The sequence below is a fragment of the Myotis daubentonii genome, chromosome 2, assembly GCF_963259705.1.
Source record: "Myotis daubentonii chromosome 2, mMyoDau2.1, whole genome shotgun sequence".
Classification (NCBI taxonomy): Eukaryota; Metazoa; Chordata; class Mammalia; order Chiroptera; family Vespertilionidae; genus Myotis; species Myotis daubentonii.
The window spans coordinates 86,134,736-86,278,914 of NC_081841.1; the positions used below are offsets into that span (position 1 = coordinate 86,134,736).

A 144,179-nucleotide genomic window follows, 5' to 3' on the forward strand; every position below is an offset into this window, starting at 1 on the left:
GTGCCCCACCGCCACTGCTGGTCACCCACCATGTTCTGTGCTGCCCCCTGGTGGTCAGCGCGCACGTCATAACGAGCGATTGAACTCCTGGTGTTCTGGTTGAACTCCCAAGGGGACAATTTGCATATTAGCCTTTTATTATATAGGATAGGCTCAGGACACACTGGCTTGATTTCAGGAAATAAGCTGAGAAATTTTAGAAGCTCCTGCTCTCAAGAATACTGGGCATAATTCTCCTTCTCTATGAAAATTTGTTTCATCCTTGTGTTAGCCTAGACATCAACTTCTCCATGATCTTCCCTCTTCTGTAACCATTTCTCTTTCCTGCATGCCCTAAGCACATTAATTGGACCTCATATTTACACTTAGGTAGTTACTTCAATGTGTCTTTATGTCTACAGTGGTTTTCATATCGTCTCTCCAACTAAGTTAGAAACTTCTTGAGATCAAACAGTGTGTTAATTCAATTTTATCTTCCCTGATTAACATATATTTTAGGGACCAATAAATAATTATTGAATTAAAATGATTTCTTAATTTCTTCTGTCCATATTACACTAAAATCTAGATTACTGACAAAGTTTCCATAGAAAAATTTGATTTTAGCTTAAATGTTGAACCATGCTGTGAATGTATGTGGTAACCTTAAAATGGCAAATGACGGCAAATTTATGAGAGTGCATAAAATTCTTTATTTAGAACAATAAAGTATATGTATATATAATGTAATTTCAAATTCAAACCTGTATAAAAAAGGTCAGGACATATACCTATTTTAAAAAGTACACATACAGTATATACACATACACATCACATTTTACAACCTTTTTTATTTAATTAAACTTCAGTCATAATAAAACTATTTAGAATAGTGTTGACATACATTTACATTACAATATGCAAACTCCAATCTGACTGAACTAGCAATATATCTGTGCATCCATCTAAATGTCTGAATACTTTTCACGTCTACCGATTTAAAAAACTGTGGCAAGTGGGACACTATAATCACACATTAACCCTTAGAACACAGGAGAATAAGATATTTTGATTGGAAAATGTTATTTAGTTAGTCTTACAGCTCAGAAATCAAGTAACTGAAAAATACTATGGTTTTTAGTTTAAACAGTTATCTTAATTTTATTTAAACAAAATCATAAGGATGTAGTTGGAGATGGCAGTTATCAGTTTACCATGCTTCGCAAACATTTTAGGATCATGAAAATCCATTTTAATATGGATTATTTCTAAGACAATAGCTTGTTAGGAAATGAAAGTACTATTACTTTATCTTTACAAACAAGGGCATTTCCAGGTTTGTTCATGGAAAGCAGCAACACCATACAGTGTGTGAGCTGAAACTATAAATTAACTAGTTAGAATTTCAATCTGAATGTTTATATTTTAATGCCAATCTAAAAATAATATTGTTTCAAAGACAAGCTAGCTTATTTTAAAATTCTTATCCCACTTTCCAATTTAAAATGAAATTTATGAATTTCCTCTTTCCAAATGGATTCTAAATTACCTTTTGGCATTCAAGAAACTTTATGAGCATCTTACATTTTCTGCTGTTAGCTTTTAAGAAGATGAGAAGATTTAAATGCCTAATTTGGTACATTTCCAAATGTTACACACATCTTATAGTATCTCTTCCCGACTAAAATGCAGTAATGCTGTTCATTCTTCAGAAGTGATCCAAAAACATTCGTTTAAGCAAAGCAAATGCCATCTCTGTGTAAATGGTTATCCAATTCACTGTACATGAGACTGAATTTCACTTTTACTAATGGACCCTATTTACATTACAAACAAGAACAGCAATGACTTTTTTATGGTCAAATTGCTTATTCACGAAGATCAGAGTTGGATATTTTTCATGAGACAGTTTCAGCTCTATTGTCAGTCATATATCAATAGGCTTCCCATCTAATGTGAGCCCTCAGAGTTCATCATATAGATAATTACAAAACTGAGAACCAATGAGGGAGGTGATTGACCTGTTTTAGTTAATAGCAGAGGTTTCTTACAGTTTTTCCCAACATTTATCCCATTATGCCAAACTGCCTTTTGGAAAAATAATTTTTAGTTAAAGAAGCATAGATATGAAATGGCTAAAAGCCTTATATTGGAATTACATTTTGAAACCAAAACCTAGCTTCAGAAAAATATTAAGAAATATCCATGAATTCCGAATAATTTTTTTTTTGTTAATTTAACTTCAATTGAATTACAGTTCCAAAATATAACACAAAATTTCTCCAAAGTATTTTAATGCTCAATGAAAGGTGTTTGTTACTAAAACAAACACTTCATTATGGACACCTGCTTTTTCATTTTTTCACATGCTTCATCCTTTCTAAAGAGGATAGGGTACTTATTCTATTATTGTATTTTAAAACAACCAATTTGTCTCTGACTCTTTAAAAAGTGGCAGTGTGGTGAGCACCTTAGATAATAATACAAAATTCAGGAACACTTTGATATCACTGGGCAGGAACAGTTTATCACAGAGTCAGTTTCTTTCTTTTTTTAAAAAATATATTTTTATTGATTTCAGAGAGGAAAGGAGAGGGAGAGAGAGATGGAAACATCAATGATGAGAGAGGATCATTGATTGGTTGCCTCCTGCACACCTCACACTGGGGATAGAGCCTGCAACCCGGGCATGTGCCCTGACCCAGAATCGAACCGTGACCTCCTGATTCATAGGTTGACATTCAACCACTGGGCCACGCCGGCTGGGCAAGCCAATTCTTTATAAACTTGGGTTCTACCAAAATGGTGCAAAGCTTTAGGTATAATTTAGAATCAGTAGACTTCTGAGATCATTTTAAAAGGCAATTTCGAAACACTGATTTATAAAGAAGAATATTCAAACATATGCCAGATAAGACAAAGCAAAGATATAGATAATATGTATTTTTTCCTATCTTAAAGCAGATATGACACAGTTAATGCCCAAGCAGCTAGCATCTAAAATAATGTTCAGCATTTTTCTATTGTTCATGAATTTTATGAAACTTCAGTGTTTTAAAAATTGGTAATCCATCTACCTCTCAATGAACCAACACATTTAATTAGGCAGAATATAGCTCCCCTCGCCAACTATGCCAGATTTCATAAGTTGCTGAATTTGTTTCTTTAACTCCATTGATTAGGACCCTGTCCTTGAATGTTAAAATCCAGCTACTAGCTGAGAACAAAAGTACACTTATTGTACTCTCAAGCTCATTAAACAGCAGTGCCACATGCCTAAGAAAATTGAAACCATTGGTGAAACAAGTCGAACTATCACTTATCAATTTTCTCAATCTACTTATGACCTACTCACGCAACTCGCATTCACCTATGTCTATTTTTCTCAAAACAATCCCTGTCACATGCCTGAGACAGGTCCTTTCAGCAATTAAACTGATCTCTGGTTCTATTACTAATTGATTATACCACGGGATATCTGAAGGCCTAAATAAGGTAATGCAGCTTCCCAAAGCACTGGCTTATATTTTAGAAAAAAATGACTAGTGTTTGAGGAACCACAGAACTTTAAAGAAGGAAGGGATCGTAGAAATCATTTGGGCTCTTTGGTACAAAAAGAGATCAAAGGCCACGTATTGAAGTTGTATTTGGATCAGCTTTGAACATAAGCTAAAATCCAACTACACTAGAAATTCTTAGACTTTAGAAATCAAAGGAAAGTAGCAGTTTTTCATGCCCTTTTGTATCACTACATTGAAGATGGTCCTCTGATGGTGGGAGTACATGGCAATAACGTTGTTATAAGGAGTAAGTGATAATGGCAAGCTTTGGATTCCTTTATGTGCATGCTCATGATAGAATAAGAGAACCTTCTCCAAAATAAGTCATCAGAAATCATTCTTTCACTGTAGTCAGATGTTTCTTTGACCATAAAAAAAAATTGGCAAGGGAAGTTCACATGATGTCTCACAAGTTCTAGTTTAAAAGCGCAATGTCCATCTTGGGAATTCCTGCCAAATTCACTCTTAATATGACAAACGCTGTCATACATTTTAAATAGCAAACTGACATGCATAACTACATAAAGCTCTCTTTTTATTTAATTCATAAACCTTAATGGATATAGAGTGCCTGATTTTAAATAAATGGATCCTTTAAAACAGATAATGGTGGTTATACTATAAATAAGTAGAGTTTCCTGATTCCTTGCATTCTTATAAAAAGCCAAGTAACCTAGTTTCAACGCCCATATCCGCATGTGGGTGTTGTGGTTTTCTAACCTTACATACTAAATATCATAATTTATTTTTACTCTCTCCCATGGCGGAAATCAAAAACAGGACCTTCATACATTCAGCAATTTCTCCTAAGTCCCTTTCCATAACTCTGTAATAGTTTTAGAATATAAACATTTTGTAATATATTTTGCAAGCATGATTTATACACCCGACAGTGGTCAAGGGAAAAGGCTGCCCGCACCAGGGGAGACGGATGTCCTCCTTGGCGACTGCCCTGCTGTTCAGTGTTCATAGCTTCTTCGTGCGATGACTCTCTGGGGGACTCTCCCCGCTGCAAAGGCATCACTGTTCCAATTCAGCACCAGCCAACCGCGTCCCTTTGTCTCGTGCGATGTGGATGAGCATGTTTTACATCAGGAAGAGACTTGAGATCAGACCCATATCATTAGCGGCTAAGAAGCTGACGTGATACCCACTCCAATCACGTTTTCCTCCTCTGCTTTGAATATGTGCAGTGGCTGATGCTATCGAGTTTTTGTCTTTAAAATTCTTCTAGATCCCTTTGAGAAAAATTATTACCACAACTATCCAGCTTGAACGCTACTTGAAGGGACCGAGATAACTACAAACTGCAGGTTGTAACTAAAAAAAGCGATGTGGTTTTCAGCAATTAGACATTTCTGGAGGCATGCAAAATGGGCGTGCAGTCTGGGACACGTGCTTTCTCTCCCAACATCAGTTGCAGGTTCTAAATGACACTACAAGTCCCCCAGGTCCTTAAAGTAGAGTCCTGCTCCATGCAAGTTCTTCTTTATAGATGATTAATTCAGTGCCAGTTTCACAGTAAAACACTTTGTTCCAATTTCCGAATCATCCATATAGAGTCATGGGTAGCAAGAACAGGAAAAGACGCGGTCTGTCACTCCAGACAGAATATGAATTTGTTTAAAGCGGCTTCATTTATGAAGCAAACATGAACTGTTACCCACCTAGAGAGAAAAGACAAAAAGAGAGATTATGGTATATATCTGCTTTCTGCCTCCTTTTCATTCCTATTACATGAACTCATGTGACTAGAGAATTAGATTCAGATTACAATGTATGTTTCAATTACACAGCCTAAAGTGACTTGACAAATGTTTTCCTAGATGCAGTGATCAGTCACTCTCTATGCTCTCCCTGGTAACATTGAACATTATCTGAAATGTTTTATTGTTTATTGCTTGTCTGCTCCTATTGAATATATGGAGCTTTGTCTATCTTTTTTACTTACTGCCGTATTTCAATACCTAGTACAGTGCCTGACATAAAATAATACTCAATAACTATTTCTTGCATGTAAGAAAGGATGAATGGATATCCTGTGGCTTTCATACCCAAAGCATCCCATAGATTATTTCTATTATTTGTGGTAAGAGGGTTCTTAACCTATGTAGCCTTGAATTTCTCAAACAAGGCTGTGGAAAGGTAGCAGACAGGTGGTGAGGGGAGAGGGCTTGAAGGACAAAGGCAGTGGTGTTTAGAGAGAGGTGAAGTGGACTGAGATGGAGTAGCATGAAAGAGATAAGCTGGGACAGGTGGAGAAGCTGGTCAGAGGCCCAGCCAGTAGCAGCTTCCTGGTCATTGCACAGTGCCAGTATCTGGACTGCCCGCCAGGTTCTAGCAATGGCTTCTCCCAATGGAGGAACTAGCAGCAGCAAGATCTCACTCAATCCTGTCAAACAGACAACAGAAAGACAGAAATCCTGGCACCACATCCTGACAAAGCGTCTGGGAGGTTCATTTGCCTGGGCACCGCTTACTGTACTTGTTCAATCATGAAAGCCAGGCTTTGTTTTAGTTCTTCTGCGCTGGTGTTAGACCAGTGAACTTTGGACTTAGCTTTCAGATTTTGCAACTTTTGAGTGAAATATTTGTACTTCCTTGTCTATTTATTTTTATTATAGACAGTATCTTCATGTTATCTTCAACCACAACCCTAAATAAATGTGCATTTTTGCATTTCTTTTCTTCCCTACTCACTCATTTCCCCCTTATCTCTGTACTTATTTATCACTCCCAAAATCAGATCACTGGTTTTAAGCTATGTATGAAATTCAATAGTGCGAGTGATAAGAAGTACAGTATTTTTCCCAGTCTTTTTAAATGCAGTATACTAAAAACCATATTATATGACAATTTATCAAACAGAGAAATTTAGGAACTAGAGAACCTGTGTTTAGGAATGGAGAATTAAATCCTGAAGGAAAACTAAGAGGCATTAAGAGAAATCCAAAATAAATAGCAGATATTTTAAAAACAAAGTTTAGTTAGAAAAGCAAGAAGGAAGAGCAAAGATATCTATATCTATATCTATCTATATCTATATCTATATCTATATCATCTATATCTATATCTATATCTATCTATACCTATATCTATATCTATCTACCTATATTTATATCTATATCTGAATAAATTGTATATAGATATATGTAAAAGCTATGAATTATTTAAAATTATAAATTTAAATATAGAAAAGCAAGATTACAAATCCATTTCTTATTTTGTCCCTGGATTATTTAGCAAAGAAAAGAAACTCGAAAGCTGGCAACTGTTTTCCCAGAGAATAAAACTACAATTTTTATAATAATACTCTGGCTTTTTACAACCACCTCATGAAATAAGCAGGGTGAGTATTATTATCCCCTTGTTATATGTGAAAAACTTAGGCTTAAAAGACAATTGACTCATTCAGGAACTTACAGCTAGTTAAATCTTCAGAGTCAAGGCTTGAACCCAAATCTAATCCCTTCTAATCCTCGGCATTACAATGTGTCTACAGAAAGAGAGCTCAAAAACAAAAACTCCAAAGCTCCAGAAATTCTTAGGAAATACCTAGTGAAGAGTCCTATTCTTGCCACTTGGTAACCAATCACTCCCAGGAACTGTTCGCTCAATGACCCAGCTTGCTCAACTCATGCCCATCTGTACTCCAATTCTAGGATCTGTTACATTCTGGCTTAGATCTATAGGAAACTTCCAGATTGGATTTCTTCTAGGAAATCTCTCTATCAGCCTCATTATAATAAGAACTATTTCCTGCTCTTACCATGCTGGGGTAAGTCCATAAGCACTGCTAACCCAGTGTCTACAAACTCGTGCTATTTACTGTCAACCACCCCGGGCCTTCTGGGTGACTATGCAGTCCTTTTACCAAGGTCTCAATTAAAATTCCTTGTAGAAGACTCCCAAATGCAGCCCTGACTGTTCTCTGAATTCCAGTCTCTCGTATTTGGCCACAGGTCAATATTTACTAACAGCTCCTTCTATTTTCTTTTCACGGCACCACTATCTGGTTAGTCCCAAATGCTCCATCTCACCCTTACGACCTCCATGGAATGTAGAGCCTCACATCCCATCAGTAACTAGGAATTGTTGATATTTTTTACTGCAATGTCTCCAAAATGGCCCAGGTTTTCCAGTTTCCATGGCCCCAACTCTAGTTCAGGTCATCATTCTAGCACATCTGTTTAGATACAGCGGTTCTCAACCTGTGGGTCGCGACCCCTTTGGGGGGTCAAACGACCCTTTCACAGAGGTTGCCTAAGACCATCGGAAAACACATATATAATTACATATTGTTTTTGTGATTAATCACTAGGCTTTACTTACGTTCAATTTGTAACAATGAAATTGGGGGTCACCACAACATGAGGAACTGTATTAAAGGGTCCCGGCATTAGGAAGGTTGAGAACCATTGGTAGAAGATGGGCCTCCTAAGTGGACCCCTGATTCTAGTTCACCACTCGCGGTTATCTGGCCTCACTACATCTGATTACTTTCCTAAACTCTGCTTTGATTGTATCACTCACATCTCTTCTGAGCCCTCCAACAGCTCCTTCTGTTACTCAGTAGAGTGTAAGGCCCATGCTTGGAATTTTTCAAACTGATCCTACACTTTCTTCTCGGACCTTTAACGCTTTATGTGTGACCTCCACTGGAGTCTGACTGGACAAACTGAGTCTGGAACAGTCTATACTTGGTCTCTCGGAATTAGCCTGTACCATTTGCAGCATCCAGACTACCCCTCACCTGTGCTAAGAAAATTTTACCAATCATTTAACATCTACCTCAGTACCAATGCTACCTCCATTACCTGCACAATGAAGCCTTTCTCTGATTGCTAGTGATTTTTCTCTCACTGCAAATAAAGCAACTGTCTATGGGTTTGCATAGTATAATTCTAAGGGATTCCACCCAGACCAATATCTAGAGCAGTGGTTCTCAACCTGTGGGTCGCGACCCCTTTGGGGGTCAAACGACCCTTTCACAGGGGTCGCCTAAGACCATCCTGCATATCAGATATTTACGTTACAATTCATAACAGTAGCAACATTACAGTTATGAAGTAGCAACAAAAATAATTTTATGGTTGGGTCACAACATGAGGAACTGTATTTAAAGGGCCAGAAGGTTGAGAACCACTGATCTAGAGTTATGATACAGGCACAGCCTATTCAACCATTTGCAATGGCCTTACCTCAGGTCTCTTATTGCATTTTCCTTGTAAGCTCCTTTAGTTACTTTTTAAACTTTTTCAAATAGGTTATTATGCATATGTCCTATTTCCTTTTGTAGGCTATAAGCAATTTGAGGATACAACTAGGTTATATTAAGCTTTGCATTGAATAATGCAAAGAATGAAGAACGAAGAGCAAAATCTTCCTATAATATATTCCATTTCTCTCTCTTAAACTGTGCTGTACATAACCGAATAAATGAAAAATTATAGAGGAATGTTACATATGGATACTTGGCATCAGCTAATTGACCAAATGGATTTTTAATTTTTTTTATAGACATTTTTCATGTCTGATGTCAAATAAACACAGTTTTTGTATATTTTCTCTTAGAGGCGCTTTCTTTTGTTTCTAGTTCATTATTTTATATTCCTTTTCTTGTATTTAAAATCTCAAACTCTTGCCCTAGATCTGTGGTCGGCAAACTGCGGCTCGCGAGCCACATGCGGCTCTTTGACCCCTTGAATGTGGCTCTTCCTAAGCCTTAGGAGTACCCTAATTAAGTTAATAACAATGTACCTACCTATATAGTTTCAGTTTAAAAAATGTGGCTCTCAAAAGAAATTTCAATCGTTGTACTGTTGATATTTGGCTCTGTTGACTAATGAGTTTGCCGACCCCTGCCCTAGATGGTTTGGCTCACTGGGTAGAGCATTGGCCCACAGACTGAAGGGGCCCAGGTTCTATTCCACTTAAGGGCATGAACCTCGGTTGCAGACTCAATCCCAGTCCCTGTGCAGAAGGCAACCAATCAATGTGTCTCTCATATTGATGGATGGTTCTCTCTCTCTGTCTTTCCCTCTCCCTTCCCCTCTCTCTCTCTCAAAAAAAAAAAAAAAAAAAAAGTCAATGGAAAATATCTTTGGGTGAAGATTAAAAAAAAAATGAAGAATATCAAATCCCCCTCTTCATTTCCAATTATAGGTTATTTCCTTTGGAGAACTAACTATTCCACTGTTTCAGTTCTAGTGTTCTAATATTTGTCCTGATTTAAAACGTGAGTGAAACTTCCATTTCAGGGAGAAATCCTCACCATAAATCTGAGTCATTCTCCCTGTATTTCCCTTTTTCTTGTTAACCAAGAAAATGGATATGATCCAAATTATGTCTAAATTTTAAAATATATAATTACAACTCCCCATTTCATTTCTATCTTGGTACTTTTTACTACTCTTATGCTTAGTTTTCAGCAGATTTCTTCTCCCATGTCACAGTCTGCTCTCCCAATCCTTTCCCTGCACCACATCTTTTTTCCCAAATTATACTCAAAGTTCCTCGGAAGTTTTAAACTTGTTTTGGTATACGGGCAAACAAAAGTCTTTCCTCTATACAGTGGGTACTCAATCAATGATTACAAATGATACACATTTTGACTTTGGAGTATGCAGATTCATGATAATGAGCTGCCCCTTTTTTCTTCCTTTTTCCTATCTTCAGCATTTGACTTATTTACTTTGACATACAAAAGTCTACTTTTGTTCCTATTTCCAGAAATTTTTCTGTGTGTTAATCCTCACTGAGGATATTTTTTCCATTTATTTTTTTCTTTTCAGATTGGGTGGAAGAGAGGGAAGGAGGGGGAGAGAAGAGAGCGAGGGAGGGGGAGAGAGAGAAAGAGAGAGAGAGATGTGAGACAAATAGAGAGACACATCAATTGGTTGCCTCCCCTACCAGGGCCAGGGTTCAACCTGCAACCCAGGGCACATGCCCTTGACCGGAAATCGAACCCGCAACCCTTCGGTGCTTGGACACTCTAACCACTTAGCAACGCCATCTAGGGCTTATTTCCATAAATTTTATTCTCACATTATTGCAATACTCTGAGATACTCATTCATATCTTCATTCATTTACTGAACAAATTCTTACCCATCACTTACATGCACAGAGTTTGGTGGGATTCCAAAATGAAATTTAGAAACAAATCCTGCCTTCTAAAAGCTTGTCATTTGAAAAGGACACAAAATGTCTATGTAATTAACTGCTAATATATGAGTATTAAAGGTCGTATGAAATGAAACAAAACACAGAGGGCCAAACTGAGGGATTGCTTTCATGAAGGTAGTCAGCATTGTGGAGCTTGTGGTATCTGAGCTGAGTCTTAAGATTGAGATTTGTAGAGAGGAGGATGAAGGTACCTTATGAAGGGGTATGCCACTCCTTCATTTTATGCTGACTACTGGATATGCAGTAAGTTTATTTCTAAAAAATCCAGGGCTTAGTTTTTATTCTGTCTACTTTAATTTGTTTTTTTGTTTGTTTGTTTAGGCTTAGTTTTTTTTCTTTCTTAATTAAATCTTTATTGTTCAGATTATTACAGTTGTTCCTCTTTTTCCCCCTCCACCTGGTTCCCACCCCACCCTCTGCCCTTACCCACCCCACTGTCCTCATCCATAGGTGTACAATTTTTGTCCAGTCTCTTCCTGCACCCCCACACCCCTCCCTCCCCCCCCCGAGAATAGTCAGTCAATTCCTGATTATATTATATTCACCAGTTTATTCTGTTCATCAGATTATTTATTCACTTGATTTTTAGATTCACATGTTGATAGATGTATATTTGTTGTTCATAATTTGTATCTTTACCTTTTTATTCTTCTTCCTCTTCTTAAAGGATACATTTCAGCATTTCATATAATACTGGTTTGGTGGTGATGAACTCCTTTAGCTTTTCCTTATCTGTGAAGCTCTTTATCTGACCTTCAATTCTGAATGACAGCTTTGCTGGGTAAAGTAATCTTGGTTGTAGGTTCTTGGCATTCATCACTTTGAATATTTCTTGCCACTCCCTTCTGGCCTGCATAGTTTCTGTTGAGAAATCAGCTGACAGTCGTATGGGTATTCCCTTGTAGGTAACTGACTTTTTTTCTCTTGCTGCTTTTAAGATTCTCTCTTTGTCTTTTGCTCTTGGCATTTTAATTATGATGTGTCTTGGTGTGGTCCTCTTTGGATTCCTTTTGTTTGGGGTTCTCTGCGCTTCCTGGACTTGTAAGTCTATTTCTTTCACCAGGTAGGGGAAGTTTTCTGTCATTATTTCTTCAAATAGGTTTTCAATATCTTGCACTCTCTCTTCTTCTGGCACCCCTATAATTCTGATGTTGGTATGCTTGAAGCTGTCCCAGAGGCTCCTTACACTACCTTCATATTTTTGGATTCTTTTGTCTTTTTGCTCTTCTGGTTGGGTGTTTTTTACTTCTTCATATTTCAAATCTTTGACTTGATTCTTGTGATCCTCTAGTCTGCTGTTGGAACTCTGTATAATATTCTTTATTTCAGTCAGTGTATGCTTAATTTCTAGGTGGTACTTTTTCATATCCTCTTGGGTCTCACTAGATTATGGAGGGTCTCAATAAGTTTATTGGCGGTTTCTAGAAAATTCTTGAAAAACCTTATAAGTGTTGTTTTGAACTCTATATCCAGTAGTTTGCTTTCCTCCATTTCTGTCATTTGTGACCTGTTTCTTTGTCTCCGCATTCTTTATGCTTCCCTGTGTTGGTAGAGTGGCTTTGTGTGCTAGGTGTCCTATAGGGCCCAGTGGCTCAGCCTCCCAATTATCTGAGGTGGACACTCTTGGTGCACCCCTTTGTGGGCTTTGTGCACAGTCTTGTTGTCGTTAAGCCTTGATTGTTGTATCACTGGGAGGAATTGACCTCCAGGCCAATTGGCTGTGAGAATCAGCTGTGTCTGCAGTGGGAGAACTTCTGTGCTAGAGACACCCTTCTGGGGCAAGACTTGATTCAGTGGGGCTTTGCTGCTCACTGATTCTGCCCCCTGAGTGTGTCCCTTATGGATCTGAGGAGTTGTAATCTGGATGGTCCCACTCTGACCACTGGGTACACTGGCTCTTGGATCTCTAAGGAGGTGCTAATTTAGCCTCTGCCTGAGGCTACCCAGCAGGAGCTATGGAGAGATCTGCAGATTCCTCTTCTTTGTTTGGGGTTTGGAGGTGCCCAGATGAGGCCCAGCTGTGAAGCAATGCAAGCTGCTGTGGGGCCTTGGCCTTCTTTTGGAAGTTCTGGGTCTTTCTGACCCAGCTGCAATTTGTTAGGTAATTTTCAGATTGCAAAGGGCCAGGCCTTTCATATGCAAAAGCCTCTGTGCACAGCTTGGGTGGGGCGGGGTCTCAGGGAATCAACAGGGTGGAGCAAACAGCTATGGCTGCTCCTCAGTCCTACCCTAAGAGGCCCCGTGTCTCAGTGTCCTGGTGATCACTGCAAGCACCTCTGAGAGAAAGCCGCCCTCGAGTTCCGACCGATGCCAGACAGTCCAGTTTCTCCCCGTATGAGTCTGGGTCCCCAGAGACGCGCCCAGAACTGGAGTTCAGAGCAGTTGGGAGCTTGAGACTCCCTCCCGGTTGAAAAAGACAACCGTGTCCTCAGTTTCCAGCCCTTTCCATGTGCGCCTCCATACCTCTGCACTTTACTTCTGCACCTCCTCTGAGTCTCAGTGTGCTTTTCTCTTTCCTTCTAGTTGTAGAATTTCCACTCAGCCAGCCTTTCTGCGGTTCTGGATGATGTCCGTTTTGTCTTTTAGTTGTATTTTTTTAAGTGGTTGTGCGAGGCAGCAATTTCCGGTGTTTACCTATAACACCATCTTGGTTTCTCTTAATTTGTTTTATACATGAATAATAGTTTATAGTTTAGGAAAAATAAATTAGTAATTTCCTATATGAGTATTGCACACTTTACTGTTCTAGTGACCAAAATCAACAATTAAAAATTTTTATCTTATTGTGGCAAGAACACCTAATGTGAGATCTCCCCTCAACACACTCTTATTTTATGTACACACTGTAGCATCGTTAACTATAGATATAATGTTGTGCAGCAGATCTCACGATCTTCTTCCTACTTGGTAAACTTTCACTTGGGTTTATTCATTCACTCAGTTGTTCATTCAGCAAACACTTCCTGAGAATCTACAATGTACTGGAAACAAGTGAGGAGCTACAGCAAGAACCGGACAGGCTTGGTTCCTGTCCTTAATGCTTCCCTGGCTAGTAGACTGATGCATAAGTTGCTTGACTACAATTGCTTTAAAATGCCATGTTTTTGTCTCTTAAACAAGTGCCCTGGGTTTTCCCATCACATAATCAACTCTCCAAATGTCACAGGACAAAGGCTACAATTAAAAACGCATGATTAAAGACCCGTATGCCAAAACAGGATCCCAGCAGTGCAATCCAAAACCACACAATAGAGGACATTACTTGCGCTTTACGACTCAATTAACTATTTAATGTGTGATTTGGGATGTCTGGCTTAGGGGACTGAAATGGCAAAAAGGGAAGATACAGTGAGGCTTGTGTTGGGGTTGGGGACAGAGAAATAGATTTCTAGGCAAAAACAATGACTTCATCTTGGGGAATGTGACTCCAGAAAAATAAAAAGAGTTGCACTAGGGTTGTATTCAATTTACATCATATCACAGGGAAAATCGGCCTAGAAAGAAGTGAGGAGTCATGCTTTGGACACAGTGATCAAGAGCATGTTTAAAGGCAAAGATGAAGTCTGTGCAGTAGAAGGTTGAAGTGTTAGAGAAATGTGGGGCATCGTTATTAGTGTATCATGTGATTTTGGATTGTTGAAAACTGTTCTATACCTATAACAGTGAGCGCTCCTGGAGGAGGCAAAAGGCTCTGTGACCCAGTTTTCCTGGTGAAGTTTCAATCTAGAGCTAGATGTCAGAATCGGGGACAGAAGTGAAAGTTGGAAGGACAGTGGCCTGTAAGGAAAAAGCCAGGATCACCAATGACTGTCTGTACCATCTGGGAGAGTTAGTGGTCATGAGAGAGTATGGGAAGAACTAAGGAGCATGAGAGAACACTCAGACCCGCTGTAATGAGTGCGCTCAGGATCCCACGGGCATAACAATATTAAGAGCCGGCTGGCAGAAGTGCAAGTGAGAAGAGCATGAATCCATCCATGCTGGACCAGGTTAGTGCCATTCAGGGGGCTCCCCCAACAGTGTCTGGAGTTTGAACACCAGTGCCTTCCAGACGTGTTTTCTCACTTCCCCAGCCTCCCAGCCCTCTGCAGACCTACACAGCCACAGCGGGTATCTGTCAGTGGTTAATATTCAGCGCAACCTGGACTCTGTACTGTGATGAGGCACAATGATTACCAGACATGTGGCAGGTGGCACTTCACCTTGACAATTCCCCTCTCCTGACTGTAAGATATTTTGACCTCTTCTCTTTTTCCTTAAGATGGCAAGGAAATGTTTTTAGTTTTTGCTCTTTTCAGCATCTAACAAATGAAATACTTTTTCTATCATTACAGTAGTTATACCTAATTGAAACTGATTTTATTTATTCTCCCTCTATTAATAATATTTTATTTTAGTCCTAATTTACTCTATTACCTTGTGTAATTTATTTTCTGGCCTCGAAAATAGTAAACACTTGTCTGTTGACTTGTTACAATCTCCCATACCAGATGAATCCATGGGCCAGGACTAGCACTGCTTTGCCTTTCAAAGCTTCAGAATAACAACGGATTTGAAAGGTACAGTTCAAATATGACAGAGCCTTTCAGTCCACATACTGATATCAGTTCAATGGGAGACAATACATTTTGTTTCGAAATTTTGGCTGTGTAATTTTTACATATTTCAGCTTGCATTCTAAAAACTTACCAATATACGAAAGTAACAGTGTGGATACAAGCCACAATTAGACTTCTTGAAACTCTCTCTCTTTTTCTTGCAACATACTGAAAAACAACAAGAAAAATGCTTATTTGCTTTTGGACGAAATTCTGACATGATCTAAGCATTTTAAAAGGCAGGTCTTTTTTTTTTTTGTAAACACAGTAACAAAAGGTTGCAAAGTTGAGTAGGAAGCTTACCTTCATAAATATAACTATAAGGATGAGGGAAGAATTTATCTGCCTCAATACAGTTTCCCAAGTAGATTTTTACATTCTCTATGCATATACACATACTAAAAATGCTTATGTGTATTTAACATGTGAATCTGTATATACAGGCATGATTTGAGAGATAGTAACATGACAAATGAAAATCAAACCTGAACATAAAATCAAAGTATCAGTATTGGGCAATATGGCATAAGATAAACAAATGATCAGGGTTAGCTACAGTAAATGGAAAGGTATCTTAAAATAATTTTTATATTTGGCTTTGGAGAAAATAATAGGTTGGGAAATGTTAAGGGCTCTAAAACCTAGAATGATGGCAAACATATTAAGTATGCAAGAGAAAAGTAACGAAGTATCTTGACTTGGAAGTGATGTTATGAGCCAAAATTTAAGGAAGAATGAGACAAATGTAGAGTTTAGAGGGGCTAAGAAAAAGAAACATTCTGTGGCAGCAACTCAGGCAAAACATAGTAAAGATTTGGATGAAGATAATCACTAAGGCCAAAGAAAAAGCTAAGCTTGTGAGAGATTTGAGAGAGGAATCAGTATGTCTTGGTAACAGTGTAGAAAAGAAGAATAAGCAAACGTGCCTACCGAGCTCCATGACCAGGAGTCTGAGCAAGAAATAAAGTAGAGAGGACCAGTTCTGACACCCAAGGGTTGGGAAGGTGTTCTACAGCTAAATGGAGATGTGGGCTTGAAGAAGGAGTGAGGGGTTAGAAGTGTGGACAAAGTCTTGGAGGGCCCTGGCTGGGGGATGCTATTATAAGAGCGAACCACTTCTTTTTTAAAACGTTATTTTATTGATTTTTTACAGAGAGGAAGGGAGAGGGATAGAGAGTTAGAAACATCGATGAAAGAGAAGCATCGATCAGCTGCCTCCTGCACATCCCCCACTGGGGATGTGCCCGCAACCCAGGTACATGCCCTTGACCGGAATCGAACTTGAGACCCTTCAGTCCCCAGGCCGGCGCTCTATCCAGAGAGCCAAACCGGCTAGGCTGAACCCCACTTCTTAAAGGTATTATGAGCATGTGTATGGTACATGAAATGCCAATGCCAAGCTTACTGGTGCACGCACTTAGTAAAACAAAATACCTTATCTCATTATCCTCTTCATTAATCTGTATATTTTCAACTGCCCTTGTAAGATTTGGTTGTTTCTTCTGGAAAAAGAACAGTGATACATATCATAAAAATATCAGTGCATAATATACTATTTCAGAGGTTAGTGGTCTCTACCTTTATCTTTTGTCAATAACTCCAGTAACAGTTGTCTTCAGCATGCAGCATGTAAAATATTTTTCCATTAAGAAATGATAAGAAATGCATGGTATTATCGATTCAACATTTTTAGAATATGGGAGGCAAAAATGTAATAAAGAAACTGAAAGATTTAAACAGTAATCAAATTCAAAAGACATTTCAAAAAGCTGAGTCACAATGATTTAGCACATTTTAAACTTTTAGACAGGCTTCAATAAGAAGAGAACAAAGGAGTAGAAATCCAAATTAGCAGATAATACAAATGACATTTCTGTTTGGCTTTGTAAGATTTTCAGCATATTCTCCTTTCATTTTATATTTAGTTAAAGCTATTAAAACCAGTTGCATTTCTTCAGTCTGCATTCTCAGCCAGAGGAGTGATCTCCCAAGCATAATAGGTAATGGGAAGAAACCTTTCTAAGATTTTAATTTTCTTGTAACTAAGTTAAGGTTGAACTTCATTTATTTTATCATTTTTGTGGTGAGATCCTTTCTCAGAAAAGGGCACTTTGTTAATCACTTATGTAACTACAATAAGAAGTCGTAACTATATAAAGTTCAGAAAGTTTCTGATCAAGAAAAACAAAAGCAACACTTACCTTCCAGTATAAGGCTCCAAAACCAAAGCCAACTAAAAGAGAGAGGAATGCTGGCAACGTCATGGCTGCCCATTGCAGCTTGGAGTCTCCAATGGAATTCAAGGCCTTCCCTGTAATTTAAATAGCACAGTGGTGAACACAGCATCTCCATGCTGGGGTTCTGCTCTATCGCTCTGGCAGTTCCCACCTGTTTCTGTAACACGCTCTTGACCTCTCTCTGTTTAAAATATTTAAACCATGGTTTTTCTGCTGAGTATTGTTTGGGAGTGGCAATATAAATCCATGCAGTCTCCAAAAGGTAAATAAATTGAAAAGGAGAAAAACCCACAGACAAAAGGAAATTTGACTTGGTTGATGTAGATGCATAGGGGATGCAGACGGGATGTGTTCCTGGGTTTGGGGGTGGGAGGGTGATTTGTACTACCAAGCAAATCCATCTTCTGTGGCTTTATTTTCTAATATCTTTCACTTTCTCATTCTTGATATCTACCCAAGCAATTTTGTAAAGATGACATTTTGTAATCCAGATCAAGGTCTGCAAGCCCTGTCATTCTGCATGCATTGTGGTTAGATTAGTTTTCAGTACCGTACGCTTAGAATCACGCTGTCTCTCATTGCATCTTCAACACACAGTTACTGGATGCCAGGTGGGAACTGACACTGTGCTATGGGCTAAAGCAGGGACGGGAAACCTTGTTTCTGCCAAGGGCCATTTAGATATTTATAACATCATTTGCGGGCCATATAAATTTATCACCTAAAAATTAGCCTGCTCTATCTGGTCAAACATTTCATTAACTCACCCCTAAGGCCTGGGCAGGGCCGGACCAGATGATTTTGCAGGCCTTCTATGGCCCAAAGGCCAGATGTTCCCCACCTCTACCCGCTAAGGCGTGATTTCTCAGAATTCTTATTTTGAAAAGCCTGACACTATTGAACATTAACAAACGGCCGAAAGCACCAGTGTCTCCCATTGCTTACTCTAAATAATAACTTAGTGAGAGAGAAGACATATGTTAGCATGGAACACCTTCCTTGTTCCTGCTTTGCTCTTCCAATAGAAGCAGGATGATTCATAACTTCAACAAAACACTTCTCCCACAAGGGTCTCTACCTCCCAGCACAAAGCTTAACATTTGGACAGAGTTTTCTCTGTTTCTTGACAGGGAACAGCTTTGTTGTTTGGAAACACTGACATGTGCCATTTTGGAAGTTAAAAATCTCAGTTTTCTTTTAAAGATGCAATAAGTTTGGAAATTATACAGTTTCAATGATTGATCAAAATGTAAACTAATCCAAGATAAAGCAACTGCTTTGGGCTATGATATTTTACCATGTTATCTGAGTTACTGTCAGCCCCTACACTCACCTATTTAACATATAAAGTACCTAAATATAGAACATAATACAAAAGAACTGAATCACTGTAGATTTAGCAATATTTAGGAAAAAATAAACTCATAAATTTAACTTGAGAGGTAAGAAACAAATCTTATCTACTCTAGTGAGAACAGGAATTGCCTATTTTCCCATCATTTATAAAGTGAAAGTAGAAAATTTGCCAAATTTATGATTCCTGCTTCCAAAGAGGCTCTGGTAATAGGATGTGTGTGTGTGTGTGTGTGTGTGTGTGTGTGTGTGTGTGTGTTGGGGGCAGTGAGTGGTGGTGGGAATGTAGTATAAGGGACAGTGGGACTGGGTAGGAAAGTAGGGTCTTCCATTCACATAACAATGAATCGCTTCCTTAAGACTTGATTAGCAGTTTTTCTGGTCCAGCCCACATCCTACAATCCCCATGGGAAATACAGTTTAGGCATCTTAAATTGGAGCTCAACATGAATTCCCTCACCAAAATAAGTCTGAGGTAAAAAAATGGGATTTGGTATAACTGAAGTGTTACTATTATTACAATACTAGTTACTTTAAGGGTTATGTGCACTAATTTGGGATTTAACCACCATTTATAAAAGTGTTTCCTAAAAGAAAATGGGTTCAGAATTTTACATGCAATTCCTATCATTTTAGGAATTTTATTTTACTGTCTATAAATGATTAAACTCTGTGTGTGTGCTCCAGTAACGTGTTTGAATTTTCCTTACCAGTCAACCTGCTGTGACCCACACTCAATACTGGGGTGTAATTTTGATAAATTTGACCGGTCACCTCCTTGAGGAGCCCTGACCAATGTCTAAAGTGAGAATAAAGGAAGCTGTTGACCTTTGCCGCCCCCACCACCCCCCCCGCCCCCCGTTCCCATGGAAAACCAATGAGCTAGGATGGTGCTATGTAGAATGCCATGAGCTACATTTGGGCAGCCACATGCCCTGGAATCAAGGCAGCTGAATACCGTTTGCCCTGTTTTATCCAAAGGCCAAATCGTGAACTGCACCATTCAGACCAGAGCAGAGACCATACCCACTAGCAAAAAAGCATAAGGAACTTACTAGAGAGTGAGGTCTTCTGGGATTCCCCACTTAAAATCTTTCTCAGGTAGAAGGACAAGCCCCTAAGGCAGGTGTTCCTAACAAAGCGCTAACAAGGAAACCTAACAAGGAAATCGTACTTCTCTCTCTGAGTACTGTAGCTGTTTAACCACTTGGAAAGTCCTACCCTGGGACTCTGGCCCTCAGCAAAGCCCTGAAAACTGCCTATCCCTCCAGCAGCAGCCTGGTTAAGACTGGGAGGGAATGGGACCACGGGAACTGAGCTTCACCTCCCATAGAGGTCTAGAGGTCAAGGTTTCCTCAATTTTGTGATTGCTTCTGTTAATTCATGTAGCTTAATATCCAAGCCTTTGGTTCTCTCTAGTGATAGTGCCATATCTCATGCAGGGAGAAAAAAAAATGTTATCAGAAAAGGCTTGCTTGTACTTCTAAGGCCTGACTCCCGACACTTGCTCCTGCTGCTTTCCAAGGATCAGTAACATTTGAATCAGGCTCCTCAAGGCCTACGTAAGGGTGCTTGGGGCCAAGGCCCAAGCCAGTAACACAGCTTTGCTTTTAGGTTGCTCAAAGAAACCGTATGGAGTGAGGGAGCTCATCTGGATAGGATCTGAGTAATCCCAAATTCCTGGGTGGTTAACATATTAACTGTATCTCAGTATTACAAAAACTTTCCACTGTCCAAAATTCGTGGGAACTGACTTGTTTGGTTTGACTAATAATACCCAACACATCTGTACAAATACACAACACAAAAAGTATGCTTCGAATTTGTGGAGCGCCTTTTTGGAGTGAGTCTGTAAGTACCACGCCTATGAACAGGGATCTCTCGGTGCTTAGCAAACATGCTACGCGGTGCTGCTCCTGGGTTCAGACCCAAAGCTCGCGGGCTTTCCAATCACTGACCCACAGCCTCAGTGCGTCCAGTTGTTCTAATAATTAACGATGAACACATACTACACGTCAGACATGGCTCCAAGTATATGTGTGCTGACATTTGAAATTCACAGAAACCCTATGAAGGATGCATTATGCTCCATTTCACTGGGGAGTCCAGAGGGATTAAGTACCTGGCCAAGGTCACACAGCCAGGCAGGGGCTGGCATATAACCCCAAGGCAGTCTGACTTGAGACTGTATTTCTTGAAGAAGATGGATATGGTAATGTCAAAGCAAGGATATCTTTCTACATCACTTAAATACTGTCTGCAAGGATCTCAAACATTTTTAGATATCCTTTTAGCCTGGTACAAAGATGTTACTATGACTTTGAAAATACAACTCCTTTGGATAACTTGGATCACCTTTACAAGCTACTGAGAGGACACACACATCTCTGGACTACTCCTTCATATGGCCCAGTCCTCTGCTTAGCACGGTCACATTTTGGTTGTCATCTCTGAAAACTAACATGCTTTCGCCATATTTCCCTGACCTTATTTCCAAAACAGTCTTTCCTCCTTTATGCTATGACTAAAACAGTTACATATGTCTATTATTATATCTATTATAATATAAAGTTGGCCCTTGAATGCGGGAGTTAGGGGAACCAACCCCTCAGGCAGTCGAAAATCCGAGTATAACTTTTGATTCCCCCAAAACTTAAGTCTCCTTGGTATCCAAGGGGGACAGGTCAACGGGGAGGGGTTCTAGGACTCCCTGTGGATACACAAATCTGGGGATGTGCAAGTCCCCTATGTAAAATGGCATAGATCCGTTCATACAGTTTACCTTCCCATCCATGAACTCCCAACTGCAGATCAAAAAGAGTACAAGTATTTATTGGGGAAAAAAATCCATGGATACTGTATGTGGATCTGCATACTTCAAATCTGTGTTGTTCAAGGGTCAACTGTATATTTGATATGTATGACAAAATTCTAAGTATTTCATTTATGTCTGTTTTTCTTATGAGAATGCAAGCTCCCTAAGTGCTGGTCTTGTGCATGGGTACCTAAGTGTTCCATTTGTGAGTGACATCACGCGGCCAAAAGCTGCTTATTATGTAAGACCCATACTTTTTATAAAAAGGAAGAAAAAAGAAAGCAAAATAAACAAACAAAAGGACTGGCCATTCATTTTGCAATTTAAAAAGCACTTTCAGACTCAGAAGCATAGGACTGAATGGGTGTTCTGCATTCAGTTTGTCATCTAAAGTAAGTAGAAAAGACTTTTGCTTCCAACCATGATGGTAGCAGATTAGCCTTCCCAAGCTAAAGAATTACTATACTAGACAAATTATCTCAGGCAACTGTTTCAGACATTAGCCAACAGGCCGCACAAGAAAGAGCAAAAACACACATGGTGAAACCCAAATGGTCCTGATTTTCTGGCTGGGAGGCACCGAGGCATGGAAGACAGAACCCAAGTGGGACTCAGAATTTTCACTGAGACAGGGATTCAGACTGAAGTTCAGGGTTGCTGATCTGGCTGGAGTTTGTGGAGCAGGGTGAGTTGCAGGAAAGGAGCTGAGCAGAGGAGTGCCAGAAATCTCCAGGAGATTCTGCTTAAGCCATCGGTCAAATAATAGGCTGCACATGCACAGGGAGAGACCTCACAGAGCCTGCCGATACACTGAATGATGCCTGGGAAGCTATGAGTTTATCAGAGACCTGAACAGTTCTGATGAGCAAGAATGGAGAGATTTTCTGGCTACTGACTTAAAAAGCAGGTAGTATATATAGAATGGACACAGGATATCTCAGTGGGATGGACAAGGACAGTGGGAGATTTTATAGTGCTACTCAGAACAGATTAATTAAAATACAATGAATACACACACACACACACACACACACACACACACACACACACACACACACACACTTGAACCTAAAAGAGAGCTGGAAAGGAAGGACAGAGGATCAATAAAAAGGGCAAACAGGAAACATAACAAGAATAGTAAACCCATACCCAACCATACCAATAGTTGTATCAAATATAAATAAATGAATGAAAAAACTTTAAATGTCAGAAAAACTAGATAAAATAGCAAGGCCCAACTATATCCTGTCTACCAGAGATATGCTTTAAAAAAAAAGAAAATGCCAAATCTACAATGAAAGATTTTTTTAATTCCCTTCTCTCAGTAAATGACAAAAGTTAGACAAATAATGATATAAAAAATCTGAATAACACTATCAACCACTCTGATTAAATTTGAGAATGCTACACATCATATCTGAATAATAGACATAGTCAAATTTCAAAATATACAATGCATGTTCTCCAACAATAGAATTAATTTAGAAACCAGTAACAATAAGACATCTAGAGAAAATCCATTTTTAGACTTCAAACAACACGTGAATCAGAGGAAATAGCAAGGAGAATTTAAAATATTGTTAAAGAAATGACAGTGGAAACAGAGCATATCAAAATGTGTGGGGTGCATCTAAAGCTGCTTACAAAGACATATCTTTAAGGTGCTTTTATTAGAAAAGAAGAATGATTTTAAAGTCAGCAATCTAATTTTTCCACCTTGAGACATTAAGAAGCTAGAACAAGTGAAGCAAATTAAACCCATAGCAGAATGAAGGAAATAATAAGGATTAGAAATCAATGAAATATACATAAATATAATTTAAGATGCCAAAAATTGCTTCTTTGAAAAGATTAATAAAATCAATAATTAGTAGGAAAGACCTTAATTGACTAACACACATACAATCCCTTTACAAAACTTTCCAGATCTGAAGTATCCTGTAATTCAGAATTTTAGGTTTTGGATTCTGCCCTGCATATACTGTGTATTATATTATTTCCTCAGAGAGGTCTGGGTAGCAACTTGTAATCAAACACATTAATATTTCTGCAGTGAAATGCATAAATAGTCACTTTAAGAAGAATAAAGGCTATCAATAGCCTCATCTCAACTTGGTGGCAAAAATTCAAAAACAAATTGGATATTAGAGGGTCTTTTTAAAAATTTATGAATGTATACTTGCTATTGTGGATTTGTAATTAATGGATTACTTCTTTTTATAGATGGGTCTTCTATGTCCCTACACATATGACAGTGCCCTATTAATGAATCTTAAGGGATAACTTTCTTAGCTAAGATCACAGGATGATTTTTTTCCTCTTACATGAGACTTGAGGGTCAAAATATTTAGTAAATCTAATGATCTTTGCCAAGATTTAAAAAGAGGATATTAGACTTCCAGGAAACTAAGTTCTTGGTCAAAGAGGACAGGAATTGCAGGGGAGAAAGCATATTCTCTTCTAACATATAATTTTATAGTGAAATAACAAAATCATCAAATTTCCACACACATAATAGTAAATAGTGATATATACAAAACTGAAAATATCCTTGGAATTCCACACAACTAGCATTTGTACTTTCTGTTGTAAAACTCAGGCAAATTCTACACGGAATAAGTTTTAAGTCAACAATGAAAAAAGCTTAAATCATATTTATAAAAGTAATTTCATGCCTTATTTAAAATAATCTTAGCAAAAAAATTATTGGCCCAATTCTCTCATTGTCATCTCCAACTGTAGGGAAACCCAATTCTACAAGTCTAGTCCTTAAATCTCAGGAAGACCATAATAGGAAGAACAGTAATGGAACAGTATTCACAGCAATAATTGCAGAATTTCCTTTAAAGCCCATGCAATACTCCCAGAGGTGCTAATTGGAGCCATGCATGCATTAAATCAGATACATGTACTTACTATTACTGCTACTGCTGTCATTCCTAAGGGAGTTGGCTGCAACAGGGGGTAACATAAATGGTTTTGTGACACTGACTCTGGAATCTAAATAGAAAGCAATAATGTGTCAGTGTTGCACGGTGATTTACATAAATTACAGAGTCCCCAAAAGGCCGAGTGCAATACCAGAGTATTTTTCAGGTCTACTTCCCAAATCTCGATGATTCATATCCTATTTATTTCATCCTGGTTCTTGCTGTTCTATTTTTATTAAGAAGTTCACCAGTCACCTTATAGAACAAAGATTCATTGTCTATACAGGCCGATAAATGTAAAATTACAAATTGTTCATAATTGGCCATTTAAAAGAAAAGCACTGTAATTAAGATTTTGTATTATAGGAACCCTGGGAGGGGTTTGGGGAGAAAGAGTCTCAAGAGAGAGTAACTAGTGAAGACCAGAATTCATGCCTCAGAGTTAGATCCTTTAGAAAAGATTTGAGATGGGGACATAAGAAGATGGGAGGTGAAGAATAACATAATTGCAAATTACTGGCAAATGGCAGATAAGAAAAACATGAGTGACTATCTCGTTCATTGTTTATTCACACACAATTCTTTAATCTGACAATCATTAATTGTTTTGGCTTAAAAAACAAATCTATAACCATTTCTTTTATGCTTGACATTTGCTTTTATATTAGACAAAACACACATACATCTTTCTCTAACTACACATATATTTGATTCAGAGGTAGGTTCTTACCTACACATATGAGAATCAAGCTTGCTTTTATAGTTAAATTAGAAAATCTTATATGCCTTACCATTGTCAGGACTTAATGTTGAAGAAAACACACATTCGCTAGTTTTAGATGACACCATCTCCAAGTCCTTGAAGGCATTGATGGATCTATTAAAAATTCTAAAGAATTCTTCAGGAGTAAACATCTTGAGTTCTAGGCTGTTAGATGACTTTTTTACATTCTAGAAGAAGACAAAAACAGGATTATATTTTTCAAAGAGTCTACAGATTTTAACTGATGGCAAAGTAAAAGACTATGTCCTTCAATTATTCAAGGAAAACGAGCTCTCTTAGACAATTTTGTTAATATACATAATTCACATGGGTACAGCAGGATAGTGATCCCGTCCAGTTTAATCTGAGGCTCAACTCCAGATAAAAGGAATAGGGTGGGCAGGTGAATTCAACATCATAACAATAAAATAATCCTAACAACAAATTAGAGATATTGCTCTTTTAAGATGCTCATTAAAATCATCATTCCTTACTAAAAAAAAAAAAAACACAAAACAGACCTCTATAACACAATTGATGCTAAATATTGGCAAGGACATGGATGGCGCTAAGAGACTCTTACAAATTGATGGAATGATGTAAATTTGGCAGGTTTGATACTAGCTGTAAAGTTGGACATGTGCCCATCCTGTGACCCAGAAATTCCACTCCTAGGTAAGGCCTCTAGCGAAGCTTTTGCATTTCTGTGCCATGAGACATACAGGAAAGTTCTTAACAGCAGTGTCTATAAATGCATACATCAATCAACACGAGAATGGTTTAACCAATAGTGGTATGTTCAATCAATGGAACACTGTATAAGCAGTAAAAAAGTAGCCAAGCTATATACATCAAAGTGCGTAAATCTTATAAACATGATGCTCAGTGAAAGAAGTCACAAAAGAATAAAGAATATGATTAAGTTCTAAAGTCCCCCTAAAAGCAGATCAAAGCTATATTTTAGGAATTCACAAATGCATGATTATCTATAAAGAAAATCAGGAAATAATACGAGTTAACACTTATGTAGCACTTACTATGTACCTCTCTAAGTGCTTTATATATGTTTACTCAATCTCCAAAACAACTGAGAAATACCTCCTGGTATGAATCTCCTGGGTTCCAGCCAAAGCATCATGATGATTAAAGGCACATTCTTTGGTATTTGGAATGTTCTTCCTGACATCACCATTTACTGAACACCTAACTCATCTTTCAAGCTCCACTGCATATATTATTTCCTTTATGACACCTTGTCTGATATACCCTACTTATTATCAATGCCATCAGCACACAATACTAATATGATATAAAAAGAGATGTTAATTTTAAGATGTTATTCATTATAAGACTAGAGGCCCAGTGCATGAATTCCTGCACAGGTAGGGTCTGGCTGGCCTGCCCTGATTGGGGCCGATTGGGCCGGGCCGCCAGGAGAAGGGGATGTGGAAGGTTGGCTGGCCGCCCCGCCCCCCCCGCCCCATTGGGTTGGGGGGCTGATTGGGGGCAGGGTTGGCCAGAGGGAGGGGCTGCAGGCGGTTGGCCAGCCAGCCCTGCCCCCTGGTCAAACGCCCAGTTGAGGGGACAATTTGCATATTAGCCTTTTATTATATAGGACTAGAGGCCCAGTGCATGGATTCATGCACTGGTGGGATCCCTCCGCATGGCCTGAGGGGATTGGGCTGAAACCGGCAGTCCAACATCCCCCCGAGGGACGCAGTAGTGTGTGAAGTGGCAGGTGGCCAGGGAGGAGCCCGAGCCCAGGCCAGGTGTCGCGCCTATCCTGCTCATCCTGGCCCCACTGTGCCTGCCATTGCTGCCGCTTGGTAGGCTCACTGCCACTCCACTGCGGTCTCTGTGTGCCTGTCCTAGGGCGATATCAGCACGCCCATGACCAACAAGCGGCCGCCGTCTTGTGCCCAGTCAGTCCTGATGCCGATCCTGATCCTGGCCCGGTCTGGACTGGGGAGAGGCATGCAGGGGGAGTGTCTGCTGGAGAGGCTCATGCCACGGCAGCTGTGCTCACCAGCCGTGAGCCGGGCATCTGGTGCCCGTTGGTCAGCTGAGCAGCAGTCCCACTGTGGGAGAGCACCGACCACCAGGAGGCAGCTCGTGCATTGAGTGTCTGCCCCCTGGTGGTCAGTGTGTGTCATAGCAACCAGTCGAACGGTCGAGCAGTCACTTAAGCTTTTATATATATAGATAGATACATTCTGACTCAGAAATGAGAAGTGAATAAATACAGTGATTAGGTTTACTAGCATACAAGAATTCTGAGATTGGAGAACACAAATAGGACTGATATTGGGCCTTACAATGTAACTGGAATTTTGATGAGGAGGAAGTATTTGAGCATTGTGGTACAGAATCATATTTAAAATCATAGGTTTAAACTTCTAAAAGGCCTGTAGGCTAAACCTGGGCTTGTGAACTCTATGCCCAAGCATATCTCCTGAATCCTATTCTATTATAGATTCAAAGTATAAAATCATCATCACAAAAATATTTATTAATCTTTATTTTGCCAGATACAGTGATAAAGCACTCATCACAAACTATCTCATGTCAACTCTACTAAAGTTCACAAAGCTAATTAGTGACCAAGTCAGGATCTGAACCCCAACACCTTGTACTATATTTAATCCTAGTGTCTCTTCAATATGCTTAGAACCCAAATTATTGCCATGCCCATATTCTGAAGTTGATAAGAACTAATCAGAAAATGACTTGGAGATACTAAAATGCACTTCTTTGTTATGACGTGATTACTATGGATAAGAGTCAAGTTTAAATGTTCATTACAGACAATTTTCCATTTAAAGGTAAATGAACATTTGTAACCTAATAGAAAAGTTATGATAATTTCATTCACTTATGAAATACAGATAAAATTAGGGTTGGTTTTACATTGTAGTGTAAATCAATTTTTACATTAAATGACAACTTTTAAGTCTTAATGTATATTTCAACACTGCAGTATAACTACAAACATGTATTTCTGTACTCATCTTTCAAAATATTTTTAAATTACAAATTTATACATTAATAATCACACAAACAAAGATGCCCCACCCCCACCACCACCATCAATATAGGTTTTAGAGGAGACTAGTAGAAACCAATCCCAATGAATATAAGGTTACCTCCAATGGGTGTTCTTCCATGCACTCCACAAGGTCATCTACTATTTTCACAAGTTTGTCTATGATAGAATAATTACTCAAGCCTTCAGAAATATTTGAAAACTTGTCCAGGAGTTCAGTCAAGCTGAATGACAATTGCTCCACCATTTTGCTTATCCAACAATGACTAGGCTGCAAGAAATTGAAAGGGAGAAAGATAAAGCATCTGTTTAAATACAGTCAACTAGGAGTATCCTCCAAAGACATCAGTGCTGCAGTCATTGACTGCCAGATAAAAGATTTCCTTGTATTAGAACAGGTCAGTTCTTGTGTTCTGTTTAATTCAGATCTAATATCTATTTCAAAATTTACAAATGCATATAGATTAGAGGAAAGTGTTGATGGTAAACATTTTTCTCCTTCATGGAAGTAAATTAAGATGAGACAGAGCCAACTCTTACCCTTGACAAAATTCAGATAGTAATGGAATTAACATTACACCAAGCATGGAGCCCCACTGAAAAATATGTATTCTGTAGTCAATGTGTTCTTAAAAGAGCTTTAGGTACAATGGGACTTACAAAATACTATTGTGTGAGAGAGTCCTAGTCCGTAAGGAACTTCTAGTCTTTTGGTGAATGGAAGATAAAACAATCTATAATAATAAAAGCATAGTAGGCTAATTAGACCAAACAGCCAAATGACCTTCTGGATGTCATTCTGGACGTCCTTCCGGATGAAGCCACAGTGGCAGGGGCTGAGGCAGAGGAGGTTAGGGGTGATCAGGCAGACAGGCAAGCAGTTAGGGGCAATCAGGCAGGCAGGCAGAGTTGTTAGGGGCGATCAGACAGGCAGGCAAGTGGTTAGGAGTGATGAGGCAGGCATGCAAGCAAGCCAGCAGTTAGGAGCCAGTGGTCCCGGATTGCAAGAAGGGTCTTGGGATGTGAGAGGGTGCAGGCTGTGCTGAAGAGCTCCGCCCCCCCAACCACACCCCCCAATGCATGAATTTCATGTACCGGGCCTCTAGTAGGCTAATAATAGCTGATTTTCCTAGAGTGATAGATTTTAAGCCCCTTCATAGATGAGTTCCTTTTTTAAAAAAGAAAAAGAATTTGGTAGAAATGTGATCTGAGAGAGAAGCACTTTTGCCTTAGTGAAAGGGCCAACTACATAATTTTGAGGGCCAACAGCAAAATGAAAATTTATTTATTGTTCAAAAACTCGTCTAAAAAATGATTAAGAATTTCAAGATGGTGACAGAAGAACATTACACCAAGCATGGAGCCCCACCTGTGAAGCCAGCCCAGCCCACTGGTCAAAGGCTCAAGCCTTGGAGTCAGGCATAACTGGGTTCAATTCAGCCGAGGGACTGCAGGTAAGCTACACAAATTTTCTGAACCTCGATTTGCCTATACTAGTATATGGAATGGGAATAATGGAACAGGGCAGTAGTGAGGTGATAATGTATATAATTTGAATGTAAGTTTCATGAGGGCAGGATTTTTATAAAATCTTGTTCCCAACTCTGTCGCAAAGGCCTATAACAGGGTCCGGCATATGGGAGTTGCTCAGAAACTATTTGCTGATCTGATGCATGAATGACTAAAAAAATAAATGAATGAGAAAAAATGTATCAGGGGTCACACCTTCTGCAAAGACATAGATAGTAAATATTTTAGATTCTGCATGCCAAGAGGCAAAAATTAAGGATATTATTCATGTATATTTATACAATGGAAAACAAATTTCCACAAACATTTTATCACAAAATTAAAAATGTAATAATTGAATATGACTTCTTTTGCATAATAATTGAATTTAATTTTCTGTGTAATACAGGTGTACCAACAGGAAGAATAGAATTCTCTATTTGGGGTCAACATTTTGCTTATTTAGGGATCAAAAGTCAGCATTCTCTATCATCGTATCGACCACAAGTGTTTATCTATAAAAACCAATCCCAGCTGGCTGGCTATGCAGAATCAAGCAGCAGACTGGGTCTGGCCTACTCGGTATAGCTGCTATAAATGGGTGGGGACCAATAGAGGTTTAGATTATTAGGAAAAACTTCTTAGTATATTAGAATGGATTTTCATAGTTCTTAAATTAATGTGGTGTTACTTAAAATTAGTAATTGATCATAAGTTCAGGTATTTCACATATTTTAAGATTACATTTTCTGTAAGTAGAGGCTCTGATTTCTTTTTTTAACTGTGCTAAAATATTACAGTGAGGAGAATAAGGCGATGAGTGGGGATAGCTAAAACTGACTTGGCTTATTAAGGTCCTAACTAATTTACTATATCTTCTAGAATCTATTGTATTGGAATGATATAGAGTAACTGATGCCATGTAAAATGAATCAAACCACTAAACTTTATTTTTCCATTTACCATCAAAGTATCTCTGTGGAGGAAAGTCAAGTAATTTATTTATTCTAAATTAGATATTGGGGCCATTTTAGATTTATTTAACAGGATAATTTCACTTAATATAATGCAGACAAAAAAGAAACTGGTTTATCCATAGATAGGTAAGCTCCAATTCCTGGAAGCATTAAATGTCATTTAAAAGTTTTGGGTTTGAGAGTTGGGGGGCCAGGGGGATGGACGAATTGAACAAAAAAAGAAAAAAATGAGAAAAAGCTCATGGATTTGGACAACAGTGTGGTTATTGCAGGGGTGGGGATTTGGGGGGAGGTGGAGGAGGGTATAAGGGGTATAAATGGTGATGGACGGAGACTTGACTTGGGGTGGTGAACACACAATTCAGTATACAGAAGATGTGTTGTGGAGTTGTGCACCTGAAACCTGTATACTTTTGTTAACCAGCGTCACCCCAATAAAATCAACAAAAAAGAAAAAAAAAGCATCTCACATTTAACATGTCCTGACTCTACTCTTCCTCTTCTACATCACATCTCAGCCTAATCGCAATCAGTTTCCAAACCTGTCAGTTCTACCATTTTAAAGACTCCCAGATCTATGCCTTGTTCTGCCTGCTGTAGGGCTAGATTACAACCTCCTTTCCTTTCTTACCCCTTTCACAAAACAAACAAACAAACAAATAAAAACTTTTAGGATTGTTGGCTCTGGCTTCATTTAAGTAGAATAAACAAACCACCGGTGTGCATTAATTCAATTAGGCCACTTCATTCAACTCATCAACCAAGTTCTTAAAGACTATGTGTTTCCAAGAATGTTCAGAATGGATTCTTTGTTTTGTTAAATCAATGCTTATGCTTATCTCAAGCATCTGCAAGTTCATATTTGCACCATTTACAAGTCACTTTCCAAGCTGTCAGTCTTTCCTGTGGGGCAGAACTGCTCTCCAAGTTTGTCTCCATTTAGACAGTGACAACTACCTTTATATAGTCAGCCCTATCAGCAAGGGTTGGAATTCCTAACATATGCAATACAGCACATACTAGGAGTACAGTTTGAATAGTATTTACATGGCAGAACAGCCTTTACCAATTAGTTCACTCCATTGTAACTGTGCAAATTTTTTTGTGGTAAGCAAATCCGCATATTAATATCTTTAAACTCCTTCCTTGCTCTACTTTCTGAATACACTCTGCCTAGACTCCTTTTGGGTCTTTTGACATGTAGGAACCAAAATTAAATTCCCTTGTTTTGAACTGAACTAAGGGTCTCCTTTTGTTATTGTGGTCCTTTCTTTTTCTTTTTCTGTGGTTAATGTAAAAAAACATTTTGTATCCATGTATCTTATTTTTACACTGGGGAATGCCAGTGCTTACGGACACTTCTGTTTATCTCTCTTTTCATCTGAACTCCATGTTTACATTCTGTATTCAAGTTCTCATTTATCTATAACTACACTTTCCATTTTCACATACCGAATCAACAGTCCAAACAATCAACCTTTTCCAGTAAAATTTTCAACTCTAAAGCTGTAATTTTTTGCAGTTTAATCATGAAACGTCCACTACTTACTCCTACCCCAGTATCCGTCCTTTTAAAGTAATGAACAATTCGTTGCTAGCTGATAAGATATGAACTTCTGGACTCTACTGCTGAAAAATATATTTCTAAAAGTTTTGCAATTGTATTTCATTCATTATTCATTCTTGCCACAATTTCATTGGAAAAGGTATGATAAATTCAAAGTTGTATCTTTCCCTTAATTTGTTTAAATAGTTACATTTTAGCTTTTCAAAATTCTTGGATTTATTAAAGCTAAAACTGGGACAAATAAATAATATTAAATATCAGCCAGTTTTGACTTGTCTGCCTGCAGGAGAGGTAACCAGTTTTTACTAGAATGTCAAGCAGTTTCGTATTTTCTTTTTAATTAAATATAGTCAATGATTTGCAGAGAGAACAAAACATGGCCAACTGAATATTTCACTTGTGAGTTAATAGGTCTTTCTATTTTTCAACTCTTTCAAGATTATGATTAAGAAATGGGTGATTAAAGGTTGTGAAGTTCACAGATGTAATTTTTTCTTTGCCTTAATCACAGGCATGATGGTCACTATTTCTTATATTTCAGAGACCATTTTAAATGTAAATAGTTCTTTATAAATATGAACTCACAGCATTCATTAGAAGAATGTATGATATAAATACCATTCTTTCACTAGTAGAAGAATGTGAAGGCTTAGGAAAGTTGATAAAGCCATGCAGGATGTCATAGCAGCTATGTAAAGACTACCTTTCAAATCCCTGAAGTTCATATAACTGAGTTTTATTCAGCCATATACATACAAAAAGAAATATAGTCTTTGCTTTGAAAAGGAAAATATGTCTGGATTTTCCCTAACTCCATAGTCTCAATTTATTACCTTCTTTATTGGTGGCTTCTGTCTTACATTTTCTGGGTAAATTATAGCAGTTCTAGGTAGGACTACTAAAACAACATATCCTTTATATTCATATATATATATAATATGTATCATTCTAGAATGCTAACTGAATCAATGATACTGAATCAATAGCTTTGAACTGCTAGCATGCCCCTACCATTGAAGATTTGGTTAAAAACTGTGAATTTCCTAAGGAATTAAAAAATATATATTGATTTATTTGGAGGGGAGTGGAGAGAAAGGAGAGAAACATCAATTTATTGTTCTATTTTATATATATACTAGAGGCCCAATGCATGAAATTCATGCAAGGGGCTTGCTCAGCCCTCACGGCCCCAGCTTTGTCTGGAAGGTCGTCCAGACGGTCATTCCGCTGTTTGGCTATTTGGTCAATTTGCATATTACGCTTTTATTATTATAGATATTATATTTTATATATATATATAAAATAAAAAATATATATATATTGATCTCAGAGAGGAAGAGAGAGGGAGAGAGAGATAGAAACATCAGTGATGAGAGAATTATTGATTGGCTGCCTTCTGCACAACCCACACTGGGGATTGAGCCCATAACTCAGGCATGCACCCTGACTGGGAATCTAATGGTGACCTCCTTGTTCATAGGTTGACACTCAACTACTGAGCCAGGCCGACTGTTCCGCTTATTGATACATTCATTGGTTGATTCTTGTATGCACTCTGACTGGGGATGGAACTGCAAACTTGGTTTTTCGGGACCGCACTCCAACTGAGGTACTGGGCCAGGGTGAGCTTCCTAAGGGATTTTTAAAGTACCATGAGCACCAAATTAATGATTTAACAAAATGATATTTTTAAAGATATAAAAACGACTATAAATAAAAGCATTCTAAATATAACTAGGAATGTGACTGCTTCCTAACACCAACAAAGAAAAGATCCATGCAGCCCTGGCTGGTCTGGCTCAGTGGATAGAGTGTCCGCCTGCTGACTAAAGGGGTCCCAGGTTCAATTTCGGCCAAGGGCACATTCCTGGGTTGTGGGCTCGATCCCCAGTAGGGGTGTGCAGGAAGCAGCCAATCAATGATTCTCTCTCATTGATGTTTCTATCTCTCTCTCCCTCTCCCTTCCTCTCTGAAATCGATACAAATATATTTAAAAGAAAAAAGATGCCGAAACCGGTTTGGCTCAGTGGATAGAGCATCGGCCTGCGGACTGAGGGGTCCCAGGTTAGATTCCGGTCAAGGGCATGTACCTGGGTTGCGGGCATATCCCCAGTGGGGGATGTGCAGGAGGCAGCTGATCGATGTTTCTCTCTCATCGATGTTTCTAACTCTCTATCTCTCTCCCTTCCTCTCTGTAAAAAATCAATAAAATATATTTTTTAAAAAAAAGAAAAAAGAAAATATCCATGAACATTCTAAAACTACACATAAATTTAAAAATAGATGTTATATAAATTTCATAAGACATGTGATATAACACTTCTGCAGTCTCAGAACTAGTTGAAATACACTGTGTGCTTTGAAAACATTGCGGCATCTTGCTAATTTGGGCATGCTTTCTCCTTCCCTCCTTCCTGCTTCTTTCAAGAAACTGTTCTGGTTTATTAGTTGAAAGAATCTGACACTTTATGACACGAAGCACCAGGCTCAGATGCAGAGTCACCACAGCTTTATGGAAATAGGAACTGAAAGTGGACAAGACATGCTAACAGTAAGTCCTCAACTTTGTCCATAGGTTCTACAACTTTAAGCAAAATGACATACAATGAAACCAATTTTATTGCAGGCTAATATCTATTTATATTTAACCTATTTATATTTAAAAAGAGTTAAGTTCCTATGGCATCTCATCAATATTTTTGGTAACAAAACAGCATAAAATGAAATGACATTATTCAAGGACCTGCTGGATAAGACTTCTTCGTGGATGCACCTGGCACCACTTCTGATGTGGTAGCTATTCCGAGATATCTGTGTGCTTCCTTAGGGGGTCTAAGGTAGGTATGAGAGTTCTCCACAAAGGAGTGGAGGTAAAACACCCATTAGAAGTTCTGAGGAAGAAAAGCCCTGGCTCACACGCTGTGAGGCTTCTGAGAAACAGTGGTATTCACCCAGTCTTCTAATCCGACTCATCGAATTACCAGCATTATCGTCCAGTTTGAGTGTTTTTGTTTACTTTTCTTTAATATGTGTCAAACCTCAGTCTTGCCAGAATTAGAGGTATGAGTGCCCAGGGCGCAAAGCATTCCCTTTCTTTCCTCTCATGCTTCCAACATTTACTCCCTAATTGAGCAATCCATCGAATCTAGAGCCATGCCATTAGAAGCACCAATAGCTTAAATCCGGAAGGAATACTAAAGACCACGTGGTACAGTTGTTCCAATATCGTGAATGAGAAAACCAGTGATGTGGTTTGCTCAAGGTTACACCAAAAATTTAAACAGAAATATGAGACACCAAGACTCTCGAACACCTGCTAGTTCTTTCATCAATGAGTCCAGTCAAAGCACATAAACTATTTTTCCTGCCCCAGAGTCACCGTGACTCTGCTCGCACATCTGGATCAGGTGCACTGGTCCTTAGGCTCAATTAAGAGATCTCTGGGTAAAGGTATGGCTCATTCTGTCTCATCCCAATGAATCCAGTGTCATTCTGATGAAAGAAACTTTCTCTGAGCAACTGTCACAACCAAATAGCAAATGTCAATTGCCATGAGTAAACCTTTCCTCTCCTTCCGGTTTTTATTCTTAGGGCTAGAAAACAGACAAGACACCCCCCCTGCCACTCTCAAACATCCCATGGATGGGCAAAGTGAGAACAGGCCTGTAAAAGCACTTTGCAAAATACTGTGTGCTCCCATGACTAGGTGTAGAGTCTCCAAAATCTTAGTTCGCTTTTGGATGAGCTGGGTTTTCTCCAGACTTATTTTAGTCCTCTCCCTAAACAATTAATTTGGGTCTTCAGTGTTCACTTTAGGCACTGTAACTTTGCATTTTCTTGTTTGAATTAGAGTGATGTAGAAACCTCAATCTGATTAAGATGGTAATCAGCCCAAACACTATAAATATGTGTTGTTTCCCAGAGCAGGTCTATAAATGGCTCCCGAGGCAGACACAAAATAGCACAGTGAGGAGGGAACAGCATGGGGAGGGGGGAGGGCAGCAAGGATGACCCAGAGGCTCAACTCTAGTCCCAACTCTGCTGACACAGTTTGAGAGTTTAGACAAGTCTATTCAGAGCTTCAGTTTCTCTGACTTTGAAAAAAGGGGTCTAATTGTGGTAGCCAAAATGGGGTCAATACTCAATATGTGGCCAGTGCGACTGAGTAACTACAATCTTAAGTTCACTTAACTTCAGTTTTTTAAATTTAAAAATCAGTAATTGGTTCAATGACTAGGAAACTTTTAAGCATATTTGGAAAAGCTAGGTATGTGAACCTGTATTTTCATGAAAATCTAAATATGGACTAAATATTTCTGATGAAAACTTAGTGTCTGAATTAGAATGTGCTGTAGGTGGGTTCTGAATAATATAAAACAATGTAAAACATTCCATTAATAATTTTATAAGGTAAAATGATATTTTGGAATACGTGAAATTTATTATTATAGTTATGCCTTTCCCTTGTAACTTTTCTTAAATGTAATGACTGGACATTTTAAGATTACATATGTGGCTTCTATTATATTTCTTTCAGACAGTAATGGGATAGATGTTCTGAGCAGTGCCTTAGTATAATCACTTAGTTATTAAGATGGATCCCATAGATTAAATACACATAAGAGCCATTTAAAAATACTATTTAATGTTGTATTTTATTCATTTAACTAACATTTATACTTAATCATTTAAAAAACACTTATTAGATGAGAGGTAGAGGTAGATAATTACAGTGACTACTTGGCTGACTTTTATTTCTATAGTAAGTACTCCAAATCTGAGGGTCAACCCTCAGGATCTGTACTTACAATTAGTGAACTTGCTCTGTGGCCACAGCTGATTGGACAGTGGTGGACCCTGGGCTTGATGGGCCAATCAGAAAGTCCCTTTCCCAAACTAATAGTGGTGATAGGAACTGATAACCAGTCTTTGCAGGGCTGAAACTGTAACATGACAATTTGGGAGTGCTGGGGAAGTTACAATCTACCAGGTGACGGAGACGAGACAGAGGAGACAAATTCTGTCAGACAGAAAAGAATGAGGCAAAGATACAGAAATGGAGAAAGGGAAATCCAGTTTTTGTGTCTTATTTTTTCACAATACTTTGAGGCAAATATATAACACATGCAATTTTAAACAGCTGGGTAAGCAATATATGATCAGGTTCCCCAAATGAAGATTTTCTGGACAAATTCTATAGAAATTCAGAGAAACCATGTCAGTATTATGTAGCAGCACCAAGCAAAAGCACAGAGTAGGTGTGATATCCAAATGATACAGGGAAGAGAGAGCATGATATGAAGTAGGAAATGGCCTGGTGAGAAGGCCTGGTGAGGAAGAAGGATCTTAGGCTGACCTTGGAGGAAATGACCAAGATGCTTTTAGCCCCAGGATAACTGCATGATTCTGTGGGGAGAATTTGAATGGTAGACAGGAGGGAGAAAGGCATCCCTGGTAAAGAGAAGTAGCACTAAACAGTCTTGGAGTTTAGAATAAGCACAGCAATTTTGAAGGCAGGGACTCATCTGGCTGGGGTGGCGAGTTTGCGTTGGGTAATATGGGTATTGAGGTGAGGTGGTTAGGGTGGGGCGAGATTGTGGAGAGTCCTGAGCAAGCATTAGATTCAGGAATTTGGCTTTCAGCCTTCAGTCCTTGGGAACAATGAGAAAGTTCTTGAATATGGAAATGACTCAATAATAAGTAGTATAACAGAAGGCACAAGGAAACCATAGTTCCTCAAAATTTGCATAATACAACTCTCACACTGAAGATCTTTTACAAAATGAACACCTACCTAAAAAAAGACAAGAGTAACATTGCGGAGCAGATATTATGTGATGTTATAGGCATTCACCTCACCTCATCATATTAATCGTGTGGATTCTATTCAGGTCAAATTTGTACCTCAGGGAAATTACAAGTGATTACACGTTGGGGAACTTTCCTCCTTGCTTTCGTCTTCACTTTCTTTCAGCAGATATTTATTAAGTGCCTATCACCCATTAGGCAGTGAGGATATTAAAAAGCAAACATATAATTCCTGCCCTCATGTAGTTTACAAGTGGACAATTATCAATAAAATAATTCCACAAATAAATGAAAAACTGCTACCCTGAGGCGTGCTGGGAAAAAACTTTCTAATAGGAGGATTTGGTGTCATCAAAGAGAGGGAAGGCTTCCATAAAGAAGTGAAATTGACGCTGAAAGCGTCAGCAGTTACCTAAACAAGAGGACAGACCAGATTCCAGGTACAGAGAAAGCCATGCGCAGAAGAGCCTCCCAGCGGGGAATGTGTGCGGATGAGGGACTGAGCAGGATATGGAAAGGTGCCAGATCAAACAGCTCTGGGAGGCCTTGTTTAAGGAGCTCCTTTTCCTGTTTCCCAAGAGCAATTAAGAGCCATTCAAAGTACATGAAAGAGGAGTTAAATGATCACTTGAAATCTCTCTTTTTTAATCAGTATCAACGAAAAAAACTGAAACCTTCAATGATGAATTCTGAAATGGCCAGGGAGACTGGAGGAGCCCAGAAGCAGCCAAAGAAGGGGAGACTGGTCCAGAAGTGAAGTCATGCATACCTGAGGAAGGGTGTTGCAGAGGGAAGATGGCTGGGAGGCATATGGTTAGAGTAACGTTCTATATTGCCAATGACTTGCTCAACCCTGCTTAATTTAACTTAATTAAAAATTGACGTGATAGTAAAGCCTGGTTCAGGTAAGAATCATCAATAGCTGCTAAACTTACAGGAGGAACTTGGATGAGGAATTGGACATCGTCTGAAAGTGTCTCCCCGAAGATTGCTTAGTAGTCGCTAATGAGTAAATACACAGAAACAGTGGAACACCTGCACCAGGTGAGTGATCACACAACGAGCGCCAGGAAGGGGAGATGGACAATCTAGAGGTGATAACCTGAGGCATCGTCCCTTATGTCACATAGAGGCTGGACATGCCTAATCTGAATACAGTGGGGCCTTGACTTACGAGTGTCCCGACTAACGAGTTTTTTTGAGATACCAGCTGTCTCTTGGAGGATTTTTTGCATTGAGTTGGCAGAGTAATTTGAGTTAACGAGCTCCTTAACAAGCTCGGTCTCAGAACGAATTAAACTCGTAAGTCAAGGCCCCACTGTATAGCCATTCAGAAACTGCACTACTGGGGAGGGCTGCATTACTGAAAACTTTCACTCTCATAAATACAAAGAAAGGCTAGGAGCTCTTAAAGGAGCCTAACGAACGAGACAGGATCTATTAGTTTCCATAAACTTAATGTGCTTGAAAAAATTTATTAGTTTGTAGTCCCTGAGGTCAGGAGTCCAAATAGGTCTTAGTAGGCGCAAATCAAGGTGTTCAATGGGGCTGTTTCTTTTAAAGGCTCTACAGGAGAACCCCCTTCCAGCTTTAGAGGATGTCTGCATTCTTTGGCTTGTGGCCCCATCCTCTATCTTCAATCTTCAAATCACTCTCTCTGGCTCTGATACTCCTGCCTCCCGCTTGTAATGATGCAAGTCATTAGATTGGGCCCGCCTGGGTAATCCAGAATACTCTCCCCATCTCAAAATCCTTAACTTAGTTATATCTGCAAATTCCTTTTGCCTTGTTAGGTAATAATAGATTCACAGCAGGAGACATGCGTGGGGAGCCATTATTCTGCCCATCACACTTGATATAAAAATGTAAATTATAATCCTAGATCGCTTCTTGTATTGGAGAAAAAGAAATGCCCCCCCCCCAAAACGTTGTTAGAATTGAAATACAGCCCGTTTATTGAAGTATTCTACTTCCTAAACTTATTGAAGTTGACAGCTTACAATGTTGTTATGTAAGAGAAAACCATTTACTTAGGAAATATACACTGAAGTATGTAGGGGTAAACAGACATTATGTATACAGCTTACTCAACAGGTTAGAAAAATAATAAAACACACATGTGTGCAAAGAAAGCAAGCATTTAGGAAATCAAATAAGGCAAAATATGAAAAGTAGGTGAATCTGGATTAAAGAGTATATTGGTGTTCTTTGAGTAATAGTCTTATAAACTTTTCTGTAAATTTGAAGTTATTCCCAAATAAAAAGTTAAAAGAAAACTGATGAATTTACTTTTATTAAAAACAGATAAAGAATTTTTTACTCAAATACCACAAGCAACTCATAGTGTATATCACTTTACAAACGTGAAAATGACCGAAGACGTGTGGCACTGATTCAGTGACTTAATATTTGTTCTTTCTATAGTAACATTACTAGTAAATGGAAAGGCTTGGAAATGTTTAAGATTTTTAAGGTTAGGAACTTAAAGGAAATCTTAAGCCTGGCAATATTACAGCTTCAGGAAGCTTAAAATAGAATTGGTAATTATCCTTAGATTTAAATATCTACCTGTTGATCACACCCTGCTATTTGTGAGAGAAAACCTACTAGGTAATTTCCTAGGAAGGCCCTTAGAAAAGCAAGCTCTCCTTTTCAGGTGTATTTATCCGATTTTTAAAACAAAAGCTAATAATAATAATAATAATAATAATAATAATAATAATAATAATGATGTGTATTCTATTCTAGAGCTTTCTTCTGCCCAGTGCTGCAGGCAGACTTTTATTGCTTTGGCCCCAGAGAAGTTGTTGGTGCCCATTTTGATTCCCACTCCACCCTTTATTGTTTAAACACAAAAGATAAGGCAGCTGGGACTCTGACCACTGACAAATAATCAGGGGCCTGTCCACTGGGAAACTCCTCTGATCTTGGCAGCAACTACGGTTTTAAAAGGAAGGCAAAGAAAGCTTAAGACAGGTTTCTGCGCACAGTCCTATGTGTGGGCTTGTTTTCCTTGCCAACTGTGGTAGCCAAAAACAGAGTTACTCCCCAGCGATGCCAGGATGGAGTGCCAAGATCAAATAACAGTGGACTTTTCTCAATTACAGAAACAGAAAGAAAACATGTGGCAGAGAGCTGGCTTTAGTTTTACAAGTTTGGCTCTTGCTGTCACCAGCCAGGACCAAAATGTGTGATTTAGTGTAATCTATGATTATACTGTACACAATAATCTATTCCGTTATTTTCGCTGTAACCTTGTTTTGCAAAGAGCCGCACGTCTTTGAGCGAGTTCGGCAATCAGAGGCCCAAAATGCTTCTCGAGCCCAGCGCGGGTGCGTCCTTCACACTCAGATGCTTCACTTAGAACACCTTCCCTCACCAGTGTAATTATTGAGATAACCACATTCTATAACCCAGGGGTAAGTCCCATGACCCCAGGTTTCTTTTTCTTTTTTTAAAAATATATTTGATTGATTATTTTACAGAGAGGAAGGGAGAAGAATAGAGTGTTAGAAACATCGATGAGAGAGAAACATGGAGCAGCTGCCTCCTGCACACCCCCTATTGGTACATGCCCTTGACCGGAAGCGAACCTGGGACCCTTCAGTCTGCAGGCCGACACTCTATCCACTAAGCCAAACAGTTAGGGCGACCCCAGGTTTATTTTTAAGATGGGTCACTCTCTAGTTGCGCAAGCCTGGGCAAAATACTTCTGGGTTGCAAACCACAGTGTGTCATTTGTAAAAGAGGAGTCACCTTCGCTATCCTGCTGCCCTCACAGGTTTTTCCGTAATTATCCAAGGAGACAAATATGTGAATTCATTTTGAAAAAGGCCAGATAATTTCTCCGTAGTTTTTGAACATAAGACTAAATCGACATGTGTTTGTTTCTTAAAGTGTCTGATGAAGTGCTGTTTCCATAGTTTTTCCTAAACAAATACTTGCTGCCTGAGTGACTGAATGATGGCATTAATTAACTTTCAGGATGCTGTGGTTTTACATTCCTATCTCTAGAGAACTCCCCCTAATTCAATAGGCCAGACTTTGACCTAGACTCAAGAATAACTGGTTCAGCATGAAGGTACATGTTCAAAAGAGTTCTAAGGAACATTAGACAGTTCATGCTAAAAGGTTTACTAAGAAAAAGAACCTTTGACCTTCTCTTGTAATGATAACCTTATAGTCTTTGAAACACATATTAAGTACAAGCACTTAGTGATGTACTTGACACACTTAAACTTGTAATGATTTTGATTGACTCAAAGCCTCAAACAATTTTCATGAGGTGGATGTATAGTATTTGGTAATTTAAGGAAAGATGTCTACTTGCAGAGTAGAGTACCCCAAATGGTTTCAAATGAACTCAACACAATATGTTAGTTAGAATGAATTAACATGGAGCAGCACGTTATATCTCAAAGGCATGTTGCAATAGTAAGCAACCTGCAAAGTGGAGTATGCAGTATAATGACATTAACATAAATATGAAAACATGCAAAAAACAATGTATTATATATAGATGCAGTTTGCAGCAGTAAAACTATAAAAGCACAAGGGCTACTGTGTGCTGTTGTGCTCAACACAACTCCAGGGGAGGCTAACCTCATGCCAAGTCCTAAAAACATGCCTTGGAATAAAATATTCCAGTTCAGAATACTTGTTCATAAGAGACAAATTGTCCCTAAGCCACAAAGTGGGAACTAATGGAGATAGGAAAAGGGAATACAGGGGACTTAGTTATATGTATAATGCTTCAATATCAAAAAAATATTTGAAGCAAATATTGCACAGTGTAAGGTTTGACAAGCTATGTGATGGATACATGGGCATTACATTTCCTATGCTTGAAATATTTATTCATATATGAATTCCTGAACTATTTCTTCCCAATGAAAAATAATTAAAATTTCTTGGTTGCAGTAACAAAGGAGTATTTATAATCATAACCTCATATTTTTATTATAAGGTTCTAAGAATCTATTGTAAGATTCTAATAAATTCTGAGATAAAATATTTTGTGTTCTCAAATTAAATAGAAGAGAGATTTATATAGGACCTTTTCAAGTACAGAAAAAATTTACATAATTTTACACTGAAGCCTTTTTGGGGAGAGGCTAAAAAAAAAAAAAAGAAATTTGTGGCTAGTTCCAAATTTGGGAGTAGAGGTTTAGGAAACAACTTGCAAACTTCTAAATGTCATTATAATTTTCTATCTCAATAAGGTGATCCCATCTCTTTTATCAGCTACCAAAATGAAACTCTGAAACGTAAAGTTTACATACCAAAACGTCCATTCCGGGGACATACTTGAGGCTTATCTTATAGTCTTTTGGAAGATTTGCCACCTACAGAGACAAAAAAAAAAAAAAAAAAAGAAAGAAAGAAAGAAAGAAGAAAGAAAACACTGTAAGAAAATCCATACATAACAATTAATATGCTATTTTTTAGTAGTTTGGAAAACATACAAACCTGTTATGTTTTTAAGTTACACAGAATTTCAATATTTACACATAAAATGACTTTCATTCTTGATTTCCCTTTGTAATGAAAGGCAACCTCCAAAAAAAATAAAGTCACAATACAAATCCTTTGGACTACAAATTCACTTATGGAAACATAATCTAATTGCAATTTTTATCTGTGGTCTTGGAAATTCCCTTCCAGGATTATTCTCATACAATTCCTCCATATAATCAGGAATACAATATAATTTCCTTATCAGTCATTCACAGAGTAATATGTCAACATCACTAGGGCACCTGTTAGGAAGGCAAGTTCCCAGTCACACCAGACCCGCAGACTCTCACCTCACAAGTCCCCAGGCCATTCTGATGAGTGCTCAAGTCTGAGAACTACTGCTCTATGTTGTTCTAAGGAAAAAACGTCAGCAAAACTTCAAAAGAATGCTAACTATGTGTTGGAATGCTTTATAACTTACATAATTTAGAAAAGTCAAATTCATCCACTTTTCTAGGGCTGAACATCTGAGATGCCTCAAATATTTCCCTAATTTCTTTTTAAAGGCTTTAAAAATAGATCTAACACATTTCCATCAGTCATTGTGGCATAAATTGAACAAGCACCTGATTGGGAACCAGGGAATTTAAAACAAATCTTTACTTTGGTGTCTCTCACCTGTAAAATGGAGATAAAGATACCCAGGCCAAGTAGTCATGAACCGAGGTAAGGGAATGTGTCAAACACATCATAAATACTCAATCTATATTGAAAGCTATACTGGCAACTGACTTCCAGGCACACAGAGTTCTGGGTTCTGTCATATCCTTTCTTACATATAACACCAGCTCTGCCTTCCCACCCTTCTAGCTTTGTTAAAATTTCCATCTGAATAATACAGCCAACAATTGATTTAGCCCACTGGTTCTTAAAACAATATATAATGTGAAAATGTGGGTTTGCACTGTTACATCTTCAATGGATCTATCCTGGTTTTGCAGACTCATCTTCCTCTCATCCTGTCTCTAAAATCTTTACTGTTCCCCAAAGTAAGCTGGGACCTTGTACATATTTGCTGGATTATGTCATCTCTGACAGGTGATGACCTAGTCAGGGTGTCCTATAACACAACCCATGTTTCTTCTTGGCCCTGCCAATAGCTTCTAGAATCTGAGAACAATTTGGCGAGAAAATAATCCAGGCAAAGGCATAAGTATAGGTGGCCCTGGAACAATGAAAGGGTTAGGGGTATCGACCCCCATGAAGTTGAAGATCCATGTTTAACTACTGGTCAGCCCTCCAAATACATAGATTCCCAACTGCAGACAGAAAATACATAGTCGAGGGGAACCCACTGCACTCACTACAATTCTACCTCCAGTGGTACCTCTCACACTCCCATCTCAGCCTCCAGCCTAACGTTTACCACATATTTACTGTGTGTCAGGCACTGTGCTCATTAAGGACTTACGTTGAATGATTGTATCCAACCCCTAGATCCCTGTGACATATTATTTGTATTTCACAGATGAATAACTTGAGGGGTGAAGGAACCTGACTAAGGTCACACTATTCAGTGTTAAGCAGTGGTTCTCAATCTTCCTAATGCTGCGACCCTTTAATACAGTTCCTCATGTTGTGGTGACCCCAACCATACAATTATTTTCGTTCCTACTTCATAACTGTCATGTTGCTACTGTTATGAATCATAATGTAAATATCTGATATGCAGGATGTATTTAGGCGACCCCTGTGAAAGGGCCGTTTGACCCCCAAAGGGGTCGCGACCCACAGGTTGAGAACCGCTGGTGTTAAGTCTGCACTGGAACTCAGCTCTCTGACAGCAAAGCCTCCCTTGCCTCTGGGCGCCACTGCACATTTTCATCTACTTTCTGCCCATTTGTCTTGGGCATTTTCCACTCATGAGGCCACCATCATCTCTCCAATTAATAATGGACACCCTGCTGCTTATTGAGAACATGTCTGGGCTGCCACAGAGGCAGTATTTTTTTAAAAAATAAATCTTTATTGTTCAGATTATTACAGGTGTTCCTCTTTTTCCCCCCATAGCTCCCCTCCACCTGGTTCCCAACCCACCCCATGCCCCTACCCCTCACCACTGTCCTCATCCATAGGTGTAAGATTTTTGTCCAATCTCTCCCAGCACACCCCACACCCCTTTTCCCCTGAGAATTGTCAGTCCACTCCCTTTCTATGCCCCTGCTTCTATTATATTCACCAGTTTATTCTGACTTAATTTTTAGATTCACTTGTTGATAGATATTTATTTGATGTCACTTTGTTGTTCATAATTTTTATTTTACTTTTTTCTTCTTCTTCCTCTTCTTAAAGAATATCCTTCAGCATTTCATATAATCCTGGTTTGGTGGTGATGAACTCCTTTAGCTTTTTCTTGTCTGTGAAGCTCTTTATCTGACCTTCAATTCTGAATGATAGCTTTGCTGGGTAGAGTAATCTTGATTGTGGGTTTTTGCTATTCATCACTTTGAATATTTCTTTTTTGTTTTGTTTTTTTAGCATCTCTCTTTTAATACCACTAGCCCACAAGATTCCATTTGCATGACCTCAAAATCAGGATACAAATGTGTCTCCTTTTTTTTCCCCCCCACCCTTGACAATCCCCTGGCCTCCCCTACCCCCCAGTGTCTTATGTCCATTGGTTATGCTTATATGCATGCATACAAGTCCTTCGGTTGATCACTTTGAATATTTCTTGCCACTCCCTTCTGGTCTGCATGGTTTCTGTTGATAAATCAGCTGACAGTCGTATGGGTACTCCCTTGTAGGTAACTGACTTTTTTTCTCTTGCTGGTTTTAAGATTTTCTCTTTGTCTTTTGCTCTTGGCATTTTAATTATGACATGTCTTGGTGTGGTCCTCTTTGGATTCCTTTTGTTTGGGGTTCTCTGCGCTTCCTGGACTTGTAAGTCTATTTCTTTCACCAGGTAGGGGAAGTTTTCTGTCATTATTTCTTCAAATAGGTTTTTAATATCTTGCTCTCTCTCTTCTTCTGGCACCCCCATAATTTGGATGTTGGTACATTTGAAGTTGTCCCAGAGGCTCCTTACACTAGCTTCATATTTTTAGATTCTTTTTTCTTTTCAGGATGGGTGATTTTTGCTTCTTCGTATTTCAAATTTTTGACTTGATTCTTGGGATTCTCTAGTCTGCTGTTGGATCTCTGTATATTATTCTTAATTTCAGTCAGTGTATGTTTAATTTCTGACTGGTCCTTTTCCATTTTTTTTTTTTTTGGCATTCTCATTAAGATCCTTGAAGGTATCACTAAGTTCCCCGGAGGTTTGTAGAAGATTCTTGAGTAACCTTATAACTGTGGTTTTGAACTCTATGTCCAGTAGTTTGCTTTCCTCCATTTCTTTCATTAGTGACATGTTTCTTTGTCTCTGCATTTTGGCTGACTGCGAGGACCCACTGTGCCTATAGTGGAAGAACTGCTGTGCTGGAGACACCCTTATGGGGTAGGACTTGCTTCAGTGGGGCTTTGGTGCTCACTGAGTCTGCCTCTTGAGTGTGTCCCTTATGGATGTGAGGAGTTGAAATCTGGTATCTGACCACTGGGTACCCTGGCTCCTGCATCTCCAAGTCAACCACTGTGTGAGTCCACCCAGCAGGAGCTACAGAGATATCAGTAGATTTCTCCTCTTTGTTTGGGGTTTAGAAGTTTTGGAGATCTCTGACCCAGCTGCAGTTTGTTAGGTTAGGCTGCAAAAGGGCAGGCGGTTCCTTTGCCCTAGAGGCAGTATTTTTAATTGTTAATTTAGGAGTTACACTCTTGCCTTTTACACTTAATTTTCTTCCTCTCCCACCATGCTTCCGTAACTTCTTTGGTCTTTTGGATCTTCATCCCCATCTTTGGAAAGCAAAGTGACTTAGTCATGTTCTGTCAGCCCTGACACAGCTGACACCTTTGCAGGTATAAATGCTGGAATTAGACTGAGCAGCAACATTTTTTCAATATGAACCAACCATGTACATTAAAGCCATGCCAGATGGAGAGACATGGCAAGCAGTGGCAGCTGCTCTGAACACAAGTTGCTTGACAATCTGGCCCTTCTTTTATATATAACTTGCATAGCCAATAGTATAGAACTGGTCAAGTTAGAATTCAGAAAACTCAGGATCTGAGTACACACACCTAAAGAGCAGAGAAAATACAAGGGATATGTTGGCTAATCCCATTTTATTAGTAATTTCTCTGTAAGAAAATTGGTTTAAAAAAGTCAAAGAAACCTCACAAAAAGTTATCTGGCCAACACCTTAAACTCCCCACACCTTACCACTTGAAGGATGAATAATAATAATAAAGAAAATTCTCCATTAAACTGACTTAATAATATTTAATTTCTGATGGGGCTTAAAAGTAATGATACTTTTGAAACATGCTATACAATTAATAAAAAGTTTTCATACACAGTCTCTACCACAGCCCCATGAGGTGTATATCATTAAACCTAGTTTACAGATGAAGGCCTGGAGGCTCAGGGAGGCTAACTGGCACCTGGAGGTCACAGGCACCAGGAGTTCCTGGAGGGATGGGATCAAACCCTGGCTCTGTGTGCTGCTCTCAGCACAGTTCTCTCTCCCCTTCATGACTTTCTCGGTGTGTACCGATTCCTTTCCAATTACATTTGGAAGAGAATTTAGGAAGTCAAGTTAATAGATTTTTATGGTCAATTCATGAATTATTATATTACTTTCCAAGCATTAAGGTATGTTGAACAGCATTCAGAAAGCACAGAGAGCCCTGCGATAAATTCAGCTTCTCTGAGCAGAGGGAGCCTATGGCCTGGCCCTGGAAGATGTTCCTTTGAAGCAGTTAGTTTGTTGGGGACCCAGGCCCTGCCACAAGCTAACTCTTTGGCAAGTAATCTACTTTAGTTTTAATTTCCACATGTGTAAAATGGAAATCATAATAGAATCTTACTAGGGGACTTATAAAGACTAATTTTGAATTAAAGACCACGTTTTAAATGCTTAGTGGTCGAGCATGGCATGCAAATGAGCACTTCACAAGGGAATGGGGCATCAGACTAGACAGAGGAAGGGTCACAGGCAAAGACAAAGAGGTGGGAGAGCGCGTCACAGTATCTTTGGGAGACCAGAGACAGAAAAATCAGGCTTCTGCAGATGAGAGGGCAGGAGATACTCCGGAAAGCCACCTTAGAGAGCCCCTGAATGTTGTGCTAAGGAGGCCCAGTGGGAGGCCGTGAAGTTTCAGTGGGACCAGGTCTACCACCAGAGCCCATAGCAAGCCACTTCTGCCTGAGGGACATGACTTCCTCTCTGGGGAACTTCTACTTCTCGTCTGTGAAATGAAGAGGGTGAACTAGATAATTACTAAAAATCAGTCTGATTTAACTCTCATGTAAGCAGGAGCGTTGCACTGAATGTTTAGTTTAAGAGGGAACAGGATAGTAAACTTAGGAAGATTAGTCTGGAAGGATGGATTGGAGCAAGGAGAGAACAGAGGTGGGAAACAGTTTAGAAGACCACTGGGCCAGTGCTGAGCATGTGCTCAATATTTATATAGAGACTGGAAGCTGAAAAGGCAGAAATGTGGTTTAGATTCCAGGGAAGTATCCTATTGGTAGGTTAAGTGGATAAGTAACCAAGGCTACAGATTTTGAAAATAAATATTTAGTAGTAAAATAAGCTCAGGGCAAAATTAAATAAAGTTGAACCTAATTGATGGAAAATTTTACCAAAGGCCAGATCCCAATGAACTTTGTAGTTTGGTCTTCAAAGATGTCAAGACTATACCGGATTGTAAAATGCGTAAAACTGCAAAAATGAAGTCACTTGATGGGCTTTACTAGGTGGGCTCATTTACTATCTTTTTTTGAAATGTCTTAAGAATTGATCATACTCAATGACACTGAAGGAGGATGGAGTATCAGGGAACAGCATGCAAAACTGCTGGATACTGAGCCAAAAAAAAAAAAATCATTGCAAGCCAGATAGGCACTGGCTGCATACCATGCCCTGCAGGTATCTGGACTCAGTAGAAATATTTAACTCAGAATATTTAACTCCATCTCTAGGTCATGGATCTGAAAACCTTAGGATCTTCAAATATCACTGAGGTCCCCAAATTTTACATCTTCTTAAATTAAGACCTTGTAAATGATGAACTGGGTTCTTGTGCTTCAGATTCAGAGACAGAGACAGGAAATGATGGGTTCAAATCTCTACTTAGCTTCCTCTTTACAAGAGAGGATAGTCAACTGACTTACTATTAGTAGGCCTCAGCTTTCTAACCAATAAACTGGCACACACACAAAAAATGATCTCCTAGGGTCGTGAAAATTAAAGGAAAGAATCCATACAGACTGCTTTGCATGGTGTCTGGATACTCAGACAAGAACTACTGCTTTAACAAGTCAAGGAGTGGGAGACATAGCACATAAGTGGTTTATTCCATAAAGAAAGAACTCACAATGTTTTCTTCATCATAAAACTGACATGCTTGGCAATATAGCAAACCATCACAAATTTTATTTCCAGTACATTTCTGCCCTTTCTTTGAATACTAAAATTCCTAACTTTATCTGTACTAATAAAAGGGTAATACGCTAATTAGACTAGATAAACCAGACGTCTTCTGGACGTCCTTCTGGGCAAAGCCACGGTGGCAGGGCCAAGGCAGAAGCAGTTAGGGGCAATCAGGCAGGCAGGCAGAGCAGTTAGGGGTGATCAGGCCAGCAGGGGAGAACAGTTAGGAGTGATTGGGCTGGTAGGGGAGAGTGGTTACGGGAAATCAGGCCGGCAGGGGAGAGCAGTTAGGGGCGATCAGGCTGGCAGGGGAGAGCGGTTAGGAGCCAGTGGTCTCGGATTGCCAAGGGATGTCTGACTGCCTGACTGAGGGATCAGGCCTAAACTGGCAGTCGGAAATCCCCCAAGGGGTCTCGGATTGGAGAGGGTGCAGGACGGGCTGAGAGACTCCCCCTCCTGTGCACAAATTTCATGCACCAGGCCTCAGTTTTTAAATAAAGACATTTCTACTGACCACAGGGACAGAAATTAAAATGCTAAGTATTGCAAACTAATTAAAATAAACTTTAAAAACACTCCAGCTACAGAATCATTGTTCTCCAAAGGTCACACAATATGTGAGACCTCTGCTTTAAAGAGAACATATGCTTAGAAAAGCTTAGCATCCACCTAGAAATTGAAAGACTCAAGAGATTCCAATCCTCCATTTTAATGCAATCGTAATTCTATTGGAAAGAAATTGTATTTGAAGAAGAATAAAAACCAGAATTATCCAAAACTGCCCATTCAAAGTGTGAAAATTTGTTATCTGAGGACATTTTTATAATTTCCCACTATGTGAAACTCCAAGAGTTACATAATATTAATGTAACCTACTTAAAATAAGTGGCTACCACAAGACCAGGAAAACCAGGCATTCCTGAGTTTCAATTCCTTCTACTGATTTGTACCCTGACCTTGAAAAGGCAGAGTAATTTCACCTCTACAAGATGCAGATGGGATAGCCACCTGCCTTAAAGCATTTTGAGAAAGACAAATAACCACCTAATAGATATTTGAAGATAAAAAGAGCTTTTAAAAGAGCAAAGTCACATTTAATTAAAATCCCCCAGATGAAGGAAAAACATCATCACGAATGAAGGCAACAGTAGGAAGAAGTAAGATGGAAACTAATTTGAACTATTTCAATATTTGGATTCCTCCCATCAACACAGCCACGAAAAGCTGGAGCCTAACTGTCCTCTAGATGTAAGCTTTTAAAGTTCCATTCATCCTCTTCCCAGATACTTGACCCTTTCCTTAGGTAGGTCTGAGTGTGCCATTTAAAACAAGTCTTGCAACATTTTTTAGAAACAAAGCAAAACGTTCTGTAAATAGATGAACTATTATCCTGAGTAAACATGCCAGCAGGATTTCAAATTAAAACCTTGGGGACTATAGGGGTAGAACAAAGTGTTCAAGAAGAAATGTGAAGAGAAAAAACGACAGTCAGGTCATAAGTCATGTGGTTCTCTGGCATGAGAATGACCCAAGCAAAGAAACTTAAGGTTTGTGAGCACAGTACAAGTTGCCACCTAATGTAAAGGCAGAACTGGCAGAGACTGCAAAGGAATGATTCCAGTTGAAATGAGTGTGAGGCACAGGGCAAAAGTGTACTATCAACTCACTTTCTTTCCCTCAAATAGGACTTAACAAGGTTATACCTGCAAAATGAATTTCTCTCATTCTTTACAACTTCCTTTAGGTAAGACATTACTGAATAACTCCAAAAGATGCATCCTGAGAAAGTCTCCTTATGCACTAAAAGGACTTCAAAGCTAAAAAAGGGCCCCCAGTTTATCTAACTTAGTAGTTCTTATCTTTTTGAGGGGCCAGGAACTTCCCAGGGAAGCAGATGAGCGCTAGGCAACTTTTCTCAGAAATTCACATAGTCGCCTCAGAGGTGTCATTTGGAGTTCCATTTTACAAAGGTCTGAAGTGGATGAATCCTAGATTAAGATTATTTGTCCAAGTCACACAGCTAGGTGACAGCAGTCTTGGTGACCAGGGTCAAGGCGCTTAGCCCCACTGTTCTTTAGGGCGAGGCGGTGATGATCTATGTTCATAAAACTCAAGTCACTCATGTTGCTGTTTGAATTAGTGAAATTAATGGATTTTAGTTTAAGGATGGGAAACACAGCTTTTCAAACGTGAAAAACAACAACATTATCAGTATTATGATCTAAGCCAGTGGTTCTCAACCTTCCTAATGCCACAACCCTTTAATACAGTTCTTCATATTGTGGTGATCCCCAACCATAAAAATATTTTCGTTGCTACGTCATAACTGTAATGTTTCTACTGTTATGAATCATAATGTAAATATCTGATATGCAGGATGTATTTAGGCGACCCCTGTGAAAGGGTCGTTTGACCCCCAAAGGGGTCGCGACCCACAGGTTGAGAACCGCTGAAAGCAGTACTGGTGCTTCTATGCAAATAACTACCACCTGTGATGCAGACATTCAGTTCCTCCACTCCATCTGCACAGGTTGAGAGTCAGCATTTTTGAGGTGGGGCCTGGCAGCTATACTTTTAATAAATACCCTACAAGATTGTATTGAGCTGTACTTTTAAGAGGTACCCTAACGCATGGTTCTCAAATGATATCCCACAAATACTAGTTTAAAGCAGTAGCTTTCAAACATTTTTCATATGTTTGATTCTTTTTTCTTATTTAGAAGCCCAGCTAACATGTAGATAACAGCAGAGTGGCAGGGTGGCTCTAGGAGCCCATTTGAGAACCACTGTTCTAGAATACCAGCCCTGGTAATGGGACCAGGAGCCCATCTTCAACAATTTGAGTCTAGGTTTCCTTATTTGTAAATAGTTTCTCTATAATGTCTCTAAATTCCCTTATACCTCTGGTATCCTATGATCTCACAAACACCATTACTATCACCACTAAGAGCTATTATTTAGCGGGCACTTGCTTTGTTCTTTGCACTATTCTATTCACTTATTTAATCCTTGCAATCCCTCTATGAGGTAAATGATTATTATGATTTTTAAATTGATTTTAGGGAGAGGAAGGAAGAAGGGGAGAGAGAGAGAAGCATGAATATGAGAAACATCGATCAGTTACTTTCCATACGTACCCCAAGTGGGATTGAACCTGCAACCTGGGTATGTGCCCTGACCCAGAATTGAACCTGTACAGGATGACACTCCAACAAACTGAGCCATACCAGCCAAGGTGTAAAGTATTGTTAATTGATTATACTGATGAGGAAACTGAGGCACAAAAAGGTTATGGGATAATAACTGGGGTAAATATTTTTTTAAATATATTTTATTGATTTTTTTACAGAGAGGAAGGGAGAGGGATAGAGAGTTAGAAACATCGATGAGAGAGAAACATCGATCAGCTGCCTCCTGCAGACCTTTTTGGGGATGTTCCTGCAACCGAGGTACATGCCCTTAACTGGAATCGAACCTGGGACCCTTCAGTCTGCAGGCCGACGCTCTATCTACTGAGCCAAACCAGTCAGGGCTGGGGTAAATATTTATATATGCATTTTCTTATTTAATCTAACCCACAAAATTGGTCCTAGGTCAAAGAACTGGTATTTAAAATTCAGGTTTGCTGGATTCCAAAATCCATTCTCCTAACCAATATATAGGGTGTCCCCCAAAAGTGTGTACACACTTTGAATAATTATAAAGGCAGAGTTAATTAAAATATATTTCATTTTCAAAATTGAGCTGTCAGCTGTTAAAGTGTGTATACATTTTTTGGGACATCCTGTGTTCACACAGGTTGGGTCCCATGTTATACCATGAAATCTTTTAAATGGCATCCATTTATGTGCCGTTTCTGTGATGTTAGTGATATGCATTCATATATTCATAGAGATGGTTTATCTCCCACTTTGATATCAGAAATTACTTTATACTTTTATGTTTTCTACTCTATGAAATACAGGCTGTGCATTATGGAGGTCTTTATTGAATTAGAAGTGATCTATATTTTTATTAACTTGATTTTTTTCAGTAATCTGAAATAAACTTACTAATTTCACTAGATCAGTAGTTCTCAACTTGTGGGTCGTGACCCCTTTGGTGGTCGAACAACCCTTTCACAGGGGTCGCCTAAGACCATCCTGCATATCAGATATTTACATTACAATTCATAACAGTAGCAACATTGCCGTTATGAAGTAGCAACGAAAATAATTTTATGGTTGGGACACAACATGAGGAACTGTATTTAAAGGGCCAGAAGGTTGAGAACCACTGCACTAGATCAACACTTGAAATTAAAAATTTCTCCATGAGTAAGTTGCTAGAAAGGAGATAACATCCTTTTCAGTTTAATGATTTCACAGTTGTCCTTGAGGGGAGAAATTATATTTTAATGTCAGTATTAATAACCATCCCTTTCTGGCACTTCTTTCTTTTTAGCGTCTAACCATTTTCCATTGTATCAACAGATAGGTAACAGATTGAAAACAAGCAAATGGTTAAAGATAAGAATGGGAAATCTTGGAAGGTCCTTGTAATGCCTGTGTATGCCATTGGAAAACACCGATGTGACATTTCACTGGAAGTGGTGGTCACTAAGCAGAATCCCCAAACACTTAGCAAAAAATAATGCCATGGTTGCCTCAACTCCCAGACTGGAGGGTCCCAGGTTTCGACTCCCCGTCAAGGGCATAGAGCCTGGGTTGCAGGTTCCGTCCCCTGCTCAGTCTGGACACATGGAGGAGGCGACTAATCGATGTGTCTCTCACATTGATGTTTTTTCTCTCTCCCCGCTTCTCTCCCTCCTCTCACCCCCTCTAAAAGTCAATGAAAAAAATATCTCGGGTAAGGATTAACACACACACACAAAAGCAAACAAACAAACAACTTGCACAGGTAATTTTTCTTAAATACCATGTTAATATTGGATATGCTTGGCCTGTGGTCAGATACACCATCATCTCCCAACTATGACTCATTGCCCACATATTTGAAACTTGCTCCCCAGGACCCCTGCAGATCGCCCCAGCTCATTCTCAGCTTCACAGCTCTACCAGCAGCCCCTTGAGCATGTACGGGAGACACATATTTATCGGACATCCATAAATCTACATAACAAAGATAAAACTAGCCATAATAAAAACTGAGATTACATAAAAGTTAAGATACTTTGGTCTTTAAAGTTTGACAGAACAGATCATCTAGAGCAGTGAACCTCTTTTCAGAAATGTCCTAAAAATGCGGATACCCGGAGCCCTCCCTCAGACCTACCGAATCGGTAGAACCCTGACACCTGCAACTTTAATAAGCACCACAGGTGACTGCAATTCTCACCTCAGTGGAGCACATCCTTGATTCTTTCATCAAACACACATTTAATGAGTGTCTTCTACTAAGACAAAATAAAAAAAAAAATACTCCACCCTTATCCCTACCACTATACTCAGTACCTAGCTGGGCATATGGTAGGAAAATGATGCATTGCTTTGGTCACCATCCCCTCAAATAACACATGTTACTACATCTTCAGGTACCGCATCAAGAATACTTTTAAACCTGTACCCTCTTATGTACAATATTAATCTTGGATATGCTCGGCCTGTCTTCATACGCTGTGTTTATGTGTGTGCCTGTGGGTATGGGTGTCTGCTCCTAATTCTGCACTGAGGCTAAGCTAGCGAGACTTTGACCAGAGCATTAAACTTCTGTTTCAATGAACCCAAAGTCATATAAACCAGGAAACGTATATCTAGAGTGGGAAAGATAGATATCTCCACAAATGTACTTTTCTCTCTTTTGTACATGTCACAACAACCCTCATTTCTTTTTTAGTCTCACATCATCTCTGTTCTCTAGACAACAAATAACTGTCCTCAGCTATTTTGAACCAAAAATTTATAAAAATGCCTCTCAAATGCTGTTCATCCCGAAATCACACTCCGAAACTCAAATGAGCAGGTACAATCTCCCCTAGATCGCCAGAGCTGGGAAAAATGCATTCCAGATGTGGTATGGATTTTAAGAGAGGATGGCATGAAGCGGCATTGCCTAACAGCAGGAGTGTGAAATGGCTTTTGCTGAGGGAAGAGTTCCACTGACAAATGTAGGAGATGAGTCTGGTCAACATCTGGACAACAAGCCACTCCTCCAAGTATGTTCACTGAGGGAGCAAACACCCCCCCGCATGGGACAGGGTCTCCCAGCTCTTGGAAAGGGGAGAATGGCCATCTCAGATCTCCTTTGGGTGGGCTTGGTAGAGAAAGGTAGGAAGGCATGTGGAGGGGAAATAAGACATGCTGAGGAACCCAGTAAAGAGCTAATGGGGATGTAGCCAGGGCTGGCACATCCGCACCCAGGAAGGGACCTCACTTCGCAGCTGGGGAATGAGATGAAAAGACCAGCAAAAAACCGAAGTCAATACAGCAGTGTGCCTTGGGCCCAGTTTATCAACAGATTCTCTGTGACCTTGAGTGTCTTCCCACCTGCTCTCCCTGTAAGCCCTTGAGATAACTTGATGATTTCCTTGTCTTAGAAAAATGCCTATTTGGAGCAAGGAAAAATTAAATCTTCTTCAAAAAGCACAAGAAAAAGGGTCACAGCTATTGAAAGCATTCTTTACTCACCAATTTTGTAACGTCTTTCACATCATCAGTGACACGGTTCGTGCAGATCCCTGTAGTTCTGACGAGAGGATTAAAGAGGAGCAGTTGAAGATAAATGCAAGTGATAATCCAAGTCTAAACAAAAAGAGAAAAACTGCTGGTGACCATCAGTTAACATCTGTAACCACTTATACTATTAACATCTTACCCCTTAATGTGGAAAAATGCACTCTGCTGATTTTTTAAATACTTTCGGCTTAAATACTACAATTAAGCACTGATCTTTCAAACTATGCTGACTGAAGTTTTCAAAAATTCTCAGTTAAATGTGGTTTGGATTTTTCATTTCCATGACAATATTTTTAACTTTTGTCAAAAGCTTTCTACAGCCTATTTCTAGTGGCAATTAGGAATAACTTGTAGCAACACGTAAAGGATTTATCACTAGGTGTTCTCTAAAAACCAGGGAATGCATTAAATTCATACCTTAAGGCACCAAATGAAACTTTCTGTACTTTAAAGGTGGACTGTTTGGCAGGTAGCAGCATAACCCTGAGCCGTGTTTTAATCCAATAGTCCACAATAATACTCCAAGTTTGGATCTAGAATAAAATTTAACCTAATTTATGAGACATCAAAAGAAACATAGTTTTGAATAATACCTTTTAAGCTATTTAATAAGGAAGACTATTTCCCTAGTCAATAAGAAGACATTCTTCAACCCCAGCAGCAAGCAATCACACACGCCTCTCTCTTTGAAAATAACACTTCAAACCATACATTGCAGTTACTTTTACACATGACTTATTATTTACTTATTACACTATATTTTAAGTTTCTAAGAAATTGGGCATCTGTATGTGGTTTTTTTTTTCAGTACCTTTACAACATAAGACACAGCACCTTGCATGTAAAATATTCTTAATACATATTTTGTTGGGTGAATCAGTGACCAAGGTAAAAATCGTCTACTGCTTCAAACTGAATACTTATTTATTGAACACGTATTCTGAGACAGGGACTGTACCAGTCACTAGAGAAATAAAGGTGACAGACATGCCCTTGAAACTCAGAGGCTTTGGGAACACAAAGGAGGAAACAATTAATCCATCAATTTTAAGGGGAGAACCTGTACAGGGAGACAGCGCCAAGAAAAGCCAGAAAGAAAATATAACTCTGGCTGGATTCTGGAGGACCAGGAGGAGTTTGACAAGGAAGGGAGGATAAGTCCAGGAAAAATAAACAACATGAGCAAAGGCATGGAGATGTGAAGATATGATGTCTTAAATTACACAGAAACCCATCTGCACATGGCTAGAAATCCTTCCTATTTTATGTAGCTAGCCAGGTGTTAAAAGGAACTAGATTGTTATTTTTAATTAACGTCTGCAAGCTAACTAGATATTACATTATTACACTGGACCAAATGATGATTATCATTACTAAAATTTCTAAGAGTGCAATGCTACCTACATAAATAATAATGGCTTGTAAACAAAATTAAAATGCTTTTATTGTTTTATTATTGTGATCTTTTAGCAGTAATCCTACTTAATTTTGTTTAAGGCCATTTTAAAGCAATATGGAGTCACACTCTTCATAGCACCATCTCCTTTTGGAACAAAATGAAGAGTAAGTTGTATAAGTGATTTCTGTTTGGGGGAGTCTACTACTGGGCAATGCCAACATATAAAATCTCTTCTAATAACTTAATCTTTCTTCATATATGTAAGTATAATTGGTGAAACTCAAGCTTTCTTTTACATTATAATTGCCAAGACCTAACCCTTCATATATATATATATAAAATATTTCTCCATGACTCTCATCTATGATATGACTGGGGAACCCCCCCCCAAAGGGTCTCTGTAAATGGCCAATCTCACTAATGATCATATTCATCACTAATGATCATATTCATATTCTAGGCCCTAAGAAATAAAATTCTGTTACTCTGTTTCTTCTCTTCACCATGCCCTATTCCTGGCATTGAAGAAACACTAAAAAACATTTGTTTGTTCACTTACTTATTCAGAAAATATTTACTGAGCACCTAGTGGGTGCCAGACACTGTTCTAGATACTTGGGACACATTAGTAAAATATGGGGGAGGGGGGAAAAAATCCCTGCCCTCATGAGGCTTATCTTCTAGTGAGAGAAGGCAGACCAGAACCAAAAAATATAAGTAACTAGATTATACAGAATGTCAAAAGGTGTTTCATGCCATGGAAAAATAAAAATTAGATCAAGGTAAAGAAAATTGGGATTAAAATGCCTACTCTGCTCTACTGGCTTTAGCAGTCTTAGGTTCAAGTTGACCATCACACTCACAAGGCATCAGAGGCTTCCCTCAGCCCCAAGCTTTAAAAGGACGCAGGACAGGCAACAAGAGCATGCCCAGCACCAGCAGAGCCCAGTCTCAGGACCCCGGCAGGCAGTCTCTAATGTCCGCATAGCACTATACTTGGGCCGTGGATGGCAGCGACAGATGATTTCGGGTGGGCAGGGCCACTTTGGGGGCTTATACCTTGCTAGCTGAGCAGCCCCACGAGGGGCATGTGATGAATTTCCAGTCATTCTCCATCACAGCTACCTCCCACTAGGACAGGGGTCCTCAAACTTTTTAAACAGGGGGCCAGTTCACTGTCCCTCAGACCGTTGGAGGGCCGGACTAAAGTTTTAAAAAAAACAACTATGAACAAATTCTTATGCACACTGCACATATCTTATTTTAAAGTAAAAAAACAAAACGGGAACAAATACAATATTTGTATTTGCATGTGGCCCGCGGGCCGTAGTTTGAGGACCCCTGCACTAGTACATCTCCACAATAAAGCACATACAGGTGCTTGTTCTACTAGAAATGCCAGCAGGATTCTCCTGAAGCACAGCCATACTCCTAGGCACTGCTTGAGTTCTTGTTGTAAGGAGGATGATAGAGAGGGTCAAATCCCCAAGCACCCCTGAGTCTAGAGAAAAGGCCCCATTTCTTTCCAGGACTCAGAAGGTGGGGATACGGCTTGTAATTGTAAGCAGGATGATACCTGGTGTGCCTCACTGAGAAGGCTCTGTTTTATCACAGCTTGGATGCAGCCGTGAGAGTGGCCCAGAAGAGTGCTGCAGAGAGGAAAGTGGTGCGAAGGCCCCAAGGTCTATCAGAGGTGCCTGCTGTGTTTCAGGAGCAGCAACAGTAAACGGGGGCAGAAGATACTGTCAGAGAGAACGAAGAGGCCAGATCCTGTAGCGTCTGGTACCCCACTGTGTCCACTTCTGTCATACCTCCGACCCTCCGGTCATGTGTAAGCCTCTGTGCAAACAAAACGTAACGCTCTCATATGTACATCATGTGCATATTTATGTATATGTATATATGTACGTAAATATACCTATGTAAAAAAGACTGTTGGGCAGTTTCTGACAAAACTAAACATGTTTGTGCCATACGATCCAGCAGTCACACTCCTTGGTATCTACCCCAAGATGCTGAACATTTGTGTCCACACAAAAACCTGCACGCTGATTTTGTAGCAGCTTATTCATAGTTGCTAAAACCTGAAAGCAGCCATGATGCCCGTCAGTAGGTGAATGGCTAAATAAACCTTTTAGGTGGAGTACATCCAGACAAGGAATTACTATTCAGTGATAAAACAAGAAGAGCTATCAAGACATGAAAGACATGAAGTAACCTTACACACATATTACTCCGTGAAATATGCCACATACTTGTGATTCCAACGACAATGACTTTATGGAAAAGGCAGAATTATGGAAAGCATAAAAAGATCAGAGGTTGGCAGGGTGTGGAGGGGGGAGTGATGAATGGGCAGAACACAGAGAACTTTAGGGTAGTAAAAATGCTCTGTAATAGTAGATACATGTCATTACACATTTGTCAAAATCACAGAATGTTCACCAAGAGTGAACACTAACATAAACTAACTTTGGGTGACTAAGATGGGTCCATGTAGGCTCATCAATTGTAACAAATGTACCCCTTGGTGGGGGACTATTGCTTAAAGGGGACGCTGTGAATGTGTGGGGACAGCGGGCACATAGGAAATGTCTCTACCTTCCTCCCAATTTTGCTGTGAACCTAAAACTACTCTAAAAAAATTAAGTCTTAAAAAAAAAGATTACTTTGATTACTGTGGTGAGAGCCTTTAGGTCAGTGGTTCTCAACCTGTGGGTCGTGACCGCTTTGGGGTCGAATGACCCTTTCACAGGGGTCGCCTAAGACCATCCTGCATATCAGATATTTACATTATGATTCATAACAGTAGCAACGTTACAGTTATGAAGTAGCAATGAAAATAATTTTATGGTTGGGTCACAACATGAGGAACTGTATTTAAAGGGCCAGAAGGTTGAGAACCACTGCTTTAAGTTAACAAAGTAGAAACAAGTTAGGGGTTATTGTTCTAATCCAGCAATTTTCAACCCTTTTCATCTCATGGCACACATAACTAATTACTAAAATTCTGCAGCACACCAAAAAAAAAATCTATATATTTTTGCCAATCTGACAAAAATTAGGTATAATTTTGTTTTGTTCACACCAGACAGCTATTGTTGTGTTCGTTGTTTTTTTTTGTTTTGTTTTGTTTTGTTTTGACAATTTAAGGGAAAAGAGGTCAGTACTCCTGATTAAATAGTCAGGTATTACATGCTTTAAAAATTCTTGAGGTGTACCATTAAAAATCACCGATCTCATCCAAGCAAGAAAGGATTGCTCGTTGACCAGAAGTGGTTAGATTCTGGATGTCTCATCAAGGCTGAGCCAATAGGATTTCCCGACAGATGGAATATGATTTGACAGAGTCAAAGATGACTCCAATGACTGGCCTGAACAACTGAAAAGGTTGTATTTCCATCAGCTGATCTGGAAAGTTTGAGGATAGAGAAGTTTGGAGGGCAGATCAGAAGCTGAGTTTTGGGTGTCTAAGTTTGAAATGTCTTTGAGATATCCTACTGATGTTACTTGTGGGGAGCTGGCACGGCCATGGCACACTCAGCCCCAGGGCGCCTTATGTGCCATGCCAGCTCAGCCTGGTTCAGTGACCCTGAGTGGGGGGGGGGGGTAAAAGGCTTAGAAAAGACAGACATGAGAACGAAAGCTGGGTCTCGGTGGGACGCTGCCCCTCTGATGGACAGCGCCAGCGCCCACAAGCCGTGTCTTTATAGCAGATGCCAAGAGGCAAAGTAGGGGTGTGATCAAGATGTTTACAACATTCTCGTGGGTTTCAACCCTACTCAACTACATGCACCTGAACTCTATCACACAGGCACATGGGGCCATGTGTTCAGACCACAGGTTCAAGCTTACAGCTATAGCTGTTGGCTAATTGTGCTGGGAAGGCTCTGCCCTCCAAGCTGGGACATGCACATGGCAACAAGAGGACTGTGCCCTCTCCTCAGTCCAAGGCTTGAACCTGTCTAAAACACTGTAACCGTGCCCCATAGTTACTGGATCAGGAGGAGGGAAGTTTGGGCTGGGTATATCAATATGATAGCCTTTGATATAGAAATGGAATTTTAAGCAAAAGAGTAGATGAGATCATCAAGGATTGAGTACAAATAGAAAAAAGAACTAAGGACAGAGTTCTAAGTGCTCTATCCTTAAGAGGTCTGGCGAAAGACTGAGAACTCACAAAGTAGCCTGACAAAGAAACCAAAAAGTAGGAGGAGGCCAAGTGGGGAAAAAATAAAGTACCGAAAGCCAAACTGTCAAACTATGTTAAATACAACAGGTCAATTAAGATGAGGGCTGAGAACTGGCCACTTGGATTTAGCAGAATAGACATCATTGGTGACATTAACAAGAACATTTTTATTGAAGTAGTTATGGGAAAAAGCCAGTCTGGAGTGGATTTAAGAGAACACGAGAGGAGAGTAATCGCATGCAGTGAATATAGACAGAAAGGGTGTCCTTCAAAGGAGATCAAACAAACAAAAACAAAGTGGGGTGACAGTTGGCAAGAAATACCAGGATGTCAGTATGTCTATGGGGATGACCCCAGAGGAGGGTGCGATTGGCAGTGCAGGTCAGAGTGGGGGACTGGCTGAGCAGTGTCCTTAGGAAGGCAAGAAGGGGCAAGATCTAGGCCTCAAGGAGAGGGCAGCTTCAGTATTGTTTTTTTGTAGCAGTTACATACACACATCTGTAAAGATAGGATTTAGCTCACTGTATACAAAGTACATTGTAACTTCATACACTCAGATATCCCAGACAAACCTATATTTCTTGAAGCACTTTATTTTAAAGCTATTAACTAAACTCATATTGTAATTTAATTCTGTATATACTTTGCTACCAAAAAGAAATATTCACCTTTTGTAAAATTCAATAACTCACTCTGGCATAAGTAAACATGAGGAAGGAGGAGCAGTGAAGGCAGAAATATATGGAGAGCTCTGCAGAGCCGTAGTAACTTACTTTTTTTGTCAGAATTCCTGGGAGAGGGCTAACATGTGGAGCTTACTTCTTTATATGGAGAAGTAATTTTTCAGTACTACTTATTCTATACAGAGATCTTTCTAATATATAGTACAAACACTTCCCTGATTTCTTAAACAGTGGGTAGAAATATTAAACTTTGCTTTTCTTCGATGAGTCAAGTTCATCATATAAAGGGAAGGCTAAGTGAAATAAGCCAGACACAGAAAGACAAATATCACATGATCTCACTAATATGTGGAACCTGAAAAAAAAAAAGTTGAATTCACAGTAACAGATAGCAGAATAGAACAGTGGTTACCAGAGGCTGGGGGGTGTGAGGAAAAGGAAAATATTGATCAAAGGGTACAAACTTTCCATTATAAGATGAGTAAGTTCTAGAGACTAATGTATAGCATGGTGACTGTAATTAGTAAGACTTTACTGTTTAGCTGAAATTCACTGAGCGTAGATCTCAGATGTACTCAGTAGCTCTGTGAGGTAATGGATACAATATGCTAATTAAATTGGGGTAATCGTTTCACAATGAAGCATATATTAAAACATTATACTGTACACCTTAAATATATATAATTTCTATTTGTCAATCATACCTCCATAAAGCTGGGCGGGGAGCACTGCCATTACAAAGTTGTGCCTGTCATCCTCCAAGTGGCTCTCAAAGACTGTGCTTGTTTAAGTGACTGTTTTTAAATTTTTATTTTAGTTTCTGTCAACTTGTTTCTCAGTTTACCTGTTAACAATGCCTATTTCTAGCCGACAGTCTTGATGGCAAACACAGCACATGGCCCATGTAAGGTGGGTGTTTTATGGTAGGCGAAATAAGGGCAAAATGATGGTCCCGTCCTAATTCTGGGAATTTATGAATACACTAGAGGCCTGGTGCATGAAAATTCATGCACTTGGGGGAGGGGGGCCCCTCAGCCCAGCCTGTGCCCTCTCACAGTCCAGGGCCCCTTGGGGGATGTCCACCTGCCAGCTTAGGCCCACTTCCCAGGGGATCGGGCCTAAGCTGGCAGTCAGACATCGCTCTGGAACCCTGGGAGCTCTTGGGGGATGTCTAACTAATGGCTTAGGTCCACTTCCCATGGGGAGCAGTCAGACATCCTTAGCACTGCTACGGAGGTGGAAGAGGCTCCCGCCACCACCGCTGTGCTGACCAGCCATGAGCCGGCTCTGGCTGATCAGCACTCCCCCTGTGGAAGCGCACTGACCACCAGAGGCAACTCCTGCATTGAGGTCTGCCCCCTGGTGATCAGTGCATGTCATAGCTACCAGTCATTCCTGGTTGTCCCGCTGTTAAGGTCAATTTGTGTATTACCCTTTTATTATATAGGATGGCCTTATATGGCAAAATGGACTTTGCAGATGAGATTAAATTAAGGATCTTGAGATAAAGAAATTATCCTCAGTTCTCTAAGCCCAATCGAATCAGCCAGGTCCTTACAGACACAGAACCTTTCTCAGCTCTGGTCAGAGAGCAGCAGTGCCAGAAGAAGGGTCAGGAAGATGTGACATAAGGACTTGACGTTGCTGGCACTGAGCAGAAAGGACGGGGCCAGGAGCCCAGGAATGCAAGCAGCTTCTAGAATAGCGGTTCTCAACCTGTGGGTCGCGACCCCTTTAGCAGTCAAACGACCCTTTCACAGGGGTCGCCTAAGACCATCCGGCATATCAGATATTTACATTCCTATTCATAACAGTAGCAACATTACAGTTATGAAGTAGCAACGAAAATAATTTTATGGTTGGGTCCTCACAACATGAGGAACTGTATTTAAAGGGCCAGAAGGTTGAGAACCATGTTCTAGAACAGGGGTGGGCAAACTTTTTGACTCGAGGGCCACAATGGGTTCTTAAACTGGACCGGAGGGCCGGAACAAAAGCATGGATGGAGTGTTTGTGTGAACTAATATAAATTCAAAGTAAACATCATTACATAAAAGGGTACCGTCTTTTTTTTTCAATAGTTTTATTCATTTCAAACGGGCCGTAGTTTGCCCACGGCTGTTCTAGAAGCTGAAAAGGGGCAAGGAACCGGTCTCCCTAAGAGCCTTCAGCAAGGAACACAGTCCCACCGACACCTCATTTTGGCTCAGTAAGCCCCACTTTGGACTTCCAAATCTCTAAAACTGTAATATAATAAATTTGTATTATTTTAAGTCACTAACTATGCGATGGTTTGTTATAGCAGCAATAGGAAAATAAGTCAGAGCTCAATAAACTTATTTTCTGAATGAATTAACGAATGAGCGGAGTAGTTGCCCAATGTCCGAGCTGTTCCTCGTAAGAAAAATAAACTGCCCCTGTCAGTGTTCCGGGTCTCCCATCCCTGCTTTAAGCAAAGCAGCTCAGCCTTTTTTCTGTTTTATTTGTTCATGCTTCTGGGTAACATTTTGTTTGAACAAAGGTTTCCAAGGGCAAGAAAGGAAAGAAAAAAACGCACAACCACAGGCTTTTGAAAACCAGTGGTGTGATGGGAGAGTACAGAACATGTATCCAGGAAAACCTCTGAATCCCTTATCGTGGGACCTCAAACAAGCCAGTTAATCCCTCTGAGTAGCTGTTTATCAGTCTCTCCAATGAGAATAAGGGTAACTTCCCCCTCACCCACCTCATGGCGTGCTGATGGGAATCCAATCAAAACTTTTCAGACTACAGGTGCTGTGCAATTATTTGTTCTGTGGTTTCTGGGTTTGGGAGTGCTAGGAAACCAGGGAAACCAGTGCTTCAAAACCATTGGAATGGAACTGTCAGAGACAGGACTTGGTAAGGCAATCCATGAACAAAGAGTGTGACCTTCACTGCAGGGCGTTTTGACTCTCATTTTGGGTTCAGATGCATTTTTTTTCAATTTATTTCTTGGTGCTGTGGGTAGAGTAGCTTCAGTTAACAGACTACTGATTCCCAATTAAGCGAGGTGTCCCAATATATCAGAAAAAGTATTTATCTCTTTTTTCTTTCTCTTCCTCTTTCTCTAAGTCCTGGAAACTCCAACAAGGCATACAGGTGTCTAAACATGTGGGCGTGTGCGCACACACATCCTTGGAGATAGCAGGATGAAACTAAATGTCCCTGGGTTTGTGACTTCTCTCAAATGTATCTTTTCAGTTTGCGTAATCATCTCACTGTGGTTTTTTTTCCGTAACAGTCTCTGCTTCTGCACATTAATTTTTCTTTGGCTACTTTGTTTTAGCGTCGTGCAACTTTTCTCTCTGGGTCACGCTCATTGTGTGATAACCTTTCATTTCATGATAACCTTTCGTTACACAGACATAGTAAACTAATCTTATTGTCGACAGTTCTAGATTTTATTTTTATTTAGAGACATCTGTTAAGTGTCCTCCCATATACTCCCCATGGCACACAAAATTCCAATAACCTAATCATTGCTAAAATTTGCCTTCAAATTATTTACAGGATGAAAAAATCTAATGAGACATCTGTATGCACTGTTAGGACTGCAACAGAAACAGTCCTGGAGAAGGGAAGTAATAGTGACTAAAATTCATACTCGATTGTGAATGACAGATATAGCAGGCCTTCTGGGGGGAGCAGGTTTTAACACTGGCAGATCATACTGGAAAGGTACTTTAAAGGGGCCTTGGGGAAAAGTTACAGGAAGATGAGGCTGGAGACCCTGAAGGCAAAGGTCTTACCTAAATCTCATTTTTGTGGAGAATCAATCTCATCAGACCCCAGTGGACTATTCACTCAATTATCGCTTCTTCCTGAACCTAAGTGCCTTCCTTACAGTAAAAAGCCGCCTGCCAGGAAAAGGAGCTGCAGTGTCCCTAAAGCCAACTCTTCACTTGACCTGAACATGTGTTAGAGCACAGAAGTGACTTTGCAGACTTCTTTCCTCTGGTAGAAATGAACATGTGTGCAGCCCAAGAACACTGGGGGAACACATGCTGTTCAAGAAACCAGAAGATTCCAATCGTCTAAACTTGGAAAAAACCCAGACTTTTCTATAAGTGCGAGAAGCGGTTTTCAAATATGCACGGCGAGCGTCCACGTTGCAGCCTCCTCCAAGTCAGAACGGTAGTGAGTGGTCCGTGTGCTCGTTTTCTGTACGCGCAGACCTACAAAATGGTATTAAGACTGCGCCGAACAAAACAGCAGCTGCTGCCAAAAACAACATCCATCTTCTCTTTAATCTCAAATGCCAGCTAGCGAAGCAGGCAGTTGCCTTGCAGCCCAAAGTGCTTTGGAGGAGAGCCAACTGGCGCGGCTGCCCAGAGCCAGGAAAGCAAGTTACAGAGACACAGGTAGAGTCATCAGTCCCGAGTTCAGGTCTTCTGAGTTCACATGAACCAGATCCTTCAAAAGTGATCTTGAGGGAAACCCACATCAGATGCCTGTTCAGTGAATGACCGCCAATCCCCTATGACCTTGTCCCTCAGGTTTTTTTATTGTTTGTAAACTTGCCATTAAACACGCAGAGAAAATACCTACTCATCCCACACAGATTCTCCCCTCCTGACTGTCCAGTAATCTCAAAGGGGCGAAGGCACACTTAGCAGCCTTATTTCTTTTTTAAACTTCACTGCTATCAGGAAAGCTGATGCCGACAGTAGAGCTAAGTGAAAATTCAAACCAGCTGGAAATCCAAATTGGCACACAAAAATCTTGTGAACATACTCTTCACTCTCTTTTCCATGTAGGTCATTTTGTAAGGAAGTTAAATAAAAATATTTTAAAATATTGGTAATCACTAAAATATGTGGTGCGTATGCCCTATGACAAGAACAAAGCATCCTAGAAAGGAATTGCTTAACATAAAAAGGCAGACAGACGGTGGCTTTAATGTGAAAGAAGAATGTAAGGATTTCAAGGTATCTCATCTACGGGAAAATCACTCGATGATAGTCAGTACTCGCTCTAAATGTAAATGGTATTCAAGTGCAAATCACTTGCATATATTGATTCCTACTAAGGGCCATGCATAGGATGAGCAGTTTGCTGATATTATTTCATATAGCCTCCCACCGACCATGTGGAGGTTATGATCCTATTTTGCTGGTGAGTAAAATAGGATTCAATGAGATTGAATAACTTGCTCATGCCACTCTGCTAGTAAATCCCCAAACTGAGTTTAAAGGAAGACCTACACAGCACTGGAAATAAAACTGCCGGGCCAGTCAGACATAAAGCTGATTTCATCTACATTTAATGAACTATTTAGTTTTATTTAAAATGCGTATGCCTTGGAAGGCACATAGGCCCCTTAATCTACATCAGTTTCTAATTGAAACCGCAGTGCCAAGTTACTACTAGGCTGGGTAAACAAGTAAATCAAGTTACACTTTGCTGTAGCTTAAAGAAAATCACATAGTTAGAAGGAGGGGAGAAACCCAAGAAATAAAGTGATAAGTTGTTCCTGCTGATAAATACAAAATCAAGTGCTTTCAGACGGTTAAGAAGAGCTACTTATTCATTCAACAAACTTGTCTAAGTACCTGATAAATACATAAGATAAAGACATACAAGATATGGACTTTGGCCTCTGAAAGTTCAAACTACTAGGGACCCACAGCAGGGCCATAGACTGAGAGGGGAAGGGCCCAGGAGGGACAGATAAACCTGACTTTGGGGGCTGGGGATGGAAATTGAGGGAGGGTCTCAGTGACAGCTCCTGGGAGGAGGTGACACATTCTTCAAAGGGAAGTAGGAAGTAGCCAGGTAGATCAAAGGCAGCTGGGTGAAGACCCCTGACAGAGAAGTAGCAGGGGCCCAGAGAAGTGAAGGTCCATTTTCACAGAACTTCAGGTGTATGATACTATTGAAAAATAAGTTTCAACGTATAAGCAACAATAGAAGAGGCTAGGGAAATGTGCAGAGGCCCTCCCAATTTTGCTAACTGAGTTGTTTTTTCTAACTTAAAGGCACTGCTCAGGAGCTCTTGAAGGACTTTAAGCAGGGGAGTGTCAGAATCTGATTTATTGCCTGGCCTGCGTGGCTCAGTGGTTGGGCATCCACCGATGGACCAGGAGGTCATGGTTCAATTCCTGGTCAGGGCACATGCCGGGTTTTGGGCTCGATCCCCAGTGTGGGAGGCAGCTGATCAATGATTCTCTCTTATCACTGATGTTTCTATCTCTCCATACCTCTCTGAAGTCAATAAAAATATATATATTTTTAAAAATCTGATTTATTTTTGAAAGGCTTATCAGACATCAGAATAAAGAATAGCCTGGGGAAGGCAACAAGCCTGAGGGACAGGAGGCCAGTTAGCAGGTCGCTGGAGTCATCCAGAGTTGAAGTGAGGGGAGCCCCAACTATGCGAGTGGCCATGGGAATAGAGAGAGACAAGTTCAATAGGATATGGAAGTGGAATGGAAGGGACTTGGTGGCTTACAGGAAGTGAGGAGAGGAGTCTCAAATGACTTCCAGGTACCAGTTTGGGTGTCACGAAAAAGTGGTGCTTTTCACTGAGCCAGGATATTCAGGAGGCGAGGTGGCTGCTGGCAACTGCAAGTTTATCACCAAAACCCCTGAGGAATAGCGCTGTACTGGTATAAGGAGAAAGAACTACCTGCACAGGAGATGAGAGGGTGAGAAGCAAATACACGAGAGACAGATCGGTTGACTGTGGGGCACTGTGGCCAATGGAAAAGAATGTACAAAACAGAGAACGGTCAATAAGGCAAGCACTACAAGAGGTCCACCTGGTGGTTGCTGAGGGGTACCTGGTGGAGTTGACCTTGATGAAGACAGTTTCCGAATTGAGTCAGACCGTAGCGGATGGACCACAGGGATAAATGAGTGTGGGGAATTTCAAGGGTATACCACAACAGCTTGCCTAGAAAGTGAGGAAGACAGCGGGTAATATCTGGAAGGGCTAGAAAGTTAACTTCAGTCTGTAGAAGGGAAGACAGCTCTAAAAGGGTGGGGCTGAAAAGATCAACTAAGCCTTCCTCTTCCTTACAGGGTCTTTCAGGAGGAGCACCGCCGCTGTGGTAAATGACAGCCAGGTGAGCTCAGAGGCTTTGCCACTGCATGACAATCCCTACGAATGACTTCTAGCTCAGACTAGAATCTAGGGCAGGGGTGGGCAAACTTTTCGACTCGAGGGCCACAATGGGTTCTTAAACTGGACCGGAGGGCCGGAACAAAAGCATGGATGGAATGTTTGTGTGAACTAATATAAATTCAAAGTAAACATCATTACATAAAAGGGTATGGTCTTTTTTTTTTTTTTTCAATAGTTTTATTCATTTCAAACGGGCCGGATCCGGCCCGCGGGCCGTAGTTTGCCCACGGCTGACCTAGATGAACATATCCATTGCCAATTATTTTCACTATATGAATATATTTTTAAAGAAATAAGAGAGACAGACCCCCAGCATTGGCCAAGGTATAGGAAGATAGCAAAAAAATAAAAAATTCATGACAGTTCTTGAATCCGCATACCAACTTTCAGCACTCCATGGGCACCTGTTCTTGCTGGATGGCATTGTTCACTGTCATGTCAAATAATTGCATTGAACCACCATGATAAGCTTTCCAAAAACAGCTACAAAAACAAACCGTAATTCACACTCTCCCAAGTATGTGACTCACTTCTGAAACTGTAATCTCAGGAAAATAAAAAACCCTGCAATTCTTCAAAATCTGTAGAATCTTTTGATCTCCAAACAATTGAGAGCTAAAAAATAAGTGCAGAGCTTCAGTTGCTATCTGATCCCAGGTGCTGAATGTGGACTGAATGCCTGAACTCTCTCGAACTTCTCATGCATTTTCCCTACAGTTGAAATTAAATGGGTTCAGAGGTCTTGTCAGATCAGCTACTGGGAGTCTGACAAGTTTGGTCTCATAGGGCCGTTAAATTCAAAGAAAACACTGTCAGGAAGCAGCTCAGGAAATCGCCACTAAAGTGTTTTTCCCCACCTGGGTTTCTGACTCCATTAAATAAATGAGATCCTTGTACTCTGCTTTAACTCCCTCTAAACAGCATGAAAACCAATGGGGCTAAAGGCCCTGAGTTCAAAAACACCCACAGTCTTGATCATTTTCTTTATGACATCAGATGACCGACCAGCCCAATCTGCGAAGGTCCCGGCATGAGTCTCCCCAATTACACAATGTATGCTGGATGCACCAATTGCCTTTGGATGAACTGAATAAAATGTTGAAATGTCCCCCCTTTCATGGACAAGGGTTTAGATCAAAGTGCTATTATTAGGGTATTTACTTAGGATGCAGATTCCTGGGCGTAGTGAGGTATCCAAATTTCTGAAGGCGTATCTCAGGAATGTGCACTTTTTAAAAAAAATATATATATATTTCTTTATTGGTTTCAGAGAGGAAGGGAGGAGAGAGAGATAGAAACATCAATGATGAGAAAGAATCATTGACTGTCTGCCTCCTGCATGCACCCCACTGGAGATTGAGCCCTTGGCCGGAATCAAACCTGGGACCCTTCAGTCCGCAGGCTGACGCTCTATCCACTGAGCCAAGCCTGCTATGGCAGGAATGTGCACTTTTAACTAGCCCTTCATGTAATTCTTGGGTACTCTCTCAGGTCTGAGTCAGGCTGTTTAGGCTGTACTTGTTCATGGGTGCTATATCATTACGAAAAACAAACAGAAAGGTCTCAAAGGCATATATACAAGGTGGCACTCGGTTCAAGGGCTACATAGCGGATGCTCCCGATTTAGAGTAATCTCAAAAAGAAAAGTTAAATGTAGCGAGTGTGGTGGGTACTGTGGATCGGTTCTCTCAAGTCCCATTCCAGCTCCCTCCTAGCATATCCTTCTCATTGTAGTGGCTGCAAAACTGAAATCTGTATTTCTTGGACTCCTCTGCATCTAGTACACCTGCAGATGAGTTTAGGTTTTGACCATCAGGCACCACACTGCAGGGTTTGATATGGGAAGAAAATCCTTGACATGAGAAGTTGGAGGCTAGACATGCACTTTGTTGGCTTGAGTGGTGTTGGGGCAACTAGACTATACAACCTGCAGCAGTAACAGCTTCCTGCATTGGCTGTAGCAGGTACACAGACAGCAGTGGACTTAACTGGGTTCTCGGTGCTGCAGTGTTCTGCTAGCATACGCTTCTAGGCCTGCCGGTGATTTTATAAGCCACCAAATACATTTCAATACATCTCTTCTTTACTAACTAGAGTGGATTATACTATCTGCAACTAAACCTTATGCAATACTAGGAGTAAAGACCCAAGTTATTAAGCATTTATGTCTCATAAAGGCTGGTCTAGATATTCCTTGGGAATTTTCCATTAGTATTTCAAAATTCAAATTATAAAATAAGAATCATATAAAAATTTTTATGAAGAGCCATTTTTAATTGGCAATCCATAAGAATGTTAATGCAATTCTACCACTTGAAGCAACACAAAACAATTTACCTCTGATACGCCCAGGACATGTTCCTCTGTATATCTGTCTGCCACCTGAAGCACAGTAAATTGCAAGTTCATTGCTTATGAAAGAGGTGATGCTTAGAATAGAACAACATCAGCAAAAGTGAGACCTAGATGCAAATCATGGTTCCATAACTTACATGCTGTTACCTAAACAGATTATGGAAACTCTCAGTTTTCCTGGGGTGATCACATTTCTTTGACTTTTTTTTATAGATTAAATAAGACAGTTATGTAAAGCACCCACAACAGGAATGGCACAATGCAGATCATGACATAACTTGTTAATGCTATAGTTATTATTTTATCATTCTTACTAATGCTTTCAATGTTGGCTTCAGAATTAAAGCTATACTAACAGTGAATGTCCCAATCCCACTTATGCTCTGCCTCCCCATAGATTAAAGATCAGCACAGGAAAGTTGATAAAAAGAGGTTGTGAAACTGCCCCCTGCTCTTGGATTGGATCAACTCCCCCAAAGCAGGCAGGCTCCTCTCCACCTGGTGCAAAAGTGAGGCCCAATTGTTTGGGCAATGGGTGAATGTTAACCTAAACTGCAGAGTTTCAAAAGTCAACTTTAGCTTCAGCAGGAATCCAAGACAGTTTTAGAAAACAGCGTGTTTAACCCATGCATGGGGGAAAAAGAGCAGTAGAGAGTGGGGGTTGGGCGGCAGTGATTCTAGAATTAGGCTGCCAATTTTTTAATCTCTCTTCTGCCAATGACTAGCCTTGTGGCCTTTGCAAAATTAGTTCATTGTCCTGTGCTTTAGTTGGCCCACCTGTAGCATGTGCACAATACAGAACCCACCTCACAGCCTTGTTGAGGATTAAATGGAGTTATGTGTGTTAAAGCACTTAGTATAGTACCTGAAAATAGCACACCTTCATAGATGGCCACTGTAGTTATCATCACTGATGTCTTTTCAACCATATCTGGAACAGTCATCCCCAGAAATGTCATTTCCAGACTGGAAGCACGGTGGTTCAAGCCAAAACTCAGGGCACCATCCTTGATTCTCTCCATTACTCTGTTTCTACATGCAGTCTGTCAAGTCCTATCAGTTCTATCAGTAAAATGTACCCTGAAACATTCCCTTCTCTCCATCACTCCTGCCTGGAAGACTGAAAGCACCCTCTAAATAGCCTCCTTTGCTTGTATACTTTTACTTACAATAGTGTGGTCTTCTGGGAATATAAAACATCGCTGTCTGCTTAAAATCTCTGAATGCCTTTCCATTACATTTACAATCAAGAGTGAACTCCTGACAAGGCCTACAAGGTGGTGAGTAACGTAGACGTGCCCACCTCCATGCTCATTACCTTACCAGGCCCTGCCCCCACCACACTCCAGCCACACTGGCCTCCTCTCTGTTCCTCAAACACTGGAACGGTATTACTGCCTTAAGCCCTTTGCACTTGGTGCTGTAAGCTTTTCCCCTCTTGGGCTCTGCAAGAGGCAAGTCCTTCTTTTCACTCAGGATTCAGTTCAAATATCACCTTCTCAGATAAGCCTTCCCAGGAAACCTAAGCACTGGTAGCTTCAACTTTCATATCACTGTTTTATTTCAACTGCAATAACATTTTCATCAGAAATTATCTTCATACTCCAATGACTTCATTCGCTTATGGCTTGTCCCTCTGACAAGAATGTAAATGGTGTGAGGGTGAGGATTCTATTAGTTTTGATCTTCCTTCTTAGCTCTAGTGCCTTGGACTGACCCCACTCATATACATGCTCTTTCACATCTGTGGATTGCATGCATTGCAAACCACTTCTAAAATACCTGCAAAAGTGCTCCTCTGATCAAAATCTCTTTTATATAGTGCAGACCCCGGTGGCAGCAAGATCCAAATTGATCTCACTCATTTGTGGAATATAATGAACAACATAAACTGATGAACAAAAACAGATCCAGAGACAGAGAAACATCAATAAAGAAATTTTTTTAAAAAGAGAGAATATACTCAGTACGTGAAATGGAGCACAGACAAGTCTGGATAATGCAGGATTCAATCCTCAGCAGATGGTGTCCATATTCACACAACAGCATTGCAACATCACCCACCAGTTTTGCTTATTATCTGTCTCCTGCACTTGAGTTTGAGCACCATAAGGCAGATTCTTTCAGTTCCTGTTTCGTTCATACAACAGTGCTAAGCACAGAGAAGCCTCTCAAATATATTTTTTAAATGAGTGAATGCAGGATAAACATAAGAGTTTTGTCCTGGGGAAGGGGCAGGGGGTGGGCTGGAAAGGGTCAATGGAGAGAAAAAGGAGACATTTTGGGGTCAATGGGGGAGGGGGAAAGGAGAAAGTATTGTTGAAATACTTTCAACAATAAAGATTTAATTAAAAAATACTGCAAAATTCTAATGATGACAAGTGTAACGTCACAATATTCTCTTAATTATCCAAAACATGACATTAGCTAAATGGGTCTCAGGTTGAACTTCTAACCATTTTCTTTGTACCTTTATTTTGTGTGTGTCTTTGTACCTTTAAATACTTCTCTAGCTCCATGAAAAATGAAAAATTAGGATATAAAACCAGAGATAGACTGTAAACTCCATGAGGAGTAGGAACAATGTAACTGTTTTGCTCACTATTGTATCTCTAGCCTCTAGGCAGTTGCTTTTCTGGTAGTAAATAGAGCAATAAACAACTTTTAGTATGTAAACAACCAGTGGAAAATGCCTTTTCTTGGAGATGCGGCAAGAAACTGTGACAATAAACCAAAATGCTGAACTTTTAAATCCCCAGAGCTCCCTTTCTAAAGGTAAGTATAATATGAAGTTACTTTCCTTAGTTGACCCAACAGGGGCATAGTTTTATTTATTTATTTATTTATTTATTTATTTATTTATTTATTTATTTATTTAACTGAATTTTTTTAGAGAGACAAGAAGAGAGAGGGAGAGAGAGAAACACTGATGTGAGAGCAGAACATTGGCTGCCTCCTGCACGCCCCCTACCGGGGATTGAGCCTACAACCCAGGCATATGCCCCAACCTGGAATCAACTGGCAACCTTTCCATGTGCAGGATGATGCCCAACCAAACAACTGAGCCCCACTGGCCAAGGCAGCAGGGACATATTTTTTAAAAAATGTAGGTACTTTCCTACAGTAAGTTCAATGAAAGTCTGTGAGAAGTCTACATTTCTGTAGTTTACTTAGAATCCTATATAATAAAAGCCTAATGTGCTAAGTGTCCAGTCATCTGGTCTCCCGTCAACCGATCAAAGCATAATATGCTAATGATATGCTAAGGCCGCTCAATTGCTTGCTATGATGTGCACTGACCACCATGGGGCAGACACCCCAACCAGTAGGTTAGCTTGCTGCTGGGGTCCAGTCAATTGGGACTGAGCGAGATGGGCCAGACATGCCTTGGAGCCCTCCCGTGACCCCTCCCCCCCGACCCTAGCTGGCCAACCTCCTGCGTCCCTCCCAGCCCAGCAATCACGCACTGGTGGGGTCCCTCGGCCTAGCCTGCACCCTCTTGCAATCCAGGACCCCTTGGGATATGTCAGAGAGCCCGTTTTGGCCCAATCCCACTCAATACAGGAGCTGCCCCCTGGTGGTCAGTGTGCTCCCACAAGGGGGAGCGCCGCTCAGCCAGAAGCAAGGCTCACGGCTGGCAAGTGCAGCAGCGGTGTCGGGAGCCTCTCCTGCCTCCGTGGCAGCACTAAAGTCAACTGCCATCAGTCAGACATCCTCCAAGGGCTCCCAGACTGTGAAAGGGCGCAGGCCAGGCTGAGGGAACATCCCCCTCCCAGTACACAAATTTCATGCACTGGGCCTCTAGTTTAGTATAAAATGCAACTATAACTTTCTCCCTGTTTCCCCAATGAGCTGTAATCCCTCAAAATTTCTTAAACAGCCATTCATAAAAAAATTAATCATGGTGATTTGGCACTGGAAATACACATGGAATGTGATTTCATTTGAGAGCAAACATGTTCAGAAGTGATAACACTGGTTGAGCTTTCAAATGCTAATCTTATCTCTTCCCAAAGCATTGGCTAACTGTTCTCTGTCATCTTTACTACAGTAGGCAAAACAAACAAACAAACAAACAAACAAACAAACAAACAAACACCTCAGAGAACCGAATCCTTTAGTCATCCAGACCCATTCCTAGTTTGACTAAAGAATAAAATCAGCCACCTTTTCTTTAGACTAATATGGGCATAGGATTTCTGCTCTCCTCTCACATGAGTTGTTTTCTTTTATTCAGCTTTTCTATCGTGATATCCAGGCAGTTATGCTTACCATTCTCCACAATTCCAGTATGTAAGAGGAGACTCCAAATTCAGTAGAGAAAAGAAGAGATATAACAGAAACAAAAGGAGAAGGCTTTTTACAATCTATCAGGATGTGAGTGCTGGCATCACACCTTTTATTATTTTTAAAAAGGTTCCGAATTAACAACCTTCAAAGTAAATGTAAACTATTTTATGTTCTGAAATTCTTCCTTGAAGAAGATTCAGGAAGATTATGAATTGAGCTCCCTAGTGTAAAAATCAAAAGAAGAATACAAAGAATATACTTTAAACCCTCAAGTCCTTTCTCACAATCATGTTGGGGGGAAAAAAAAAAGACACTTTGCTCTTTGGGCAGAAAAGAGGGTTGAGTGGCAAATAACCATCACAATCCTGTGGGCTCCTCAAAGCAGCTGCTTTGCTGAGGAATCAAATGGAGATGGAAGCATAAATGTAAACAGGAGGACTGCTTGGAAAGCAAAGAGCGTCTCTCACCGCATGGGGGAGAATGGGGACTGACTTCCCAGGAAATGGAGAGAGGACCCTGTGAGCTGTGGATCCAGCTCAATGAAATTTAAAAGATATGTTGCAGCTGCTGTAAGATTTAGGAGCCAAATCTGCACAAACCATTTTGCACATTGACTTCATTGCTTAAAGTCTGGTATGTGAGCACCTCTTCTCATTGATGGTGCTCTTTGGAGCTTTTATTTGTAAACCGAGGCAGGAGGGAGACTTTGCTCTCTGGGATAGGACATTATTTAAAACTTTAAAAGCTGTATGGGTGCCAGAAATATTAACCTTTCAGTTCTACACCCAAAACCAAGATTACCTAATTAGCAAAAACATACAACTAGCCCTAGCCAGTTTGGCTCAGTGGATAGAGCGTCGGCCTGCAGACTAAAGGTTCCTGGGTTCAATTCTGGTCAAGGGCACATGCCAGGGTTGTGGGCTCAATCCCCAGTGGGGGGCATGCAGGAGGCAGCCAATCAATGATTCACTCTCATCTTCTCTCTCTCTCTCTCTCTCTCTCTCTCTCTCTCTCTCTCTCTCTCTGTCTCTCTCTCTCTCTCTCCACCCCCCCTTCCTCTCTGAAATCAATAAAAATATATTTAAAACGAAACAAAACAAACCTCATTGGGGATAAGTTTAAAAAAACTACATACATACAAATAAAAAAACAGACAAATTAAAATAGGCCATGGTACAAGTTTGTGTAACTTTTAAAAAATGTCAGCACTTTGAAAACTTGGCATCCAAAGAGTATCCTGCAAATTAATCTGCTAAGGACATAAAATTACTGTATAGAGCACTGTGCTTTAAGGCAGTGCTGTGATTGCCTTGGTAACTTCTGATCACAGATTAAATGGGTGTCTTCTAACCACAAGTGAAATTTGAAAACGTCATTTCTTGTTAATCCTCCAACTTCCTTCCTCCACGTTTAAATATATCTTTGATCTTAAGTACTAAAACATTATTTTGTTGCAATTGCTTAACCACATCTGTTTTATATCCATAAATACCATTCAGATGGAACCATCTAAAAATTCTCATATTGTCTATTTTCTGTCTTTCATGACTTTCTAGATAGAGATAATACACAACAGTAGGCAAAACTACACAACATACCGTCCTTGTCTATTGCACTGGCTAACTATTAACCAGCACAAACTGTGGAAAAATATATGAAAGGAAGCATTTTGAAGAGGGGGGGGCGGTAATTTGGGAAAAAGAATCCATTTACTGTATGTATCAGCCTTATTATTATCTACCAAAAATGTCTTATCTAGGCAAAGAAAAGGAAGATGACAGCAGCACCAAGCAAGGGATTAGGAGGAGCACAGAGATCAAATTTCATGATTCTAGTTGTGAGATGCTGTGCAACTTGCTCAACCTCTCCAAGCCCACCTTCCCCTTCTATAAAACAGAATCATCACACTACCACCCTCACAGGTGGAGAGAATTAGCGGAGATAAAACGTGCAACCCACACACTTAGCTTGGAACCTCACACATTGAATGAGCGTCAAAATCAACATTTCCTTCTTCACCATCAACAGCACTATGTCGTAAAATCTTTTCTGGCTCATCAGCCCTTTAAACATCTGAAATTAGCAAGCACCAGCTGGTACGTGCCATTCAACCACTGTGTTCTTTGCTCAAAGATGCCAAGCAACTTGCCCCAGCTTCATCTTTTTAAATCCTGGTCTCCACTCTCTTCTACAACCCAAGTGGCCCATTTATTCCTTCTCCCTCCAAGCAGAATTACATTTGAAGAATGTGTGTTTGTGTAGAGCAGTGTTGTGTGCACAGTTAGGTTTGCTTCCTATAGTCATCGGTGCCTACCAGCAGTTCTAAATTTCCTCCTACCTTCCAAGTCACCTCAGCGAGGTCAGGAAGCACAAAGTTGCTAAATACCCACATCCATGAGTAGAATGCTGATGCACATTCAGAGTGCCGATAGTAAATGATTCAGTCACACATACACCTGGCATGATTCACTAACTCACAGTTTGGTTCTGAAAATCTTTTTTTTTTTTAATATATTTTATTGGTTTTTCACAGAGAGAAAGGGAGAGAGATAGAGAGAGTTAGAAACATCGATGAGAGAGAAACATCGATCAGCTGCCTCTTGCACATCCCCCACCGGGGATCTGCCCGCAACCCAGGTACATGCCCTTGACTGGAATCGAACCCGGGACCTCTCAGTCCGCAGGCTGACGCTCTATCCACTGAGCCAAACCGGTTTCGGCGGTTCTGAAAATCTTTACCAAGATGTTGGTGCTGTGCCACCAGCTAGGGGTACCAACATGAGGCGATTTAGGCAGGTAGACAGGTAAGTAAAATGATGTGTTCTGTATGTTTTAAGCACACAATTTTTCTTAATGCTATAGGAGCACAGGGTAAGATCACTAAACACAGTGGGGAGGGGGCAGGGAAGAAGGGCAAACAGACATGAAGGGAGGGCTTCTGTGAGGAGGCATCATCTCAGCTAGACAACTGGAGAGGCTGTCAGGGCCTCTGAGACTAAGTGGTGAGTTCGCAGCTGTACCACTGTTCACAGTTAGGTGACACTGGAATGAAATTTACCATCTGGGGAGTGGCAGAGATAAGCACCAGCCACATCACAGAGAACCTGTATAATTGTTGAGGGTTTGGACTTTACCCTTCAGGTAATGCAACATCATTGGAGGATTTGAACCAAGGTAGATGCATGGTCAGCCTTCCATCATAACTCCAGATGGTATGTGTGAGAGAGAATCTCTAAAATTACAGAATTCACCATTCATTTTGTTGGATAATGAAATGAATACCCTGGGAGGGGCTAAACCATATATCAGCACATTCTTGTCTTTCCTGTATTACCTCTCAAATGCCAGGACACGAATTTTCAGGGAAAGATACAAAATTAGGCCCCTTTGTAATCCAGCTCTTCTAAGCAATTTTTAAAAATAATTCAGGCCAATGACTCTGTCTCATTCTACTTTAGCCCTTAAAATGAACTTAACTTTGTTTTTTCCTTTTTCTGATTTAAAGAGATTTTTCAATTCTTGATTTTACAGTCTTGATTCGAGTTTTTTTTGTCTTAGATCCTACTCTGAACTCACACATTTCCACATTTCTGGGTTGGTTACTTGATTGTTGAGGTAGCAATAGTCAAAGATTCAGTCAAGAGACCTCTAGAAAAAGCCTTTAAGTTGTACAATGTCAGAAAACAGAAGCTGTTTTCTGTCACAAATGCTTGAACAAGTCAGCACTCCATCAAAAGGAATATAACAGTTTAATGTTCTGTCAGAGAATGGAATGTGTGTTTACCTGAAGTAATGGCCTGATAAAAGGAACTCGAGTCTGTCTTGATTGATACAAAACTTACTCAAAGATTAACCTGGACAATCAATCCCTTAAACTCTAAACACAATCACCCATAAGAAAATAAACCCTGAATTCGTAATGAAAACAATCCCAAACTGTTGACCATACACACTTACTAAATTCAACACATACTGCCCCCTCCCCACGTCCCAAGAAAGGGACTTTAAATGTAAAAGTGAATTTTTCTTGACAGCAGCTAACATTTACCTAGGTTTTCTGGATACCTGGCACAGTACTAGCCCTTCTCATGTATTGGCTCATTGAATCCTCACAACCACCTAAGGAGTTAGACACCATTGTAAACCTCATTTTACAAATGAGAAAATCAGAATGTTAGCAGAATTAAGTGACTTAGAGTCATCCAAAAGAGGTGACTCCAGATCTGAGTCTGCAAAGTTATTAATACATACTATACATAAAATAGTTTGAGGCTCCTTTTGGAAGACATTAATAAACAATGTCTTTCATAAATTTAGAAAGTTTAGATTTTTTCATCACTCAAGGTTTAGAAGGATAATATGACCCTAGGCCTATGAATGGAACCTCCTGGTCTGTAGAGAACTGCTCTATCCATCACCTCTTTGCCTCTTACAACTTGTGAGGCAGCCAAGGCATGTGTTAGCATCCTTAGTTTCAAAGATCCATGCTGACCGAGATCCAGACCCTTCCCTAATCTCCGATCACAGTTACATAATCTCATTTCCCATAATCAGCCCTAATCTCTCCATGCTTTTCAATGGCCGCGGGTTTTTAATTACTACAGCCGTCACACAAAAGCAGCAAACAGAGTAGAAGTCTGATCTGTCTGCTGGCATAATCCAGTCCCTAAAGATTAGAGACACCACTTACTGAACATCAGTTCTGGGTCAATGTCCACCTATTATCTCATTTAATCTTTGTATTCTTCTATGTACTGTTACCCCAGTAGACACGTGAGGGCATTGGGGCCTAGAGGAAGCAAGTAAATAGCACGCGCATGGTCTTGGTGAATAATGGAGCTGGGACTTAGGCCACATTCTCTCTGACTCCAAAGTCCACGCTCCTTCAAGTGTCTGTGAGATCAATGGGTCAAACACTGTGCGCAAACATAATTCACGGTATAGCTGGAAAACATGGATGAGGTCTGGAAAATACTTTTTTATCACAGTAAAAATCTGTGAGGGCCAGCTACAAGACAGGTATACAGCACGTTATTCCTAGGTTAAAAAGGTAAAGAAGGAAGGGGACCAGGAGAAGAGGGAGGGGGTGAAAGGAGTAGGGAGGAAAGTGGGGGGAGGAAGGGAGAGAGGAAAGGTGCTAAGTATTATTAGTACATTTTACAGAAGAGGAAATTCAGGTAGGAAAAGGTGAAGCAAAGTTAAGTAATTTGCATAGGATCTCTTGGCAAGCTGGAGTCAAGAACCAGAGGTAAAACCTAGGTGCTTTTGACCCAAAAGCCATACTCTTTCCATTCTCCCTTGACAAGGGGCTATCTTTCTGTTAATGCGAAAAATGACCTCTTCTTCCGGATAGGGAAAAGTAGGATATCACTCACCAATTCATGAGAAGGGCTCATGTTCGGCCCCCCCCAATTCTAGGGACAGCGTGGAGTTCAGGAATGCAGGCTCTGGTGCTGGCCGCCGCCCGGCTCGGAAGCCAGCGCCTGTGTGCAGTTCGCTCGGTGACTGGGGCGCATGATAGAAAGAAGTAACCGTGCTCTAGGTGAACTATCTGGAGATATCATTATACACACTTATCTGTTTTTCTGGTTTTGTGATAGTAGGGAATGAAAGCAATCCAATTATTCAGGACTGCCGTGGATGGGAAGCCCGAGTTCTTTGGATAAATGGCTCCAGCTTTCCCTTCCATTCAGACAGTGGGGACTTTTAAAGGCACTTTCTCTCAGACAGGAGGCACCACACTGATAAGCTTACCAATTGCCGAAGGCTAAGGATAACAGTAAACGTTTATTTAGTATTTCCCACGTGCAAGTGCTGGACGGAGGGCTTTCCTGTGGATTATTTCGCTGAATCTTCATGACCGTCTTTGAGAAGTGTACTCTTGCTGTCCATGTTTTGTAGCTGTGGAAACGGAGGCTCAGAGATCTCGTGCTGAGCCAACCGCAGCAGGCTGTCCAGCTGCGGGCTGCTCGGTCCATCATACCTCTGCCGTGCTGTGTCCATCATCTGTGTTCAGATGACGCCAGGACCTTTCAGCTAACACTTTTGTTTCCGCTAAACCTGATGAGGAAGTCCCATAGCAATGCTGCTGACAAGGGTGTTCCCGTGGTCCTTTGTTTAAAAAATCGTAGTGTTAAAGCAGAAAATGAATGACAGAGCAAAGGCCCTAACTTGAGTGGCTGGTAGTTTTGAAAAACAGGCAGAGCATAAAGATATCATTATTAAATAGTTTTCTAATATGCTCACAGGCACTTAGAGTTGCTTTTGAAAGCAGCGTGAAAATAGGGTCAGGGCCGATTGAATGAAGCGATCCCTGAAGCATCTTTTGTTTTAAGAGTGTACTAATTTGCAACACCATCTTAAAATATTTTAAAACCTGCCTTCTGCAGACAAGAGTACGATTTTATTTGAAAGACACCAAGGTTTAGACAGTAATTCTTAATTCCATAAAGTAAAATGGCCCTTTTACCGTTTATAAGGGCCCCCCGCACAGCAGTCAGATGAGGCACCCATTTGACAGCTGAGGAGACTGAGGGAGAGGCAGGTGCCCTGACTGTGTGAGCGTTGTTGCTCCCACAACCATTTACCCTCCTGGTGGGACTAAGGAGCTGGGTCAGAAGCTACCTCTCCCTCACCCAGAAGCTCAGCTTTCCTGCCTCAGTCTTCCCCATATAAGACTAAAAGCTATCATCTCCACAGGCAAATTAAAACCAAAAAAGCTCACACTGTACAGACTGCACGTCTATGTATGTATACCTAAATATGGCTAAGTGGAATCGAGTCTTTAGAATTCAACAGCCTTGGCTTCACATCCAAGATTTTCTGCTTACTTGCATTTTATTCTTCTTTTATTTTGGGGCATGTTTTCTTAAACTCTCTGAACTTTAAGTTCCTTATTTGTTTAAAAAAGTGATATCAACAATAGTATTTACTTCATAACTTTTCGGGGGCGAGAATCAAATGAGACGTACCCGTGCAGTTTGCACCTCATCGTGGTGCGTAATCAACAAGTATATATTAACTTATCAACTACTCTTATTATTTCCTTATTCAATAAGCTGCTTTCTCTTTTTAAGCTGCTTGTCATTTGGACTATTTTGTATAACTTTCCTTTCACGGGAAGGTGGTAAAGGTAAAGGAGATAAAATTGAAGGAAATTTTTGTTTAATTTGCTAAGAGTACTTATGAGTGTTAAAGAAGGCAGATAACATAAGGAAGTAATGCTATTAATCTCTAAGGATTATTTTATTTATTCATGCAAAAGCAGAAATGGCTAACAATGAATGTATTTCTTACAGCATTTGGATTTGCTATAATATTTCATGATTCATTATTTTAGCAGAAAAGGAATTGATTGTGTACTAAGTGTAAGTCGTTGTGCCCTTAGATAGTCCATCTCACTTAATCAATACAACTAATAGGTGGTTATTTCTGTACCCATTTTAAAGATTGGGAAAGTAAAGTTCAGAGAAAAATACCTACTGAAGGTCACATAGCTAGTCCGTGGCAGAACCAATACTACATTTGATCTATAATTCAATCCAATGTTTTCTGTTTTCTCACATGACCTCCAGTTTTGCTTAGTAAATTATATTGCATATTCATGGAAAACAATACTCTATATGGTGAACAAAGTAACCTTTATCATCATCAACCAAACACATTTGTGTATATAATAGAGCCAGCACAGTAGTTAAAAATGTACCTTGTTTTGCCCTGGCTGGTGTGGCTCAGTTGGAATGTCAGCCCATACATCAGAAGGTGGAGGCTTCTATTCCTGGTCAGGGCACATCCCCACGTTGTGTGTTGAAACTCCAGTCAGGGCACCTACTGGGGGTAGCCAATTGATGATGTTTCTCACATCAATGTTTCTCTTTCTCTTTCTCCCCTCTCTCTTCCTCTCTCTAAAATCAATTTAAACATTTTTAAAAAATTTGCCCTGTTTTAACAAAAGAAAAGGAAAAAAGCCTCAAAAAAGTATATCAGCACCTAACAACCTGAATCAGGCATTTACTCTTTCCACAACACAATGAGTACCTGATATGAGCCACTCTGTTAGGCAACTGGAATTATGAAAAAGTTTTTGGTCCAAACTCTATCACTGGCAGCTGTTCCTAATATCTGAATTGCATTTGCTTTTGATTCCATGTTCCTGTAAACAGAATTTGTATCTCTGACGTGCTAAACAAGCCACACTAACGCACTGTGGCTGTGCCAGCTAAATCTCTTTGGGTGTTATTCTTGGCAGTAAACACGTGGAGTTGGCAGAGGAAGGACCTTATCTGAATTTCCTCATCTGTGAAATGGGATTTTTAAAAAAAACCTGTACCTACCTCCCAGAAGAAAAGTTCTCCCAATTAATTAATCTTGGAACTGTTTTCTACTGAGTGCCACTTTGGTTGATCTTATTAGCAGGGTGATTTGATTTTATAAAGCAATGATGGAAACTCTTTAAAATGGCTACACATTTAAATGTCAAAATTTGACACACACACTACAGTAAATCCTTTCCTTCATGCTGAATCATTTATGTGTGACATTTGTACAGACGCAGAACAATAAACAATCAAATTGCATTTGAATTTAAAAGTCTATTAAAATTGTTTAAGAATAAAAAAGATTCAAGTTTCAAAAGGGGAGAAAAAGGCAGCCCACTATTTTCTAAGTATTATTAAGGTATAGAGTATGGCACATTAGCAAAAAAAAAAAAAAAATACATGTACTAAAGTTTTAAAAATACTTTCCTGGTCAGGGGTTAAGAATATTGTTTTAATGTTATAATTTGCTGCAAAACAATGAAAGAATAACATAAACCCTATTTTGTAGTGCTTTTGTACATAAAATTAATGTCATACAATATTAAAAACATGCTAATAACCTCTCTTTCATTTTTCATGAATGTTTTCTAATGCCTTTATTATCTCTGCATTTCAATGCCCATTTTGGACCACCTGGAGGCAGAAAGCGCAAGCCATGCACCCTATCTAACCAGCAGAATTCCATGTCAGAGCCAGTCCTCCGCTTAACAGAACACATCAGAGGCCTCTGAGCAGGCCTGGCCGAATAGAGCAGCTTTCTAAACTGCCAGAGATCCAAACTAAAGCAATCACAGAGGTTTTCGCTGGTCATCAGAAATGGAAATCCCTAATGTGTTGACTATTTCAGAAGCATTAAATTGTAGGTTTACATAGAACCATAAATAATGATGTGTGACTGCTGAGGTTTGTTTTGCAATCCCTGGGTTTTCTGGACGACATTAGAAATCACTTTATATGAAACACTTTTACCCTTCCTCCCTCCTCTTCATCTCCAGTTCAGCAGTTAATGTAAATCTGAATGGCCATCCATATGTCCTGAACAACACGTGCCAGGACAGGAGCAAGGAATTTGTAACACAGCCCATTTCTCTGCAACGCTCTGCTTGGAAATCAAGGAATCCGTGTGCTTTCACAGGCAGTCGTCTAGAAAGGCCTCGAGAAAGGGACTCCCAGGAAACAGCAGAAATCTCGGCATAAGGGGGTCCCTCACAAAAGACAGCCCCTATTAAATTGTAATTCTTTGAGGTTTTACTCAAAACCCTCAACTACCCTTTAGGACCACATTCTAAGCCAGTTGTGAGATACACTTGAATGGAAAGACTGCTGGCTTCAGAGATTTTATGTCAAGTTGAAAAAGAGGCAAAAGTTCTAAGCACCCACAGTGCTTTTGTTCAGAAGATGAAATTCTGCTCTTGAAAGGGCAACAGAGTATGTGCAAACAAGGCCAACACCAGGCCCCACATCCTACTGTGCTGGGTCCTCCCAGGTCCGCAGCCTGCCACACTATGCATTTGGGCGAGGGGAGGGGGGGGGGGCGGGCTTCTGCAAAGGTGAAGGAGGCTGAGGCTTTCTTTTTCAAGTGAACGCTGAGGATGGGTTTGTTCTTGCTCTTTTGTTCCCTTTTGTATTGTCATCCTAGAGAGCAAAAGCGTTCTTTGAAGGGCAACTGCCCATTTTGAGTGACTCTCTGTGCACCCAGAACACAGAGAAGGCACCCTGGCTGCCGCCCTTCATGCCCACATTCTAATCCACAGCACTCAAAGCACCAGGGCAACAGCTACACCTGCAGAGGCAAGTGCTGAATTCCGGCACCCAGATCACGAAGGAGAGCTACCGCTGCCTCTGTAAGAGCCTGGATCGCTGCCCCGATGCTGGATGTGCTTTCAGTGGGCAGCTCTCTAGTCTAGGCTCTGCCTGTGCTTAGAGGAGGACAGCGTCACTGCCACTGCCACTGCTCAATTTTCTGAAGAATCCCTGTTCTCTTGGCCGGCGCAGGGGTCCAGCTGATGTTCCAATAGTCTCCTGTCAACAATGAGAAAAGGACTGTCATGGCTTCTGATGGCTAAGGAAAACCAGCTGCTGGCTACTGGGCTTGCCCCAACTCTCCAGTGAGGTCAGTTCTAGAGAGAAGCTCAGGAAAGGAGGTAGGTGAGAGGTGTTCCTGAGAAGGTACTGCACCTGCGAAAATCCTCAGCCAAGTGCCTTCCACAGGAACAGTCTTTCCCTGAGGCAACAGTCCTTTTCCAGCCCGTCTTGCCAGCTGCAGACCCCCTCCTCTTCCCTGGCTTCTGAGGGTTCATGCTAGGGAGTGGGCCAGAGATACTACTAAGATCAGTGACTCGCCCAGGACTTGTCCAAGACTTGCCTAAGCCTCAGTGTCTGCTGGCGCAGGAGCAAGAGCCAAGCACAGGACCCATTCCCCCATGCTCCCCACCAATGCCTTTCTGCTACATGATCAGATTCCCTCCATGGCTACTGCATGCTCCCAGACACTGGAGACGACAGGAGCAGAAGAGACACGCAGGCCCAGGGAGGCACTCACTACCTTTGTGAGCCTACCTCCTCTGGTCGCCTGCCTGCCTTTGCCTTAGGATCCTTCCTTATGGAGAGGATTTAAAGATCAGAAGAGAGAAAGTTTCAGTGGATACTGCTAATATAGCAAAGTGTAAATACCATTCTTGTTAGAGAGAAATGCCAAGGAGCAGGTGAAATGGCTAAAAGCAGACAGTCTAAATTTAAACCTCTTTCTTCCCGTTGGCTGGGTCATAATCATAAAATAATGGTTATCATTTTTATTCACACCAAAGCAATGGCTACACAAATCTCAGAACCAAAGGGTGCTTAAATGCCATCTGGTTCAAGCCTCTATTTTACTAGTACCTTCAAAATTTTAGAACTGGAAGGCACTTAGAAATCGCCTAGTCCTACTTTCTCATTTTACAGTTGAGGAAATTGAGGTTGGAAGAGATTCAAATCTCTTTCCAAAGTCACACAACTCAGTATCCAGCCTAATAAAAGAACTCCATCCCCTAATATCCAAGTCAATGTGGCTGCCTAGGAAAACAGTGAAATGTAGCCAAAGACAAAGACAGCAACATAAAGAACAGTCTTCCTTTAGATGACACACATTGAGATCTCAAAAAAAGAACCATGAGGCCTAATTATAAGAAAATCACTCCCCACCTCCTTTTTTTTTTTTTTTTCTGGACAGAGGAAATAGAGATGTGATAATAACAATTCCCTCAAACTCCCAGCCCCTGTTAACAGTTCTTCCTGTGCCCATAGTCAAGTAAAAAGGAAAAACACATTTTGCAGCATCTAAAAATCAGTGAGGATACAGTCAATGGTTTCTATGAGACAAAGTCTATACAAACTAACCTTGAAAACAGCATACATTATAAAAACATCCTGGTGTTGCCTCAATTTGTTTCATAAATGTTCTGACTACACAGGCGACTTACACCCAAAAGCAGTCCCCTGCAGCTGTTGGATTCATGTACTAGAAAAAAAGATAAAAGATCACTCCTAAGATTGATTTGCAGCCAAATGCCTTACCCTAATTTACAAAAGGGAACACTAAGGTAATCAAGCAAAGGAAAACAAAAATCTCCCAAACTTGCATAATGGATAAAAATGTCACTGCATGTTGCCTGGGAAAGACAAAAAGGATACCGTGCAGAAATGAATGCATGGCCTCAATCAGAAGAGCAAGTGCAAGAACACCAGGGATAGGATGCTAAGTCTCCAGTACAAAACAAAATAAACCCTCAGCATCACACAGGGGGAACTCAGAAAGCAAGAGTGTGGAAATATGGAAGTGAATCAGAGATGGCGATAATATTTCCAGTTTCTATTTCTATTTTCAATTCTAATTCTCTCACTCATTTTTACTTTTAAAGAATTTAACATCCTTGATGCCACATATAGCCTTTGTTTTCATACATTCCTAGTTTGCTAGTTTGCTGTGTGTTCATTACAGTCTATAAACAGACATCAGCCTGGAAGGGGCAGCACTGAATCCACAAATTCAGATTTGTCTGTCTGTTTTGCTGGTGAAGTACCATTTACCTGCAATAGTCAGTTTTTCTCTGGTTGTTAAGTTATCCAGCAGGCAATTCTCTTCTCAGGAACAACAAATCCAGACTGTAACTACAGTAAGCCACTGTGTTGGGATAAAGATATATATAGTCTCCTTTAATCCTTACAACCACCATGTGAGAAAACTCTTTATGACTATTTTATAACCATCATACAGATTACAAAATGCAATTCCCAAGAAGTTTAACCATTTGCCTAAGGTCATTTATCTCACCAGTGGTAAAACAGGAATTGGAATCTAAGTCTTCAAAAGCTAGAGCTAGATGACACACATTGTGTGTCCACTCCACCAGACCATGCATAAAACCTCCAATATCCAGACCAGCCATTTGGGCAGGGATTTTTTTTTCCTGGTGATGGAAAGATGTCAATCACCTACCATTAAAGAACAAATGTGACTCGCAATTTGTTATGTTCAAATCAGCAGTTAGACATAAATACAATTTAGCAATTTTAATTGGTTTGGCACAGGCCTTCAGATTTCCATATGGTTATTTCCTTGTTTTATGTTAAATGTAATTGACTTAGCACTTGAATTTTAAAATCTTGGCAGAATGTATCAATTAAAAGCTACACAAAATAGAATTACTCAAAGCACACACTCCAAATTGAGTGACTCTAAGGATAAGATGAAAAAATGCTCTTTTCATAATTTTTTTCTACAAACTTGCATTATCACCCAAATATCATCCTCATACAGACAATAGAGGGATGTCTTCTTGGAACAACAAAAGCTAAAAAGTAGTCTATTTGCTTCTCTGAGAACTAATGTATGCCTAAAATGGCCTTTTTTTTTTACACTGTTTGCAAGATGGATTTTTTTCTTAATATTTTTAAAACTGATAGCAGTAAGGAAAGCTCTCACAAACCATCTGAAAACTAAAATGTGAGTACATCAATAAATCGGCCATCAGGCCCATTAAGTTGATAGGCACTTTTTAAAATGGTCTTGAAAAATATACTGTTCAATTGTTATTTAATATACAGAGTGTTATATTAAAATAAATGATTATTGATCGAAATAGATGTTCTTTCTGAACCTAAGCCACAATTTCCTTCAAACTGCAAAACCATATAATATAAATAAAATGCAATCAGACATCTGAAAAATGGAAAATGCATTCATTTCTGTAGACTTGTGGTTAAATTTGTTATAATTGCTCCTCATAGGTATTGTCTATGTAATTATTTTCTTAATGCTAAAGTCCATTACAAATGCTAAATAAGTGAAAGAATCATTTATTGAATCTCAATTGTTTCTTGATGGAATTTTCACACTTATTTAGCTTAACTGAAAGGCCAGAACATCTGGTGCACCCGTGATTCTTGGAGAGCTGCATAACTGCAATTAAAGTTTACTATTATTATTACTTTTATTAAGTTCTAATTTTATATCTTGGGTAATATATACTAAGAGAGCAAAAAACTGTTTACCTTAAAATAGAACTCTCCTATTGAGGCCATCTTTATAAATGACCATTGAAACTACTGATTTAGTAGATACCCTTGCTGGCAATTCATCTTACTTCTCTTAATATTTGATTTCCTCATGCTACTCTCCATCCACCCAGAGTTACACAGGAAGTTTCTTGTACCTTTTGGATTAGAAAATTTAGCAATATTAACAAGGATCCAATCCCTCTCCCCCTCATTTCCACAGATTATGTTATTGATTTCATACTATTTCTAGTGTCCCCCCTTTTCAGTGGCAAGAATGTGGAATTGCTAGAAGTATCCTTAAAGGAGACCTTGAAGGTCATTAGATCCCAGGCAATGAATGCCTTCATTCAGCAAGGGCACTGCCCTCCTATGCCTGCAAGTCCTTTAACATCAGCTAGCTCCCCCAAAGGGCTTGCACTTTAACTTGGTCTGCGCAGGTCACATTTCTAAAATATTTAGCTATCTCAAATGACCCTGGCCGGCAGCACTGAGTCACTAACACCGTGGCGTTTCAGGCTAGATTGACCTCTTTCTAGTTTTCAATGGAATTATTCCATGTAATCAGATTTACACAGCCATTTAATCAAAGTGAGAAGGAAGATTACAGCGCTCACATGTGTTTCGCAAAGCAAGGGTGCAAGGATCATCAATCCTACTGACACTCAAAGTGACATGATAGTATGTCGCCCTCCTTTGGAGTGTTGGTCATTAACCTGATCTGTCTCCAGTGCTCTTGTTTAAATAGGAAGGTTTAGGCTCTTTCTGAACTAGGAGATAGAGATTTCTCCACCCAGATCTCACCACTGCCATTCATGTGAGCAGATGCTACTATAACAGGGAACGGGTTCTATGCTCTTGCATATTATTCCTGCAAAGCAGAAAACTTGTATTAATCAAGAAATTACATCGTAACCTCTCTTTCCTCGCCAGCCTTTAACACTTGCATTTCCGCAGCACACTGCGGTGACCCCAGGTGTGGCTTTCACTGCTCTGCCTATAAACCAACCTGCTTGCACGAAGGGAACTGCACTCCCTTCCTCTCCTCCTAGGCCTCTGCCCCAGAAACCTTACAAACCTTTCTGCCAGGCAATGCCCCTTCCCCCTGCTCTTCTCCACACCGGTGCGATGACCTTGATTCTTCCTGATTCCTTCCGAATGTGTACATCTCCTAAGCCTAGACATCTATTGAAAATATGATACGAAGCGCACCCTTTAATACAGCATTTCCCCCACAGTGATGCCTTCATTCTGAACTGACGATTTCCCTTTCCCCCCAACACTTCTACCCCTTCGACACATTTCAGGAATTGCAATCTCGGATAGAACCTCTGGGGGGTGAAAGGGCAGCCTTACCCTACCCGGGACAGACACACACAATTCCAACGGGAAGAAGTGAGAAGAGGTAAGAGCTGCAGTGGTGAAAAGAACTGTGGCTAGAAGCAACGTGGGGGCTCTTTCTAAATGACAAGCCACATACCTGCTTCCATGGGCTGCGGGATCTAATTGTACCCCTGGGCGGTGGTTTACCCAGTGTTTAAGTGTATAATGCACAATTTAGCAGCACTAAGAATTACCTCAATAACTATCATTAGAGGTGCCCATTTTTTTTTTTTTTTAAAAAGAGAAACTTTCTATTCTGTAATGAAAGAAGGTGGGTGCGATGTGGAGGTATCACCTCATCCAGAGCTCTCTGGAGAGCTCCCCCATAGCTGCAAACCCCGCAAATGCTGCGGGAAACCAAGTTTCCGCGGCGGGCCAGGCAGGTTCCTTGCCCCGCGGAGCGCTGCTACTAAAGGAACTCGAGGTCGGCTTCGCTCCCGCGGTGGCACCCGCGTCCCCGTGAGCCCCGAGCCCACTTGGGGGCTGCACAGAAATCTGGGTGCGAGGGCGCGCGAGCGAGTGTGGCGTACCGGGAGCTGTTTTGTAATCTCCCGGAATCCGAGGGAAAATGTCTCCCGTGCAAAGACATGCCTTTCCGTGATCACTTAAAACTCTCCGACCAAAGAGCAGATCCTTCCTCCTTACAGGAACTGCGGCTCGTACTGACAGCTCCAAACTTAACGGCTGAGGCTGCGAACTTGGCACCGGCTCCCTCTCATCACTCCCACTCCTCCTCTCCCGGGCTCAGCCGGCCCGGGCGGCTCGGGCTCGGGCTCGCACGCCACGCCCGCCTCCCCCGCACCCCCTCGGCGGGTCTGGCGGGCACAACCCCGGACGCCCAGGCAGGTAGTGCCGGGACGCGCCGGCCTCCGGGCGCGATTTTCTTGGAGAGCCGGCGAGCTCCCGGGTGCGCCCTACTCACTTGTGTCTTCTTCATAAGGAAAGGCAGCGCTGTGATCCAGCCCAGGCAGCGGTGTGGCGACTCCGTTTAGCTGTTCTGGAGCTCCAGCATATTGCACGAGCAGCGGCTGCAGATAGTCCACGCATTGGGTAGCCCGAGCGCAGCGCCCTCTCCACGGCCCGTTGCTTCCCGCGGCTCTCCCGGTCCCGGCGCAAGGCGGCGAATGAAACCCCGGCCGGCGCGCCGCCAGCACTTTTATATCGCTCCCTCCCGCCTGCTCCGGACACGCCTCCTTCCCTTCCGGAGCCCCGGAGTGGCGAGTCCGGGCCCTGGCGCGGAGTGGGGGGTGCGGGGGGAGGAGGGGGAGATCGGGAGGGCGTCAGAGCCGCGGGGATGGCCCAGAAGTTGGACAGATCGGGTTAAGCGCGTCCTGTTGCCTGCGGGCCCCGGACGCGCACCGGCAGGAGGCCACGAGGGCGCACGGGCTCCAAGGGCGAAGCTTAACAACCTGCAGCCGCTGCAGGCGCTGCGCGCCAGACGCGGCCAGTTCCAGCGCGGCCTCTGGGCTGCTCAGGGGCTCACCTGGCACCGCCCGGACAAGCGAAATACTTCTCCGGTTGGCGAAGGCCTGGTACAGGGGTGTTTGGGGAGAGGATTCAGGAGCCTAGCCAATAATTCACCCTGCCCCGCTCAGGGACTCAATTAGGATTTAGACCATTGTCTTACCCCTCTCTTTTTTTTTTTTTTTAACAATTACTTTAGTGAATAAATATTTAATAATTAGACGAATTGTTCCCTCAGGGTTAAGTATTGCTGTTTTCAGAAGGGTTCACTGCTGCTTCTTTAGAAATTAAGATTGAAAGGAAGTGTTGATTATTAACTATGCAGGTTGCAGACACAGCAAGTGTTCTGGAAACTACTTTTTGTTAGAGAAGTTTTCGAAATCGGAAAGATCATGTAACAATAATATTAGCGAACACCATTATGTGATGCACTTAATTACATACTAGGCGTCATGCCAAGGACTTTACATAGATTATATAATTAAATCTGTTCCCCAAGCTATTGCATAGGTCCTCTCATTTTTATTCCCATTTTAAAGATGGTGAAACGGAGGCTCACAGAAGTCAGTTTTCCCAAACCACAGCTAGTAAATGGCAGAGCTTAATTTGAATCCAGTGCTCTGGCTATACAGCCCTTAAAAATTACATAAAATAAATATTTTATTGTTTCCTCAAAACCCTTTTATATGTTTCTTATAACTGGAGACCATTAAAAGGCATTTTAATTTTTTTAAAAAAATGTTAACTAGACATTAACATCAATAATGGATTAGAACAGAATAATGGGTAAATGTAGGAATTAGGTATTTTAATAAGAGAGTAGGATTCCAAGTTTGCCTTCATTAGTTGAGTGTGCCTTTGTTAAAAATGAATGAGCCAAACTTATAACCATAAGAGAACAAGAAACTAGGCAAAATTTGAAGTTCACTGTGTTAGTTTTCTATTGCTGCTGTAACAAATAACCATAAACATAATGGCTTAACACAACACAAACTTGGAGCCATAAATCTCATTGGGCTAAATATTGGAGAAAATTCCTTCCCTTGCCTTTTCTGGCTTCCAGAAGCTGTCTACTTCTTTGGCTCATAACCCCCTTCATTGTCAAAGTCAGTAAGGGTGAGTTCAATCTTCCTCGCTTCAAATCATTTTGACCCTCCCTTCTGCCTCTCTCTCCTACTTTCCTAAGCACCTTGTGAGTACATTGGGCCCACCTGGGTAATCAGGAGAATCTCCCTCTTTTAGTCAGCTGACTAGCAATATTAATTCCGTCTTTGCCACATAACATAACATATTCACAAGTTCCAGGGATTAGGATGTGACCTCTTCGGAGGGCCCCTGCTCAGTCTACCACACGTTTCAGCATAAGTTTGGGGAGAACGTGGAGTGGAAATGTGGACTAGGTAGCTCACTGTGCACCCTTCCAGGGCTTCCCTCCGAGTGGCTCTGGAGCTCCCAGCTGGAAGACTACCTCTATGGTTAGGAAAATAAGTGTTTGACAAAAGGACCACAAGAAAATTTTAAAATAATTGCCATATATATATAGTTTCAGAGGGAAGGGAGAGAGAGATAGAAACATCAATGGTGAGAGAGAATCATTGATGGCTGCCTCCTGCATGCCTCCACTAGGGATCAAGCCTGAAACCTGGGCATGTGCCCTGACCAAGAATCTTGGTTCATAGGTCAATGCTCAACCACTGAGTCATGGCAGCCAGGTTGCTTTTACTTCTAATCAAAATAGTACTGCAGACCATTTTAAGTGCAAGTGGAAAGTCTGAAAATAGAAGCAAATATGACAGCATTGGAAAGGTAATAAAACCAGCCTTTAGGAGTAATTTTGCTCTGCCAAAGTTTCAAAACAGTTGAACATATATGATGCACGAAGGATCTACACTACTGAAAAGTGTCATGTGGCCTAACAGAAAGGGAAAAGAGTTTGAGGAGGATTGGTTCTATTTCAGATTCTGCCTCACTCAAGTTGAAGGTCTAGCAGTGTGGCATGCATAACTGTAAAGTTTGCCAGGATGATGTTAGGTGGTACACAAATGAACATTTTTGTTTATTTTATCAAATGAATATAAATTAAAATGTATATTTTTAAATGTATAGGATATAGTATAATTATAATGCATATATATATATACACATATATATATATATATCTCACATCAAACAGATGACTTTGGTCAATTTAAAGTCAGTTTAATGTGCAACATTAAATAAATAGTGCTAAGGGAGGGCATATATGACAAAAACTACAAAGTTGGTAGAATTGCTGATGCTTAGGAAACATCGATCTAACCATACTAATTTTGTGAAATCAATAGGATGGAATGGCCTAATAAGTTAGACAAGGTTTTAAAGAAACAAGGGGGTAGACCTACCTGAAATTAAGTTTATAGTCTTTTCATTTAACTCAATAATTCATCCCAATACTCAATATATTTCTCTCCTACAGTGCATCTCACTCTCTTCTCTCCTTCATTCTTCCTTCCCTTCTTTTCCCTCTCAGTTCTCTGTCTTATCCTCCCGTCTCCACAGTTCATTGGCTCTGGCTACATTAATATCATCACTGACTTTCTCACCCATAATTCTGTATCTTTTTTTAAATACATATATTTAGGAGTGCACTTTCCCTTTTCAGGGAGAATGTGTTTCCCTGACTGGGGCTGAACTGCCAACACTGAAGAGGTCTTGCTGGCCCAGAGCAGAGCAGAGCTGAGCAGAGCAAAGCCAGGCAGAGTGGAACGGGGCAGAGTGGAGCACACTGGAGCAGAACAGAGCTGTCTAGCCAGAGGCGGGTCTTGCCGAGGGCCACCTTATCCCAGAGTTGCCTCATAGTCATGATTTTCCACACCCATGCTGCTTCATCACTCAGCTGTTTAGTGTTCAAACCATAGCTGTGCTGTTCTCACAGCTGTGTCATACCAACATTGAACTGTTTGCGGTGAATAAAGTTTCCTTCTATAGGGCAAGAAATAAATACATTACTTTTTAAAATATGTTTTTATTGATTTCAGAGAGGAAGGGAGAGGGAGAGTTAGAAACATCAATGATGGGAGAGAATCATTGATTGGCTGCCTCCTGCATGCCCCTTACTGGGGATCAAGCCTGCAACCCTGGCATGTGCCCTTGACCAGAATCAAACCGGAGACCCTTCAGTCTGCAGGCTGATGCTCTATCCCAGCGGTTCTCAACCTGTGGGTCGCGACCCCTTTGGCGGTCGAACGACCCTTTCACAGGGGTCGCCTAAGCCCATCCTGCATATCAGATATTTACATTACGATTCATAACAGTAACAACATTACAGCTATGAAGTAGCAACAAAAATAATTTTATGTTTGGGTCACAACATGAGGAACTGTATTTACAGGGCCAGAAGGTTGAGAACCACTGCTCTATCCACTGACCAAACCAGCTAGGGCAGCAAATAAAAGTTTTTTTTTAGTGATTTCAGAGAGGAAGGGAGGTGGAGAGAGAGAGAGATATAAACATCAATGATGACAGAGAATCATTGATCAAGTGCCTCCTGCACGCCCCCTACTGGGCATCCAAGCCAGAGGCCAAGACCCAGGCATGTGCACTGACTGGGAATTGAACCTTGACCTCCTGGTACATAGGTCAGTGCTCAACCACTGAGCCACACCAGCCCAACCATAACTCTGTATCTTTTGTTTCTTTCATAATGCTGTGCTACAGTTGCTATATGATCATGTTACTTGAAATCAAGTCAAGAGAATAAAGAAAACATATCAAAGGGATTAAAAAGAGTTTGTATGCAAATCAAGGATAGTAGGCAAGGTCAGAAGTGGGTCAGGGAGACTGAGATTTCTCTTTAAAGTGTGCCTTGGCGAGGAGACACGGGCCAGAATCCAGTTCCCTAGCAGAAACAAAAGCAGGAGGCACTTAAGAGTGAACAAGTGGCATTGCTTTGGCCCAAGTGGATAAGAGGCGTGGGGAATTTTTTCTTTTAGAAATAGTGGATGCTCACTTATGGGTACAGAGAGCTCAACATTTGATACATTAGAAAGAAAGTCTCTCCATGATTATCTAGTCCTTCCTTGCATATTTCAATGCTAGTTGGTCTACCATGCTGGTGGGGTATTTTTTTTAATCTAACTGTTGAATAGCTTTTTTTTTTTTTTTTTTTTTTTTTAAAAAAGCTTTAACATTTGTTCTTGGTAAGAAACAGGTTTCGTTTAGTAACTAAATTTTCTCAGTCTTGTTTAGTGCACATGAAACATCTTTTTCTTCACCACTTTGTGGCTGTCCTCTGTTAGAAATACAGGTTGTTTTCAGTACCCTTCTTTAAAAAAGTGGCACCCCAAACTAAAGCCTGTATTTCAAGGCCAGACCAGAGGGAGGCCATCCATTCTCATCTTTGGGGAAGGTGGAAAAGGAGCAGGAGGACATCACACATTGATTATTAACTCCCTTAACAAAGGCTTCAAGGGTTCCAGGGTCTGGCCCCTCATTGCCTCTTCAAAGTCAGCTCATGCTGTGCCTCCCTGCTCAAGAGACAAGGGCCTTCTTTCTGTTCCTCACAATTCTCTCTCATTTCAGAACCTTTGCATATACCCTTCCTCCTGCCTCGGCTTAGACCACTTTGTTCAACCCTTTGCTCTTTGCCTAGTAAATATTTTCTCATTCTTTAGATCTCAACTCAACATTCCCTCTGTTCCCTCAGGCAGGCTTTCTCTAACACTTCAATTCCGTCAACTCCTTATTATAAACACTAGAGGCCCGGTGCATGGATTCATGCACCAGTGGAGTCCCTCAGCCTGGCCTGTAGGGATCAGGCCTAAACCAGCTCTCTGACATCCCTTGAGGGGTCCCGGATTGCAAGAGGGTGCAGGCCAGGCTGAGGGATCCCACCAGTGCACAATCGGGACTGGGGAGGAATTGCGGGAGGGCTCCAGGGTGTGTCTGACCCATCTGACCCAGTCCTGATCGGCCCAACCCCAGCAGTAAGCTAACCTACTGGTCAGAGCGTGTGTTCCCAGTGGTCAGCATACATCATAGCAACTGGTCAAATGGTCGAATGAATGGTCAGACACTTAGCATATTAGGCTTTTATCAAATAGGACAAGTAGGAATTCCCTCTCTTTTGTAGTATTTGCCAGTTTGACATTTCTTTGTGTGATAATTTGATTAAAGTCACTGACTATGATGCTTATCACTTACTATTTTGCCTTCAGTGTCTTGTATATTGAACAGAACATAGTGAATCTCTTAAATATTTTTCTAATTAGGTCACTGATACCAGGCATGAGTCAGGAATTGGGTTAGGCCCTTAGCTTATATTATGTCACTAACTTCTCTCAACAATTATGTGAGATAATTATTCTATTTGATAAATAAGAAAACTGAGGACCAACAAGGTAAGGTTTTTTATTTAAGATTCTTCCATCATTAAGTGGAAAAATCATGATCTAATCCAGGCAGATGTGCTATGGTTAGGACTCCTTATCTGCCCAGCACAATTTCCTATTCTTCTTCTGCTACCAGGACCCCACTGTCTTTCATAGAATTCACATTGGATTCCATGCCTTTCAGGAGGGCTTGTCATTCACAAGGTTCTGTTCCCCTCACAACTGGATCTGGGTCCAGCCATTTGTCTGATTGGTAAGATGTGGCTACATCACCTGAGGTGTGCCAGTCAGAATCCACTGTGGGACTCATCTGTTGAAGTTAATTGGAAAGTTGACCTCTTCCCTATGGCATGTCAAGCTACAAAAATGTGAAGCTTTCTTTATCCTATAGGGTGTGGTTTTACCATTCTTAAAAATAATGAAAGACATCAGTTCACAGAATTTTCTTTGACTAACCCAAATTTTCTAGTATTCAGAGAATACTATCAAGCCCATTTGTTTAGCTCAATTATTTTTAAATTATGGAATAAAGATTAGCAAATATTGCCAACGATAGTGAATAGTTAAATTATTGGTAGTCAGCCTTCCTTTGCATTTATACTGCACCTAAAAATTAATCACAGGTCCAATTTAAAAATCAACAATAAATAATTACATTTCTGAAGAAAGTTGAACCTGTATAATATCTAATCAGAGATACTTTTTAACTTTTTTGTAAAATTCTAGAAAAGTTCATAATTTTAATTTAGAATGTTCTATTTAATGTTATAAATAAATATTGATCACACATCATATAGATTTTGATTGCCAAAAAAAAAAAGAATTAGTGTTCTATAGATATAATTATAATACAAATAGATAATTATATACCATGTTTATCAAATAATCAAGGAGATATTGGCTAGCATTATCCAATGACATGTAAGATTATAAAAATAATTCTAAAGGAATAAATTTATTTAAACAACCTAGGAAGAACTTGGTGAAAAGAAAAACAGTAGACCTTAGGAGGACATTTCCTGCTGTATTTAAACTATGCATTTGACTTTACAGAAGTAACTCATATACTCATTAATTAATTCATTTTACAAATATATCTGAACACCTCCAGATGACATTAATGATTTCCTCTAAGATGTATTTATTTCTATTATCACTGCCCTAGTGCAGAGTCTCATGAACCTCACCTAAACTATTTCAGCTGATTCACCAATGGTCACCCTGTCTCTGGTCCTTTCTTACCCCAATCCATTTCAACATTGCTGCCAACATTATAGTAGTGTCCGTAAAAATCTAGTCACACCACCTCACTAACTTAAAAATATATTTTGATTCTTAGTACCTAGGGAATAAAATCCAAACTCCTCACAATTTGGCCACAGTATTTATAGTTCCTTGGACTCATCTATTGTACTAGGCACTTCCAACTAGTTATGTTGGCCCTCTCCATATTTTCTCTTTGATACCTTTGTTCTTGTGTTCATATTGTTCTTTATCATGGAGTAGCTTTCCCTCTATTTTCTGCCTGAAATCTTCTTTTCATCGTTCAAATCCTGGTTCCAATAACACTTCCTCTTTTAAGCAAATAATTATTCATTTCTTATAACCTTAATTAGGTTTAAAGTTAATGGGAAAATTAATTTATAATACATGAGCCCTCACTCAGTGAAGGAAAGAAGAACATTGCTCAAAATATGCTGAGTGAAAGAATAAAATGAGCTGTGGGAATTTAATGGGAACGTTCTAGAGAGAGAATATGCATATAGGGCTTGATGAAAAAAACCTATGTTTTCACATTATTCTTTTTCTATTAAAAGTTTAATAAGTATATTTTGCCTCAACATTTATTTTTAATAAAAAGGTATAATTACTTCATTTATCTAAAAATTATTATGTCTTCCCAATCCTTAGAAATTCCAGAAATAGGTATTTCACAGCACATAGATTTTAAAACTAGAAGAGAATTTTGATAATATGCAATTTACACAATTAATCTACAGATGAAGAAACTGAGGCCGCAAAGGCTAATTTGAATGAAAGGTGGAAGCCACATTTCCAGAATTGATTTATGGCACACTTTCCAGGGAACCCAGAAGCACTGCTTCCAAGGAATCAAGGTTCAAGAGTAAATAGTCCACCCAGGTTTATAGTAAAGAGTGACTTATTATTAATAAGACCTTGACTTTAAGCACACTCAGAGAAGAATTTCTATAGTAGAACAAAAGATAGAGTCGACTTTTAAATTATATATATATATATATATTCAGGGAATATACTTTTTTATATTCTATATTGTAAGAATATAGGAGATTGTTGAATTATAGCTTAGATGCTCAAATAACATGAAATAACACAACTTCTATATATTTGACCAAAGTTCCCTCTTCTCCATGACATTTAAAAATATGTTACCTAATTGTACATTTTGCATATTTTTCCTGGTTATGGCTTTCATATATAGCTCATAACCTTTATGTGTACTAGATAGATTAATTTAGGTTGATGTTTTCAGCAGTGGTGTTATTCTCTTTAGTTATCTGATTTTAAAAGAGATTTGTGGCCTCAACTGTGGCAATGTTCTTTTTTATATTGTACGTTTGAACTGCATGCTCTCTAATGAATCATTAAAATGAGAAATTTCTACAGCATGGCTTATTTCCTAATTGACATGTTTGTTCTGTACAACTCTTGGATGGCACAGTTAATAAAGAGTGTAGAAACAGACAAATATGCTATTTGGAAAGGTAATGCCACTCCCCTGACTATCTCTTCTACAGAAATTATAAACAGGACAGCACAGCAACTGTCACATATTTGGAACTTTCTTCTTTCTTTTTTGGGGAGTAGTGGGTGATAAAGAATAGATTTGACATTAAGGTAGCTAGGGACCAAATAACTTTATATTGTGTGTTCCACAGTCTGAAATGAGCTACTTTTTTTTTTTCTACTGCATGCGCAACTGGTTTAAACAAGTAGCAGATTTTTTTGTGTTTTCGAGTCTCCCTTCAGCGTCATCAGACCACTTATCAAGTTTAGATAAAAGACATTTGTTAACAATGTACCTCATTGTCAGTATTTTCCCTCAGCTAGGAACTATTTGCTGTGACTCCATCTTCAGAGATTAGGAGGATCTTGACCAGTTTTTAACCTGCTCTTGAGGGATGGCCTCGAGGGAAGAGTTGGTTTTCCAAATGTAGAGATCCAAACTTAGAATGGTTAGTAAACCCTAGACATTGCTATCATCGGCCACATACATCAGCCACCCTTACCCGCTTGCCTTTGCTTTATTCCGTTTTCACTCAAAGATGCCTTTCCGTGCTGTGGAGGCTCCCCTGGCAAATCCCAGAAACCAGCTTTCTTATCCTGAAGACCTGCTCAAGGCGAGATACGAAAATAAAACAATCATTGTCATAACCATTGGTTTTTAAATATGTATTTTCTTTGTCACTTGTAAATGATACATATTTAAATGGGATTATTGTTATGATATTCCTCATTGACCTTAAAATATGCAGCATGGTATTAGGTGTGTGATATTTGATTGAGGGTGAATCCAGGTGCTGTCATCAAGAATTTCAGGCCAGAGCTGGCCAGCTAGCTTCCTCAGTAGAAGTTCCATGCTCAAGAGGGCACTAATGCAAGCACTTCTATGATTCATCTCTATGTTGTCCAGACATAGCTTATTCATAGATGTTGGAAATAGCTTAGAAATAAGAGTATTGGGTATTATTCATTAATAGCATACCTTGTGGCAAAATACTTTTTTTAGAGGAGAAAAAAAGTAACTTATTGAGCAACATCCTTAATGTAAGAAAGCTCTCCTTGGTAAAATTAAAGTTCTTCAGCATATGTGTATTGGCTGAAATTGTTTTAAATACATAGATAGGAACACAGCCTGAGAATTCAAGGAGGCCTGCAGCCTTCAGCAGTAGGAATGACGCTTGAGACTTGAGCCCTAAACAGGTTGGTTTCCGTCATTGGTGTGGAAAGATTTCTTATGATGAGTTTGTTTTGAGTAAATATTTCATGCAAGATGTTAAAGGGAGCACTTAACTGTACCAAGAGCTAGAAATTTATCAAACTTTAAGGAATAGTTTTTATGAACTGAATTATATCTATTTGTTAGTATATTGTTCTATATGTGGTGCAGAATTTGGTTTATGATTTGCTTTCATTATGATCTGAAGGTATGTAATCTTACCATTAAGAACCCAAGTTGTACATGTTAAATTGGCTTAAGGGCAGTTCGTAATTGTTTATGGAGCACTTACAAAGTGCTAAGTACTTTGCATATATTATTTAATTTTTATGGTAACCTATACAACGATCCTCACAATGCTCTTTACACAACTATTATTGTTTGTTTTGTTTTTAGTAAGCCATCCATGCATAGGGTGGTGCTAATCATTGTCATTATTTAGAGAAAGAGAAACAAGATCATTACATCCACCTATGAGGTGGGTGCAGTCACCTTGTATTATAGATGAAGAAACTAAGCCACAGGGTAGTTAAGGGACTACTCAAGGTCACAGAACTAGAAAGTGCCTGCCTGACTCTGAAAGCCCTTCCTTCTAACCACGCTGTTTTACTGCATCCCTTAATGATTCTTAAATAGGAGAATTTATGGCTAAGAAGTGAGTTAAATATTCCTTATAAAGAGCATTTCTGTTGCTGAATTTTCTTACGTGCTTGAAAGGTAGAAAATAACCTGTCAAGTCATAGGGCATGCTGGGTAGCTACAGGATAATTAGACACCTTTTAAAGCAGTACTCTCAGCGTGGAAAATGTCCTTAAGGACTTTGATTCAAATGACTGATTTCATGACAATGAAGGGCTCAGAAAGCTGAACAAGGTTCTTTTATGAAGAGCAAAGGAAATCGTTAGGCTAGCACGGAGTCTTTTCAGGGTGAACATTGGATGCCGAAGATTATCTGTGCTGATTTTCCCCTAATCCCGTTATTGGGTTTCTCGTTACTCGACCTTAGTATAGCTTGTACAATATCATCTCTGTAACCTTTGTGTTTGTAGGTTTATCTTGATCAACTATCAGTGCAAAGTGAGAAGCCGCCTTTCATCTGGTTTCCAATGGTGCTAACTAGAAAAAAAAAAAAAGGAAGCTAAAATGTTTTTATTGAACAGAAATAAAGTAGTCAGGGCATTAAAGCACTGATAGTGACTCTCAAGAAGGCATTTGAAGAAGGAAGCCTTCCTAGGGAGAAGGTTCACTAAAGAATAGCGACACCATAGGACATTGTGAACAAAGAGGGTTTTCTATAATCTTGATTATTTGCAGTGGAACAAAGTTTTCCTGCTTCAATAAGAGTTTTTGTCAATTCATCCTTATGTTGAAACTGTTCTCCTAAATCAATTGTATCAAAGATCTGGCATTGTTAAGGAAGATAATCCTTGAACGTTTAGCATTATATAAAGGAAAGCTGGCAAAAAAAAAAAAAGAAAAAGAAAAGAAAATAAGAGAAAGAAAGAAAACAAGAGAGAAAAGGAAAGAGAACATAATGCTCCATAAGCCTTCCTACCTCAAAGAGAAGAGAACAGGTTTGATTTTGGGAGACCAGCTAACTCAGGTGGAAGAGCAGAGAGGCTGCGCAGCCAAGGAGGGAGGAGAGAGCGAACAAGGAAGTTGTAAAACACTAGATGATTTATTTTACAACTGTTAATTAAATGAAAGAAGGAGGTGCATTGCGCTTATCTAACCTGCTTTCCTTTTATACTGTGTCGTAATGTAAAGAACATTACCTTTGCAGTCAGTCAACAGACCTGGGTTTAAATCCTGGCTCTACCACTTGCTGCCTGTGAAATCTAAGGCAGATTATTTAACCTCTCTGAGCCTCAGTTCCCATAGGGTTAAGTGGAGTTCCCAGTAGTGTTGCAGCCTGTATCTGTCACGAACCTTCTATTTAACTTTGGGCAACTCAACCTCTCTGGGCACCAGAAGCTCCATCTGCAAAATCTCCCTGGCTCATTAGAACTTTTCCCTGCATGTGTGCACAAAACATAAAGGACTGACACTTTTGGTGTTTTTTGTTTCGTAATGACTACCTAGTAGTGGCATTCTAAAGATTAGGCAGTAATGTATTTCAAGTCCTAGCTCATAGTAGCCAGGCAATAAATGGCACAAAAGGCATGCAGTAAATATTAGAACTACATATGAAATTCACTCAAGATCTATTGGTGGCATTGGCTTACTTAGTACTTGCTTTCATAGAGAAAATAGATCAGAGAAGATAATATGTGAGGCAAAAATGTCTCATATTTAAATTGTTCTCCATTTCCTAAAGCATAATCATATCCTCACAGAGAAAGACACACATACATCATACTTCCTGTGTTCCAGAAAATAAGGCTGAGATCCAGAGAAAGTTAGATATTGACTAGAAATGATATGTTTTTAAATAGGGGAGTCAGGCCTGGAATCTGGATTCCTGGTTCCTGTTCTCGTGAGCTCTCCATTATACCACACTGACACTGTCCAATTGGTCTGGCATACCTTTCTAGAAATCCTCTTTAGGGTAAACTGTTAGAGCAAGAAATAAATCTTCAAAATAAGTGTTCCTCTTATGAGTTCATTCTGAGTTGATATCCTTGGCTTATTGTGACATTCTTTATATGTAAAAAAAGATAATGAGTTCTTTGTAACACTTAGAAACAGAGAGAACACACTTTTGCTAAATTGAGTGGCCTTCTGCAGGTATCAGGTGTTTTAAAAATATGTTTTTGTTGATTTCAGAGAGAGGAAGGGAGAAGGAGAGAGAGATAGAAACATCAATGATGAGAGACAATCATCCATCAGCTGCCCCCTGCATGCCTCCTACTGGGGATGGAGCCAGGAAAACTAGGCATGTGTCCTGACCAGAATCAAACTGTGATCTCCTGGTTCATGGGTACATGTTCAACCACTGAGCTACACCTGATGGGCCTGTATTAGTTTTGAGCTTTGAACGGATTTTAGGTTCTTAAAAGTTGAAAATTAACAAAAGGTTTTGTCATTTTTTGGAAAGAAAAATTGAAGTTTTTAAAAGCACAAACAAATTTATCAACTCTAAATAGCTAAAGAAAAATGTTTTGATTAAGAAAATAAAAATTGGAATATCAACAAAATTTTAAATTTTCTGTGAAACATGTCTACTTATAGTACACTAGAGGCTTGGTGCATGAAATTCATGCACAGAGAGGGTCCCTCAGCTCGGCCTGCACCATCTCCAATCCGGGACCCCTCTGGGGATGTCTGACTATCAGTTTAGGCCCAATCTCACAGGGATGGGGCCTAAACCGGCAGTCGGACATCCCTTTCAATCCGGGACCGCTGGCTCCTAACCACTCACCTGCCAGCTGGCCTGATCGCCCCTAACTGCCCTTCCCTGCTGGCCTGATTGCCCCTAACCGCCCTCCCCTGCCAGCCTGATCGCCCCTAACCACCTCTGCCTCAGCCCCTGCCACTGTGGCTTTGTCTGGAAGGAAGACTGGACGATGGGAAGATGTCGGGTTGACCTGCTCTTATTAGCATATTACCCTTTTATTAGTATAGATGATATTACTTAGGAAGCATTGTACTTATAAACCCAAACTGACTTAGATTCCTTAATATAGCTTATTTTACCCAGCTAAATATTTTACGATTTAACACCTTTTCCTTTGCAATATTAAAATACTTTTAAAAAGTAATAGAAATATAAAGCATTGTGTAAATGGATAAACTTACTATCTATTTCAATTCAGTTCAGCCTACGATAATTTAAGTCAGCCTACGATGCTCATAGAGAGCCTGCTCTCCAAGGCATGATGCTGGCCCTAAGATAGCTAAGGTGTCTGCCTTTGAGGAATTCAGCATATGAGCTTTATGGTAATAAAAGCTTATAGTTGCTAACTTTTACTGATCTTTTGCTGTGTATCAGCCATACTTCCAAGAGTTTTGCAATATGTTTTATTTAATGCCTCCACCTAAATCCTTGGGAAATAGCATTTTATTAGCCCCATTTTATAGATGAGAGGACTGTACCTTAGATTAAGAAATTTATCCACAGACATACGGCTCAGAAGTGGTTCAATTAATAATTCACTTGATATACTAACATGGATATACAGATAGAAACAAAACTACTTACATAAGTAAACACAAATACTTGCAACTTTTAGTTTTTTTTAAAATATGAACATATTTTTTTCTTCTGTAATTGAGAGAAAGGTGTTTGTTATTGTTGTTTCTCTTGCCACAGGTTATGCTTAAATAAGGATTAGTGATAGTAGTATCATCATTGTGCAGAAAGGGCAAAGCATTCACAATCACAAAGGAGGGCAAAAGTCTTTCCTAGCTATTAAATTAATTATCAAATGCTTTGCCCCTAACACTATAGTTTGTTCATTTTTTAAAAAAGGTAAATTATAGCCTAAGTGATATTTAAACTTTAGGTTGACTTCATAATAAAACACCTAATTTTCAACCATATTTGTGCTCTTTCTAGGAAATCGTGTTAATAACATGCTTTGAAGATATTCAGAACTGTTCATTATAAAAGGATCCCAGCACACGAGGACCTTATATATGAGGTCCTGTAAGAGGAGCACAAGTATAGGAGGGGATTTCAGGGGAAGCATGAGGCTTTAAGAAGAATAGACTTTGCCCATTCTAATTAAAGTTTTGGATAGAAAACTTCTTGATGGAATTAGAAAAATATTAGAGATAATTCGTGCATTTAGATAGTAGATTGACTGACTGTATTAGTTCCCTAAGTTGCCAAACAAAATTACCACTGGATAGGTGGCTTAAGCAACAGAAATTTATTTTCTCACAGTTCTGGAGGCTGGAAGTCTAAGAGCACAGTGTCAGCTGGGTTGGTTTCTTCTGAGAGCTCTCTCCTTGCCTTGCGGACGGGCCCCCTCTTGCTGTGTCCTCACATGGTTGTCCCTCTGTGCACATGTGCCCTGGGTGCCTTTTTGTGTGTCCGAATTTCTTACTAGGACAGCAGTGAGATTGAATTAGGGCTCATCCTATTAGCCTCATTTTAACTAAATGATGTCTTTAAAGGCCCTCTCTCCAAATGCAGTCAGATGGTAGGTGCTGGGGATTAGAGCTTCAGCATGAATTATGAAGGGACACAATTTAGCCCATAGCAGTGACCTTTAGCTGCAAAGAGCTGAGAGTTCTTCCAGATCTAGAATTTTGTGCATCTTCTTCAAAATTTTCACTGTATATAAATTGGACACAATCTAAGTTACTGATATACTACTTTTCTTTATTTATTACAAATGACATTCCTGCTTTTCTGTGCTACCTTTCCGAATATTGTCCTGGGGTCCCTTGTAACTAATAGAGACACTTTCACAGTGCCCAGAGCCCTTGATGTCTTGCAAATGAAGGAGGAGGATGTCCTCAAATTTCTTGCAGCAGGAACACTCTTAGGTGACACCAACCTTGACTTGGAAATGGAGCAGGACATCTGGAAAAGTGATGGCGTCTCCATCATCAATCTGAAGAAACCTGGGAGGAGCTTCTGTTGGCAGCTTGTGCCATTGCTGCCATTGAAAACCCTGCTGATGTCAGTGCCATATCCAGGAACACGGGCCAGCGAGCTGTGCTGAGGTTTGCTGCTGCCACCGGAGCTACTCCCACTGCTGACACCTCACTCCTGGAACCTTCATGACCAGATCCAGGCAGCCTCCTGGGAGCTGAGACTTGGGTGACTACTGGCCCCAGGGCTGAGCACCAGCCTCTCACTGATGCTTTACATTAACCTGCCAGCCATCGCTCTGTGTAACTCAGACTCCCTCTGCACTGTGTGGACATTGCCATCCTGTGCAACAATAGGGAGCTCACCCAGTGGGTCTGATGCCATTCATGCGGGGCTGGGAAGTTCTGCGCATGTGTGGACACCCATGGGAGGTCATGCCTGACCTCTGCTTCTGCAGAGATTGAAAAGGAAGGGCAGAGCACTGTCAAAAAGGCTGCGACCAAGGAGGAATTTCAGGGTGAGTGGACTGCTGCAGCTCCTGAGTTCGCTGCCACTTAACCAAGGTGTCAGACTCCTTTGCAGCTGCCCTGGTGCCTAATCAGCAGTTCCCTTCTGAAGAGGAGTGCTCAGCCGTCCGAGAAAGACTGGACTGAAGCCTTCACTGCTCAGAGCACTGAAAGGGTAGGAGCAATGCTGAATGTCTTGGACAGAAAGGGAAATAAGGTTGCTGAAAAATAAAGTCTCTTTAAAAATTGACATTCCTGAATTAGCTTCCTGAAGCTAATTGTGTGTGTGTGTGTGTGTGTGTGTGTGTGTGTGTGTGTGTGTGTGTGTGTAAACATGCACACATATATTTATATGCTTTTGGGTAATAGAGAGACAGCTGTGGTTATATCTACCTTTTATTCACTCATACATTTACAATCAAAGTATGTATTTATTTATTGACCAATGAAATGTGACCAAATGAATAACCAAAACCACACATTTTCACCATGCTAAAAGCATTTTTAAAATGCATTTAATTAAGTTTCTCTTTTAGATGAACCTACAATTTCATCCTGCATTCAACCTGGTTTTTAAATGTATTTATCTAGACTAAAATATCTGCAGCTGTACTATGAGTTAAAGGCATTCCAAGTATATTCAAAAAGAGCCCTGTTGGCCCTAGCCAGTTTGGCTCAGTGGATAGAGTGTCAGCCTGCAGACTGAAGGGTCCTGGTTTGATTCCGGTCAAGGGCACGTGCCTGGGTTGCGGGCTCGATCCCCAGTAGGGGGCGTGCAGGGGGCAGCTGACCAATGATTCTCTCTCATCATTGATGCTTCTATCTCTCTTTCTCTCTCTCCCTTCCTTTTTGAAATCGATAAAAATATATATATTTTTAAAAAGAGCCCTGTTGTTGTGGGTTGTACTTTCCAAAACATGACTAAACAACATTGTCAATCCCACAGACCCTTGAACTTCCCAGTCAAGAGGTAGAGTCCATGTCTTCCCTCCCCCTTCTCTAATCTGGTGGGCCTTTATGACTGCCACAACAAATAGAATGGAGCGGAAGGGGCATTATGGGACTTCTGATAGTAGCTCATAAAAAGTGTCAGGGTCGTTGAAGGAGGAACACACGGGGCCAAAGTGGTAAGGGATAAATGTATTAGGTCATCTGAATACTAGATGGGTTGAGCCCCCAAATGGAACCAGTCCCCAAAGACAGGGTGTCAGAGGTTTTTAAAGAATTCTAGGCGGGCTTTTTCTGGGCAGGTAATTCTCTGTGAAGGTCTGGCTTCTGGGAAAGATTGGAGAGGAGAGAAAATGTGGTCTAAACAAGTGGAATGTCCGTTGTGAAGTGACTTAAAGTTCAGTTCCCAGGGGAGGGGGGTATCAATTCAATTATTTGATCAGATCTAACATTCCAGCCTTTTTGTTTTATGGAATAAGATACTCATAAATGAAATAATTTGCAATAAAGTAAAATAAAAGTCTTCTAGCTTCCTCTCTGTCTGTCTCTCTCTCCTTGATAAGTATTCTGTCTTGCTCCAAGCAATCTTCATTCCAAGTAGCAACATTAACAAATATAGCATTATAAGAGTATTTTTGGCTTACATTCTAGAATGGGAGGAGTCAGTATTTCAATATATGAATTAATATCATTTCATTTCCAGTGGAAATTTACAACCAAAATGACATGATGGTTGTGGTTTTCATTACTTACTAAATCCTAAAAAAAAAAAAAAGGTGGTCTTAACATGTCAATTCTTTTAAGAGTCTGGCCGTAGAGTATAGTTTTAGTAATGATACACCCATTATTCACTTCTGTCAGTTGGTTATAAGGTAAGAGAAGCCCAGAGAAGCTTTTCAGAATCAAAACAAATACAGTAGAAATAGTGTTTTCTATAGATATACACCAGCCTTTCACCACAAAAATTGGTATAGGTAAAATTAATTATGTAAAACCATCAGAAGTCGTGGAATTGAAACTAGTTTGTGATAGGGTTCTGTGTCTCCTATGAAGGATGTAAAAGATAAAAAAACAAAACAAAAATTTTAAATATGAATTTAAAAGGCATCCTACCCAAGCCTACTGCCCGTTTTCCTTCTCATTCCGTAACTCTTAACCCTGGGCTACTCCTGCTTTTTCATGCTATCAAGCCTGCCTCGACCTGACTGGAGAGTTCAGGTCCAAGCCTGTCTCTGATAACGTACCTGAGCCTCTCTTCTAAAGTTACCCCCAAGGCCCTCAGGCTTCAAGCTTTCTCTTTCTTATAAAGTCCGGAGCCTCTACCAAGAGAAGTATGAGCTTAAAGCTGCGTGCCAGGTTGACAGCATTGCTGTCCTGCTCTTAATGAATCCACAGAACCTGGTGGCATGCTGTAGCCTCTTTGAGAGTTATCGGTTTCTTTGTTTACTACACCATTGTTTACTATTTAGTCCTCTATTTCATTTTCCTGAAAAGTGACTGGGAAGTTAGGTTTGTATCTTATTTCCCTGGGTTTTGTAAGAAGCTACCTCTGGAAAACAAACTAGAATTATGCCACTGTAAAGCATTTCTTGCCCTCCCTCAAACTTTTCATCATGCTCCCAGCACTCTCTATTCCCTTTTCAGCTTTATTTTTCCTTTCTAATGTTCATCACTGACTGCAGTGTCATGTATTCTACATACATATTTTTCTATAGTTCCCCCACCCCACTAGAATGCAAATTGGAAGACTCATCAGGATTTTTGTCTGTTTTTGCTTACAGCTGTATCCCTGGCACCTAGAGCCATGGCTGATAAATAGTAGGTACTAGATAATTATTGAAGGCACCCTACCTAATAAAAGAGTAATATGCAAATTTACCATCACTCCAACACACAAGATAGCCACCCACATGTGGACACAAGATGGCCACCACAAGATGGCCTGCAGGGGAGGGCAGTTGCGGGTGACCAGGCCAGCAGGGGAGAATGATTAGGGGCAATTGGGCTGGCAAGGGAGCAGTTAGGCATCAATCAGTCTGGCAGGGGAGTGGTTAGGGGCAATCAGGCAGGCAGGCAGGCAGGCAGGCAAGCGGTTGGGAGCCAGCAGTCCTGGATTGTGAGAGGGATGTCCCAACTGCCCACCAGGATCGGGCCTAAACAGGCAGTCGGACATCCCTTGAGAGGTCCCAGATTGGAGAGGGTGCAGGCTGGGCTGAGGGACACCACGCCCCCCCCCACCCGTGCACAAATTTTGTGCACTGGGCCTCTAGTGAATAAATAAAGGAGTAAATGAACAAATTCTGCAGGATAGGGCTTAGAGCTGGCAATAGCATTCAGAGCTAGGGCTTTCTAGTGGCCAGCTTCACAAGAAATAAGATGAAAATAATTTCCATGTAGGGCTATTATTTATTGGAAATATATGCTTCATTCGTTCATCCATTTATTTAACAACAAAAATTTATTGAGAACCTTTTGTTAGAAGTTGATGCAGAGTTCTGGGTTGGTAGGGTTTAGAAATGATGTGTGTTATTATAATCCACTTTATGGGTATTTACTCACATGTTGGCTGAAGGAAAATGTGAATGAATGCTGGAATAAGTGTCCTGATACAGGTAGATGTAAAGTGGGAAGTGCAGTGTTTTAAGGAGGTTGTGGAGAGGTGGATTTCCACAGGAGAAAGCATTTATTTTACATACTGAAGAAGTGATTGGCAGAGTTCACTCTGAGCTAAGGGAACTGAATGTTTAAAATCACAGATGAGAGCTTACGGGATTTCACAGGAGTTGCCGTGACCGAGATAAGGCTGGAAATGTAGATTAGGATAGGAAAGCATATTGAAGATTAAGGTTAGAGAGTATCTTAAGGATTTTAAATGTATATCTTTTAGGTTATGGAAAACCACATAAGTTTATTAAGCAGGAAGTGACATATATACTGTTTGTTTCAGAAACATGATCATTTTTTGGTGCAGAATGTTGGGACTGAGGAAGGTGAGAGATTTCATACAGGGGTCTGTTAGGGAGCCACATCTTTGGTCCAAGTGGAGATGGTGAGGACTGGGGTAATAGCAATGGGAGTGAGGAAGTGATAAAGCAAGTAAGTATGTTGGAGGTGGAACCTATAGGATTTGAAGAGAAGAATAAGGTAAAGGGAGGAATGGGTAATGGTGATGAAGTTTCTAATTCAGGAAACGTTTATATGGTTTTATCTCTAACTGACATAAGTAATATACAGGGTAAAGGGAACAGGCTTCATGGAAAGATGTGGAGGAAGACACCAGTTTGCTGTAAAACCTGCAAATGTTTGAGTTTCCAGACACTATTAAGAAGGTGAACTCTGAGATTAGTATAAAATGGGGCTGTAGATGAAGATTTGGGGGTCATTGTCAGCCTGGTTATTAAGCCAGGACAAGTGGAATAGGGAAACTGAGACAGATAGTTAAATAACCAAGCAGTTTACAGCCATCTAGTAAATTATAAAATCCTATCTTCCCTAACCAAGGACACTTAAGAGTAAATGGTTTACACTTCTCCTACTCAACCAGAGGGTAAATAGCTTAAATAACTCTACTCAGGGAGACAGATAGCAGGAACCCAATTAGTGCCATTTGTGCCAGTCACACTCAAGGACAAGTCAGGGCAATAAATTTCATTTTGGGGCATCAGTTTAAGCTGATGAATATTCTACTGAGATCCTCCTTTAAGACCTCCCTTAAAATCCTCACCTTGAGAACCTTCAAGACAAAGACTCAGCATGGGCTCTCTCTGGAGCACACCCGTGCCTTTCTTCCCTCTCAGCCATGCATCTTTACTTTTCTCTTCTAAACTCTAAGGATTCTCAGGAGACTTTCAACCACTGGAGCAATGAGCAGTCGCAGCTCATCCTGGGCATACCCCCTGAACCTGTCTCCAAGGCCCCGTTTTCTCTGACTTTTCAGTGAGCTAACTATAGCTCACTTCTTTCACTGTGACTTTTACTTCCCAGTGAGTCCATGCAGCCCAGTGTGGCCCACTTCTTTCTTACAATGTTTCTGGAGAGCCAAAGCAGAGCACCGCCTAGGCTTTCTTCGATTGCTCCTTCTACCCTATGTCCTTCCTTTATTTCACTGTCCCCAGCTTTAATAAACATACTCTCAAAATCACCTGGACTCACGTTGTGAAATCTTTCCTGCAGGAAGTCAAGAACCTACACACTACTGGCCTACCTGAGGCAGACCCACTCAGAGCCTGGTCCCTTTCTGATGACAATTGCTGAGGCTATAGGATTTTATGATCTCTATCATAGGATACAGAGCAAGAATAAAATCATAGGATGCAATCCTGAGGTATGTGAATATTTAAGAGAAACTGGCAAAGATGGGGAATGAGTAGCCATTTTCACCAGAACCAAAACCAGAGGAGAGGGAAGAGAGAGGGAATTATTTTGCAAAAGAAAAAACAGCCAACCAATAGGGGGGGGGGGGACAAAAAAACTGCATAAGTCAAGAGAATGAGATTCAGTAATTAGGAACCTTAGATGACCTTAACAAGAACCTTTTCAGTTGGGTGCTTGTGGTGACAGCTGGGTTGCAAAGTCTGAAAGGTGAGAAAGCAGAATGAATGCTGTACATTTTATATGAATGTGCAGCAGCAACCTGATTGCACCCTCAGCTCCACCCCACACAACCTTCCTCACAGAAACAGATTCTCAGTCATGCAGGGCTTATGAGTTGAATTAACTTAGCACCTTGTATTTGCATGAGAACTCTATAATAGTATTCACAAGCTTACACAATGTGACTGCCAGCCATTTACTCTATTTTTTTTTTAGCAGCCTCACAGATATTTTTTTATATGACTGAGAAACATCACTTACTGGCCAAAATGTATTTGAAGTGAGTGAGGTCCAGGAAGTCTTCATTTCTAAACTGATCAAGGGCAGTCACACATCCTGAGGTGGCCTCAATTTAAGTTTGACTGCTTCTGTGCTAGTGACAGTGTCCTCTGTCACCTATTTGATGAAAAAAAAAATTGCTGAGATCATTTTATAAGCAGAAATTTCCACAAGTAAAAGGCCAGAAAGTACACACATACCTACATATCTTTGTGTGTAAATGAATAGAAAAATCTGAAGGGTGCACACCCACCCAACAGTTGGCACTGAGTAACTCTGAGTAGAGGAGAAGGATCGGGGTGGCGGGGGGGGGGGGGGGGGGATAAAGGTAAGACTTCACTTTTCAGCAGTCAAATAGGGGCAGTACATTTTCCCAGAATGTAGTGTATTTGCATCTGAGTCACAGAGGGGCACTCAATAGAAATACATATCCCCAGGTCCCACTCTTTATCACACAGGCTGCTTTGAGGCTGAGACCTTGGAGCTTGCATTTTTAAAGAGCACTATTGATGGTTCTTTGGTATCGCAACATTGGACGGTCATTGGTACATAGAACAGCATACTGACTTGGGAATCTGAGGGTCAGGGTTTTAGTCCCAACCCTTACCATTTGGGTGGCTTTGCACAGATAGCTTATCTTCTTCTTTTTTTAAAATTAATATTCTTTTTTAAAAAAATATATTTGATTGATTTTTTTACAGAGAGGAAGGGAGAGGGATAGAGAGTTAGAAACATCGATGAAAGAGAAACATCGACCAGCTGCCTCCTGCACACCTCCTACTGGGGATGTGCCTGCAACCAAGATAGTACATGCCCTTGACTGGAATCGAACCCGGGGCCCTTCAGTTGCAGGCCAACGCTCTATCCACTGAGCCAAACTGGTTATGGCGATAGCTTATCTTCTGATCCTCACTCTCTCATATGAGAATTGAGCATTCCCTCTAGGATTCTAGGGTTCTGGGATTTGCTCTGGGATTCTGATTTGTATGACTGTGAGTGTAACATAGCACTATGGGGAATAAAACTTCCCTTGAGATAAACCTTCTCATTATCATGTTTATACTTGTGCCTGGTCCTACCAATTAAGAAGATGCATTTAAAGAGAACATGTTTATTGTCCCAAACTTTTAAAATGTAAGCTTATCAAACCCTTAGGTGCTTATCTGTCACAGGAATTCCTGCTAATGGTTATGACTGTCAGTCATGGGAGGAACCTTGCCAGGTTGGTAATATATCAGTCATTAAAATTTCCTCTGTTTCTTCTTAATTTGTAAATATTTAGATGTGATATGTCTGTAAAGTGGCTGGGGTAGGGGATGAGGTTGGTGGAGGAGGCATGAGGAATAGAGGAAGTGTTATAAACATAAAAAAAAGTTTAATTTCTTAGCAGGGAGGTCATTCAAATCCTAAACTGCCTTTAGTGCAGGTGTAATTCCTCCTTCTACCTCATTTCTATGCTTTCTATGCTTTGTAACTCGATACCTGGGTCTCCTGCAAGGTCGCTTTGCCCCTGTCCTGGCATTTTGGATCAGATTCCCTGTCTGGGGCAACACAGTGATAGAAGGTTAACTGGTGAGATGGCCTTCGAGGTACACCCTAATGAGAAAGCTGGGGCAAGCAGTTGCAGAATATCTGGATAGGAATTCTCCCTCCTGCTGACCTTGGCTCTGCTTTTAACCTAAAAAAAAAAAAAAAGGAAGAAAGATTACTGTACTGTTGGTTTTTTACTGTACATAAATATATGAGAATTTCTTACAATTGTTTAAAATTACAATTGTTCAGGACATAAAAATGTGGCTTCACTGTTATGGAGAATACTGACTTAGGCAAAGCCTAGTATATCATAACCACAATGAAAATAACCACATCCATGCACACACATGCAAACAATACCCTGAAATTTCCTAATTGTATGTAGGATATCAAAGTCCCAAGTTGTATTTTGCAAGATATTGTGTCCCTTCTTTGCTATGTTGCCTTCTTTTTTCCAGCCAGAGAACAATTGCCCTCCCTTTTTTCCTTCTCTTCATATCTTCCTTCCTCCTTTGAAAATTGACATGTCTAATACATTTGAGTCCCAATAGCACTTTCTTTCATAGATGATGTTGACTTAATACATGCAGTGGGACAACACTTTAAAAAGTACAACTATTTATGAACACTGTGGTGAGGGAGGCTGGAATAAGCAGGATTCAGATTCTCCTTTTGTTTGGAAACATCACCTTAACAGGACTATTGCTTATGTAAAGGCCAAGTCCAGAATATGTCTGATGGGAGAGATTTGTACAAAGACCAAACAATTGCTATGCTAAATTGTGAAAACAAAAACACCAAAAAAACCCCACAAACCTAAAATACTATTCATTGGGTAAGAGTGCTAGGCTAACTGACTGCTTTCTCTGGGTTGTGGATAATAGTGGCACTGAGGGATGATGAGAGACAAGAGTGAATGAGAGACAAGAGTGAAAGATCTTAATTGGCAGAGGTCTAAGTCTCAGCTCTGAGGACCAGTGGAAGAGGAGAGAGACTTAGAGGTAAGGAACTTGTCATGGAAGGGCCTGGCCCATGAACTTTAGGGGCACTAATAAATATCTCGTCTGAATTTCTTTCATTGTTCTCATCCCTTTATGTATACTTAAATTTTCAATTAAAACTTTATTAATAATTAAAGCCTGAATTGAACTTTGCTGAAGGAAGTTATGGGCTGGTTCTTTGACCACAGTTGTTTTGAGCTCATGATATGAGTATAGCTATTTCTTCTTCTGAGGCTAATGTGAAGGTAATAACATCTTTCTATGTGATATCATCGATCCTTAAATTCTATAAGTGGGTCAGCAACAAAGATAGTGTCTTAAGAAAGAGCAAGAAATTAGTAGTGATACCCAAGATTGGCTAGTAGTGATTGCATGCCTTCTGCAAGGTTCTCTGTAAAATTAAGAAAGAGGATCTGAAAGGGACATGGATATCTGGAATCATGCAAGATGGAGAGTTGAATAATTTATATTTGGGTGTAAAAGAAAGGAGAGACTGGCAGGTGTGGCTCAGTGGTTGAGTGTCAACCTATGAACCAGGTTTGATTCCTGGTCAGGCACATGCCTGGGTTGTGGGCTCGATCCCCAGTGGCAGGTGTGCAGAAGGTAGCTGATCAATGATTCTCTCTCATCATTGATGTTCCTATCTCTCCCTTTCCCTTCCTCTCTGAAATCAATAAAATATATATTAAAATATATTTAAAAAGAAAGGAAAGGGGAGTCTTGCAAACCTGATCACTCTCAGGTTAGTCATAGTATGTTGCATTTTCAAAATTCCTCACATTTAAAGTTATTCATTTTGAATATCATACTTATACATGCTGTAAATTAATATTTTTAAAATTTCCTTACGTTTGGGAATATCCTGTTAAAAGTGATGTCATATAATATTATATCCTATGTGATGGTATGAGGGTTACATTTTATCCAGATATAAATGACCACTATTTGATTGTAAAGAAAAAAAAAGAGTAAAGTTGGACTTAGACTGAACTCTTGGAGGTCATCTAACTTATAAAGATGGAGTTTACTTGATTGACAGATCTCATGAAAGAGAATTTTGATGGAAAAACAATCTGACTTTGTAATCAGTCACAGGGTTGGTTTCCACTATCACCCTAAAATTCCCTCATTGATATAATGCCTGCTTTGCAATCTGTTTTGTCTTAGTCACTGATTTATTCTCCAAAAATTCTCTTCAGTTTCAGAAATACAAAGCCACACTCAGTAACAGTGATTCATGACTAAAAAATTCACAATTTATAGTCCTTCTAGAGGTCTGATTTTTTCCCCTCCTGCTTGAGCTTTTCAGTTTAAAGATAAGTAGAGACACTTCTGGGAAGATTAAATTAATTGTCTCAAGTTATTGGCATTAAGCTAAATATCATCTCATTCACATTTGCCTCATTCCAACCCTAACAGTGAAGGTTTTATAGATAATATTCCTTAAGCATACTTACTTTTCATCTTTGGGGAAAAATAATCTGTTATTGGTCAATAGTCTGGATCCTGGGATTAGAAGATGAACCAGGGTATTTATTGCGGCAGACACTGCACAGCCTACGTCAGTGATTATATCAGGAGTCAGGGGCCTTAAAAGAAGATATAAATTGGTGCCACAGGCCTGGCGCCAGGCACAGACAGGGCCTGGTTCTCAGTCATGACCAATGTTGTGCTGTCAAAGTGATTTCTAGATCCTGTGACCTATCTCCCGCCCTGAGATCACAGCCGGCATTGCATAAACTTGCTATTAATTGGTCTTTTTGCTTTTTTGTTTCCTTACATTTCTGGCCTCACTTTCTTCATTTTTACCTCATCAGTAGTTAAAAGTGGAAAGTAACTCTTAAGAATTCTTTTTGAGGGGGTCTGATGAGATAGAATTGAAGAACAAGCTTCCAATGGCAGGAAACTTGAAAGAGGACCACATCGGATGTGGATATCAGAAAGGGAATCTTAAAGGAGAAACAAGGTTTCAAGAAAGAAAATTTGGGAGGGGAAGGATTTCTCTAGGATATCATGATAAAAAGGGACAGTATGGGTGTTACCTGGGAAAGAAAACCATCAGAACTGAAAAAAAAAATCAAAGAAAGTCAGGCTGAGAGGATTGGCGAGAAAAAGATAACAAAGAAAGTAAGAGGTTGGGAAAGAAAGCAGGATATGCTTGAGAAAGAGCCATGTGCTAGTGATCATTTCAGTCTCCCGTAAGTGCAGGTATATACTCATTCTTTTCTCACACCTAAACTTTCTGTAACTTAACAGCCTTCAAAACAGAGGTGTTCCCAATAAGTAAATAAATATATAAAGATATGTTTTATGAAAGTTCACAGAAGAATTCAATTATTCGATATGAAAATCCAATTTCCTCCCCCTCCCCATTACCCAATCTTGAGAACCTAGATAGGCCTCAGAAGATTAGCTTTAGATCATTATTTAGAAAAACACCTGTCCTTTTCTCTTCTGTCATTACAGCCTTGCATGTCAGTGAACTGAAGTGCATTAGAGTCTATTAGAGAGATGCTGGTGAGGAAACTTGCAATAAAAGGGATGAAAATGCTTCTACTCTCCTCTGCTCCCATGGGACATAGCTTACTAAAGTCACCACCAGCATTTTTCTTGAGCTGGATTTACTGTATATATTCAATTTTAAATTAAGTGCAAAAGATTTATTTACTTCAAGGATTTTCTAAGGCTCCTTTTAAATTTAATATCTAAATAGGGTTTTAGGGTCTGAATTTCCTCCCATTGTGCAGTTAAAATGTAATTATGAAGTAGGGTGTGAAGGAGGCTGTGGGGTGTGTCAGCAAAACATAGGGAAGTTTGTTATGAAAAACAAAACTCAAAATCACAGAACATCTAAAATAAAATATAGTATGCAGATTGTCTGTAGTTTGAGATTATTTCTGTCATGGAAATTACTCCTTAGTGTGGGTAACTGCCAATTGACCAAATTTTGGTGTCTGAAACTCATAGATAAACAAGAAAACTATGAAATACTATAAAATCACTGACAGATGCCTTCTTAAATGACCAAACCTTCAAGACTTTTCTAAAATCACCCTTAATCTCATTTTAAAATCCAAGCAATAGCTTTTAAAAAATTGTTCTTTCAAAAGCTTCTCATTTTCTGTACTTATGATATGGTGGGTTAGAGTATTACATACACATTTTTGCAAAAATTAGGTTACTCTGCCAAGATGAATATTGTGTAACCCCCTGAACTACCATAATGGCCCCAGAAGTAAACTTACAAATAAAAAGAAAACAACCTTTTGCAAAAAGCATGATCAGCAAAACAGGCATTGCAATATATTCTTTTCTTTAAAATTCTTACCCGGGGATATGTTTTCATTGATTTTTAGAGAGAGAGGAAGGGGGAGGGAGGGAGAGAGAGAGAGAATCATTGATGTGAGGGAAACATTGATTGATTGCTTCCCATATGCACCCCAACCAGAGATCGAACCTGCAACCAAGGTATGTGACCTGACCAAGAATCAAACCCTGGACCTTTCAGTGTATGGGACAATGCTCCAACCAAGTGAGGCACCGGCCAGGGCTGCAATGTATTATTGTTATTATTATTATTTTTTACTAGTGGCCCAGTGCACAAAAATTTGTGCACTCGGGGGGAAGGAGGGGGTCCCTCAGCCCGGCCTGTGCCCTCTAGCAGTCTGGGACCCCTGGGGAGATAACGACCTGCTGGCTTAGGCCTGCTCCCGACCTGAGGGCAGGCCCAATACCTAGGTGCAGCCCCTGGTTGGGCTCAGAGCAGGGCCAATTGGGGAGTTGGGGCGCCTTCCCCTGTCATGCACAGAGTAGGGCAGATTGGGATGTTGCGATGCCACCCTCAGTCACGCTCAGGGTAGGGCTGATTGGGGGGTTGGGGCACTGCCCTCTGTCACACTCAAGGCAGGGTCGATGGGGAGGTTATGGCGCCACCCCCTGTCACGCACAGAGCAGGACCCATCAGGGGGGTTGGGGCTCCATACCCTGTCACACACAGAGCAGGGTCAATCAGGGGGTTGGGGAGCTCCCCAGTCATGCACAGAGCAGGGCCGATCAGGGGGTTGAGGAGCTCCCCGCTGTCACTCACAGAGTAGGGCCGATAGGGGAGTTGGGGCACCGCCCCATCACACTCAGGGCAGGGCGGATCAGGGGGTTGGGGCGCTGCCCTCTATCACCCACAGAGCAGGGCCAATCAGGGGGTTGGGGCGCCACCACTCTCACACTCAGTGCAGGGCCGATGGGGAGGTTATGGCTCTACCCCTTCACACACAGAGCAGGGCCCATGCGGGGGAGGGGGTTTTGGTGCCACACCCTGTCACACACAGAGCTGCAGGGCAATCAGGGAATTGGGGAGCTCCCCCGTATCAGGCACAGAGCAGGGCTGATCAGGGGGTTGGAGTGCCTTCCCCTTTCATGAACAGAGCAGGGTGGATAGGGAGGTTGTGGCCCCACCCCCTGTCACACACAGAGCCGCAGGGTGATCAGGGGGTTTGGGCGCTGCCCCCTGTCATGCTGATCCCGGTGCCGGGAGGCCTCTCGGCTCTGCTGATCCCGGTGCTGGGAGGCCTCGAGGCTCCGCTGATCCCGGTGCTGGGAGAGGCATTTTACCCTTTTACTATATCAGATAGAGGCCTGGTGCATGGGTGGGGCTGGCTGGTTTGCCCTGAAGGGTGTCCTGGATCAGGGTTGGGGTCCCCACTAGGGTGCCTGGCCAGCCTGGGTGAGGGGATGATGGCTGTTTGCAGCTGGTCACACACCCTTCAGGATGGGGGTCCCCACTGGGGTGCCTGGCCAATCTGGGTGAGGGGCTGAGGGCTGTTTTCAGGCCGACTGAAGCTCCCAACTGCTCCTTTTTTTCTTTTTTCTTTTTATTCTGGGCCAGCTTTAGCTCTGAGGCTCCAGCTCTTAGACCTCCGCTCCTGAAAGCAGGTATCTGGTTTGTTTTGGTTCTATAATCGAAACTCTGTATCAACTCCAGCTCCGAGATCCCGGGCTCGCTGATAGCAGGTTTCTGGGGTTTTGTTTAGCTTCTATATTTGTTACAATGTTTCTTAAACTGCAAGCTCAGAGGCCAGCAAGGCATGCGGGGAACATTGGAGTCCTCCATCACTGAAGCAAGCAAGCCTCATGTTCGTTTCAAGCTGCCTGGCTGCTGGCCGCCATCTTTGCTGGCAGTTAATTTGCATATCTTGCTGATTAGCCAATGGGAAGGGTAGCGGTCGTATGCCAATTACCATGTTTCTCTTTTATTAGATAGGATTGTCTAAAATTTTATATATGTCTCCTTTTTCCCCAATTGACACCCCCCCCCCCCCCCAGCCATTCCCACCCCAGGCAAACCCGAACTGCCCCAGTGTCTGTGTCCATTGGTTATGCTAACATGCATGCATCAAGTCCTTTGGCTGCTCTCTAACCCCGCCGCCTTCCCTACCATTTGTCTCTGGATTATTCTTGTTCATCAAATTATGTTGATCATTATATACCACATACGAGTGAGATCATGTGATATTTATCTTTCTCTGACTGGCTTATTTTGCTTAGCATAATGCTCTCCAATTTCATCCATGCTGTTGCAAATGGTAGAAGTTCCTTCTTTTTTTATAGCGGCATAGTATTCCATTGTGTAGATATACCAAAGTTTTTTAATCTACTCATCTGCTTATGGGCACTTAGGCTGTTTCCAAATCTTAGCTATTGTAAATTGCACTGCTATGAACATAGGGGTGCATATATATCCTTTCTGATTGGTGTTTCTGGTTTCTTGGGATATAGTACTAAAAATGGGATTACTGGGTCAAATGGGAGTTCCATTTTTAACTTTTTGAGGAATCTCCATACTGTTTTCCACAGTGGCTGCACCAGTCTGCATTCCCACCAGCAGTACACCAGGGTTCCTTTTTCTCCACATCCTGGCCAGCACTTGTCATTTTCTGATTTGTTGATGATAGCCATTCTGATAGGTGTGAGATGGTATCTCATTGTTGTTTTGATTTGTATCTCTTCGATGATTAGTGACTTTGAGCATGTTTTCATATGTTTCTGGGTCTTCTGTATGTCCTCTTTCAAAAAGTGTCTGTTCCCTCTCTGGCTGGCACGCTCTCCAATTTGCCCATTTTTTGATTGGATCATTTATCTTCCTTTTGTTAAGTTGTATGAGTTCTCTGTAAATTTTGGAGATTAAACCCTTATCAGAAATATCATTGGCAAATATGTTCTCTCATGCAGTGGGCTTTCTTGTTGCTTCGTTAATGGTTTCTTTTCCTGTGCAGAAGCACTTTTTATTTTGATATAGTCCAATTTGTTTATTTTCTCCTCAGTCTCCTTGCCCTAGGAGCTGTGTCTGTAAAGATATTGCTATGACATATGTCTGCTATTTTTATGCCTATGGAGTCTTGTAGGATTTTTATTATTATTTTTTATGTACAGAGAAGAATGACATATGGGTAGGGGGGTATCCATCTTTATTTCTTTAAATCCTCATCAGAGGATAATTTTTCCATTGATTTTTAGATAGAGTAGAAGTAAGGAGGAGAGAGAGAGAGAGAGAGAGAGAGAGAGAGAGAGAGAGAGAGAGAGATTGCCTCCCGCACCTGCCCGGGGAAGGAACCTGCAACCCGGTTACATGCCCTTGACCTGGAATGGAACCCAAGACCCTTTGGTGTGTGGGTCAACTCTCTACACTAAGCCACAGTGGCCAGGGCTGCAATATATTCTTAATAGACATTCAACATATACTTATCTTAAATGAAATATAAAAACAAAACATTTTTGCTTATATTTTGGGATAAGACCTAAAAAACAGCTCACCATACTTTTAAGTTGTTTTAGTTTGCTTATGGTAGAGAGGAATGCTATTACATCACTATGTCCTCTTGATTGCTTTTGTTAATCACATTTTCAATAGTCAGCAACATCATCTGAAGCCTTTTTATTCTGCTGTTAGATTGTGGTTGGGTTCCCCTAAAAGTTTCCTTACTCATCCTTTCACTTGAGATCCTTGTGTTGGTTAATTCGATGTGTCAATTTGACTGGTTCACGGGTACCCAGACATTTGGTTAGCACTATTCTGGATGCTAGGGTGTTTTCTAGGTAAGATTAACATTTGAATTGATAGAGGAGTAAAGCAGATTGCTCTCCTCAATGTGGGTGGGCCTCATCTGTGTAAGGTCTTAGTAGAACAAAAAGTTTAAGTAAGATATAATTTTCTCTCTCTGACTGACTGTCTTTGAGCTGGGGCATCAGTCTTCTCCTGCCCGTGGAGTTGGACTCAGACTGGAACTTACACCATTAGCTCTCATGGTTCCCTGGCCTTCACACTCAGACCCAAACTATTCGTTTCCTCTCCTGAGTCTCCAGTTTGCAGACTGAAGATCTTGGGACTTCTCCACCTTCTGAATTGCATCAGCTAATTCCTTGTAATAAACTGGATGCCCAATGCATGAATTCATGCACGGGTGGGGTTCAGCCAGCCCAGCCCCAATTGGGGCAGATTGGGGCTGAGCCTGTAGGCGGGAAGTTGGCCAACCAGCCCACCCTCATCAGGGCTGATCAGGGCCAGGCTGGCTGGGGGGAGTGGCCATGGGCGATTGGCTGGTGGCTCCCTCACCTGATTGGGGTGGGGGCTGATTGGGGGTGGGGCCGGCTGTAGGGAGGGTCTGTGGGTGGTGGTAAGGTGGCCCCATCTTCAAATGGGGTGAGGGGGACTGATCAGGGGTCAGTGGCCGGCCCTGACCCTGATCGGGGTGAGAGGCTGATCTGGGGTGGGGCTGGGCAGGGGGAGGGGCTGCAGAAAGTTGGTTGGTCAGCCCTGCCTCCTATTGGGGTAGGGGGATGACCAGGGGTGGGGCTAGCTGGGGGGAGGGGCTGTGGGAGGTTAGCTAGCTGGCCCCAATCCCCATCGGGCCAGTTCACTGGCCACACTGGGTGTCATAGCGAACAGTCATTCTAGTTGTGGTGTTCTGGCTGCTGGCTTTTTATACATATAGACTAGAGGCCCGGTACACCAAAATTTGTGCACAAAAAGTTGGGGAGTGGGGATCCCTCAGCCTGGCCTGCACCCTCTCCAATCTGGGACTCCTCAGGGGATGTCTGACTGCCTCTCATAATCCGGGACCACTGGCTCCTAACCTCTTGCCTGCCTGCCTGCCTGATTGCCCTTAACCCCTTTGCCTGCCTGCCTGATTGCCCCTAATCACCTCTACCTGCCTGATCACCCCTAACTCCTCCCCGCACCTAGGACCCAGGATTCCCTCCTCCAGCTGGTTTCAGTCACCTAGGACCCAGGCTTCCCTCCATCTGGCTGGCCGCAGGCATCCAGGACCCAGACCGGCTTCACCCAGGCCAGCTGCAGCTGCAGGGGACCATGGGCAGGCGGCTTCACCCGGTCCAGAACTGTAGGCGCCCAGGATCACGGGGTGGGCAGCTTGTCCCTCTCCTGGGCTGCAGCCTGGCTGGTCCCGATTCCTCTCTCATGAGCTCATTTGTGCCTGGCTGGTCCCCATTTCTCTCTCCCCAGGGTTGAGTGTCTGAGCAGTTCCGGCATGAGGGCATGAGGGCATGAGGGCGTGAGAGCGAGATGACCATTTGCATATTAGCTCTTTATTACATAGGATATTTATATACGTATATGTATTCTGTTGGTTCTGTTTCTCTGGAGAACCCTGACTAATACAGCCACCTGGTTAGCTTTTTCATGAGACTGTCAACAGGAGCTATGTTTGGCTATAACTCCCTCCCTGCAAAGTCTCTTGAAAGAGAGTTCTGAGAGGGTCAGAGAAGAAGAGCCATTCCCATTCATGGACTTAGAAACGGTCCCAAGGCAACTCCATTTAAATAGGTCACCTCATAGAGCTCATTTCATAGAGCTCTACATGTCTATTTGCCTCTGGCTTGGAATACCAAAAGCTTTTAGCATCTGGCAGACACTTACTCAGTTCCCAACTGTTGATGCTCAGCTGCTGGAGGACTCGTTCAGCCTCTGGAAGTAATTTTTGCTCTTGTTATTTACAAAGCCCACCAGTCAGGCTGCTTTTTTCTACTTGAGCTGTTTCTCATTTTCCTTAGGGGTCTTTACTCTCATATGGATGGAGAGGCTTCTGGAGACCTTGAAATCCCACGATATTAAAAAAGGTGCATATATGTCTTTTTCTGTGAAACAGATCATATATTTTTTCCTGTAAGATTTTTAAAAGATCCAGGGACACCCCTCCTCCCCCAAAAAAAGATCTTTGTCTCAGGGAGTTGGTATACCTGCTGATTCTTTAAGGCATTTTCTTGTTTTTCTACTCTGAGGAAGAGATATCAACTCAGTCACTAGCGTTGTTTGCTTTGTGGAGCCCAAAGGAGGTCAGCAGTATCTTGCTTTCTTAACCAAACTTGCTCTCCTTAACCAAAAAAGTTGAATATACTTCTTCCTAAGAAGGAAATATTAAACCTTCTCATTCATTTCAGGTCAAGAGAAATTGGGCAAGGTTAAGTATGACTCCATTTTTCCCCAAGGAAATGCTCTAGTCTAAGCTTTCAGGGTGGGGCATACACATGTTCACTGTTTTTTGAAATTTTATGATACCTTGTCTTCTGAAGCACACATATTAATAAAAGATCTATTTTCCCCACCTCCTTCTACATGTTGCCCTTCCTGCTCCCACCTATATTTGGGAGCACTAAAGTTCAGTGTCGGGGTTTTCACTGATTTCAAACAAATTTTTATTGAATTCCTCCATTCTTTTAATACCTGGATTTTTAGGAACTACAGTGACAGGACAAAGTCAGTGCCATAATTTTTCCCTGACCACAGGAACAGTACTGTGTTTGCTGCAATCCCACCATCATATCTTGGAAGGATTATTTATAGTTAAACTCCTGTTGCCTAACAATAGGACTGGTTGTTGTCTGCATGGAGCTCAGTCCAGCAGGAGAAAGAGCTACACAAATAAATAGTGATAATCAACAGTGACAACAAGTAGAACAATAGTGTCTACAAAGTGCAATGGAACTGCAGCCTGAGGGACAATTCACTGTTTCCACCTTTGCAGATTGAGGAGGGCGAGGGAAAGTTACTAAGAGAAGAGAATTTTCTCCTGGCTCCTGACATGAATATAATTTGGCCAGGGGGACCAAAGGGAAGGGAATAGAGAGAGACCTGATAACTCTAAGAGAGAAAAATCTAGAAAGGCGTTCTTTCTTAAACTAATGTTTAGAAAACATTTGCTGTTTAAACATTCCTATTAAGCAATATTTGTAAAATGCTTATTTAAGACCAAGAAATTCTGTGCCAGTGTTTTTAAAACAGAGAAACAGCTGCATTCACTAAATACCTTATTAGTTTTAATTTTAAAAATTAATTTAAAAGAATTTTAAGGCATAATTTTTCTTTTGCTTTTAAATTGAATCCATTCTTTTTAGACGAAGCTCTCTAACTTTCTTATTTGTTTAACATTTATGGAGTGTTTTAAATCGCCTATTGAACATATATTTACTCTCTTAGGAAAGGATTTACTTAACACTTTCTAGAAAACAGAATTGCTACTGTCAGCTACTATATGATTTGATTTATTACAAGAGTTTATAAGTTAGACTCATTAACACTCCTTACTAAGGGTTGTTCTGGGAAATATTTGATTTCTATTTTTAAAGTTGTTAAAACTGTGATCAGAATTTCCTGAAATATCTAGTGTTCTATCCCAATAAAGTATCAGAACTCTACATTTTTTTATGCACTTATAGACTAACTTTTAGATAGTGATTTGAGGAAATATATTTGAAACTATTTATGTACAATCATTTATCCCCCTTATTTAAGGAACTAGTGGCCCGATAAACAAATTCATGCACATTGAAAAGAAATTAATTAGAAGAAATATTTTAATATCACTATTCGCCCTTTCTCTATAATATAGAAGTGTCAACCAAATTCACGATCGACAATGACAGATTGAAACACACTCATGTGATTGGCGCCAGCGAGAGCTTTATATGTATTGCACATGCATGAGTCAACTTAGCCATATATATATATGAATGGGAATGGCTTTTCTTCTCTGACCATCTCAGAACTCTCTTTCAAGTATATATATATATAATATACTTGCTTAATTAGACTTACTTTCTGATTTAGCTAAACTTTTTCCAGGCCAGTGAAGCACCCCACCTTCTTTTTCAGGTAATTTTCAGCAACACAGAAGTAAATATCAACACAAAGCAGATTATTATTGTAGATCATGCAGGGAGAACAAAGGGTAAAATATTTAACTGCAGCAGTGTTTGACTATATTCTGTGCAGTGACAACACCTGATGTCATTTTCAAGGTCCACCATTTCTTACTTCTTTTCAGTCGGGTCAAGTTTCTCAGTTTTCTAAATCTCTGTTTTCTGTTAATGAAATGAAAATAGGACTCCACCAAGTCTCCTATCTACCTACCCCAGGACTTCTGTGAGGGTCAAATGAGATGAGGCACGGAAAATGCTTCACAGACATTTGGTTAAAGTGTAAATGTTTCCACCTGGCTATAAGGCAAGCCATGTTCCTGGGCTAAAGAAACTGCAAGGAGGTTAGCTGTCGCTAGGGAGAGGAAGCTGGGCATTGCTACATGACATCATTACCCAGACGGACACTTAACATATTAGCCTTTTATATATATACATAGGCTAGTGGCCTGGTACACAAAATTTATGCACATTAAAAGAGAATAATTAGAGGAAGTATTTTAATATTTATATTTGCCCTTTCACTATAATAGAAGTGTCAGAGATGAAAGAAAATTAGTAAAATGTATATGAAAATCTTCCTCCTGTCGAGTCTGGGGCATGCCGTGGGACCTAGACTCAAGTCCCCACTCACCACCCGCATGTGCTTTGAAAACACAAGAGACCCAGACCCAGCCGGCCCTACTGCCATTGGTTGAGACCCAGACCTGGCCAGCCCCACCCCCATCAAGTCCCTCCAGGTGGGAGTTGCAGTCTCAGGTGCCCCGACCCGGTGCCAGGGCAGGGACATGGTCTGAGGTCCCCCGTCAAACCCCACTGGGCGGGGGTCGTGGCCTGAGGTCCCCTGTCAAGCCCTGCCAGGTGAGGGCTGAGGCCTGAGGTCCCCATCAAGCCCCACTGGGCAGGAGGCGTGGCCTGAGGTCTCCTGGCCTGGCATCAGGGGGAGGGCACAGCTTGAGATCCCCTGTCAAGCCCCATGGGGCAAGGGGTGTGGCCAGGCATCATGCAGACTCAGGTCCCTGCTGTTTGGTCATGATGTTATGGCGTCCCAGCTAATTTGCATATTCCTCTATGATATAGATAGATTATATAATTTTGATCTCTAGAGTTACTTTAGAAATACATTATGTTCCAAAAGCTTATTTCTTTTGATTTATTTGCCCAGTTAAGATAAAATTCAACTAAGAAATATTGAGGAAATGAGAGCCACTAACATTAGCCAGAGTAGAGAATGGATTCGAAAAGTAAATGTGTTATGAGTAGAGAACATCCAAGATGAGATGTGGTTGTAATATTATTATTTTTTATTAGGGTGATATATGGGAATGAAGGAAGGGAGAGGTGATTTTATGGTGACTGACATAAATAATCATTTATTCAGCATTTTTTCTAGGGATAAAAAACAATTATTTTATCCCACAGAATGTCTGAATATTCTATAGATATCTCAATGTCAGATTTACTTTCCTGAGTAGATTTAAATTCCAAAAAGCTTTCCCCCTTTTCTCTTTTTATTTCCCCCTTTTTTCCCTACCACCAGGGGGCACATATCTCATCTTCTCTTAGAAGTTACTAGAAAAATACCGGAAATGTGGGCTATTTCCAGTCTGTCCAGTTATCTACCCTGATCTCAAAGTAGGCTCTCTGCATCTCATGGTTGCCTTTGGCATGGGAAGATGTCTGTCTATTTTCAAACATTCCTTTTTACTATTGTGATTATCTAGAACCATGTATAGTTGTTGTTGTTAATCTTCACCGGAGGATAGTTTTTCATTTATTTTTAGAGAGAGTGAAGGGAGAGGAAGAGACACAGTGAGAGAAACATCGATCTGAGAGAGACACATTGATTGGTTGTCTCCTGCATGCGCCCCTACCAAGGCTGGGAATCAAGCTTGCAACTGAGGAACGTGCCTTTGACTAGAATTGAACCGGGACTCTTAAGTCCACAGGCTGATATCCACTGAGCCAAATCAGCTAGGGCTATAGTTTGTTTTTTTATTATGACCTGAATCATCTCACCATACCAAACTAAGGACATGGCTTTACCATCTGTCCTATCAAATGCTTTGGTAACATGTACTACACCACCTTTCGATAATTCTGCAGTTTGGTAAATAAGATGCTCACTCAGATCGTAGAACTCCATGGTCCCACTACATCTTTACTTTTCTTTATTCTTTTCCAAGAAAAGAAACAACCTGAACTCCTGGGAGGTCGCTAATTGACTTTAGCTCCAAAGAAAACAGGATGGTATTTTGAGGTAGGTTTGGTCAAACGGGATAGGTTTGGATTCTATTTAATTGTTATTCTGGATTTAAGTTTATTTAAAACAAACTGATTTATTTTTCTAAGTTGAATATTCCCCCTTACCTTAGAGTTAAGAGGGGTTACACGCCTCAAAAGATGCCTATTATCTAGGCCTGTGTGGTCCATTAAAAGGCTAGAACAGGGGTGGGCAAACTTTTTGACTCGAGGGCCACAATGGGTTCTTAAACTGGACCGGAGGGCCGGAACAAAAGCATGGATGGAGTGTTTGTGTGAACTAATATAAATTCAAAGTAAACATCATTACATAAAAGGGTACGGTCTTTTTTTTTAGTTTTATTCATTTCAAACGGGCCGGATCCTTACTTCTACTCTATCTAGCCGGTAGAAGCTGCAGGCTTTGCACTGGATAGCATGCATACATTTTGGCTTCTTGGATCTTTAGTGAAACTTGCAAGACTTTGGTTTTTAGGGTTCAGTCCCTCAAACATTCCAGACCCATCTACATGTGAGTTACTGCTTCCTCCAAGGATATTTTTCAGTCCCCAGAAATTCCCTCTCTTTCTGAAATCAGGACATTTCTTCTTTCTCTTTCATCTCTGTGAGACTTTCTAAAATAACCCAGGTCCGTTTTAATTAAATTCAAGAACAAAAGTCTCTAGGAGAGACTTTTGCTTTTCTTTTAGAAAAAGAGAAGAAAAATGATTCTAATTTTCCTGATGAGCCCTCAGAAAAAGTAAGTACTGTTTACTTTTATTTCTGATTGTCCTGTCCCCTTGGCTTAGTAACCGTCCATACTTTAATGGTGTTAGAGACTCCTAAGTGGACATTTAACTATTCTGGTTTAAAAAAACAAGCTCCAAGCCTAGCAGACACTGCCTGCGCCCAGCCACGGTCAACCTCACCATTACCTTCCACTTGACATTATTGTCCACAGGAGCCCTTGGGCCAGTCTCCTTCGAGCTGTTTGGAGACAAGATTCCAAAGACAGCAGAGAACGTTTGTGCTGTGAACACTGGGGAAGGAGCATTTTGTTATAAAGGTTTCTGCTTTCACAGAATTATTCTGGAATTTATATGCCAGGGTGGTGATTTCACACATAAATGACTCAGGTGGCATGTCCATCTACGGGAGAAATTTGATGATGAGAATTTCATCCTGAAACATATGAGCCCTGGCATCTCGTCCGTGGCAAATGCTGGGCCCAGTACAAATGGTTCCCAGTTTTCCATCTGTACTGCCAAGTCTGAGTGGTTGGATGGCAAGCATGTGGTCTTTTGGCCAAGTGAGAGACGGCGTGGGTGTTGTGGAAGCAATTGAAGCTTTGGGTCCAGAATGGCAAGACCAGCAAGAAGGTAACCATTGCTGACTGTGGAGAACATGAATAAATTTGATTTGTGTTTTATCTTAACCACCAGACCATGCCTTCTGTAGCTCAGCAGAGCGCCTCTTCACCCCGATCTGCTCAGAATGTCCTATAATCTTTGTGCTCTTGCTGCAGTTTTTTGGGTTTCATATTTTCCTTATTACCCTCCAAGTTTAACTGGATTGTAGAGTTAAGTTTATGATTATGAAATAAAAGTTAAACAATAACAAAAATTAATTCCAAGAACTGGGATTTTGTGTGTGGAGGTCTCTTAGATCGCAACATTTTTATTTTTGGTTTGCCTGGCTAGAGGTTTATCAATTTTTAAAGAACCAGCTTGTATTTTGTTAATTTTCTTTACTGATTTACTCTTTTCAATTTCATTGATTTTGCTATAATTTTGATTATTTCTCTCTTCTACTTGCCTTAAGCTTACATTGCTCTTCTTTTCCCATTTTCCTAGAGTAAAAGGTTGGATCGTTGATGTTAGATATTTCTCCTTATCTAATACATACTTTTAGCACTATAAATTTCCATCTAAGGGCTACTTTTGCTGGATCCCACAAGTTTTATCAGTTCTATAATTTACATTTAGTTCAAAATATTTTTAAGTTCTTTGAGATTTCTTTTGTAGCCCATTAATTTTATTTTTTGAATAATTGTAAAGGAAATATTATTCAGAGTTTATTAAATACCAAATTGGCCCTAACTGGTTTGGCTCAGTGGATAGAGCATCGGCCTGCGGACTCAAGGGTCCCAGGTTCGATTCCGGTCAAGGGCATGTACCTTGGTTGCGGGGGCTGATCGATGTTTCTCTCTCATTGATGTTTCTAACTCTCTATCCCTCTCCCTTCCTCTCTGTAAAAAATCAATAAAATATATTTTAAAAAAATACCAAATTGAATACTTATTAAATATCAGCCACAATAAATAAGCTAAAAAATCAAAGTTTTGTATTTTGTATAGTATAATAAATCAATTTCTGTTTATCCTGGTTTAATTACTGTGCAGAAAAAAAAAACATGCCATATATTTATTATAAATATTTATGCTATATTGAATCTAAGCCATTAAGATAAATAATTTAATTTTTGTTTTTAAGTAGGCTTCTAGAAGGCTAACTATATTGCTATTTAAGAGGGATTTATGTATGGATTATTCATGTTAAACAGTGTCTAGCTCATTACAATGTTAGACTTGTCTCCTCTTCAATACTATAGCTATACGTATCTCTATGTATGTATTGCAAAATGTGGTCAGAATTAAACAAAGGCCTCACTTGACTTAATCCACTCAAATAAATTATACCTAAATATGTGTGATTTCAGAGAGAGGAAAGAAGAGAGATAGAAATATCAATGAGAGAGAATCATTTATTGGCTGCTTCCATACACCCCCCACTACTGGGGATCGAGTCTGCAACTTGGGCATGTGCCCTGACTGGGAATGGAACCATGACCTCCCGGTTCATAGTTTGATACTCAACCACTGAGCTACCCCAGCTGGGCTATATCTAAATATATATTTTTTAAAATTTCCCAGAACTTGTATCACTGAACTGAGCTGTTTACATAAGCCTGTGCCTGGCTCTGTTAGCACAGTAGCTGCAGCTTTCTCCTGCTCACTCTGCCTGCCCGAGGGAGTGCTTGCAGCTCAGCATTTTGAATCCAAGGATGGAGCTCCATGCTCTTTCTGACTTCAGGACCTTGTACTTCCCTCCCTGCGTGTCCCTTCCTCCTTTTACTGCACTTCAAATTACCTGGACAGTGAGCAATATTTCTTATCCTATTTTCAAGAATTATCTCCTGGTTCTGGTCGGTTTATCTAATATTTGATCTCTTACTTCTCTTGACCTCAGTTATTTGGGTGAGGAAAAGGCCCTTTTTATAAAATCAAGAAAAAAGGAATGGCATGAGAGGGGATGTGCCCCAGTTGACATTCCTTAGTTTTTCTTATGTTTATAGTTGAAAGAAAAGCATTTAAGCTTTGTTGGCGGCTTCTTTAAAGTAATAAATAAACCTTCTGGGAATAAAGATAACCTCTCAATTATTATGAAATGCTAACTCCTAAGTATGTCCCATTATAATAAGTTATATAGCTTTTGAGGAGATTTTATTTTATTTATTTGTTTATTTTTAAATTGCATTTATTGGGGTGATATTGGTTAATAGGATCATATAGGTTTAAAGTGTAGACCACCCAAAGTCAGAGGACTTTTAGAACTTGGACAATGAGAATCATTTCTAGAGTGAGGTGAAGAGATTTTCTTTTCTTTCCACAGCATGATTACAAGACATTTCTCCTGCCATCTAATGCTTTTCAAAATCATAGTGCAGGGAAGAATCTATCCGCTTCCTCTGTTGAAAAAGGAAGGAACTGAAGTCATTAATGGTTCTGATGAGATTAGGAAATTCATACTCTCCAAGCCCCAAGGAGAATATGTTAAAAGTTTTAACAGCTTAAAAGTCTCTCTCAATTTCTCTCTGTGTTCATTAAGAAAACACATGAGAAATTCCCATATGGAAAGTATGGATTTTTCTTTCCCCTAATCATATAAAGTAGCTTCTTATTTCTCCTCTCCTTTCTGCAGGAGTGAACTGGACTAAACCACAGGCTACTGTCTGTTCAGTACATTCCTTCCATCTCCACCGCCAGTTAATTGCCCTGTGCTCAAATACAAAGGTAATCAGCTCTTATGCTTCTAGACATGCATTGACCCCTTCCCCTAAGTACCTATCCCAAGCCTTCCAAAGTTTCTAGGCACTTTTTCAAGGATTCACCATCTGTAATGAAGATGGGGGAGGCAACAATCACTAAGAGCAAAGCCCACAGCTGCGGGGAGAAACATTGCCAAGATAAGAGCAGCTTTGAAGGATACACCCAGCGATCACGTTAGCAAGAGTGGCTAAGGCTTCTGCAGGCTTGGGGGAAGCTGTGCTTCCATATAACATTATATTGCAAACCTAAGGGTCGCATTTGAATGAATTGTTTATATTCCCTGTGGGACACCAAACAGAAATTTCTTTCAAAACAATATTTAATTTACAGTGCTCACTTAGGCTTTGGAGTAAACATTATTTTAGGATCTAGGAGAATCAGGGACAATGATTTCCACAAATGTCTTATGTAAAAATGAATGAATGCCTTAGATGGATTCAGCATAATCACACTATTGCCTTTTCTGCAAATGTTTTCCAAAGGAATGGGTAACCTTTAGGCCAGTAATTTGCTCTGTGATATATCATTTCAAATAAAATCTAATCTTTGTTTTTCTATTATATTAAGTTTCATTTATTTTGGAATCATTTCTTTCCCTAATTTATGCAAGCCTAATTTATAATGTTTGTTGAATTTTTAGTTTTCTTTATGCTATATATTTCCTCTATGTCCTTGAGCACTGCTTATAAAAAATTACATATCAGAAGCTGATACAGACATTGGTAATATATGAAATTCATATATATTCATGCTGATGCATGGAATTTAAATAAATATCTAAATTTTAAACTTTAGATTTTGTGGTGGTCTGTATAATTTCTTGCTGCAGTCCTGCCTTCTCAATTATACTTTTTCTTGGACTAACATTAGATGTGGTTTTCTTTTGAAGAATTCATACTGGGAAATAGACCAAATGAGGCAGCCTCAAGCTGCACCTGTTCACAGTAGATGGGAAATACATGCTGGCTGAGTGAGTAAGTGAAGGGATGTTGTTAATTAAAGCCCTTTAGAAAATCAGAGTTAACAAAAAGATTTATCAAATATCAATAATTGAGAACATAATATATTTAATGTAGGTAATTGAGAATATTTTTAAAAGGTCATTATTATAGCATATTACTATTTGTTTTTCACTATGCTAATGAAATATATGTATATAATAATTTTAATTTATTTTCAAAACATTGTTATGAGTGTTTAATAAATATTAAATTTACCAAGATAATACATAAGAAATAAGGCCACAATTTTCAACAGTGCACAGTTTCTACTAAAATAATTTTAAAGCTTCTGTTCTCACTCAGTTTTTGTTCAGCTCAAATGCTCATTGATACTGATCTGAAATGCTGTTGAATCAAAAGACAGAAAGAATGAAAGTCTACTTTTGTTCACAGGTTTAATCCTTACATTTTTCCTCTGCCAAAATACATTTGTCAAAAATCTTTCTAGCCATATGTTTATAACCATTACCCCTGGATATTTTGAGAATGGAGCTACTTTAATATCTTTATTCCATGTAGCCTGGGATATTTCTGTAATATCTAGAGAGGCTTGGCTGATACACTCAGGATATGGTAAAGGCTAATTTGAGAATTGTTACCTGAAAATGATGTGGTAGACATTGAGCAGGAAAATATTGTAAATGTCCACTTCTACTTTTATTTCACTGCTGCTCCATGAATTAAAAACAACAACAACGCATTTCTCTAAAGTTGAATCTTTAAGTTGTTTTTGAGCATTTAACTCCAATAAGCATTTTTTATCTCTAAAATTAATTAATAAAAGAAAAATTATTGGAGCCAATTTTTTTAGTTTTTTTTCTTGATAACCTATTTTCATGTTTTTCAAAGTGGTAGTACTGATGTACAGTGCTAACTGGGTATGGCCTATATGTGATAGTAAGTAGAAATTTTCCCAGAGGGAGCTATAAAAAAAATTGATCTTGTCTGAAATTATGCACCAGCTGTAATTCAGAGTATAATATATTACTACACACCCAGAAGACTATGTTCCCCAAAACCCTTAAAACAGTTTCAGAAACCATACCCACCTTATTCCAGAAAGTATTCCAAAATGACTAATTGTATCTATAACAATGATTCAGAACATACTTGACAAAGCTGGGTAGAATATACATCAAATTACCTTCCAAGCAGAAGATAGTAGAGGAAGCAAAAGACACTTAAAAAGTCATTTAATTCCAACTTCTATATGGAGCTGATCCTAATTAAAGCAAAGATATAGGCAGAGTTAGTTTCCTGGCACTAATTTTTACATCCTTTGGGAGAGCAGTTTGGAAACTACATTGTATGTCATAAAAATGTGCACACTTTGACTCATTAATTTCACTTTTGAGAATCCTAAAATGTAAATCAAATCTTAATATTAAATTGTATGTATTAAATGTTCATCACAGTATTGTTTATAATAGTCAAAACTTGGAAATAACCTAAATTTCCATCCAAAAAGAGAAACATTAGGTAAATAGAATTATATCTACTGATTAGGATAGCAATTTTGACATTAAATTATGATTATTAATCACTATAAAATTTATATATATATATATATATATATATATATATATATAATTTTAAGTGAAAAGGCAGAATATAAAATACCATACATATTTTATGGAGATAATGGAAGCTTACGGAGTTTGAGAATTTGAGAAGAGCCTAAAGCTGAAAATCAAAATGGGGCATGGCTTAGGCAATCTTTGTATAAGGATTGCCCACCCCAGAACCAAAAGGATCCCATGTGCATGGACCTAGTGAGTGCCTACCAAAATCTAAGCTAGGACATGCCAAAATCCATTGCTCCAAAATGTGGAAACAGTCATTAAAGGTTCCCTTTACTCTCTCTAGCTGAGAAACAAAGAGAAACAAGGCAGGTGATGGTTCTAGCTAGCTGGAATGAAATCACATAGGATTCTCCTTGAACATGCTAAGAGAGTTTTAATTTTTTTGTGAACCTTCTATTTTTCAGAACTGGTATTTAGTGCTTTATCTACTCATATGTTAGTTTATTTAACTTACACAACACCCTGCAAAGAAAATGATATCATTCTCATTTTACAGAAGAGGAACCTGAGTCCAAGAGAAGTCACGTGATCTTGCCAAGGGGCACATAGCTGCTTGTGGATTAAAGATTTGAACCCACATCTACAAAGCCCAGATGCTTTTGATTTTTCTAGTGGGTCAGAGAGTGAAATACCTCAGAAGTTCAAGTCTAACGAATTGCTATTACACCTCCACTCCAGGGAACAGGGCAGATAAAATGAAATTCTGTATTTCACTCTCTCTGGAAAACAATTGAGTTATCTTAAACCACAGACATGATAAAGACCATATTCGCCCAGCTACATTCAGGATAATTGAAATGTGTCTAGGTTCAAAGTCAGACCTACATTCAAGATAATGTCAACAGTGCTAATGGTATCTGTAGAGAAAATCTTAGATGTTGCCTCCAGTCTTGGGAAATGTAGCATCTGGTGAGAACCAGATTGACTCATGTTGATGAAAATACATGTTTCAAGAGCTCACTGTCCAAATTCAAACCAAACCAACAAAGGCCAAACTAAGTAAACAAAACCAAAACAAATAGCTTTCATAAACAGCTGTGACATTGTTATGCAATGTAGTAATGTAGAGTGCATGGTCAAGCAATGAAACAATTAATGACCAGACATTTACACACTTGGTTATATTTATATAGAAGAAAAATATCACACATCAGATACATGTTCTTGTAAGTATGTTAGTTTCATATGTATTCATTTTATTTGGTAGTTTGCATTTTATCTTTGTTAGAGCTTTTGAAGTCAAGAGTGACCTCCTTTTTCTAAAATTATACCCATTTCATAGTCAATGTCTGCTTTACTTCAGATTTGTTTCAATCTTCCAATTTCCATTGTCCCTTGATCTCACAGAAAAAAACAATTTTTCTAAATTCATTATTGAAGTCCTGTATTTGTAAAATTCGAACCTAGTCAAGCTTTGTTATTGGTAGATCCACTGAATATTTTCATTTTTAAAAATAGCAAATCTTCAACCAGATGCCTGATGCTTTGATACAAGTTTTAGTTTACATACTTAGTAGAATGAGGCCAGCTCATCTTAAAGTAGGAGATAGGAATCAGTCAAAAAGTTGGTCAGTTCTCTGAAAGGATCGAAATCTAACAAGAGCTTGAATTATGGCAACTAAGGCCACTCTTCCAATTACTGAAAGGTAGTCACCTTTAACAGACCTGCTGTAGTAAAACCGCTGAGAAAGCCTTTCTGCCTTCCTAAGACCATAACAGCGGACTTACTTACCATGTGATAAGCATACCTGACACAATCTATTCTAGAGTCATTTCCAGTCATAGTTGAATTGTGCAATAGGAAAGAGTGGAGAAATCTCAATGTTTTATCTAGTATCCGGCGCACTGAGGACCATTGTAATCACCACCCCTCCTATTTTTTTGCCAGTCTCTCTCCCGCTACTAGTTCCGCTGTTCACTCACAAAGCCACTCTCTTGCTGAGGATGGTAAATGTTACTCTTGTGTGTTCCTACATCAGCCCAACCCCTATTTAACTGGCCTCTGCTTTTCTCAACTTCTCACACTTGGATTCTTTGACTCCCACTTAATCCATTTCCTGAACCAACTTTGGCCAATAGAAAACATCCCTGTACCATTTAATACTCTACTCTTTCCAGCCTTTGGGATTTAAAAAATAAGTTACCAAGAAGCCAATCTGAAAAGGCTACATATTGTGTGACTTTAAATATGTGACATTCTAGAAAAGACAAAACTATGGAGACAGTAAAAAGATTAGTAGTTTTCAAGGATGTGGAAGGGGAGGGATGAACAGGCAGAGCACAGAGGAATTTTAGGGCAGTGAAATGCTCTGTCAAATACCATAATGATGGATGCAGGCCATTGCACAGTTGTCCAAACCCATATAATGTGTAACAACAACCATGAGCTCTAACGTAAAGTATGGAATTTGGGTAATTATGATGTGTCAGTATAGACTCATCAGTTGTAACAAATGTACCACTCTGGTGGGGAATGCTGACAATGGGAGAAGCTACGCATGTGTGGCAAGGGTATGTGGGAAATCTCTGTACCTAAAAAATTGCTCTAAAAAAAAATAAAGTCCTTAAACTGTAGATATAATGATTCCAATGTAAGTTAGTTTATGGGTTGTTTTGCTATTCTACTTACACAATCTTTTTACTCCTGACATGGATCAGAGCCTCCAATGCTTGATTTCTACCAAAAAAAAAAAAAAAAAAGAAAAGTCGCTCGTACAAGGCAATTAGACTTACTGCATATTCAGTGTTCAACCAGCTGGGTCTCTGGAGCTGGTATTCAACTTGTCCCTCCTGCACAGGTGAAGAGGAATTAGATAGTTCCTGGGTTAGAAGGCTTCCTGGAAGCAAATGCCTATCTACTTAAGTAAGGTAGGTTTCTAAATTTCTAACAAACTTTAAGATAGATTTGGATAGTGTATTATTTTTTCTACAAATTGTTTTAAGAGACTTTGTCTAGATCTTAGAGACCAATAATTCCCAGAAGAAATCTGTATTTCATTTCTTTTATAACTAGAGGCCCGGTGTACAAATCCAGGTGGGGTCCCTCAGCCTGGCCTGTGCCCTCTGACAATCTGGGACCCCTAGGGGGATGTTGGACTGCCTGTTTCGAAACTGGCAGTCCGACATCCTCCCAGGGAAATAGTAATGCCTGAAGCAGCAGACGGCCAGGGAGGAGCCTGAGCCCAGGCTGGGCACCACGCCACTCCCGCTCATCTCGGCCCCCCTTCGCCTGCCACTGCCACCGCTCAGTAAGCTTGCTGAGTGGTGCTCCCACTGTGGGAGCACATTGACCACCAGGGGGCAGCTTCTGTGTTGAGCATCTGCCCCCTGGTGGTCAGCGCGTGTCACAGTGACTGGTCGACTGGTTGTTTGGTCCTTCAGTCGTTTGGTCGCTTAGGCTTTTATATAGAGAGATGGATTGAGAACAAGAAAAAGGGGATTAACAGACTTGATGACCACAGGTTTAGTTAAGGAAACTGGCTATGTGGGAGGCAATAGACTGCAGATGGAACTCATTTACTCATCCATGTGGTTATTGATTCAAGAAGTGTTTACTGAGTACCTTCTTTGAGCCTGGCAAAGTACAATATGCCTTGGACACAGTTAATACAAGGGATATGGTTCATTGCCTCATAGAACTTAAAATCTGCTAAGAGAAGCAGGTACTAAGTGAGAAAACTAGTGTTGGAGGAGGTCATTGAGCTTATGTGACCATGGGCTAGGTTGATGAAGTCCAATTTATCATTTTTTTTATGGTTCATTATTTTATGTCCTGTCTGAGAAATGTTTGCTTAGCACAAGGTTGCAAAGATTTTTCTCCTATCTTTTCTTAATTCTTTTTGTAACTTCAGTGTTAGCATTTAGATAGATCTATGACCCATTTCAAATAAATATTTGTATGGAACATGAGGGAAAGGTCAAGGATAACTTTGTCTCTATATGTATATCCAGTTGTCTGTTGCAACATCATTTGTTCAGAGGACTAACTTTTCCCCATTGAATTACTTTTACATATTTGTTGATAATTGACGGTTCATATGTAAATGGGTTTATTTCTGGCTTCTATATTTTGTTCCATTGAATTATTTATCCTTATACTAATACCACATTGTCTTGATAACTGCAATTTTGTAAAGAGTCTTAAAATCAGATAATAGAAGTCCTCCAACTTTGTTCTTTTAAAAAAATTATTTTGGCCTCTTTCTATTTTCATAAAATTTTACAATAAACTCATTAATTCTATTTAAAAAGCCTTCTGAGATCTTGATTGAAGTTGCATTTAATTTATAGATTGATTTGGGGGATAATTGAATTTTAAAATATTGAGTTTATAAATTTGTGAACATAGTAAATCTTCTTTTACTTTTCTGCAATGTTTGTAGTTTTTAATGAACATGCCTTGCATATATTTTGTTTTTTTAAGCTATTGTATTTAGTATTGCATGTCTTAAAAAATATTTTCTAAATCGTTGTTGATAAGAAGTTGTTTTGGTAATTATCAGAAGCCAAATAGTTTGCAAGTTTCCAGTATCATGGTACATTTGAATATCATAAACAAATATGGCTTCTTGTGGCCATCTAATAAGCATATCCACCGCTAAGGTGCAGAAATTAAATACACTTCCACTGTTGACAATGTATATGAAATATAATTAATCTATGGTTCATGATATTTTATCTGTAAAGGCTAGTTATTTCAAAATTTCTTCTCTTAGCTTTTTTGATTTTGCAACCCCTTCTATTTATAAAACCTTTTGAGCACACATATACCTTAAAAAATTATTTATGAAGTATATACACATAAATTCTCTACTAATTTAATACCTAAGTGGCATAAAATATAGACACTTTAAAAGGTCAAAATAAAGAGTAAACCACATTTTAAATGTATTATTAGTAGTGGTGGCTTTATGTTATTATTAGCTAATTTCTTTTTAAAAATATTTTAATTGATTTTTAGGAGGAAGGGAAAGCGAGTGAGAGTGAGGGAGAGAAATATTTATGGGAGCGTGCAACATCTATTAGCTGCCTCCTGTTTGCTCGCCCTGAGGGAATAAGCCCGCAACCCTAGACATTCACTCTGACTAGGAATCAAATTGGCAACCTTTTGGTACATGGGATCATGCCCAACCAACTGAGCCACACTGGCCAAGGCTCATCAGCTAATTTCTTGAAACATGAAATACACGTAGAAAAAGTTTCTTCATTAACAACTGTGGGTGTAAATCCCTTGTTTAAATAATCTTCTTGATCATTTGAAATTCTTTGGCTGACTTCTTTTCAAACTGGATTAGGGTGTCCTTGTCTTTTATCTTGTGTCATAAATAATGAACAGCTTGTTCTAGGAGGACAAGTTTAAGTTCTGCTGTTCATTTTGTAATTTGCTTGTGCTTCCATCAGTAGCAGTATTTTCAATTTGTAATTTATTTGCCTAAATATTTGTAAGCAACTTGTTCATTTTGTGAAATTAGGCTTAGCTAAACCTAAATAATTTATTCTGTAAATGTAATGAGCCTACTTAAACTGCAACGAGCTGAAAGTTAACAAGTGAATGAGGGGCCATGTTGCAGAATTCTCTCCAATTCTTTCACTGGATTCCTTGCCTGACAAAGATAGCAAGTGATGATGCCAGTTCAAGCCTATATTAAATGTTAATTAACCTAAACTTCCTAATTGTTTTAAATACAAGTAAACATAAGTAGAAATTGTAATTTTTTCCTCCTATGCTTCAATGGATCATCTTGGAATTCTCTGATATATGCATTCTCATCCCCTTGGGAGACCAATGGTTTAGGCTGTGTTGTTACCTAGTCCACTTCATTGTATTTGATTTCTCTGTCAGTCAAAATGTTACACACAAAAATTAAATTAGATATAAAAATATAATAAAATGTCTTCTATAGTTCTCTATTCCAATCAGCTGAATCATAATATGTGCCATTGGTCATAAAATAAAGGTGACTTTGGGGGTTCTTTGCAATTCTACATGTTCTTCTGAGGTCATATAAAATTTCGGTACCTTGTGATTCCACCAATTATTTTACAGGGAATCTTTGGTAAAGCACAAACTTATTTAAATGTGTCCAATGATTTCATATATATATATATATATATATATATATATATATATATATATATATCCTTTCTTCTGTCCTATCTCACCTTTATGTTGTTTTATACAATTTTGTGGTAAAAAAGGCAAAACAATTACATCGCATAACTTTTGGTTTCAATGTCTTTGCCATCTTAATGGGAAGCTAAGAAGTTTATAGATGGAGTAACTATAGAACAACAAAAGACAAAACATAAGTAGTGTCCAAACAGCTTCCCATTTCTATATTTAAAGTAAACATAAAAGCCTCCTAAGTATGACTAGAAAGAATTTAGGATGAAAATATCTTGGTGGGAAGCAAATGGGCCCATCTCAACCAAGTTCTTTCTATCTGGGACATCTCTGCTCACACATCGGAGTACTGGGATTTGTTATAATGCAGGCAAATATTTCCTTAGTGTGACAACACAGAACATGATGATGATGGAAGATCAGGGAAGGAAGAAATGAATAAGGATCAAAATCAAACATGGAAGGAGG

At 40.1% G+C, this 144,179-nt stretch overlaps 1 protein-coding gene and 1 pseudogene across 6 annotated transcripts; one reads left to right on the forward strand and one right to left on the reverse strand.

Moving 5' to 3' along the window:
• Window positions 1–810: 810 nt before the first annotated feature.
• KITLG (KIT ligand) lies at window positions 811–93,499 on the reverse strand. 6 transcript variants are annotated; one of them, XM_059683748.1, is made up of 11 exons: window positions 93,215–93,476; window positions 90,907–91,067; window positions 56,943–57,056; window positions 43,609–43,671; window positions 28,566–28,736; window positions 25,451–25,610; window positions 24,646–24,729; window positions 17,526–17,635; window positions 16,759–16,826; window positions 15,416–15,492; window positions 811–5,206 (listed from the first exon to the last, which is right to left on the reverse strand). In XM_059683748.1, the coding sequence occupies exons 2-10, from the start codon at window positions 90,934–90,936 to the stop codon at window positions 15,453–15,455; spliced, it is 840 nt and encodes a 279-aa protein (XP_059539731.1). In that variant the 5' UTR covers window positions 90,937–91,067; window positions 93,215–93,476; the 3' UTR covers window positions 811–5,206; window positions 15,416–15,452. The 6 variants fall into 6 exon arrangements, with proteins under 6 accessions (XP_059539731.1, XP_059539732.1, XP_059539728.1 ...); XM_059683749.1 differs by lacking the exon at window positions 24,646–24,729 and having other exon boundaries at window positions 93,215–93,499; XM_059683745.1 differs by lacking the exon at window positions 15,416–15,492 and having other exon boundaries at window positions 93,215–93,490.
• A 14,887-nt stretch (window positions 93,500–108,386) lies between these two features.
• On the forward strand, window positions 108,387–109,226 carry LOC132226604 (small ribosomal subunit protein uS2-like; annotated as a pseudogene).
• Window positions 109,227–144,179: the final 34,953 nt, after the last annotated feature.

Bases quoted from the DNA above. Each gene is read 5' to 3' on its own strand.
- KITLG (XM_059683744.1), bottom strand. From the start codon at position 90,936: ATGGCCTCAATAGGAGAGTTCTATTTTAAG. The intron at 28,737-43,608 runs GTATGTAAACTT...AATTTCTTGCAG, and splicing joins TCCCCGGAATGGACGTTTTG to CCTAGTCATTGTTGGATAAG. The intron at 24,730-25,450 runs GTAAGGCATATA...CTTTCTATTTAG, and splicing joins AACATTAAGTCCTGACAATG to ATTCCAGAGTCAGTGTCACA.